At 44.8% G+C, this 144,179-nt stretch overlaps 1 protein-coding gene across 1 annotated transcript; it reads left to right on the top strand.

Annotated features, from left to right (window-relative positions):
- The first annotated feature begins 41,692 nt into the window (after positions 1 to 41,692).
- RNF114 (ring finger protein 114) lies at positions 41,693 to 138,356 on the top strand. Its single transcript, XM_086932471.1, has 6 exons — positions 41,693 to 41,861; positions 53,808 to 53,958; positions 83,223 to 83,329; positions 112,237 to 112,351; positions 113,860 to 113,967; positions 135,600 to 138,356. The coding sequence occupies exons 1-6, from the start codon at positions 41,722 to 41,724 to the stop codon at positions 135,663 to 135,665; spliced, it is 687 nt and encodes a 228-aa protein (XP_086788597.1). The 5' UTR covers positions 41,693 to 41,721; the 3' UTR covers positions 135,666 to 138,356.
- Positions 138,357 to 144,179: the final 5,823 nt, after the last annotated feature.

Here is a 144,179-nt window from a genome sequence, read left to right as displayed (position 1 = left end):
CCTTCTCATGGACAAGTCTCCAGTGCGCTACAACAGGACCTAGGGTTCATCATCTATGAGCGGAAGTCCGAATTTGTACCCACACAGCAGATGACCTTCGTGGGGTTTCTCTTCAATTCGGTCTCAGCTTCCCTGAGCTTACCACATTAGAAGGTCTCCAAAATCCGAAGGAACTCAGAACAGTCCTAAGACAGGACAGGATCTCTCTACGGCAGTTGGCCCGGATAGTAGGACTACTCTTGCCATCCATACAGGCCATCTTCCAAGGACTGCTACATTACCAGGCCCTACAGAGACTGAAGATGACACACCTTATGAGGAAATTAACCTATCCAGAACTAATCTCCCTAACAGATGAAGCTAGGACAGAACTCCAGCGGTGGATCTACCACATGGACGCTTGGAACGAGAGAGTGATCTTAGGGGCGATGCCGAACATAGTCATAGAATAAAATGCTAGCCGGTTGGGCTGCAGAGCCAGATGCGGAGATGTGTTGATGGTGGAAGCAGATGGTCGAAAGAGGAGCTGCAGTTACACATCAACTGCTTGGAACTCCTGGCCGAAATCTTTGTGGTTAAGTTTCACTCCAGAGACCGAATATCCTGTTGCATTCTGTTGAGGATGGACAACATCTCGGCAGTCCATTACATCAGTTGGTTGGGGGCCCCCGCTCGAAGACATTATCGAATTTGGCAAAGGACTTTTGGGACTACTGTCTCCAGAAACAGATCTTGGTGATGGCAGAGTACCATCCAGGAATACAGAATATGGTAGAGGACTGGAATTTCAGGAACTTTTTGGATCACCGTGACTGGCAGCTGGTTCGCACAGTCTTTCTGGCACTGATGGACAGATAGGATCCTTGCGACTTGGACCTTTTCGCATCTTGATTGAACCACCAACTACCACAATATGTGAGCCAAAGATCAGAAGCAATAGCGATGGATGCCTTCCTCCAAGACTGGGTGAAGGAACTTCCGTATGGCTTTCCACCATTTATGATGATTCCCAGAGTAGCGGCTCAAGACAGACCACAGGAAGCATCCATGGTGTTGGACTCACCGATCTGGAAGTCACAGGTATGGTTCTAACACTGATGGAGCTCTCATGGGATCTACTGATAGAACTGCACTCATCTCCTACATGCACTGGTGCTACCGGGACGCCTGCCCCTCATGGCATGGAAGATTTCAGGGGGCTCTGGAAAGATGTTCACCTTTCAACAGACGCTGCAAACTTTATCCAGCAGGCGTGGGCTTCAGGCACCATAATAAAATATTACTCGGCTTGAAGCTAATGGAATAGTTGGTGTTTGGAGAGACATCTAGATCCCTTGGGGGCTGAAGTTACTCACATTCTACATTTTTAGGCAGAATGGACATAGTCAGGGCTGGCATATGGAACATTCAATTCCTTTAGGTTAACCATATCAGCTGGACACAACAATATTGATAACAAACCAGCTAGAGAACACCCTTGGGTCTGTAAACTAATGAAGAGTATCAGTCTTTCTAAACCCCCACTGCCCAGATACTCAGGCCTATGGGACGTTAATACGGTCTTAAGACTAATTTTTGGTTGGCAAGATAACCAGTACTTGTAATGAAGGGAACTGTCTGCGAAACTGGCCATATTACTATGTCTCATTTCATGTTACAGGGTGTGCCTATCTCCGCTAGAGTTTTCACACCAGTAGGAGTCACATTTACCATATCTGGGAGAACTAAGACTAATATCAGGTCAGTATCCTATCTTGCTTTTTCGGAACGCCCTAAGTTATGTGTGGCAAGTTGCATTTAGGCATACAAAGAGATGACAGCGGATATCAGACCTGCAGGTGTGAGGCAGCTTCTAGCTATCATGCAAAAACCGTTCAAGGAGGTACCATCACCTTCCATTGCCAGGCGGGTACGGAGGATCATGGGTGAGGTCTGTTTGGATGTGCATAAGTTTGGGGCTCACTCCACAAGAGGGGCCATGCTGTCTAAGGCCATACAGGTAGGTGGCAGACTTGAGATCAGACTGAGTGCAGCAGAATGGTCATCTGAGCTGACCTTCAAGAAGTTTTACTTCAAACCCATTCCGGAGGCCGCAACTCTGGTAGTGAGTAAGCTTTGAACATGCATAATCCTCAACTCTGGTCCTGACAGAATGAAAAATGTCCTAGCTATCGAGAAGGAAAGTTTCAGTTCTAATAAAGATAAGGGGGTGAGGATTATCACACCCAAGGACTTCATGGAATGATTTTCTGACCCTTCCTATGATACTTCATTATCAGTAAGTAAAGTTAATATCATGTGTCATTTTAAATGGACGTTTCTTGAATTGGTTTAAATGTTTTCTCAAAATGTAAAGAAATTGAGGTTATGAAATCGCTGCTGTGAATAACAATGTTATTGTAATATAAAGAACTGCATAACGTGAGTTGTCTCTTTGTTGTAGGTATTGATCAGAAATTTGAATTGGACAGGCGTTCAAGGTTAACTTCCTCCAGTGAAAAAGATGAACAGGAAGGGACATCACACAGTTATATACACCGGATTGGACTATGGTTACTATGGAGACTCATCCCCTGTGGTTCATAGGATATGTAGTCTGTGTTTTTTTTCTTGAAATATGTTCTTTAAAGGCTGCTGATTTAATTAGGTGAAGAAAGAAATGCATAATCCTCGCCTCATTGGCCTTACTAGAATTGAAACTTTCCTTCTAGCTAGCTAGGAAATTTTTCCTTGCGCTTTAACACTTACTTCTACGGAGTCTGTCAGGAGCCAAAAGTGTTGCATCATTTCGAACTTGTAAAACACTGCGTCTCTCCCTCTGATTAATAATGTTTTTTTATTTTTTTACAAAAAAAATATATAAACAGTAGCGTCTTCCCAGCCTGGATATTCATCAATAACCATGTGACACACAGATAGTGTGACCAGATTTAGAGAGCCAAAAACCGGACAGGCTAGAAATAAAAGTAGGACTAAAACCTTTAGTCTTACTTCTATATCAGGTCTGTCATGTCTTTTGAGCAGCCTTATAAATATATGCCTATATATTTATGGTGTATATACACATTTACAAGGCTACATTTAACATTATCTATGGCAGGACTCCTAGCCTGAGCCCCCGGCCCTCCTCTCCACCCTGTCTCTCCTCTGCTGGGAGCATGTAGCCGACCTCCTCCTGTGCTGCCAGCAGAAAGTGATACATTGCTTGCTTTTGTGAGGCTTTAGAGGCACCTGTGAAAGGTGAGTATACATTTCAAGTCTGCTGTGCTGAATTTCCTGACCTTTGTCCCAAAAACCGGGACATGTATTTAAAATGAAGAAAAGGGTCGGACTCCCGGACAATCCACTGAAAATGGGGACGGTCTGGGGAAATCCAGGGTGTCTGGTCACCCTACACACAGAGCTTAGTATTGCACATCTTTATTCTACTGCGTGTAATTGCGAACTCAACATTGTAAAACAAGCTTTCATGGCATTGCACTCTGACACCTACGTCACATCTCTACGGAGTCCGTTAGCAGCCAAACAGGTTCCATTCTAAGATATCACAACACACTATCAGCCAGATTCATGAAGGTACCATTCTGCGATTAGCAAATTGTGAAAAATAGCGATTCGCATTTTGCAAATCGCAGAATGGCATTCATGTAGAAATGCGATGCAAAAAAGCGAATTGCAATCGATCGCAATTGCCGATTGCGATCTTGCCATAATCGCATATTAATCGCAGATTCAGCCATTTTAAATGTAGAAATTGCGACCTCGCTATTAGCGAAATCACATTTTGCGATCCCGCTAACTGCGAGATCGCAAAAACGGGAAGTCGCATTTCGAGCCCACTGATGACATCACAACCTGGAAGTAGGCTTACCACACCCACAAACAGAACACAGAGCCAGGGAGTGGTAGCAGGATACTGAAGAGCGCCAAACCTTACACTGTGCTGCACCCCAGCAGGAAAAAAGTTCACCAAGATGTCCCAGGATGCAGCAGGAAGCAGTGGGCAGGAGAGAAAGCGCAAAATCAAGTTTTCTGAACTTGAACTGGAGCATCTAATTGAGGGGGTCTCCAAGGATCATGCCCGGCTCTTCGGAAAAGACTCCCGGAGGGTGCCAGAGGCAGATAAGCGCAGGATCTGGCAGCGCATCCGCGCTAAGATCAATTCGGTTGGGGTGACCCAGCGGTCAATTGATGACCTTAAAAAGCGCTGGTATGACCTGAGAGGTCGTTCTAAGGAGTGTATCGCAGAGAGGCTTGGGGAGCGACTGGCCACCGGTGGAGGGGAACCTGTAGCCACACCGAACACCCCATTGGAGGACCTGATAGAGGACACCATTGCACCAGAAGCCTGCGTGGGGGTCATGCAGCTGGACTCGTCTCGACCCAGCCAACAATCTGAAGGTAAGTGCCATGCGACTGCGACCCTGTCCCCCAACAATGCCCATGACTCCTGAGCTAGCAAAATGACATCCCCAACAATGCAGCCCATGCACACCAGAAATGCCCCATTGCATTGTGGTAGTTGTAGGGAAATCATGTACCCCCAGTTAGCTCAACACAGCCAGAGCAGTAAATTCAAAGTAAGTCCAAAAGCCAGTCAGGGAAAGCAAGCCTGCATGCATGTATCAACATTGCTTGTGCAAGATACATAACATTAATCATGCACCCTTTCACATTACAGGTGCAGTTGAGCAAGCCAGCACAGATAGCGAGGCCCTGCACATCGCCGAGACCCAGGACGACACTGAGGGTGAGGGCCAGTCCTCCCAACGACCCGGCCCATCGCAGCCCCCTTCAGTTCTCCCACCACCACCACCCCGTGCGGACAGGGCCACCCCTGCACCCACAGCCGTGCAGCCAACACCCCAGCAAACAGCCACAGCAGTGGTACAGGCCCCACCACCAGCGCCTAGAAGGCAGACGAGGCGCACAGCTGGAGCCAGATCACACACCAGCGCACTGAGGCGCCAGCAGCGTCAGGGCCCAGCAGGCACCGGCAGGGCACTCCTAATACCTGATCCTGGCCTGGCCATCGAACGCCGCATGCTGGCGGTGCATCGTACACAGGCGCGTCACCTGGCAGCGATTCTCACCCAGATGCAGGCGACAGGCCAAAACATTGCCCAGATGACCGCTGCTGTCCGAGAGAACAGCCAGCTGCTGGTAGCCCAGCAGGACATGACCTCCAACGCCACCGCCAACTACTGGCCCACCTATCGGCCTACACAAGATCTAACCATGTAGTTGGGAATGCAACATCACAGCTGGCACGCAGGTCACTCGCCATGCAGGGCCAGATGGTGCAGTGTTGCCAGGAGGTGGCCAGGTCTCTAGATCTGCTTACGGCAGCAGTGCTCGCCAGCCAGGCCACTGCCCATGGAGAAGCAGAGGGGCCTGACGACGTGAGTGAGGCAGCGTCAACCAACAGCAGTGCATCCTTGCCACCGATGCCTGCACGTCGCCGCAGCAGCAGGCCAACAGCAGCAACTAGGGCCAACACCGTCCCTCAGGACAGAGAGAGACGACTTGGGGCGTCTCGTCGTAACCAACAGTGAGGACTCAGACACTCTGAGGGAGGCCATGCAGTACACCCCTGCAAACCCACTACCCCAGCATGGGGAGGTATGGAGTAATACTCTCTTCATGAGACACCAGAATTACTAAAGGCCAATTTATTGTGCATGAACAATAAAGATTAATGGTCTAATTTGATTCACACTCATGTCATTATTACATTTGTCATGCATGAGTGCAGTGTTTTGTGAGGGGAATGGGTGCACTAGAAACAGTTAATAGTGATGTGGTTGCGGCGCCTGCATCCTTCAGCAGGATTTTCTCCGCGTGCATGACGCACATGTGGAGGCGGCCGGTTGTCCCCTTCAGACTCACTGCCAGATATCTCCAATGGTATCCTGTGCTTGGTAGCAATGTTGTGGAGTATTGCACACACGGCCACGATGCAGCAGCAGACCTCAGGTGTGTATTTGATGGCCCCACCAGTCTTATGCATTATGCGGAAACGGCTCTTCAATAGGCCAAATGTCCTTTCAATGCAATTTCTTGTTCGTATGTGTGCAGCATTGTAGCGCCGTTGCTGTGGTGTGGCAGAGTTGAGGTATGGGGTGAGGAGGTACTCACGTAGACCGTAGGCGCTGTCACCTGAGGGTAATAAGCACAGGGTGAGTGCCTATTCTGCGCAGATACATGCTCACAGTGTACTATTTGGGGGCATGTGTACTTACCTAGTAGGTGTCCTTCGCCAAAGTCTCCCCTGGCCAGTCGTGTGTGAATGCCGCTGTGCCGGAAGATGAAGGAGTCATGCGTGCTGCCCGGATATTGTGCCACTATATCCGTGATGTAATTCTTTGCGTTGCACACCATCTGGATACTGAGGGAGTGGTAGGACTTGCGGTTGCGGTACATGTATTCCGTTTGAGCTGGTGGGCAGATGTGGATATGGGTACAGTCAATGCATCCAATTACATGCGGGAAATGTGCAATGTTGTAGAATTTCAGCTTGGTGTCATTTATGGCCTGTTGGGTGGTGGGGAATGATATGTAGTGGTGTAGCCGGGTCAGCATTACATCCAGGAAACTCCTTAGGCAGCGGGACATGGTGGGCTGGGATATCCCCCCTGCGACAGCAACTATCCCCTGGAAGCTTCCGGAGGCCAGTAGGTGCAGGCTGCACAATACCTACACATGGGTGGGAACGGCATTGGTCCTCCTTGTTGGATGCTGCAGCAGGGGGTCTAGGTCCTGGATCAGCTTAATGATCAATGGCCCATTTAGGCGGTACTTAGCATAGATTTGCTCCCTGGTTTGGCCCAGAAGGGTGACGCGCTGACGGATTATCCGCTCCTGGATCCTACGCCTGTTCCGTGCTGCTCGCTGTAGCCTACGCCGCCTGACCACCATTTAGAGTCCTGGCATTATGAGAGTCCTCAGGCTCCAGCTGCATGTCTAGTTTAAGTTTAAGTTTATTTTATTTATGATTTTGGAACTCTGACGAGATCCACATAAAGGATTAAAAAGAACACGTGTATTTACATACAATCATCAATAAAATACAGAAAAGATATACATATCAGACAAACTAATATATTGCTAAGAAACTTTTTAAAAAGTTAAACAATTTATAACAAAACATTTCATTTGGAGGGTTGTAAACGGCCTCTCGAAAAGAAGTGGCAGAGAGGAGACTTAATTGAAAACAGATTGGTCTCAGCCACTTACGCCTATGTGAAAGTAGGGCCGGGCACACAAACAACACATGGGTAACATCCTGAATTGAACTATTACAACGATTGCACATCACTGGGGAGCCATACCATCTAGACAATAGATTATTTAAGGGGAGTAGATCCTGCCTCAATAAAAACAGAAATCGCCGTACTCCATGAGGGAGATTCCAGGATACATATGCTTGAGCTTTTTAGGTCTCGCCTGTCGATGCGCATGCGCATCGAGCTTGCGAGACTATGGGGGCTTAAACAGTCTTTAACCAACTTGCAAGGAATCGTGGCGATTCCTTGCAGTGCCCGTGAAATTCAAGCTCAATGCGCATGCGCATTGAGCTTAAAAGCGCGTGCACTTGCCCCCAGCCGCCTGCCTTGCATGTATTTTCCCTCAGGTGCACTCCTCCCACACCCCCGCTCCGCCCCCTCCCCTGCCTGCCGTGTCGCATTTCTTAAGTTCCCTCAGCCGCACTCCAGGCCCCTGCTGCTTTCACACCCTCTCCCCGCTCCGCCCCCTCCCCTGCCCGCCGTGTCGCATTTCTCCTCCCCCCTCCCCTTCTCTGCCTTCCCTCCGTCTTTTTTTTTTTTACCCGCTCCGCCCCCTCCCCTGCCCGCCGTGTCGCATTTCTCCTCCCCCCTCCCCTTCTCTCTCTTCCCTTTTAAACTTGTTTGATGAAGTTGGCAGGTCTTCTTTTACACTTCTTGCACTTCTGCACGGTCAGCTCAGCTCTGCTCTTTTAGTAGCCACAGTCCACGACAGTTCATGCTCACCACAAGTGGGCTGCTCCTCCTATCAGCTACCACCCGCCCACTTGCTCGCCTTCCTGCCTCCCGGCAACAGCTCTAGCGCCTCTGCTTTGACTCTGTTTTGGGATCGGGGATCACACCAAGAGCTAACGGATTGGGCTTCTTAGGGGCTTTCTTTGCCGTTCTTGGCGGTCCTCTTGACGAGGCACAGCGCAGATCAACTAATCTCAAGGAGCAGGTCGCTTGCCTATCAGTTGCTTCTACCTCCAATCCCAGCGTACTCGCAATATGTCACTTTTACAATTCGACAAGAATGTTTCTTGATAACATGAAAAACAAAGGATGCACGATTGGAGACGGTTTTCAAAATAAAATGTACCCAAACAAAATGTGTACCTTGAAAAAAAGAAGTAAGAAAATTACAGGATGTTTTCTCGTAATTATTGCGCAATTCTTAAAGTATAATTTTAATAACCATTTCTCTAAGAACATTCCCTCCGTCTTTTTTTTTTTTACCCGCTCCGCCCCCTCCCCTGCCCACCGTGTCGCATTTCTCCTCCCCCTCCCCTTCTCTCTCTTCCCTTTTAAACTTGTTTGATGAAGTTGGCAGGTCTTCTTTTACACTTCTTGCACTTCTGCACGGTCAGCTCAGCTCTGCTCTTTTAGTAGCCACAGTCCACGACAGTTCATGCTCACCACAAGTGGGCTGCTCCTCCTATCGGCTACCACCCGCCCACTTGCTCGCCTGCCTGCCTCCCGGCAACAGCTCTAGCGCCTCTGCTTTGACTCTGTTTTGAGATCGGGGATCACACCAAGAGGTAACGGATTGGGCTTCTTAGGCGCTTTCTTTGCCGTTCTCGGCGGTCCTCTTGACGAGGCACAGCGCGGATCAACTAATCTCAAGGAGCAGGTCGCTTGCCTATCCGTTGCTTCTACCTCCAATCCCAGCGTATTCGCAATATGTCACTTTTGGTGCCCAAAGTCTTTAGTTGGAACTCAGGGCCTACTCTTAGGCAAGAAGTACAGTAAAAACAGTTCGCTTTACGTACAGTGGTTCCAATATAAACACGTCTACATGTTTACAAAATGTAACCATTGTGACCATTTACAATTCGACAAGAATGTTTCTTGATTACATGAAAAACAAAGGATGCACGATTGGAGACGGTTTTCAAAATAAAATGTACCCAAACAAAATGTGTAGCTTGAAAAAAAGAAGTAAGAAAATTACAGGATGTTTTCTCGTAATTATTGCGCAATTCTTAAAGTATAATTTTAATAACCATTTCTCTAAAGCATCAGTTATTAAAAACATGTTCAATACATGCCATTCATTAAAAAAAAATGAAAACTAAAATTCAGTGTTAAACTATTATTGGTCACATGCAGATATAGATATGGGCAATATTCTTAAAGATATATGTACGAAAAAGATGCCTTCCCACTAGACGGAAGCATTTTTCCTGTATATTACATCTGAATCCACTGTGTGTAAATGGAAATATCACACTCGACATTTAATGTTTTTTTTTAAATATGTTCCAATAATTTATACACAGATAGGTCAGAGCACACTAAGTTAAAGAACATTGCTTGACATGTTTGCCATGAGTTGTGCAAAAAATGTGACCCTAAACAAAGTGCAAAGCTAATCCATCAGGTAAGCCCATGAGCCCTTAAGTTAGTAATAGTGCATGATAATTCACAGATGCAAGAATTACAATCCTCACCGTCACACACCCCAAAAATCTCACACACCCTCAATCACCCTCACACAACATCACCCTCACACACCATCACAACCTCATACCCCCTCACTCACACTCACACATCACACGCCCTCAGCCTCAAACACCCTCACTCACCCTCACACACACTCACAAACAATCACCCTCACCCTCACACACCCTCGCTCCCCTCTCACACCCGTCACAACGCTCTCACACTCACTACACCTCACACCCTCACCCTCACACACACTCACCCCTCTCAACCTCACAATCTCTCACCATCAACAGCCCTCACCCTCAGACACCCTTAACCTCAAAGCCTCACCCTAACACACCTTCAGTCACCCTCACACCCTCACCCACCCTAAATCTCACCCTCACACACTCACACACCCACAAACTCCCTCAATCACACTCACACACCCTCACACTCACACACCGTCACACACACACACGCTCACATCCCCACACTCACCCTCACTCACAATCACTCACCCTCAGTCAATCTCACTCACCCTCACCCACCCTCAGCCTAAAACACCCTCACTCAACCTCACTCACCCTCACACACCGTCACACATCCTCACCCTCACACACCCCCACTCTCACACACACTCACACCCCTCACCCTCACACACCCTCAGCCTCACACACCCTAGCTCCCCTCACACCCCTCATAACAATCTCACACTCACTACACCTCACACACTGACCCCCCTCACCCTCACACCCTCTCAACATCAACACCCCTCAGCCTCACACCCTTACCCTCATAACCTCACCCTCACACACCCTAACTCTAACACTCACCCACTCACACACCCTCACTCACCCTCACACACCCTCACACAGCGTAACACACTCACACCCCCTCACACCCACTCACTCACTCACACTCACTCACACTCACTCACCGTCACACACGCTCTGCCTAACAACCCCTCTATCATCCTCACTCACCCTCACACACCCTCACACTCACACACCCTATGCCTCACACCCCCTCACTCACCCTCAGCCTCACACACACACACCCTCAACATCACAGCCCATCACCCTCGCACACCCTGGCTCCCCTCACACCCCTCACAACACTCTCACACTCACTACACCTCACACACTCTCAGCCGCACACCCCCTCACTCACCCTCACACACACCACACCCCCTCACCCTCACACCCCCTCACACTCACACACCCTCTCTCCCCTCACACCCTCACAACACTCTAACACTCACTACAACTCATACCCTCACCCACACACACACACTCAGCCACCCTCAGCCTCGCAACTTCTCACCATCAACACCCCTCACACACCCTTACCCTCATCCCCTCACACTCATTCACCCTCACTCATCCTCACACCCCTAACTCTCAGACTCACCCACTCACACACCCTCACATTCCTTAACTCACCCTCACACATCCTCACCCTCACACCGTCACACACCCACACTCCCTCACTCAACATCAAACACCCTCACTCACCCTCACACACCCTCACCATCACACACCGTCACACACACTCAACATCACACCCCCTCACTCAACCTCACCATCACACACACTCACACCCCCTCACCCTCACAGCACCTCACACTCACACCCCCTCACCCTCACATCCCTCACCCTCACATCCCTCACCCTCACACCCCTCACCCTCACACCCCTCACCCTCACACCCCTCACCCTCACACCACTCAAGCCACAGATGGGTGTGCAATGGGAGGACGCTCAGCTTGCAGGGCTGTGCTTCTTCCCCTGCTGCACTCTCCTGCTCTCTAGAGATGTGGCATAACAACAAAAGCTGCCATCAAAGTCACATAAATACAAATCATGTTGCATTCCAAATGCTATAGGTGTCACATTCACAAAAGTTAAAACTATTGGCATTGTGAATGACAAAGCTATCAATTTAGCTATTTCACAAATAAACACAAATACAAAAAAAAACATTAACAAGACCAATAGCTCCTACTTTTCTAATGCGAGACCTATTGCATTTCCAATGCTTGTTTCATTAGGCAAGCATCAAGGATCGGAGAGGCTCCCTTCTTCAGAATACAAGCTTCCCTATCCGTAGTAAAGCTTAGACTCCAGGAAGCCAACTTCAAAATGGACTTCAGCTGATATGCAGATAGGGAAAAGAGGGCCGATTCATCAAGTTGCAAAAGATCAACCGCAGTTCTAAAAATGTTTATAATTAGCGAGTGTTCTTTAAAAGTTCCTAACAACTCAATTTGAATAAGGTGTCTTAAAGTACCTGGTTCCCCCTTGGCAAGGCTAGAGACCCAGCGCACAATCCCAGCTAGGCCCTGAACCCAACTACTACGCAGGTCAAATTCTAGCCTCATAGCGGCTGTTGAACATGCTGTATTAACCGTGGTTAGACAGCGCAAGATTTTACCTTCCGTAGAGTCTAAGAAGCCCCAATTTTTTATATCGAGTAGTTCAATGCCATAAAGTTATGAAGCTGGGATTTTAGCACGAAAAACGTCTAGTAAAATAGCAAAATGTCTTCTACCTGTAGCTTTATAGCGAGAAAAGAGACTTTTACCCTGGACAATTGCTTTCCGGGTATTATTTGCCATATGGGCCTTTTCACTTTAATTACCATCTATAATTTTCCCAAGGAAGACATAGGATTTTACTACTTCCAATGTCTGGCCACCTACAGTCCAGCCAAAGCTGGCATATTTTAACTTTTTCCTTCCCGTCATGCACATAACTTTACTTTTTGAGATATTTATCTTCAAGTAAAGTTCCTCCGCATAGTCATGAAGTGCCCGCAGACGATTATTTAATCCTTTTGGTGTTAAATCCAGAATTAATATATCGTCTGCATACATCAGACAGACAATCGGTTTACCCCCAAGACAGGAGCAATTCCTTCACTTAGGGACAAAGCATGAGGGAGATCAGCTATATAAAGGGAAAATAATATGGGGCCAATAAACAGCCTTGTTTTAACCCATTGGCTGTAGGTATTATTCGTGAGAGACCCCTTTCGCCACCTAACAAAACTCTACACCAGGTATCAGTATGCAATGCTCGAATCAACTCCAAAAGCGTAGATGGCATGCCTAAATTTGATAATTTCCTCCACAGCAAAGATCGATCTACTTTATCAAATGCTGTGGAGAAGTCTATGAAAGCCCCATAGACTCTCCCTCCTCGGAGCTTGATATATTTTTCTGTTATGATTTGCAATGCCGTCAGATTGTCCATGGTGCCTTGTTTTTGCCTAAATCCAGTCTGCTCAAGTGGCAAGATTTTTTTTCGGACACCCAGTCATTAATTGCCTTAAGAAGATATTTTGTAAAAGCTTTGCTTATGGCATCCAAAAGGGCAATTTGACGATAATTATGTGGAGCATCGCGGACTCCCTTCTTATATAAGGGAATCAATATGCTCCCCCTCCACGAGGGAAGCAAACCCTTAATAGCCAGTTCAATGTCTTTTTCGGTCGGAGGGTCACATGGGGAACTGTCTACATATGTAATAAAAAAATCAGACACAAATCCATTGCTCGCATATAAACTCTCAATATACCCAACCCACATTTTTTCTTCAATTGGAATTGGCAGTGGTCTGGATCTTGCTCCACAGCCCTCCCCAATCAGTGACCAAAATATTCTAGCTTGACCCTTATGTGTCGCTTCCCGAAGTTTAATCCATAAGGAGTCCTCATTCTCTCTTTTCAATTTAGCCTTTACCCTACTCCTCCTTCTTCTTAAAAGAGTTATTTTGTGGTTAGATATTGTTCCCTTACTAGTTTATTTATTTCAATATTAAGATACCGAAGGCGGCAAGGAATTATTATTTTTTTAAACTTTCCTTTGGGATAAGATTTTTTTGCAATGGAAATTACCTCTTTCATAAAATCAGTAAAACATAACAATTCAGAACCTTTCCAATGAATCAGATTCTCCACAGCAGCCTCTAGAATACTCACTAAGCCTTTGATAACTTTAAAGTTCCAATAGCATCTCCCAGAGTGGTCTCCATAATTTACCAATTCACTATCTATAGACCACAAATCCGTCAAAGGGGGATTTATGTTTACAGAAATAGACAGTACCTTGTGGTCGCTTAATACTGTGTTAGAAACCAACAGATCTTTCAGAAGAAAGAAGGAGGAACTTCCCACAACCACATAATCAAGAATGGACTCATTGGTGTTAGACTTATGAGTGAAGTTTGCTGGAGTATCCGAGGGAAGCCTTCCATTTACTATAATGCTATTAACCTCTACCAATTCCTCCAGTAATATTTTCCCTCTCTTATTGGTCTTAATATTACCTGGGAAAATGGCTTGGGGTATCTGTAGTGAGTCCTCCTTATACTTATTTCTAAATTGCTCTAAACTACAGTTCGAAATTTTGCAATTAAAGTCCCCTAACAAAATAATATGGGGAGGGAATTCAAAGTCGAGGAGGTATTTTATATGGGAAAAGACCTTCTTAAGGCCTGCATTAAAACTTACGTCTGGAGGTATATAAGCATTTATTATTACTATTGATTTTTGCAAATTGCCTATAATGATATTTGACAGTGTTATTGCCTGAAAAAGATTACTGGAATCTAAGTGATGAGCAAAGTTCCATCTAATCTTATTAGAAAGCTAACAGGCCACTCCGCCCTTCGCATGACCTCTCCTAGAAGGAATAGCTCTACCCTCCAGCAAGTAATAGTCCTTGCCCGCATAAAATTTCTCATCACACCAAGTCTCCTGGAGACAAATCACATCCGCTTCCAATGAGTGCAGATATGATAACTTATCTGGACTATTCTTTATTCCAGCCGTGTTCCACAATATTATTTTTAACTCAGTGTTAAAGATAGGGATGAGTTTTGGAATTTAGCAGAGGTTTGCTTGACAAAACACCGGGCAACCAATTCCCTTTAAGACTTTCTTCTACTGAATTCATTTGGGAGGGGAGGAGATTTTTGTATGTCACAAGTCGTGCGTTTTTTTAAATACATATTTTCAACTTATCAGGTTCAGAAGACCTATCTAAATTGCTTATGGCTGTAGTAGAAAATAAAGGCAAGTTGACCGGTCTTCCATCCTGAAGAGCCATCAAAAAGGGAATAACATCAATCCCCCTACTTTGTAAGCCTTCAGACCACTGTAGGACATGATTTACAACGAGTTTACAGTAAAATTTAACCCTTGTTATTTTCCCAACCTCTGATTTCAGGATAGAGACTACATCTATATTGTTAGTTTGAATAAGATTCAAACTTTCTATCTCCCGAAAACAGTTAAGAAGTGAAGATCTATTTAGTGTAAGATCCATGTCAAACAATGGTATAAAATATAGATAGACATTGTCAATCCTTTACAGAAGCAGTTTTTGGCTGAGAAAGATCTACATTTCCCTTATCAGACACATCCCTTATCCCCCTAGAAGTCCCCTCACTTCCAATCGTATCAGCAAAAGTCTTAACTAAGGGGTCAGGGGCCAAGAACTGGATGTTGGGGGGCAGAATCTGCTCAGCGGAAAGGATGCTGTTAACAAGTCCTCTCGGTTCGACACTCAAAGCATCTTGGCCTAATTTATCATACTCGGTTATATCATGAGATGGGAAAGGCGCAAGTTCTTGAGAAAGGTTTTTTCCTGTAGGAGAATCGATGATTTCGTCAAAATTAATTTTCCTTTGTCTTTTTTTTGCAAATCTATGAACTGGTTTCCTCTTTTTCCCTCTAAGCTTTCTAGATTTACCTATATTTCCCTTTTTCCCTTCATTCGCTGAGTCAGAGACAACCTCTTTCTCTTCATCTCTCTGTGGTTTAAATATGGAAATTAATTCTTTACTCAACTTTTTTTCAGGCTCTATCATAATTTCTATTTCCTGATCGAGATCAGAGATACAATTGGCTGCAGCAGCTTTTGAGGTACCTGCCAGTAAATTCCTTTGAACATCTGCTAGTTTCTTTCCAACTGTATTATGGAGATTCCCATCTTTATTATGGAGATTCCCATCTTGGTCTATTCGAACTAAGTTTAAGACTTGAGTAGCATTCTCAGGCTCAATCTCAGTCTCTAATCTCTTATCTTTCTTTATTTTCGCATCTACAGAGGATGACTCATGAGGTAAACTAGAAGAAAAGCCCGGTTTAATATTTAATAATACCTTGAGTATTTTAGTTACTGTTTCTAGTACACAATCTGAGCCTCCAACAAATTTTTCCAATAATAGTAAAATAGAAGAGAGCAGGTGTTCCAAGGAAGTCAAAGAATCAGATATTGGTTTTTCAGACCTAAATAATGGGTTAGGATGAGTCAGTAATATTAAAGACAGGACTCGTGGAAATATTTGCATGTGACATAGAAAGATCAAAATTATTAGATTTGTTAGAGAGGGTATATACTATATAATTGTAACCCCTTAGGAGCTAATACTTTTGGAGTATTTACCTGATCTAAGATCTTATTATGATCATACTAAACATTGGTATATCTCTTGAGAAGCTCCATATCTATATCAGGGATGGTAAAGTCATTACCAGAGGCAACCGCCGGATGGGACAGACCGGGAGAAACAAGTAAGCCTTCCCTCGAGGGTGAAGGAGAGTTGTGCACTAACACCTCGACTGTTTTAAAAGTGACACCATATGAGGGGACAATATTACCTAAAAGTGGTCCCTCTGGAACATGCTGTGAGGGCGTCTGCAGATTTAATAAAACTTGAGAGTTACCCACCCCAGCACTAGGAGGAGTAACAGACTTTTCTCTATTAATCAGGTCAATGGACAAGTCCTGGTTGCAGAGTCCTCCCATAATAGATCCATCCTCCTTTTTACCTTTTTCAATAGTGTCTGCTGGCTTTAAACACCCAATCATTATCTTGTCCCTTCCCCTTTCTCATAGACTATGTAATTGGCATTTTCCCTTTAACTGTATGGCAGGGATATCTTTATTTCGTAGGGGATTTGATTTAGTCTTAGAGCAGGTCCTGCCCACCAATACTCGCCCGGACCGCAATTTTTTTGCAGTCGTTTCAAAAGCAAGGAAAGAAGAAACAGACCCCAAAACAGCTCTAAAAAGAGTAAAGACCAGTGACTATAAAAAAAAAGATTGAATAGCCAACAGACCAAATAATTTTTAGATGTTCCCTAACCTAAATAAACCACAAAAGAAGATCACTAATACAACTTACTCCAAAATGATTACTTGAAACTAAAAGAATCGTATCAAATCTAAATAATAAATATAAAGGGATGAAGAGCTAAGAGACGTTGTCTAGCCCGGCCTTATTCGGCCTTTGAAGGGCCTCAGAGGGCCCGCCCTTTGCCCGGGTTTAGCCCCGCGCTTCGACCCCGCGCGCGTCCCGCGGACCGGGAGGAGGGCTTGGTTTAGTAGGGGGAATAGGGGGCGGGAAGAGACACCAGCTGCGCTGCGTGTACTAAGCACTGGGAATGCTGGGTCTCGCAGTCCCGGCCCCTGCAGGTGATGAAAGTTCGCCTTGAATCGGCTTGCACACCCCCGGAGTCCTCAGCGGCAGACCTTCAGTGACGGCAGACCTTCAGTAACAGCAGCAGAGTCCCAAAAGTCTCAACAGCAGGAAAGGATCCTCTCACACACAAACGGCTTGCGAGTGGCACCCGTGGAGTAGTGGCCGCGAGCCGTAAGTAGTCTGCGGGGGAACAGGGGGCGGGAAGAGACACCAGCTGCGCTGCGTGTACTAAGCGCTGGGAATGCTGGATCTCGCAGTCCCGGCCCCTGCCAGTGATGAAAGTTCGCCCTGAATCGGCTTGCACACCCCCGGAGTCCTCAGCGGCAGACCTTTAGAAACAGCAGCAGAGTCCCAAAAGTCTCAACAGCAGGAAAGGATCCTCTCACACACAATCGGCTTGCGAGCGGCTCCCGCGGAGTGGGGGCCGCGAGCCGTAAGTAGCCTGCTGGGGAACAGGGGGCGGGAAGAGACACCAGCTGCGCTGCGTGTACTTAGCTCTGAAAGTGCTGGGTCTCGCAGTCCCGGCCCCTGCAGGTGATAAAAGTTCGCCCTGAGTCGGCTTGCACACCCCCGGAGTCCTCAGTGGCAGACTTTTAGTGACAACAGCAGAGTCCCAAAAATCAGCTTGCGAGTGGCACCTCACTTCAATGGATGGGCAGCCACTCGGCCATCGTGCATGAGGGACCCCACACTTCTGCTGTTGCTGCCCTGCCCTTCCGTCCCCAAGCTGGCAGCAGACACGGGGCGAGGTCCTCGTGGTCAGCCAGCAAATCAATCCATGCTCTGCAGACAGCTCCGGTTGGCTGACCGCTGTCTGTGTAACCGACTGGCCGGCAATGCAAGCTCAGCAGAGCTCAGCAGAGGCCGGATGTGGGCGGCGAGCAGGTCTCCCCTCTCTCTCAGTCTCTCACAGGCCGCTCCGCCACTCAGCCTTTCTGCCGTGCGGCTCTGAGGCGAAGCAGGGGTCAGGGCGGGGTCAAAGAGCTTCCGTAGACCGCAGTCCGTTCTGCTTTCCCGGCTCCCGGACCACCCGTCTCCGTCCCCGCTCTGCTCTGCTCCACTGCCCAAATCCGCAATACAAAAGTGAGCGGTTCTCCCCGCAGCACCTCGCAGTTCCCCGCACAGGCTTATCGGCAACAGATGCCCGCGGGACCTCCCGGCTCACTGCACAGCCGACTGACCAATGGCACAACTGACCAACGGCTCCCAGCAACAGCAAACACCAGTAGTAAAGTCTTCACTCTGCCTCGGCTTGGCTCGGAAGCAGCACCATGTCCTTTAGTGTGTTTGGTCAGGCCTGCACCTGTTTGTAGTTAACTTTTTTAAAACTTTTTTCTTTGCTGGTTACCACCTGGTTTGGGTTCTCCTTAAATTGCGCCTCGCAAATAGCGATTATCGTGTTTTTCGCAATCTGCGATTTTTCTTGAATGGCGATAGCGATTATTTAGCGAGTTCGCAATTGATTTCGCAGAATCCATGGTTTCTCGCTATTTCTAAATCGCAAATGGGCTGGTTCCTGGATTCTGTGATTTTCTTTGCGAAATCGCATTTTGTATTTAGCGATTTCGCTATTTTGCTATTTTCACTATCATGAATTGCTTTTGCTCAATTTGCGATCGCAATTGCTAATTCGCAGCTATTGCGATCGCAATTTGGCTTCATGAATTTGGCTGTATATCCTTTTATAGGACTTTAAACAAAGACAGTCATACATTTTTACATGTGTACAGGTTTCTCAGGATATACACCAATAGGGAACAAGCAATGAGAAGCAATTTACTACAGAACATATTCAAGGGCTCTCTCATGGAACCACTACATTGAACGGGCAGACATTCTCACAGTTGGTTAGTCAGTCCATTGCATTGCGTGCAAGGCAAATGCAAAAAGAACAGATGATGGAGGAAATGCTGAACAAATCAGACACTCACCCTCAGTCACAGATCTGGGTTAAATCCATTGTGTTGCTATAGTCGCCGTAAGTGGGAAGGGCATGCCCAGACGTGGGTCTCGTCATCACTATGCCACCGGATTCAGGCTAGCCTGCTGATGGGGGGTTTGACCCAGATTGGTGACTGGGGTTAAATGTTTGATTTGTTCAGCGTTCCGTCAATCATCTGTTCTTTTTGCACTTCTCTCTGGCTGCTTGTTTATTTTAAATGTGCATCAGCATCATGGGCAGAAATAAAGTTATTCCATTCCTCATGCTAGACCTTGGCAGGAGCAGCTTGTCTGCAGTGATGTCCTTTAAATTACGAGCATCCGCAGCCATTAAAACAAGAAACTAACTTTGCCTTCGGTTACCTGTTCAGAAACGGTGAAAGGGCAGGTGGGGGGAATAAAGAAACACGAGCCAAGGCAGTGGGTGAGGAGGGGGATAAAGAAAGACACACATTACAGCACAATCTGCAGAGGGAAGGAAGTATTTATTTTATTTTATTTTTATTTTTATTTCTTATATCGCGCAGGAATCAATCCCATGAGGGTATCTCCGCGCTTTGCTAGCCAGGACGTTGTCGTAATCTTCAGGTGTATTAATGGGACTGAAATGCTTCCTGAAAGAGGAGTGTTTTCAGGGCCTTTCTAAAGGCCAGATGATTGGTGTTCAGCCTCATTTCTGTGGGAAGTTTATTCCATAGGGCAGGCCCAACCGACGAAAATGCTCGGTCTCCCTGTCTCGCTCTTTTTGTTGCAGGGGGTTTCAGGAGTGCTTGGTTGCTTGAACGAAGTGAGCGGCTAGGTTGGTATGGTTCAACAGATTGGGAGAGATATTTAGGGCCATCCCCATATAAGCATTTGTGGACCGTGCAGCATATTTTGAAACTGATACGCTGCCGTATCGGGAGCCAGTGTAGCTCCATCAACAAAGGCTTAGAAGGAGTCCTAGCTGGCGCACCCATGACCAGCCTAGCCGCCGTATTCTGGACCACCTGCAAACGACCTACTGCGTCAGCGTTTGCTAGCGTCAGCAGGCCGTTGCAGTAGTCTAGGCGGCTAGTAACCAGAGCCTGCACGAGTGTCTTCCTGTAAGTATCAGGAAGATAAGGAAATACTCGTCTTAGGAGGCCAATGGTATAAAAGCATAGTCCTGCAATATGATTGGTATGCTCCTTGAGCGTCAGTTTTTGGTCAATCTTAACCCCAAGATTTTTAACATGAGGCTTAGGTGTAGGGACTGGGCCCAAGTCCAGCGGCCACCATTCAGGAGACCAGAGAAGACTCGCTCTGCCGAAGAGCATAACTTCAGTTTTTGCAACGTTACATTGGAGGCAATTTGCGGCCATCCAATGTGACACTGCCCTCATACCCTCAGCAAAATTTGCCTTGACCGTAGGATCAAGGGAGCTGAAAGGGTAGAGGAGCTGGGTGTCATCAGCGTAAGAGACTGGTGTGAACCCATACTTCCGCACAATCTCAGCAAGGGGGGCCACATATACATTAAACAATGTAGGGCTGAGACATGAGCCTTGTGGCACCCCCTTTGTGAGCGCCTTCGAGGTGGAACAATAGGGGCCCAAGCTGACAGATTGCGATCTCCCGGAAAGGAAACTCTCCAGCCAAGACAGTGCTGAGCCTCCAATTCCCACTCCCTGCAAGCGGCTGAGAAGGATATTATGGGACACGGTATCGAAGGCCGCAGACAGGTCCAACAGCACTAATATCATAGACCCTCCTCTATCCTGTGACATTTTGATCTTATCAGTCACAGATAGGAGGGCTGATTCAGTGCTGTGGTTGGGCCTGAACCCAGATTGTGATTGGTCCAGGCCCCCTGTCGCCTCGATAAATTTGGAAAGGATGGTATTGACGTGTTTCTCAGCCAGCTTGCTAATGAACGGGAGAAGGGAGATAGGGCTGGGATGGGGTGGGTGGGAGGAGATGGAGCCAGTGAAAACACGAGCACCAGTGTGGATTGCTCAAATGCAAAGAAAAAAGTAGCTCCTAAAACGGGAGCAGTGGATAGACACAAGTAATTGCTTCATGCTCTTGGATAGGGCCAAACACAAAAATAGGTATGAATCATGCATGCCATAGACAAACAAGAAAGAAGGATTCAATAGCGATGTAGAGCAAACATATGGTAAGCCTATGAACGGCTGAAGACACCATACATGTCTCAAGGAGACAGCATCTGCGCTGTCTAGCAGAGACCTAAAAACGACAACAAAGGGCATGTGATCTTGGTGACGTGAAACAAGATGGAGAACATTGTAAAGACAACTTGAGTTAACATAAGCCACAACTATGATGCACTTAAATGAAAGGTAATTCGCTCTCAAAACCCCCCTTCAATGATTTCAAATCATCATCCCAATTCTTTATTACAAAACGTAATTCATTAGTTTTGGGTTCATCTTGTTGGATTAGCCCAAGTCTTTAATGGTGTCATAAAGTTAACTCTGCATCTCTTCAACCTATACATCAAGTCTCTTCCTCTTTCTTCTTCTCGTTGCTGACAGCTTCTTATATCCACAATCAAAGCTTCTCCGTGATGAATTTCCCTTGCAAAATTTCAAGAAAACAATCACACAGGCAATGCAAAGCAATAGATGCAAAAGAGGTGTTAGAAACAGTTTCAGAATTCCTCCTCCGTGACTACCAAGTCATTTTCCTATCTTGGGAATCCCTTTTCAAATGGTCCAAATATTTATCCTAATCCTTCTTAGGCACCAGACTCCTCCAGCTCAGTTAGTTTGTGCAATATATTTGTAATGTTAGTAATGTAGCTTTCAAGCTTCTTATCTACATGTGGAATGTATGCACAACATTCCCAAGCATGAATGATTTGACAAACTACCCCCCTCCTTTGAGAGTAGCAAGTCCAACGCAAGGCAATTTTGCATAATCATAGCTCTAATTGCAAGCATTTCCTTGTTTATTACAGGCAATTCTCCTGGTATGCAAGAGGCAAGCCGGTCAACTAAGGTGGACAATTTTCTAATCTTAACATCACTTAATGCCACTACAATAAATTGTATGAGAGCTTCAAATATGGTGCTAAGAATCTGCTTAAAACTACACTTACCTCTTCTTATGTATCATTCAAGAGGAAAGTCTAACTCGTTGGTGTGATATAGTCTGGGGAAAAACTAAAGCTGCTTAACAACTATCCATCCAGTTGCGAGGTAGCTGGAAATAAGCTGCTTCTCCACACACATAATAAATCCCTTTAATTCTAGTGTCTAAATTCAAGAAGGTCCTATCCTTAACCACACATTTTTGCTTGCATTCGCTCCAACCTAGTTTCTCAAGTCTCATTTCCCTCTGGATGTTGTATGATGCACAAGCATCCTTTCTTGATAATTTCGATATTCAATTTAGAGGGGGGTTCGTTTAATATCCCTTTGCCTTTCCCAATGACATGCTCTACACTAGTCTTTCCCTACCCCCTTTCTTCAAATGTTCTTATCCTCTCATTCAGTTCATCTATGAACATCTTCTTATCTCGGGTTAACTATGCAAGTTATATCAAGAAAGCTCTGGTTAGTAGTGCTTACATTAGTTAAAGGGGCAAGGAATTTGATCATATGCTCAGCTGATCCCTTGACTCAAAACTTTGATAAGAGCGAGAAACATGTTTAATACCAAACAAATACAGGTTATAACTCTGAGCAAGCAGCACTTCCTCTAATGGCTCATCAGAGTCAGAAAACAGCATTTAAATAGAGTGATAAAAAAGTTTAGAAATAGAGAGAAGGAAATAGGATAGGGGTTAGCGGAAATATGCTGCTTCCTCAGCTGCGGAGGCAGGTAGGTAGGAGAAAACATAACAGCCCTCCACCTCATTGACCTCTACATATTTGGCTAACATAATAGTAGACATTATAACCATACACACCTTCACGTTGAGCAAGATGAGTCATTTCTACTCGGAGGGGAGGTCTAACTAAAGGTGCAAAAGTAGAGTAGACTGATACATGAGCGACAGCCCATCCCAACATATAGACATCGAACAGCCAGCCAAGCATGGAAACAGAAATGCAATTACTATACTTATAAGCATAATTATGCAGTGTGCCTACACCATGTTAGCCAAGATCGGATCAAAGCAATCTCAAGTGGAAGTATTTGCCTTCTTAGCCTTGTCCTATTTTCTCTACCCTATCTTGAAATCTACTGGGATTCTTATTCTACCTCAACTGGAGGCCTAATGGGGCTATTGTCCTCTTACCATTGCCCTGACTCTCTATTAGTCATTGGAACGGCTGTCAAAAGTAAGTATGAGTTGGTTCTAGTTGTGATCAGTGTTCCCTGTAAGGCGCGCGCACAGAAGTGCAGCAAAAGAAACAAGTATATGCAATAGGTCTCACATTATTAATGTTTAGCTTTTGGTGTTGCATTATTTAGCAATGCCAATAGCTCAAACTTTAATAATGCAAGACCTATTGCATTGTAAATGCTTGTTTTTAAAGGTCACCCCCTGCAGGTCCCTGGCAGAGCTAAGCCTGTGTTTTCAAGGCCTTCTTAGGGGGCATGCACCCTATGGCTACTAGACGACAACACAGGAACATGTCTGTACATGTACTTGGCAGAGGGCGTGTCTCGGTCTCCCTAGCTCTTGGATGGCGGCCACAAGTTTGCAGGTTTCTGGCCGAGCCCCTAACGTGTAGTTTCATCCTTCACACTTGGCATGCGTGCCTGCTGGTGATTTGGCACAGGGGCACATGGATCTCCAGCTCTCTGGCATAGGATGTGTTCAGATCTTGGCATTACAGCAAATTTGGGAACCCCCTGTTGGAGAGGCTTGTGTCTGATGATCTTTGGCGTGGGGAATCCAGTTCTCAGCCACTCCCGATAATCCCAGTAGACAGTGACTGGGAAAACACTGAGGGGCCAGGGGGGAGTAGAAGTGCGGGAAGAAGGCAGTGCTGGCTGTCTTCAGAAGGGAATACACAAATTCATGGAGCGGCCTGACTCTGCCTATGAGGCTGGATGAGCTCTGCAGGGGCCATGGAAGTTTCCAGGCTGAGGAAGAACGCTTTAATGTATTTAATTTGTGTTGACACAGAGCATGAGCACAGGAAAGAGGAAAGATTATCAGCCTGCAGCCAGGAAGTGACAAGAACACAGTCTGCAGCTGCCACCAGCATTCCACCAGACTCTAATTATGAGTAGGGTGGAGGGGCAGGGGTAAAGGGCACTTGGGGAGGGTATTCCTTGATGTTTTGTTTTTTAAAGTGCTGGCAAGTGACACTGCATTAAGTAGTTTTTTGCAAGTCCCCCCACACTTCAATATATACAATTGTGCACTCTTTTGCTCTAGAGACTTTTAATATCATTATAGCCCAAGAATATGCTAATTTCTGTGTTTTTCTACTGTGAATTACAGGATTTGCCTTATTTTAAATTATTATGCATTTGTTCCCCTGGAATGATTAGAATATTATTAGATAATGCAACAGAGGTCTTCCATCAGACCCTTTTGTGTAACCCGAATATATTAACAATATCATTCCACCCCGCTGTACCACGCTATTTCAGAGGCAAAACAATGAATGGGAATCTGCGGCTTTGCTCACACTTTCCATTATCCTTACCAAACTTTTATGATTCTGGCCCATCATACTGTCTCTCAACAAGTACACATGCGAACCTAATAATCTACACACATGCTGCCTACCCATTGGTCAGTGTCAGAGTGCCAGTGACCTGTGAGGAAAATAGATGCTCACCAAGTTGCTTTTTTCACCAATAAGCTTTGTGATGAATACCAGGCATGGATGATATATGGGCCTCATCACCACCCTCGAGCTGAAGAGCTAATAAATAGCTTTGTACAAAATAAAATCATATTAGACAGAAGACAGAGCTGGAGATAACAAGCATTGACAAAGTCAACAGATCCCACCTTGGAGAGCTACTGGCTTTGCCAATGGTTATTTAGCAGTGTTGTACAGCGTCGATCACTACTCCTGTGTAACATTTTTATATCAGTAAAAAAAGTCTGACATGGCAGCTCAGCTGCATAATTTTTCATGCGAGCACTTGCGGGCTGGCATACAAATATTATTATTTTTATTTACTGGTTTGAGATGGATCCATGATGAGTCCGAAGGGGCTAGATGGGAGCGCTACATGAAGTATTTGTGGCAGAGAAAGTAGACAATGGAGAGTGACACAGAGAAGAGGGGGAGTGAAGCAATAGAGGGAGAAGTAATGGAAAACAGAGAAAGAGAGACAGCTGGAAAACACATTCACGGGGATGGCCACCTGTGATACACATCTCATAAATTCAGGCACTTTCAGCTAGTGCTTCAACAAAAAGAAAAAATAATGCTTGAAAAGGAAACAATGGAATCCCAGATGCCAACCAACCAAGGCAATGGTAAAGAGAAAATGCTCCATGGGAGGGACAAATACAGGATTGACAAGCTGAGGAACCAATAGAGAGCTGAAAAATAAAAGTGACAAGGAAAATTAACCAATTGTAAGCAACGGGCGGGCTGCACCCAGGTCGAAGATGTTGGGGACTACAATAGGCCTCGCAACAGACAGTGCAGTAATGTCTAGAGGGAACCTCAAACTAAAAAAGAAGTCTACGTTGATGCAGAAAAAGAAGCCAAGTAGAGGAACCAGTGTTTCACTATGTTCCGTCATTTTCTGTTTCCTTTGTCACATATATGTTGACAACATAGTGTTTCTTGAAGCAGAACAGTTGACAATAATATTAAGTTCCCCTTTCGTTGACCTTGTTCATAAGATAACATCCCTTTACTGTGGTGCAGGTGACATAATCATGCAACTTCATTCCAAGCTGATGGAGCTGGTAACATGATACCCTTTCTTGTTGGCACAGCTGATATCACGCCTATCCACGTCTTTCTGTCTGTGCATCCAGATATACAATACAACAAGTAACATTACACCCACAGCAGTAAAATCTTATAATGGTGCCATCATTGGAATCTTGTGCTTTTCTAAACCCGAAGTGTACTTGCCTGTGTAACCAATTCATGTCATGGCGTGTGTATCTAAATTGCAAACCTGCCATAAGACCATTAACGTGGTGATTTAGGTGTGAAAATGCAGTCTTTTCACTTGTTTGGAGTGATATTTGGTGCTGCACCCACACGCATGGCTGCAGCGCACAGAGACCCCACACTGCCGCACACAAAGGAAAAAAAATTAGAGGGAACATTGGTTGTGATGCCCTTTTATCTCAAGGATGCACATCAACGTCAGTCAGGCACTCGTCAGAATCAGACCTGATTTTGGCAAGGTATGTACAGTCCAGTCCTGGAGTACTTCTGATTGATCTTCCTTTCCCGATTGGGTTGCTTGGTACTGCTCAAATCTAAACCTTCATCTACAATGTCAGTCTGGTCAATATGTTGACGTTTGTCTACCTCGCTAGTTTCCCTGATTGTCTCTTTTGTTTTCTTGGGGGTTAGTCAAGTCAAGTCAAGTCATAAAATTTATATAGCGCACTACATACCCGGAGGGTTTCAAGGCGCTTGGGGAGGGGAGGGGGACTAGATATCCCTAGGGAGGGGGATTATTTGTCAAATATCCACGTTTTAAGTTGTTTTCTGAACGCTAGGTGATTCTGGGTGAGGCGAAGGTAAGCGGGGAGTGAGTTCCATGTTTTGGCAGCCAGGTATGAGAAGGATCTGCCTCCCATGGTGGTTTTGTTGATGCGAGGGACAGTGGCGAGTGCTTGGCTGGAAGAGCGAAGTTGGCGGGAGGGGGTGTAGAAGGACAGTCGAGAGTTGAGGCAATCTGGTCCGATGTCGTAGAGTGATTTGTGTGCGTGGGTAAGCAGTCGGAAAGTAATCCTCTTATTGACGGGTAGCCAGTGGAGGTCTTTAAGGCGGCCAGAGATGTGTTCATTGCGTGGGATGTCTAGTATGAGCCTGGCTGAGGCGTTTTGGATTCGTTGTAGTTTCTTCTGGAGTTTGGCGGTGGTACCTGCGTAGAGGGTGTTTCCGTAGTCCAGTCGGCTCGTGACCAGAGCATGGGTGACTGTTTTCCTTGTTTCGGTGGGGATCCAGCGAAATGTTTTTCTGAGCATGCGAAGGATGTTGAAGCAGGATGAGGATACGGCGCTGACTTGTCTGTTCATTGAAAGTGAAGAGTCCAGGATGACGCCAAGGTTCCGTGCGTGGTCTGTCGGGATGGGTGCTTTTCCGAGGGCTTCCGGCCACCAGGAGTCGTCCCATGCAGAGGGGGATTTACCTAAGATGAGGACTTCTGTTTTGTCTGAGTTCAGTTTCAGACGGCTTTGTTTCATCCATTCGGCGACTTCTTTCATTCCTTCGTGTAGGTTAGTTTTGGCGGTGCTGGGGTCCTTGGTGAGAGAAAGGATCAGTTGAGTGTCATCCGCGTAAGAGATGATGTTGAGGTTGTGTTGGCGGGCGATGGTTGCGAGGGGGCTCATGTATACGTTGAAGAGGGTGGGGCTAAGTGAGGATCCTTGTGGTACGCCGCAGATGATTTCAGAGGCCTAGGACTTGAATGGTGGAAGGCGGACTCTCTGGGTTCTTCCGGAGAGGAACGAGGTGATCCATTCCAGTGCCTTTCCTTGGATTCCGATGTTTCTGAGGCGCTGTAAAAGGGTGCTGTGGCAGACTGTGTCGAAGGCTGCAGAGAGGTCGAGGAGGATGAGGGCGACTGTGTCTCCATTGTCCAGTAGAGTTCGAATGTCGTCTGTTGCTGCGATGAGGGCGGTCTCAGTGCTGTGTTTTGCTCGGAAGCCAGATTGTGAGGAGTCGAGGGATTTGTTGGCTTCGAGGAAGGCGGCGAGCTGGTTGTTGACAGCTTTCTCGATGACTTTGGCCGGGAATGGAAGAAGTGAGATGGGGCGGTAGTTTTTGAGTTCGGTGGGGTCTGCTGTTGGTTTTTTCAGAAGGGCGGTGAGTTCAGCGTGTTTCCAGTCTTCTGGGAAGGTAGCGGAGTTGAAGGAGCAGTTGATGACGTCTCGGAGGTGCGGAGCTATGACGGAGTCTGCTTTGTTGAAGATGTGGTGAGGGCATGGGTCTGTGGGGGATCCAGAGTGGATGGAATTCATCAGGCGGATGGTGTCCTCAGTGGTGATTGGGTTCCAGGCGTTAAGGGTGTTAACGGGGGGAAGATAGTCAGCTGATGGTAGGGTGGGTTGGCTTCCGGGTTGGTTGTCAAAGCTGTTGTGGATGTCAGCAATCTTGTTGTGGAAAAAAGAGGCTAGGGAGTCGCAGAGGGTTTGAGAGGGGGTGATGTCGTTGGAGTTGGCCGAGGGGTTGGAAAATTCCTTGACGATGTTGAAAAGTTCCTTGCTGTTGTGGGCGTTGTTGTCGAGTCGATCCTTGAATGCTGTTTTTTTGGCTTTTCGGATCAGTTGGTGGTGAGTACGGATGGCGTTTTTGAAGGCGACCTTGTTGCTGGTGGATGAGTCTTTTTTCCAGGCCTTTTCAAGGGAGCGGCATAGTTTCTTGGATTTCTTGAGGTCCTCGTTGAACCACGAGGCCTTCTTGATTTTGTGTTGGCGTTTTTTCAGTGGAGCTAAGGTGTCTGCGGTGTTGGATAACCAAAGGGTGAGGTTGGAGGCGGCTTCGTTGGCGTTAGAAGAGAGGGCTGGGGAGGTTTGAAGGAGCGATGAGGAGATCTGTTCCGTGGTGATTTTGTTCCAGTTTCTTTGTAGAGTTGGTTGGAGGTGGATGATGGGTTTCGGCTTGTTGTAGGTGAAGTGGACGCAGCTGTGGTCAGTCCGCCGCCACCCTCCTAGCCCTTAACCCCGGTCGCGCCCCCAACTGCATCCAAGCCGCTCCAGGACGCACCCATGGATCGTTCTCCTGCCTCTCCTGCAAATTCAGCGGCACCGTCAACGTCTCCGCTCCGACCACAGATTCCCGACCCCAACCACCTAGAATGCATCCTTCTCAACACCCGCTCGGTCCACAGGCACGCCATTGACCTTTGGAACCTACTAGACACCATCTCTCCAGACGTCGCCTTCCTAACGGAAACATGGATGAACGCTTCCTCCGCACCCGACATCGCCATCGCTATCCCTGACGACTATAAGATTACACGCAAAGACCGCACCGACCAAACAGGAGGAGGAATCGCTATCGTCCACAAGAAATCAATCCGCATCTCAACCAGCTCTGACGCCAACCTCGCCAACTCCGAACACCTCCACTTCCAGATCCACATCGACCCCAAGACCACACTCAGAGGCACCCTCCTCTACAGACCACCAGGACCCCGCGCAAAATTCAGTGACGACATCACGGACTTCATCACTCCACACGCGCTCCCCTCCAAAGAATACATCCTCCTGGGAGACCTGAACTTCCACCTTGAGAAGATCAACGACCGCAACACCGCCACCCTCTTAGACAACCTCGCCAACCTCGGACTTAAACAACTGGTCACCTCCCCCACCCACATCGCAGGTCACACACTCGACCCCATCTTCACCTCTAGCAACCATGTCTCTTTCAACCACACTACGGAGCTCCTCTGGACTGACCACAGCTGCGTCCACTTCACCTACAACAAGCCGAAACCCATCATCCACCTCCAACCAACTCTACAAAGAAACTGGAACAAAATCACCACGGAACAGATCTCCTCATCGCTCCTTCAAACCTCCCCAACAGTCTCTTCCGGGTTGGTGTAGTCCCGGCCAACTGTTATTGGCCGTGCCTTGACCTTTGGAGGTGCTCGAAATCTCCGGTTCTGATGAGACAGACTCAGTCTTCTAGATGAAGCTTCCTTGTCCAGCCCCAGCCTCTACTCCTTCTGGGATTTGCTGTGGTAAATGGGTCTCAGCCTTCCATGAGTTATTGCTGTCCCTGTGAACATGTATTCTTAATCCAGTGGTGGGTATCACAGTGGTTGCAAAACAACAGCATGCTCGTTGACCTCCGGCTCCGAGTGTGGCTCCTCTTATGGCGACTGTGGAGCCTCAGTCCAGTCTCCCTCCTCCTCAGAGGCCTCAGACACCTCATACCTGGGGCGAGGGAGAAATTAGGGGATGTTGTTTCTGCTTCTTCCCCTTTGTGCCTTGCCCTCTTGGTATGAGAGACGTGAATCCAATTTTGCAGACCAGCACACTTGACAGTGGTGTCGGTGACCTGGATCACATGGCAGGGTCCTCTCCAGAGCTCCTCAAGCAGGACTTCCGGACATGCTTCTTGATGTGGATTCAGTCTCCAGGGTTCAGATGATGCCCTGGGGACCCTTGAATAGCTGGAGTAGTGCATCGACCTGATGAGAGATATAACCCACATCAGACAATCTCTTGCAGTACATGAGGACCAAGTCATTTGTGATATTCACAAGAGTAGATGTCAGGACAGAGGGTATTAGCATGGCTCTCGCAAACAACACCTCATGGGGTGACAACCTGGTTATTTTACAGAGAAAAATCTAAATACTCATACGAATCAAAGGCAGAGCATCGGGCCACTTCAGTGATGTGGAAGCACAAACTTTAGCCAACCTCTTTGTTTGTTCCATTCTGTCTTTCAACCATGCAGGATGCCTCACGTCTGTAGCTACAGTGGAATTTCTGGTCAATCTGTAAGGCTGTATATAGTAATTGCACCATCTCACTCTTGAAATGAGTTCCTTGATCCGACTCAAGATGAACTGGCATCACAAATCGCAGTATCAACTCCCACAGCAATAGCATGGAGACTGTTAAGTTGTCACATCTCCTGGTGAGGTATGCTTCGACCCATCGTGAGGACAGGCACACGATGAGGAGGATGAACCTTAGCTGGTTACATCAGGGCATTTCCACAAAATCAATTTGAATATGGATGAAAGGACCATCAGACTTTCCAATGTGAATCATGGCCACTGCATATCTATTTCCACATTCTGCTTCTGGCATATAATACATTGCTGGCAAAAACACTCTGCTATCGATCAGAAATGGGGATTATACCAGTAGGTACGAAAGGTGAACACTATCCCATCCCCACCTACATGAGCCGTACCAGGGATGTAATGAACACCGCAGGTGAGAGGGAGTCAGTGAGGACAGGTTTTTGTCTTCACCCGGATACCAAAGTTTCACTTGCATTTCTTACACAATCCATCTACTCCCAATAGGCCTTTTCCAACTCTGGTGCTGTATGGTGTAGTCCCCTTGACTTGCTAAAGGTGTGTACAGCATTCTGCAAGATGTTGGACATAGGTTCTCCTTCTGCATAACATTGTTCATCTAAATGGAAGGTGCTGATCTCAAGAGCGCAATATCGGGCAATCTCATCTGCATAACGGTTGCCTCTGATGACAAAATCATTGCTACTCTTGTGTGCTGCACACTTCACTACAGCGATCTGTCTGGGCAGCTGCAGGGTATTCAACAAATTTGAAATACACAACCCATTCTTAATGGGGTTACCTACTGATGTAAAAAATCCCGGCATGACGACAACTGACCGACACTGCACAACTCCGTACCCATACTGGCTGTCAGTGTAGATGATGGCTCACAAGCCTTCTGAGGTACAGCAGACTTGGATAAGCGCAATTAGTTCTGCCACTAGAGTAGGTGCTACATGACACAAGATGCTTCTTCAAAGTACATACAGCATAAGCTGCCCTCAAAATGCTACGTCGATCTCTTAGACAAGACCCAGCAACAAAAAGAATATGATCAAAGTTGGTGAGTGAACATCCAGTATTGTCAGGTCTTGGCTTTGTGTACAATTAGGTGACACTGATGCCGTTGTGGTTAAACTCACCCTCTTCATTTCACCTCTGGGGTTGGTAATAGAGAAACAAGGTTTAGTGTGTTACATCTGCAGACAGATGGAAATATTATCTGCTGTCAAAATGGTAAACTGCAAGGGTTTTGCAACCGCAAAACATTCTTACATAGGGTTCAGAGTCGCTATTAGGAAGGAACGCCCCTTCCTAATAGCGAGTAGCTAACCCTATTTAGCGAGTCGCTATTACATTAGAGGCTTGCAAAATAGGGTTGGTACAGTGTGCTACCATTTTTTACAGTTGCAAAATGGCAAAATGCCCCTCTGTGCAAAAAATGGTCGTACATCTGGCCCTTAATCTTTACGTGTCTCCACTTGCTACCATTATTTGTTCTTACAGGCTGCATGCTATATCATATGCTGATGCCACACAGATAATTGTGTCGATCCCTAAGAAGTCTACAGTTACCACAGATAACTTTTCCCATTGTATGTATGCGGTCGCAGGTTGATTGGAAAGGAATTTTCACAAACTCAGTGAGGAAAAGACCAAGGTGTTGCTCTTTGGGAAGCACAGCTGGTGGCCGACACTCAAGGTACTCTACCTGTTCCAGCAGAAAAGGCAAAAAACCTTAGGTTGATCCTAGATAGCGAACTGTAGCTGAATGGGCAGGCCAATTGTACCCCTTTCTGGCTCATACGGAAGTTAAAGAAAATCTTCCCCTTTAATCCTTTTTTGGCGTTGAAACAGGTGGCTCTCGCATTGGCAATGTAAGAAAGGATTATTGAAATACCCTATATCTGGACTCAAATATGAGCACCCAGGCAAAACTACTCAGGCTAGGGCGATTCTTGACATTCCGATGCACCAATCAGCTGCTGCAGGGCTGAGTGAGCTGCACAGGCACACCATCAGTAAGTGGATCATGTTTAAGGCAATCTGTATTGTACATAAAGCTCTCCATCAAGCAAGTCCAGCTGGGATCAGGGAGATGTTCCACCAGTAGATTCCAGGCAGAAATCTCTGCTAAACCCATCTTAATCTGGTTATTCTGCCTAGAGTCTGAAAAAAGAGATTAGGGAGCACAACATTTTCAATTGCTGCAGTCAGACTCTGGAATTCCCTCCCCCAGTCTTTGACTGCGACACCTGCCTTTTAGAAAGGCACTTAAGATCTGGTTGCACAATATCTATCCAGCCTCCTTTCTTTGAATTGCCTTAGACTGCTGCAACTATAGTGCATTGATGCCAATGGGTAAATGTCGAGCTTTATAAATAAAAAATCAAATCAAATCATATATATTGAGACAAAAGAGCACTAATTCTTGTGTATATTCTGGCATTCCAAGAGAAGGTGTGCTACAAAGCAGATTTCTGAGCTCCTGGAAGGCTTCTATGCTTTCATCATCCTTGGGCACCAGGTCATTGACCTCAGTGTGCATCAGCCTTATCAAAGGCTTCTCTACAAAGGAAATGTTTGGTATCCATTGTTGGCAGTAGCCAACCATGCCCAAAAACATCCTCACTTCTCTTTGGCTGGTTGGAAGCTTCATCTTAAGGACTGTCTCTATGCTCTCAATGGACACCCTCCTTACTCCCTTTTCTATTTGATGTCCCATGACTTTCCACTGATTATTTTAGTAGCTTCTTGGGAGAGACCTCATGGCCATTTTTGCAAAAGGTTCATTAAGACTACAGAGTCTTATTTGCAAGCTTCCTTAGTTATTGAGGCAATCAGGAGAACATCAGTGTATTGGATCAATGTTGAACAATGAGTTAACTGCAGAGACTGCGCTTTTAAGTATCGGATTGAGGTATGAGAGACTTTGGTATAGCGCTGTGGGGCGTGAGACTACACAAGAGTCTTCTCTTGGAACCGAAACATTAAGAGAAACTAGCTCTCTTTGTGTACCGGGACCGAGAAGAAAGCTTGACAAAGGTCAATGTCAGTGAACCACTCAGTCTCTGGGGGAATTTGGAATAATATTACGGGAGGGTTCATGACCACAGGATAGCATTGAATGCCAATTTGGTTAATCTTTCATAGATCTTGTATGATCCTCCACTTCTTGTTGAATTTCTGTTATGTCGTAATAGGAGAGTTACAGAGAATTTCTATAACTTCCTTCAAGATGCCCTGTTCTATCATGCTCTTGATGACAGGGGTGATCCTTGTGATAGCCTCTGGGGACATTTTGTGAGGACACGTCTGTGAGAAAACAGCATTTGATCTAAGTGCGATCTTAAGGGGCTCAGCATCTTTCAACAGCTTGATCTGCCATTGTGTAAAATTCCAGATTTCCTCCTTAACCATCTCTAAAAGATCTACTGGCGAATTCTCTTTTGTAACAACTAGGTACAACCTGACGACAGGCTTTGAGAGCTGTAACTTAAACTCTGCGTAAGCTGCCTGTGTTTAAATTTTGACCTTGTCCTGTGTGCAATAGACGACACAATTGAAATTGCAAAGAAGGTCTCGTCCTAGCAGATTTACAGGACTAGAATCACATATTACAAACCAACGCTGTTCTCTGATATCTCCTATTTTTACTGGCACAGGAGTGCTAATTTTATTTTTGCCCTGCTGGGTGGTGATACCTACAACTTGGACTTGTTGTCCTGAGAGGGGTAGGTGAAGCCCCTTAAATGTTGAACCAGTTTATCCGGTGTCTATTAGGAAGGATACGGGATGCCAGTTAATCTCCCCATCCACATATGGTCCATTCAGATCCACTTCAGGACTGCCCCAAGAACACACTCCTCCACCCCCCTCAGACAACATCATTGACCCTAACTGAAATCTAAGTAATTCTCAAACATAATGGGGACCAGACCTACTTGGGTTATTATCGGGTTCTGGGTTACCCTGTGAATTGATTGGCGAAGGCGAGAACCTGCTTGCATCTGGATCGAGTTAAAGGAATGTGGTGAAACACCAGATTTTGGGACTGCCACCAGAGGTCGAGGTACTGGAAGGAAACCTCCATCTCCTTCTGGACTCATCCTCTGGGAATCTGTCACAATTCGGTCTGGATTGTAATAGCACTCTTGCTTCCAATTTCCCACTTTATTAGAGCTGTGACAAAGCGTAACCTTCTCAAGGGCATTTATGTTTGTTCCTTTTGAATTTCATCAACTTCTCCCAATTCCTAAAATGTTCCCAATATAATTCAAAGACACTCCTTACAACACAACACTGACCCCAGACTGGAGTATAACTCTGGTCCCTAGAAAGGAGACATAAACCACCTTAACTCCTCCATTCTGCGCTGTGTCTGGGCTATCATGAACCTTTCTTTAAGCCCTTCATGCTATGCTTCCAGTGTATCACTGCAGTATTTTGCGTACTGAGGTTCCGTGACGATTTGAACCCGTGTTTTCAATATTGTCGGAAATACATAATATTGGTATCAGCGAACCGCAAATGATCCATTTAGCATATCCTGGTGTTTTCGCTACGCTACGAGCAAGAGTACTCCTGTAACAAACACATTTCTGATCTACCCATGGCATCCATCTTAGATCATGGCAGCCATTTTGTGTTTCTTGCCCTCACATACGCAATAACCTTTGATCACTTCATTTCGATTAAGGACACGTAGCCTTAGCCGGCGATTCACCTTCCCAGTGACACGTACACCTTGGAACAGAACACGCAGTAAGCTGCATGACTCGACAAAGGCTGCCTCCTCTGCCCAAGGCCAGTCCTGCTATACTGGTTCTTGTGGTCGTTGGCCTGATCACGATTAGGCGGCCGAAGCCGGTAGCCTTGCCCATTTACAACCCACAAACATCCCTTATCCTGCTTTTCTATCTTCTGCACCTGGCTCTGCTCCTTTCCTTCTGGGCCTTTATTAGGGGGAGGTAACGAAATTTACGATGAGGCGGTCCGGGTCTTGAATGAAAAGTTGACATGAGATTATGATGGAAAAGTGGGAACCCCTCGTTCGTAATGTTTTGACATCAGATATTGTCGACGATTCCTGTGCAACGCCAAATATTTATTGTTTAGGACACAAAGGTTTGGGAATGTACTAGCATGTGAAGAATTTGCCTGAAGCCCAATTTTTAGTATATAAGGAGCAACCCTCTTTGTACAAATCGAACAGGCTCCTAGACACTGCCCATGCGTAGTTTCTGTGACTTCTGTGTCCCTGCAGTAATAAACCTTTGGTCTTTGACGCCACCATCGAGAAGCCCGTGTTTCTGTTTATTTGTGCACCAAGACAGGTGGAACTCCGGGGTCTTCGGGTGTTGTTCCCTGACACCTCTGGACGGAACCAAAAAGTCCAGAACTCCAGTACTGTAAAGTCTCCTCAACCAGCTTGCTCTGCCAAAAAGGACGGCCTGGGTGATTTGGTTACTGATCGCTGGCTTGAGACCATACACAAAGGATGCTAGAACCCACTTATATTCTCTCCAATGGATAATTAATCCCACTGTGCTCTTGATACACCTGTATCATTCACTCAAAGTAAGCGTGCACTTACTCCTTTGGCTCTTGGGAGTTTCGGAAAATCTTAGACTGATCTGCACTGGTCAAAGCGCTGAGGTCTCCGGGCTGTTCGACTGACTCGAGCACAGCACTGTCTGAGCAGAGCAGCTGTTGGCAGTGCTGGTTCCCCACAGCTTACAAAACCCTTTCTCCTCTTTCCTTTTTTGTCGGAGAGCCAGCCGGGGCCATTTCCAGCTCAAAAGAAAATGCCAACAGTAGGAGACTGTGCGTGCACATTGAGTGAGATGGAAAACAGTGGACAGGAAATAGTGAGTAAATGCACTCACTCTATACTCTGGGCTCTTGTTGGGCTTCAGTGAGCAGCTTGCCACCTGCTCTCGTCCACTGGATTAATCACTGCTTCTATTCTACTAATGACATTAAAAGATGGACTTCGAGGCACCCTGGGGCTCTTGCATTTATGTGGTGCATACACTGTGCAGTCGAGGTACTTATCAAGTAGTAGGACGGTGTTTGAGATTAAATTGTGTGTGGAGAGCAGTTTAGTGAAAGGGAGATGGAGGTGATCGAAGCTATGAGGCCCAAAAGTAAAGTCACCTATGGAAGTCCCCCTTAGCCACTCAGCCTTCAGATGGACACCAGGTAGGCAGGGATTTGACCCACTGTAAGCATAGACTCTGGGGCATGACAAAGGTGAGATGAGAGGTGGTGCCAATGTTGAAAGACACACAGCCAGACAGTGCTACCTCATTATATATGGAAACTTGCTTTGAAGGGGGGTCTTGGAAATCATCACTTTCCCTAATGTTATAAAATCATGTTGTGTTCCTCTGCAGATGTTATCTCTATATTCTGTCTCATTAATAGGTTTTACATCTACTTTCTGTTCTCTGGCACTGTGTTACTTCCTTCTTTGTTCCCTGGTTCCATTCTAAAATTCTCTAGTGCTCCCTGGTGCTTTCTATGGCCATTATAATTCCACATTGGGCTCCCTGACACCATTTTGCTTCTACATTGGTCTCCATAGCTTCCATGGTTTGTTCTCTGACACCTTGCCCTCTAATTCTATATTGTGTTGCCTGACACCAATTTACTTTCATGTGGCACTACTCTATGCCACTTTGCTTGTGCTCCTTGGTGCCAATCTAACTCCACAGTGTTTTCCCTGGCACTGCTTTGATTCCATGTTTTGTTTCCTGATGTCATTTTGGTTTACCATTGCGTTCCAACACGCCATTTCCATTAACCTTTCACAATGTTTATCCTTGTGTCATTTTACTTCTACATTGTGCTCCCTGACGCCATTTGTCTTCTATGTTATGAGACATCTTGCTTAATCCTTGTGTCCCTGACCCCACTGTGCTTCATAATTGTGCTTCCTCTTTTGCTTTCACGTTCCATTTTCTGACACGTAGGGCCAGATTGACAAAGGGCCTCTGCACTTGTGGTGGTGACCCCACTTTTTGGGAGAGTCTCTGCACTCGGGCAGAATCTCCGCAATGCGGAGCCACATCAACGAATGTGGAGGCCCTTTGTAAACTAAGCCTCATGTGTTCTACATCTACATCGTAGTCCCTGCCACCATTTGTGTAATTTCTGATATTTATATGTTTTCCTTGTCTAAATTGCTTGCTTTTTTCCTCAAGAGAAAATGTCACTCATAGTAATTGAAATGTCACTAATATTTGCACTGAAATCATGAAAATGTCACCATTAGCAATCTACAACCTTGGCAGCTATGACACAAGATGATGGACACTGTAAACCAAACTTGAGTTAGCATAAGCCAAAACTATGGTGCACTTAAATTAAAGGAAATCAGCTGTCTCATAATAGCAGGAAGGTTAGAGAGGACCCAAAATACCTTTGGGGAGGCACACTATGAAAATCAGTGAAACGTAGTTTACATGTTTAAGCTGTGGCCATAATTATATATGCCACGTTCCTTTTCGAGTCCCCACTTATTTCATCCCCTTTAAAGCTCTGGGGTAGGAGGGTGTAATCATTGATAAGAGTTGTTTACAGTTTGAAAGTTGAGGTATACTGCATATCAGGGCTGTAAGTGGGATGAAAAAACTGGGGGGGGGAGAAGAGGACTCTGAAAAGGGCATGGCTGGTGTAATTAGGGCGTGACTTACAGCACCTACGCTAAAAATCTGGGCTTAGCTTAGTGTGCCGCCCAACTGCAATTCTGCAGCTTCTTTTATTGCATCCAGGTATGCAGTACAACAAGTAACATTACACTTACAACAAGCCAGAACTATTGGTTTTGCCAATGGTTGTTAGTTGCATTCTTCAGTTCTGAAATGATGATGCGAACGAACTGGTGAGCTCCACAGAGACCCGTCTCAGCAACTGCTTTTTAGAACTTCAGATGCTGAGTGTAATGAAAGTAAGCAAGTACAATCCTGTGTTCAACTTCCTTTAATAACAACTGTGCATTGAGGCAGGACAGTATAAAGAAAGCATCCTACACGTTCCCGATGATCCACCAACTGCCATCCCCAAACCTTCTAAACCCAGTCCATCTTACCTCACAAACGAGTGCTGCACATTCCAAACCTCTGTGTAGCAACACCACACATCCCTCTACTGCATAGGCTAAATAACATAATTAACAATTTGATCTAATAATTCAATTTATACAAATTAACATTTTTCCAACATATATAAAAATAAATGTTCTGTCCCAATAAATATAGTAAACAACTTAACAGGTTACAGTAAACAGGCAAAAAAGAGCTTACTCAGTTTAATGCAAAATCCCGGAGCCTGGTAGGAGTGTGGATGACCTTCCCAAACGGCCCATTCTCCTCCATTTCATCCATAGACTCAAATTCATTAAGCACATCTCCGTGCTCCCTTTCCACCTCATCTTCCCACAACGAGTCACCCTGTGTGGTTTCATCTCCAACATTTCTTCCTTTATTTTTTTCCATAGATTAACATTAGGCCAAACGACACATGTGCCATACTCTATTATCGCTCAACCTTGCAGATTTTTTTTTACATTCTATCACCCTCATAAGTTTTGTAAACACACTTTGTACTTTGGTACTCTCCTCACCACCTTCACTTTCACCCAATCTCCTACCCGCCAACATCTCCACCTTAGTTGCTCCCTTTAAATCAAAATACTTTTTATATGCCCCTGTGCATTAACAATGTTCTCCTTAGCCTGTTCCGGTGACCACTGAACACGTCTGTCACAGCCCATCCACCCCATATTGTCTTTGGTGACTTGCTCCCTACTCCGCATCAGCACAAAAGGGCTGCATCCTGTAAGAGAAGGTGTCAATCTGTACGTCCACATTTTCTTCACCTCCACTTCCCATTTTTTAAAATGTACACATGCTATCTGAATGGTACCTTTGATTACTGGATTACATCGCTCCCCTGCTCCTTTTCCTGCTGAGTGGTACATAGAGGTGTTTACATGCTTCCCTCCATTCCTGTTTAGAAGCTTCTCAACCAAAGAAGCGGTTTAATGCGCTGCATTATCACTTATAAGTAGGGCTCCCTGTTTTCCGTTTTTACGGATTTTTACAGATAAATACAGACAGGGCTGTAAGTGGGATGAAAAAACTGAGGGGGGGGGGGTCTCTCAAAGGGGCGTGGCCAGTGTACTTAGGGGCGTGGCTTTAAAACACTCTAAAAATCTGTGCTTAGCATAGTGTGACACCCGACTTGTATTTTGCAGTTTCTATCATTGCATCCAGATATGTGATACAACAAGTAACATCATACCTACAATAAGTCAGGACTATTGGCTTTGTCAATGGCTATTTGTTGCATAGGATAAATAAGCTGTAACTATGGCTTGTTACATATAATATTGAAAAAGTTTCCAATTAAAGCCTTGGTGACCCTACCACAATGTTGCTGCTCTTGCGTTTCAGAAAGAGAAGGGAAATCCAGAAAGAAAATTACTCTTTCAAGGATTTCCCTTCCCCCACAACGCTCACCTGACATGACGTCATGGCGTAACTTCTCCACTAGAGAGAAGTGAGCAGTGTGGGCAGCGCACAACCATGTGCTTACTGTCTCCAAACGGGTCTTTATCAGGCTGTTTTGCGTCCTGGCACTTTTTTCCTGACTGCAGCGACAGCAAACTGCTGTCCCTGCAGTCCGGAAAAAACAGACCGCCTGTACCAGGGCTCAAAACAGAGCCCGATAGAGACCAGTTTCAAGGTCCCCTGAAAAAAACTGCTGATGCTCAGACCCCTTGAGACCCGGCCCACTTAAAGCCCTGAATACAGATCTGTTTTATGTCTGCATTTATTTTTACTAAGTGGATAAATACAGAAAATTGTGCTTCTTTGAAGTGTCACTCCGTGCTGTCTTTCATGAATTATAGGCAAACAGTGAGCAGATGGACAGCATGGGAAATTAAAAAACAGGATGAAATTTCTTTAAATAACGGCACATGTCAACATATATTTATGGTATAATGCTAGTATTTACCACTGGTCTGGATGTATCATTATGTAATATTTGGCAGCTTAAATAGCTAAAACACAACAGACATCAAAGTATGAGTGCGCACCTATTAGTTAAATAGATATGGAAATATACAGTTTTACCACTTTGTTTGTACGCAATACACAAAATATATATGGATAAATACAGTTAAAATAGCCCAAAAATAAATATGGATAAATGCAGACGGAAATGACCATAAAATAAATACCATAAAACCGGGAGCCCTACTTATAAGCCTCCTATGAAGCTCTTCTCTTATGAATTGTTTCCAAAAATTCCACCAGCATATCTGCATCTGCTTTATGTAAAATGTCTAACTCCACCCATTTGCTAAAATAATCAACCAGCACGATGATGTACCTATTATCATCCACCAAAGTCTGCACAGGGCCCACAAAATCCACCGGCAAAGCTCACACATCTGCTGCATATAAAGTCTGTTAGTCTTGAAGTAAATGAAGGTATATGACACTTAAGCATTGTGTAAAGCCTTACGTTTTATATGTGAATGTATTCTCCTTAGGGGTAACAGTAAATCATTCATTCCTCACACACAAATAGAGGACATTCCGTTTAACGATCCTTTCAACAATCTATTCACCTGGAGCATTTTTACAAGACGACTCCTGAGAAGAAAGCTGCCCGAACAAATGAACGGCTGTGGACTGTCATTGAGAGACTCCACTTTCCGCGTTGGTTTTTGTTTGGTCCAGATGGTTACGTGAGCGTCATCATGTGGCTGTTATCATTAGCGTGGCAACAGTCGGTAAACTGAAGGGGTGAGCTCAACCTTTATGCTCTTTATGCCAGGCCCACCCCGCCAGTACCCACTCTAAGTTCCTGGTTGTGACGTCACGCAGCACAGGATGCGCAGTGCAGCGATTGGGTTTTAGGCGTGGAAAGTAGGCGGGACTTCAGGTTGTCACCGTAGACGTCAGCGGCTTTTGCGGAAGTGTATGATGATGGCGATGGAGTTAGGCAGACAGCAGCAGGAAGGTGCATTTGGCTCGTTACCTGTCGACCCACTTTCCCGGTTCACGTGCCCCGTCTGCCTGGAGGTCTTCGAGAACCCCGTGAGAGTCAAGTGCGGACATGTGTGAGTGTGACACCCGTGGACCGAAGCTCGAAAAGGACATAATGTATCAGGGAAGCAAATTGGAAAACTGGCAGGGCCAGTGAGTGGGTCAGCGAGTCACTAATAGGAAAATTATAGGCCGCCGGAGGGTGAGGGTGGTGGGAGGAGGCCCCACATTGAAAATATGCGCGAACTGCGGTTGTTCAGTGAAAAGTAAAGTAGCTCTGAGTCTTCACTGAGTAGCATATAGTCGGGTGGACTGCAACGCTGCAGGAGAATGGAGTTGGTTGGAAGAGGGGAACGGTCACGACTTTAGGTTGCAAGCAGCAGTGTCGTAGGCAGGGTATCTGGGCCAGTGATTAAGTTGCCAGTCTAATACATTTCTGAAAAAGGGGAAATCAGACGAATGTGGCGAGTAGGAAACTAATGAAACAGCAGAAAGGAGACTGAGTCTTGAAGGGCATCTCCGTGAGCAAGGGAGCCGATGAAATTGGCAATAAGAAAAAGAGGTTAGGACCCGTTCTTTTAGAGCGGGCATGTGCTGTCTGTTGCGAGTAATATTGTTAGCTTACAGTAGGCTTAAGCTTAAGGCCACCTATTGCTTGGCTTTGTTACTCGTATTTTGTCAGTTGCTTCTTATTCATTAGCATGTGTGGGCTTGCCTTTCTTTTGTTATTGTTCTTCCTCGGGAGCATGGACGCATTACTATTCGCTTTTTCAGGTGCACCTTTTTAGGTCCCACGTACACGGGGCTTGCTCTGCCTCTTCGAGACATGCTGTATTCAGGATATGGTCTTTAAGCTCCACCTATGTTCCGCCCATGTATTTTATTGGCCCCTTTCAATGTATTTTACAATTGTTTGTATTTCATTGGTTTATTCCTTTTATAGTCCCTTCTTCTACCTCTTTAGTACCTCCTTCTCTTCAGTTGTGACCTCCCAAAAGGACAGCCCCTTTCACATGTGACTTTACTTAATAATATTCAGTTTATAGTTTCTCAGCACTATTTTTTTAATGACCTGTTAAAGTAGCTGGAGTTGTAGGCACAATAGCCTCTTCCGTCCGCACTTCCCTGATATGCTCTCTCTTTGTAGTGCAGCTGCCTTTTCCAACTTCCTCCTGGAGCTCTTATTATTTACTTATGAATATGTGATTGCTAGAAAAGTAAATAAATAGAAAAAAAACATGCAGCCGCCGACTTTCTTTTCTATTTATTTACTTTTGTAGCATTTGCGGCATGCAGTGCTTTAGCTTTAGCTTTAAATATGTAAAGCGAAAGTACGGCGTTCCGCAAATGGTAATACATTTAATAAATATGAAAAGGCACCCTGTCACATTTACAAAATTGTTGGCTTTCCCTTTAAAGTGGCAGCCCCTTGCCATTCCTTTCTATTTATTTATTTTTGTACTGATAACGGCACAAAGAAATGGGCTTTACCTTTTTTGTATAATTTAAATACTTTTTAACCATTTGTGGCATGACGCAATTTAGCTTCATAGGTTTAAAGCTAAAACGCGGCATGCTTCGATTGCCACAAAAGTAAATAAATTGAAAAAAAGTGGGGCCGCCGCATTTAATTTTTATTTATTTACTTTTGTAGCAATCACGACGCACCGCACTTTAGCTTCAAAGTGAAAAGTTAAAAGCGGCGCGCCACGGATGGTTATAAATTACGTAAACATTTAAAAAAAAAAAAAAAAGATAAGCAGCTACCTTTACATCATTATTGATTTTTTCACTTTCAACATGGCGGCCGCCCGCCTGCCTTTACTTTCTATTTATTTAATTTTCTACCACTAATGGCACGGCACTCTTTAGCTTACAACAAATAAAGTTAATGCGCCACATACCACAAAGTCTGCAAAAACATACATTAAAATGCTCGCAATCGTTAATGCTCCATATTATAAACAGATAAATTAAAGCTGAACATAAGTATCCATTTCTTTTTATTGGAAGTTACCTTTTTGTGAGCTTGAGTTTTCAAAATGCACCATTCTTGATTATTAATTTAGTTTTATTTCACAAACAAAACAACAAAAGACCAATGATGGATTTTTAAAATGCAAACTGACAAAAAATCTCACTTCCAATAAAACCAAAAACTTGTGCTTAGCAACAATCTTTCTCTTTATAATTCCATTAAAGGCATGTGGCTAATTGAGGTCCCTTCAAAACTCCACAGGGCTCTCTAGTGACAGCCTTTGGTACTGCACCTTTTCCTTAATAAGTAAAATATAATTTACTATTACTTATACTACTGCTGGAATATTTTTAAACAAACAAAACAAAATTAGCATTTGACACGCCAATTGCTCAAAATTTTTGACCTATTGCAGTGCAAATGCTTGTTAGGGTCAAGCCTGGGAGAGCTTGCGTCTCCCTTGCGAGATACTTGTATATCCAAAAAAGGCTTGGACCCACCCGTTGCTCACCGTTTGTCTGCTTCAGCATCACTCTTCTTTGCAGGCATGTGCATTGCGGGTGCAGCTGAATCGTCACTTCCGATGCTTGCCGTGGAGCAGGGACCAAGCACAGATTGATTCAACTTAATCTGTGCCTGTCTGCTGCTCCTGACGTGATTGGGGTACTTTTACTTATCCATCCTGCTGCTTCATCCACAGCGCTTGCATGAGTTTCAAATTCCACTACCACCCCACTTTACATTCTTGCTTCTCCCGTCCCTCAGTCACCCTCCTCTCGCTGTTGCTACTCCCTCCCCCGTCTCTGTGGCTACATGCCTTGTTCCTCTTCCACCATCATATGGTGCTGCTTTTCTGTAGCGCAAACCCGTCCCAAAGGTATCGGAGCACTTCACATGCGCACTAGTTACACTGTAGACAGGCAATTTTTTTTTATTATTGGCACGGATAGATTGTGATTTGCCCAGAATCACATGATGTTAAGCCTCCGACCGAGACTCAGCTTCAAAGTTGGCCGCTCTGACCGTAATGCCACAGATCTTTTTAAACTTCAAAGCAAATTGCAACAGTCACCATGTGATTTATGTGATCAAATGTCCTTGCGACTTGCATTATGTGGGAAAAACTGAGAAACTTCTCCTTACTCGCATCACAGAACACAAGACCTGCATCAGGACGAAAACTTTAAGCTCTCCGCTAGCACAACATTGGCTTTCAGAAAAACACACTATTGCACAACTTAGATTTGGGGTTTTCGAGGTGGTCGAAAATCGCCCTGACAGAGACATATCTAAACTTTTGTCACAACGTGAGTCTCATTGGATTTGGTTTATGCAAACACTATCTCCTAACGGGTTGAATGACAAATTTGAATTGTCCTGTTTTTTTATAATGATTGTATAGTTCTCTTTCTTTTTTGGAATTTCGCTCTCTATGCATATTTATCTATTCACTAATTGACTGATTACACACATTTGTACTCATAGTACTGAATTTGCATGGTCTATAGATCATATGTTTCATCATGTATAATTCCTGTGTTCATTGTACAAAATGTGCTTGTTTTATTCAGAATATGGGTCATCATGTACTTCATGTTTATTACATTTTTCTTAACCCCTTGCATGCTGATGACGACCGGGAGCCGTCATGGCACACAGTGCTTGTGTGCTGATGATGGCTCTCGGCCGTCATGATCGCATCCGCGATCGGAATGTGCCGCACAGGCGCAGAATCACGGCAGCATGCAAGGGGTTAATCAACAGGTTTCATCATGCAAACACCTTATGGTGCATTTATTCACTTCACTTTACTTATGCCACCATTGGTGCTGCTTTAGTAATTTTATTTTAACTGTCACACTCGCGTTTCGTTCCTTAACCACTGCTGCGTTTTTCTTGTGTTACAACTTCTACTAATACTTTCAACATGGCAGCCGCGCCACTGTTTTGATGCCAGTCCTATCTTGATGTTCACCGCATAACCCCAGTAACTTTAAATGTGAGAGACGTGGGCGCGTCTTCGACGTAGCCGTCGTCCTCGTACATTACTCTTTTGGCACTGCAATCGATATTCTGGGTGAGTTCAACCCTGAGAATATTGTTATTTTAGTTGAGATGGCACATTGCGTATCAGACTTTATGCTAAATATTAGCTCCTGTTTGCAGGTCGCGTACACTCAACGGATTGCACAACATCTTTCCATGTGCTTTAGGTAAGCGTCACGGTTTGCTTTTCCAATGGGTCGTCCACTAGTTGATATTTAGATCCTTCATCAAATTGATCCACATTACATAGCGTTTCTATGCTCCTGTTAAACACAAGCTCCTGTTTGTAGGTTGTGAATACTGAAGGATAGCATTTAATGGACTGGGTAACACATTTTAATGATCTGGGTAAGCGTTGCTGTGCTCTTTGACTATGGTGGCTATCACTTGAAATCTCAATTGCTGAGTTTAGTGCATTCACTTTTTATATTATAGATGTTTGATAAATCATTGGCTGGTTGTGAGATTTAGAGGCTATCCTCCAAATCATTAGAGGTATGACGATCTTCATTGCACTGACACTATTTAGTGCCTGGCACCTGGTAGCACATGCGACCAATAATAACACTTATGACCTTTTTCGTCATTTCACCTTTCGGTTAACATCACGTTATGGTTTTGCACTTAATTAATTTCATTCAAGCACCATATTTAGGCATGATGATACTTTACGTCGTTTTGTCCTGTTCCATAATAAGCCACCATTTTTTTAATTTAATTGCATATATCTTTGTTACTCAATGTATATATTAAAATTTTGCAGATATCCCTGATGAAGGGCTATTTCCTAAAGCCCGCAATGCATTGGGATTTTTAAACCATTATCTGTGCTGATGAAAAGCAATATCAGTTAATATTTTGTGAATTGCATCTGCAACTATCAAGAATAAAAGCAGATCTACAGCTACAATTTTGGTTCTATTGAGGAATGGACATTTATATTTTTGATTCATTGAAGGATTTGAGAGACACAACGCACAATTGAATACTGTTTGTAAAGATTGTGTACACGATTTTGTGACGCCCCAGTGGTGCACTAGGCATCCCAAGTTGGTGATCTGGGCATTTTCTTTTTCACATTCAAATAGGCTGAGCATTCATCAACCTACATAGAATCTTATTAAGCGTCCATAGGCCGCAGTTGCTAAGATAAGAATAACTTCAAACCAGCAACAACAAGCCAATGCTTATGTCTTCTTCAAGAAAACTTACCAATGTTTAGTGAACGCTGCTGAAATATCACCAACAGAATCTTATGGTGGATGCCTGTCGGTCATCTGGCTACTTCACAGCATGGCACTCCACTCTACGACACTTTAGTCTACAGTACTTTACTCCTCTCTACCCACCAATACTCTATACCCACCCCACTGTATGTCACTCCACTCTTTTACACTCTCCGCCACTATACTCCACTTTATCCCACTTTACTCCACTATCTGCCCCTCCAATTTACTCCACCCTATGACACTTTAATCTACTCTATCCATTCTGCTTCACTCCGACACTTTAGGACCCTCCACAACACTCTACGATCCTCTACTCTGCATCACTCCACGCTATTCCACGCTACTATATGCATGACACCTCCATTCTATGCCACTCTGTGCTACTCTGCTCTGACACTTTAATCCACTCTACAGAAATTTACTCAACTCCATGCTACGCAACTCTATGCCCCTCCTTGACACTCTACACCGCAACACTTCTCTTTAATCCACAATACTCTATGCCACTCTACAACACTCTGCTCTGTGCCACTCCACTCGCATGTACGCCGCAATCCTTTAGCAATGCTGAATAGCAGCCACAATGGTGTACAACATGGCTAAACACATTGGTAAAGCCAGTAGCTCATGCATAGGTTAGACCTTTTGGCTTTGTCCATGCTTGTTATGTTTGTTTAACCACTCATTTAGAGTATGTGTGTTTTCCAGCTGTCTCCCTCATCTCCTTCTCCCCCCTGTCTCCTTCATCTCCTTCTCCCCCTTCGCTGTGATGGGCTTGCCCATTCTTGTTTCTCCCCAACCTCTGCAATGATTTCTCACCCATGGGCTTTTCTGAACTCCATGTTGTGTTTTCTCTCGTCTGCTGTCATTCACCACGTTACTCGATCTCCATTTGCTTCCTGTGCTTTCACCACCCAAACCCTCCGTTTACTCTTTCCCTGCGCATCCCCATTGCTTACCTGTCCTCAGTGTTCCTCTCTTCATGTTGTTTGTCTCACCTGCCTTACTCCCCAACTGTGTAACTTTTTTTGTGTTTGTGACAGCTATAAAATGACACAGCTAGCTGTGTGGGCTTTCTGTAATTTTTTTTACCGTTCAGTAGCCATGGTGCACAGCATCAAGAATGTTGTGCAGCATGGCAGAAACAATTGGCAAAGCCAATAGGTGTCAGAGATGACACCTGGCTTTGCCAATGCTTGTTTTCCTTTGTAAGGGCAGAATATTAGCAGGACATACCCTCTCAAATTCCCAGAAAAGGATTTATGCACCTGCATCAATCAATCAGGGAATTGTAAGCTCGTTACTCACCCGTGAGGGTCTCAAGGTGCTGAATAGGGGGGTGGGAGGGGGGTCCGCAGATCTGTTTAGCTGAAGAGCCAGGTCTTGAGGGTCTTCCTGAAGGTGTTCAGGGAGGGGGCGCATCTGATGTCTGCCGGTAACTCGTTCCAGGTCTTGGCTGCAATGTGACAGAAGGATCTTCCGCTTGCTCTGGCTCTGTGAATGCGCGGGGTTTCGGCCAGTGCGAGGTTGGAAGATCGGAGGTTTCTTTTGGGTACGTGGAAGTTGATTCTGTTGTTGAGGTATTTGGGTCTTTTGTTGTGTAGGCATTTGTAGACATGAGTGAGGATTCTGAAAGTGACTCTTCTCTCCACTGGGAGCCAGTGGAGACTTCGTAGGTGTTGACTGATGTGTTTTTTGTCGGGGGATGCCGAGGACGAGTCTGGCTGCGGTGTTCTGTAGTCTGGAGTTTGTGGAGTAGGGACTTGTTGATGCTGGCTTCGGGTGCGTTTCCATAGTCCAGTCTGCTGGTGATGAGTGCGTGGGTGACTGTCTTCTTTGACTCAGGGGGATCCAGTTGAGGTCTTGCGGAGGGTGTTGAAGCAGCTGGAGGTGATGGTGTTGACCTGTCGGTTCATGGTGAGTGATGAGTCGAGTACAATGCCGAGGTCCTTGGAGTGGTCTGGGGTTGGGTAGGTGGGCTTCCGAGGGCGGTCGGCCACCAGGTGCTGTCCCATGCAGAAGGGGTGGTAATGAGGACTTCTGTCTTCTCGGCGTTGAGCTTCAGACAGCTGTTGGTCATACAGACTGCGAGGTCTTGCATTCCTTTATAGAAGTTTAGTTTGGCAGTGGTGGGGTCTTTGGTGAGGGAGAGGATGAGCTGGGTGTCGTCTGAGTAGGATACGATGTTGAGGCCATGTTGTCGGACAATGGCTGCGAGGGGGGCCCTGTAGCTGTTGAAGAGGGTGGGATTCAGGGATAAACCCTGTGGGACTCCGCAGGTGATTTTCGTGGGGTCTGAGAGGAAGGTTGGGAGTCTGATCCTTTGACTTATTCCGGTGAGGTATGATTGGATCCAGTCCAGGGCTTTTCCTTGTATGCCTGCGTCGTGTAGTATGGCGACTAGTGTGCAGTGGGAGACAGTGTCAAAGGCTGCTGATAGGTCGAGTAGGATGAGGGCTGTGGAGTGGCCTTGGTCCAGGAGGGTGGGGATGTCGTCAGTGGCAGCGAGTAGGGCGGTCTCTGTGGTTGCTTTGGAATCCGGATGGGGACGTGTCGAGGACTGCGTTCTCTTCAATGAATCGTGTCAGTTTCCTGTTGACTGTTTTCTCTGCAACCATGGCTGCGAAGGGGAGAAGCGAGATGGGCCGATAGTTCTTAAGTTCGGTGGGGTCAGCTGTGGGCTTCTTGAGCAGAGGTCTGACTTCTGTGCGCTTCCAGTCATCTGGGAAGGTGTCTGTTTTGAAGGTGGTGTTGATGGTGCGTTGTAGTTCGGGTGCGATGGCTGCCGCTGCTCTGTGGTGGATGTGAGGGGGGGCAGGGGTCTGTGGGGGCCCCGAGTGGATGCTTTTCATGGTCGAGGTGGTGTCTTCGGCTGTGATCGGTGTCCAGTTGGAGATGGTGGGCTGGCTTGTGTTTCTGGGGGGCAGGGGGCCGTCGGCGGCCCCTGGTGGATGGTCGATGAATTTGTCTTAGAGGTTTTTGATCTTGAGATGGAAACAGGTTTCAAGCTTGTCGCAGAGGTCTTGGGATGGGGTGAGGTCTGTGGCTTCGCTGCGTGGGTTGGTGATTTCGTGAATGACACTGAAAAGTTCTTTGAAGTTGGACAGGATTTTGTTGTGGATGTAGTTCCTCTTGGTGGCTCTGATCTGGTTGTGGTAGTCCGTCGTGGCGTCCCTGTAGGTGGTGTGGTTTTCCGTTGTCTTTGTGTTTCTCCAGTTCTTCTCCAGGTGTCTGCAGGTGCTTCTGGCGTCTTGGAGAGTGGTGGTGAAATAGGTGGCTTTCCTGGGGCGTTGTCTGTTGGGGTTGAGTATCGGGGCTAGTCCGTCTGTGCAGTCGGAGTTCCAGTTGTGGAGTTCTCTGGCTGCGTCGGGTGCCCAGGTGTGGTTGTCTCGGGTGAGGGTGGAGTTAAGTTGCTCATGGGTAACCTTGCTCCAGTTCCTTCATGCTGGGTGTGGGGCTGGTTTGGGTGCCTTGAGTTTGTTGATGGCGAAGTGTACGCAGTGCAGGTCTGTCCATGGCAGCTGTATTGTGTGGCTGAATTGGGTGTTGTTTCCTGCCGCGAAGTTGGGGTTGAGGGTGTGTCCCACTCTGTGGGTCAGTGTGTTGAAGAGTTATTCAAATCTGATGCTGTCGAGGTTGTCACAAAGGATAGTGGAGTTGGGGTTGCTTAAGTTGTCGAGGTGGAAGTTCAGGTCTCCAATGAGTACGTCTTTGTTGAGGCAATGGCGTGAGATGCAATGAAGTCGGTGATGGTGATGGCAAAGGGTGTTCGGGGGCTGGGGGGTCTGTAAACGAGGGTTCCTCGTAGTGTGGCTTTGGGGGTCGTCTGAATCTTGAAGTGCAGGTGTTCAGTGGCGGAAAGGTTTCGCTGGAGGTGGTGAGGCGCTGGGTGCTCTTGTGGGCAATGGCGAGGCCCCCTCCTGGGTGGTTGGGGCGAGCTTTCCTCTGGATCTTGTATCCGTCTGCGATGCCGGTGCTGATGTCTGGGGCGGAGGATGCGTTGGTCCAGGTCTCTGTGAAGAAGGCAATGTCGGGCGAGAGAGAGTTGAGCAGGTTCCAGATTTCCAAGGCGTGTTTGTGTATGGAGCGTACGTTGAGGAGGATGCATTTTAGGGTGTCGCCAGTGCCGGCATCGGCGGTGTTGGAGGCAAAGGTGGCGGTGAGAGTCTGGCGGCAGTGGATGCAGGAGAACTGGCCCTGGGTCATGTTCGGTGAGGCCGTTTGGCATTCTCCAAGTCTTCCAGGGATCATTTCGAGGAGGGTGGTGGTGTCGTAGCGATGGGTAGTGGGAGATGCAGAGTTCCTGGAGCTGGCTGCGGTTGGGTCGCGCACAGACGGGCTTGCCTTTGGCGCGCATCGGCTGCCATTAAGTAGGGGAGGTGGGAGCGAGGAGAGGCTGTGTGGCGGGACCGGGGGAATTCCGGGGGGGGGGGGAGGGGCTGCAGGGGCAGCAGCAGCGAAAACAATGGGCAGGCATGAGAAAATAAAAACAGTGGTAGAATTAGAGCAAGACACAGATGGGCACAATAACAGTGGCACAAAGCTGCCTCAAACCTTCCAAGGAGGAGGTCTGGGTCTGGAGGCAAGAGACGGCACAGCAGAGCTGCGGGAGAGTGGACCTAGACCGAGGGTCGGAGGTTTTAGTCCTGCATCAAAGCAAAGATTTATGTTAATGTAGCAAGTTTTCGCATATGGCAGTGGCAAGGTATCATTGGGGTATAATGCATTTGCTGAAGAGATGTGTGTATGTATTCTCTCTTCAGAGGTTACAAAAACCCAATAGTAGCTAATGGGTTTGTTTCTAATCTTAACATGTAGTTTACTGAATTTCTTTTTTGTAGGACAGCTCCGTAGCTTAATGCTTATGTTCCAGATATCCTTGTGTTCCCTATGGATCACAAGGTAACGGTCATGTTTATCCTATATGTCGCTAGATTTGTATCCTATAGGGAACAGTCCAGCCCGAACTGCCAAGCCGGGCCCTCCTTGAACCGGAACACAAGCAATCCAGGACTGGTTTTGCCCTTGTTAAGGGCTTATCATCCGGACATAGCTTGGTTCCAGTGACAGTGTGCACAGGACCCATGTTTAGACATGCCCATCCTATTAGGGTGACATATGATGTCTAAAAGGTAATGGATGGACCACTTGAATTAATCTCTGCCACCGGTAATTACTCGGACCACATTCCAGTCATTGTTATTTTGAACACCATGTTTGGACCAGCTATATGAAAGTCAGTTTTGACCATGTGCCAATGGGAATAGTCCAGCCAAAACTGCCAGTCCCTCCCTCAACTGAAGCACAAGTAATCCAGGACCGACTTGGCCCATTTTATCGGCTCATCAGCCGAACTTAGCTTGCTTTCACTGACACAATGTGCACGAGACCCATGTCTGGCCATGCCTGTCCCACTCAGGGTGACTTATGAAAGTATACAAAAGGTGATTGATGGAATGCCTGAATTAATCTCAGCGATTGATAGCTACTCTGGCTGCATCCTAGTCTATTGTGTTTTTGCACAGCATGCCACCTCAGTTTGAACTTAGCTATATGCAAATCAGGCTTGACCCTACCCCATTGGGAAAAGTCCAGCCCAAATTGATCAGCATTTTATCTATCAATGGTTCTTTTTGCATTTCTGTGCCTTAGGCTAATGAACCTTCCGATCCCAGAAAATTGAACAAACTGGGCAAAGCAAGTCAACATTGCATATTTTGTGATTACAAGGGAGAATCAATGTTTCATCTATTATTTACTTTTAAAAGCACAACACACCTTATTGAAACCAGTGTTCTCAAATTTTAGTATTCATACCTGGAAGGGGGCCTGGGCATGCTGCTTAAGTACTAATGGACTGACTGACGTTGCCCTGTTTGGGGAAATATACAAAAAGTGTGTATGGCACCATGAACTCCCTTAATATCACTGCACAATAAAGGGTTAAATCTGTCCTGGTCTGATCTCTATGAATTGTGTCCTTTCTACACAAAACCTGCTCATACACCCTTTAGATTGAGATTTATCTATTTTATAATATTGTATTTTTATAATACTGTGAATTTTAAACGTTATTGTATCAATTTTTATTAAGTTCCACAATAAAGGTTTACACTTCCTCTGGAGCACCAACATACAAGTGCTACACTCTTACCGTCTGTTGCTCCTAATTGCTGACAATTTGTGATCTCACAATTTCAAAGAGGAGCTGCAATCAAACGACAAAGCACACAAGGCTTATGAATAGGAATAGGATTATGATATTTCTATAATAAAATCCAGATTCTGTATTTTAGATTTAATCAAACCTGTCGACTTCCCCGAGTTTACCCATCTTTAGTTTGAATTTGCCTTTAATAATATAAAGATTGGTGCCTCAAAATTACTACTCTCGGGAGTATAAGGTATGTCATTTGCAAATATATAGAATCCTATAGTCATTAATAATGTGTACTCTTGGTGTGTACCACAGTTCAGTCAGACATCACATAATTATTGAATCTAAGATGAAGAGATAAGCACAATTTGTGCTACAAAAATGTGTTTGTCCTCTCTAAAATGCACATCCTAGGAAGCCTGACGTTTCACATGTATTTGGAATCTTACATTTCTAATAGTTCTAGTCCTAAACCTGGGGTTTATGTTAATGCCTCTAAATGTGGTATAATTTATTATAAAGTGAATTAGCTCTGCATAGATTGATATATAGGGGAGTCTTGTAGTAATGTTTTTGAACAGAATTATTCTTTTTTTTCTTCTCATTTTAGATTTTGCACGTCGTGCTTGCAGGAGTGTCTCAAACCAAGAAAACCAGTTTGCGGAGTGTGCCGATCTGGCTTAACGCCGGGCACTAGAGCCCTAGAAGTGGAAAAGCTCATTGAATCAACAGAGACTACATGCAGAGGCTGTGATAAAAAAGTATGTCAACTACCACAAGCGACTGCCTGTTTTTCTGATTAATGCCTACTTTAAAGAAGTTTGAGGGCTGCTACTTTTAAGTGTCCATATATCAGTACTTAACTGTTATGTTCCCCATAACAATACTTAACTGTTATTTTTTTATATATATATATATATATATATATATATATATATATATATATATATATATTGATTTTGAAATAGCAGTTTAAGAGCTGTTGAGAATATTGTGTATGTAGACAAGGCCTCAATGATGGCTACTTCTTATAGGGATGCTTTATCATTTTTATAGTTGACAACTCCGAGTATACCTTGGAGTGTGTTGATTTAAGACTGCAAAAGTACAAGCAATTGAAAATAACTTGGTTTGACTCATTAGCTGAAAAAAAGTCAGCAAAAATGCAGGTTTAACTCAAGTAACTTAGGAAACGTTCTTCAAAATTGAACTTGAGGCAGAGATCTCTGCTTCATCTGCTGCACTGTAACCATCGGCATACCATAGAAAAGTAATTAAAGCAGAGTCTTTTTAGGTCAATTCCCACCCGACAACACATCCGACTTCTGGTGGATATTCTGAAAGCTTCCCTGGGAATGCATTCCACTCTTTGCTTACCACTGGTTGGTAATTCACGATTGTTTGCTTCCTATTTGCTGACTTTATTTGTTGTAGGCTATCCAGCTTGGTTTAGTCCACCCTGTGGAGCATGTTTACTCTTTTTTTCCGCGGGTATTTGCTTTCTGTAAAAAGTCCTATAAACTCTGCTATTATTTTGTCATATTTGCTGTGCATTCAAAGACACCGGTCAAATGTCAGGCTCTGCCTTCCAAGGGAGCTTACTGTTTACTTTTCTTTCTCTGACTTAAATGTGAGAGGATTTATCTTACAATTTGGGTTAGTGAGATTAAATGCTTTTTTCTAGCACACAACAAAATGTAAATGCCTGTAAATAAACTGTGCAAATATTTCAGAATATATCCGCATTAAGAAAGCACAAATGAAGCACATTTTTGTTAATCTGAAGTATAGTGGAAACAGATAAGTTAATATGATCAAATCAATACACTAGGTTTCCATTTCCACACATTATCATTTGTCCATGACCCTCCATTCCACTCTACGCTGCGGCACTCTACTCTGTAGCACTCCACTCTACACCACTAACGCTTAACCATGCTGAACTGTTGCCAAGTTCAACCTGGCTAAAACACATTGTCAAAACCAATAGCTCTTGCTTAGGCGAGACATAATGGCTTTGCCAATGCTTGTTGACCGGGCAGCGTGTTTGCAGGTGGTGTTTATTGCTCTCCTTCCACTTCATCATGAGATGTCCACACAGTGCAGTTAGCCATGACAGTCAGTATATCACAACTGGAGATTGAAATTTGCATCACCAGAGAAAAAACTGAGCAATTGATGAATGTAATTAGTTATGTTTTTTTGCACATTCACCCCAAGTGAGACCATACTCGCTGAGTTTACTGGCCTGATTCAATAAAGCAACTCCAGTAAAGGTCAGATCAGGTGATCTTTTTACAATGAAAATAAGTGGAAAGGAAATTCCAAGAGAGTAACTAGGATAGAGAATACTTACTGGCCCAAGGGGATTTTAGGTCCGGCCTGGCCAGCACATACGCTGTATTCTGGTATGGACTTGAAGCTCCGCCCATTTCCCGCCAATCTTTTCAATTGACTCCTGCTACTGTCCTTTCTAAATCGTTGCTTTTGATTCATGAATAGGCTTCGTAGTCCCTCCTTAGTACCGCCTTGGCTGCATTTTTAACCTCCCATGGGGACTGTACTTTTTACTTGTGTTGTTACACGGTCTGTTTTATCTAAAGTCTGTTAGCACTATTTTCTTTAATCTCTTTATTCTAGCTGCTGTTGCAGGCACGACAGGCACTCCCTCGGATTGTTCACTCCAAGCCATCGGTTTTGATGCAGATGCCCCAGGGAAGGATGCTCTGCAATCATTTGAGGGTATTGCCTGTACAGTCATAGCGTTATTGACTACAATTAACCCACATGGGTGGGCAAGACCCAAAATGGTTCAACTAGGCCACCTCCAGGTGCCTTTGGACGTCGAAGGCTGCCCTGAAACAGGTCCCAAGAGATGAGCCTTATGGTAGTCTGTAGGCAGACATTAGCTAAGCGTAAACATTCCTTGCAGGAATTAGCCTAGGACAAACTAATCCAGGCGAGTGAGAGTGGCAATGGCTCCCTTTTCTGGAGTAGTAAACAGGCCATGTTTTACAAGTGGGACAGGTCTAGCTATATGTTCCCCAACTGCTGAGCTACAATGGGTAGACCTGGGGTGTCCAATTTTGGGGAAGTGGCGGAGGGTGAGGCGTTGGTAGCTCCAGAGCTGTGGCAGTTTCTAGTAGTTTTACCCTGGATGAAGTAACCAAGGACATAGCTGTGCTAACACTGAATAAGGCCCCAGTCCTGATGGGATCTCCAGGGCTTGTTCCAGATGTGGATGATAAGTTATGGGGCCCTCTCTTGACTCGGGTTCTGAATGCTACAGTGCACCGTGGGGTGCCATCCTGGTGGTTGACCGCTTTGAACGTGCCCGTGTTTAAGAAAGGTGACAAAGATAACCCTCAAGCTATCGATTGATTGATGTGGTTGTGAAGGTCCTGGGGAGATACTCAACAGTCTTATGGCCTGGTCGGATGATAATGATATTGTGACGGACATCCGAAATGGCTTTAGGCCAGGGAGGTCTACATGTGACCAATGTCTGAATCTTTATTTAATTGTTAATAAATATACTGTAGCCCAGCCTGAATCCCTCCATTTGGCATTCATGGACCTCGCATCTGCATTCAACAGGGATAACCGTGCAAAACTGAGGGCCTTGCTGCTAGAGTTAGGGGTGGAGCCAAACATAGCTTTGTTGGTGGCCCTACATTCTGACGCTTCAGCCTCAGTGCGTTTTTTGCAGGGTGCTGCCCCTACTCTCTCTTTTTCAACTAAGGGGGGTGCATCCTTGCACCATTCTGGTTTACCCTAATATGTCAATGGGCTTGAGCAAGCCCTTCTCTTGGTTCAGGCTGATTGCCCTAGGGGAGAGGTCTCTCTCGGCATTGTTATATGCTGATGTTGCTGTCCTTATGGCCCCTACGGCTAGAGGGCAGCAGATCCTCCTAGAAAAATTTGTCACATTTATAATCGGCTTAGATTTAGCTGTTAATTTTACCAAATCTTATGATATGATAGTGAGGCCACGGCCACTAGTTCCAAGGCCTTCAAGGTGGGTCACCATATCCTGGGTAAAGTCTGAACCTTTCCCTAACTAGGGGTGCTATTCGATGATAAGAACAACTGGCAGCCTCTAATTGAGGGAAAAGAAGCTGAGCTTGTTAAAACCACTGGAGAAGTGGCTGTCTTTTCATGTAGGTTGGGTTCCTGGTGTCCCCAAGTCTGTATTAAGACTTACCACGTTAACTGTGTGTCCCAGATGCAGTGTGGCAGTGAGATGTGGAGATACCTGAAGACTGGTATAATCCAATCAGCCGAAAATCAATTCCTAAGGTGACTTGCCCAGGTACCGCAATGTACTCCGGCTTTTTTAGTTCATGCGGAACTCTGAATTGGGTGTTTAGCCGATTTAGTTGCTTTTAGTCAATACTCGATTCCCCATTTACTGTCTCCCCTAGAACTACAACGGATAAAAGTGTTGTTTTTGGAGTGGGCATCTCTAATCAGAGAAGAGGCTGAGTTGATGAAATCCTTGGTGAGGAGACACGTGCTCCTAAAGACGTCTCAGGCCATGGAGCATTACTTATCTAATAGGAGAGATAGTTTTCTTTTGGCCAGGTTTCGATTTAATCAGTTACATCATCTGGCCACACCATGTGGTTGGGTCTATCCTGGTCACAGGATGCCCTGCGGCTGCGGCTATAGGTCTCTGTAGGACACCCTGCATTTTGTTTTGTTCTATAACTATTACAGTTGACCCAGAAAGCAGCTTTTGACACCACTGTTATAGACTCTTAGTTGTATCCAAGTTCCCCCAGCTCATATGTATTTACAGATGCTCCCTATTGAACATGTTTTATTTTCTGTGGTTCGGTTTTTACGAGCTGTCCTGTCATATAGGTGTTCAAGACCTGATTGAGTATTGTTCGAATGTATTAGGTGTTCCTTTTTAATCTGTTTTCACTGTATCATGGTCTTTAACTTTATACTCAATATGTATGTATTTTATAGGGATGTTTTTTATTAAATCTTTATTTTGTTCTTATATGGTTGCTCTCGACAACCAAATAAATCTTTACAATTTTGTTTGCCCTGCTGGGCACCTTTTTGCAAGTCACATGCCTTCTGTTTGCAGGGCACTAAAAGTTAAACAAAACAAAATAGTACCTCAGTCAAGTCTGGAGCAGCGGGGAGACACTGGTTAAGTTGAATCCATCAGTCCTTGGTCACTGCTCCACAGAGAGGAATGAAAAGGATGTTAGGTCTGCCTTGACAAGAAGAGTGCCACGCAAGCCAACAAATGGTAAGCAGTGGGCGAGCTCCAAAACCTTTTATGTGTACAATAGTGCCTCGTAAGCGAGACTCATCCACTAGTGCATTCTCTCGCAGGCTTGACCCTAAAGAAAGAAAGGCATGCCAGTATGTCGTCCCTCTTCCATTGAAAGAATCCCACAACCATGACCTTGTTTCCAAATTGAGAAACACTGTTTTATTAGATCGGCTTGGAATAAACTATTGAAACCCCCAAAAAAGAAATTTTAAAGGCCAGAATGAAATCCACCATCATCCTCAGCAGCAGCTTACGAACGTGGGCGGGTGGGCAGGTAGAATTCACTTTGCCCAACCAGATACTTTACACTGGCTACTGCCACCAGGTAGGCTTCCATGGCATCCAGACACAATTTGGGTTTTCACAGATTATTAATCCCTTTGCTGCTAGCCCCCTCCACCATGCTAAGCTATTCTTGGTAGTTCACACTTAGGCACCCATAACTTTTTGTCAACATTAGGTATACATGCCTAATTTGCATCCTTTTCTTCCAACATCCTGAGGGTTCTAAGCGTAACCTGATGGGTACTGACAAATTAGCCAAAAAAAAAACGTTATTTTTTTTTTCTTTGGGAAAAATGGGGTAAAAGTGCTGCAGAAGAAAGCATCTGATTTTTTTTTTCCTGCAAATTGTATCAACAAAGGGTTTGCAGTGGTACTATTACCATCTTCCCAGTGTTCAGGAACAGGTAGACATTTGTTAGAAATGTTTTACTCAGTTTTGGCATTTTACTGGGCTTCCAGCCTTCCTCCAGGTTTCCCTATCTGACCGCCGAGCCCTGGACCAAAAAGGCAGATGACCCCCTTGCAAAACACGGTCGTTTTGTGATCAATAATTTTGATTCTTCCACAATACGTTTTGGGCCCTTCCCTGTCGCGGGTACTAATCCCACAAACACAAGTGAGGTAGCATTTTTATCAGGAGATGTGCGGGAACGCTGGATAGTAGGAAATTTGTGCCCGCCTTGTGATGCCACAGCTGTCCCACACAGAAATTTGAGGAAAACGTATTGTATTGTAATTTCATTTATATAATGCTTACTACCCCTGACTAGGCGCCAAAGCACTTTATCTGGGAGTAGCATGATACTCTGGAGGCCATAAAGGATTAGTGGTAAATTAGTATAGTGAAATATGAAAGTAATTTGAGTGGTGGATATGTCAGCCTGTTATTTGGATTGAGAAGAATAGTGGAGGGATAGAAGAGGGAAACTGTTTGCATTTATATAGTGCTTGCTACACCTAATGAGGTGTTGAAGCGCTTTTTTGGCGAGTAGCATGCTACCCTAGAGCCCCTAAAGGATTAGTTATGAATTAGTATAGGAAAATAAGAAATTAATTTGAGTGGTGGACATCTTAGTCTGTTATTTGGATTGAAAAAGAATAGTGGCAGGATAGAAGAGGAAACAGTCTTTTCTTTTTTTTTTTTTTGTTTTTGTTTTAGGAGTTCACAGCAATAGGAGAGGGTTTGGGATGAGTAAAGGGGAGTTGGAGGGAAGTGTGTGGAAAGGCTTGTTTGGGAGATTTGAATAGTAAAAGAGGTATGAGATGATGCAAGGAAGGGTTGAGGAGTGAAGAGTCTAGAAAGGGTTATTTTGTAATGTTGTTGTAATTTAAAGTAATGTTTGTTTTTTATTTGTTTGTAATTCATTGGTGAAGCAATTGTACCTAAATAGTTATGATAAAATATATTCTTATTTATGCAGTCAATTATATACATGTTCAAACATACAATAATGCAACTATAAGTAATGTGTACATTTTTTAAACTGAACTAACAAATATCTATATTTTATAAAAACATAATTATACACCTTTATACAAAGCAATACACATATATTGGTACATAGCTATAGTCCAAATAAATGCTTATCTGCAGAGGGATATGCTGTATGCTTGTTTGCGTATGGTGGTTATGTGGGGAAAAGCCAATTCTTGAGTAGTCTTCTGAAGATAAGATAGTTATCCGTGGATCTTATGTTCAGAGGTAAAGAGTTCCATAGTTTGGCTGCTTGAACAGAGAAGCATGTGCAAGCGCATTGAGCGGAGCGAGAATTCAAGTGTTCGAAATCCTCGTCAAACCAAGGGCTTCTTGCGCTGCGGTTTTCATTAAGTTCACGTGAATCACGTGACCAAACAAGCACGTGCATTCACGGCCGCACAGCACATCAAAGGGCTTCGCCCAGCGTGCGCTCTGCGGCTTCTCCTCCCCTAACACGCTTCTCCTCCCCTAACACCCCACACCCTCAAACATGTTAATGCCTTTGTGACAATCTGTACCAAGTCGCGTCACTCGGAATTCAACATCCCAAGGTACACACACACCCCAAGCCTCCCGTATCTCACCAGGTCTAACGCAAGCCATAAGCTATCCTCCCAAGTCGAACTCCCTGCATGCTGTGTACCGAACCGCTCTTTATTATTTTACTTCTTAAATGCAAGAGCTTGTTGTTCTGATTTCGTTCAGAAATAGCTAATTCTAATCGTCCAGTGCCTGCCAGTGGCAGAATTGGAAACACATTCCTCTACTGCCCCTCACCCGCGATCGGAGACACTGAAACGGGTGTTGAGGTTTTTTCTTACACCCCGTGGTTCGACAGTCTTGAAGCAGCAGCTGCAGCAGCTGTCGGGTTGTAACAGTCTTCAGTGACCATTCACTGCATTAACCCCTAGCCTGCTGTTTGTGTGCCACGCACCCCTTTCCCCTGCCCCCGCTGCTGCTGGTCTGCTTTAGCCTAAAGCCCCCTCCCCCTCCACACACCCAGCTTTTCGGTTCTCTGTAAATTCGTCCTGCTGTCTCTGCCTGTGCTGTAAACCCAGCCTTTTGCCTGCTGTGCAGCATCTGATCAAACATCCGAGGATGCTTTTCCACTTGAAAAAAAAGTCCGTGGAGGCGGTTCCACTATGCAGGTCTTGACTGCTAATCAAGGGGAATGGTTTAATTAGACCTCAAAGGCATCCTTGGTGCCATTTCTTCAGTTTCAGTGTGTGCACTATACAAATGCCCTCTCGCTTTCCTGTTACCCTGTGGCACACCAACCGGAGTACATCTTAGTCAGTGAGGTTGTGTGCTGTACACGGTTCTGCAGTTGGAGAATTAAATATTTTAAGTAAGGCATGCTGGTTGTGCCAGTGCCAGTCGGGGGCGCAAGGCGCCCTTCGCAGCCCACCCCCAAGTTCAGACTGGGCCTCACGCTTGTGTGGGGGGAGGGGTCTTTCCTGCGCCACCTTTGCTGTGTGCTGAGCTGCTGGCAGCTGCATGGCGAGTGGAGAGAATTTATCAGGACACCTAACAACGTGGCGAGGTCCGTGATATTTTTCGCTAGGCAAGGCTTTTTTTTGTAGCGTTCACTTAATAGGGATGGGCGGGGCTGAAATGTCTGCGTGCAGTGGCAGTGCTTATCTGAGAAACCTGACCTATCGCGAGCTGTCTGTGTTCAACCCCTCCACAGAAATGTCCCTGCAGGAGCCGGGCCAGTGTGTCCCCTCTTCATTCGGAGATCTCGAAATTCTCTGTAAATTCCTTCATATGCAGCACGAGATTTGCATTTAAAATGCTCCCTGGGGAGTATTTGCATTCCTGTCTTATTAACGTGCTCAGCGACTTAATGATTGGGTCTCTATTGCATCCCTCCTCGCCGCACTGGTACATGGCCCACGGCCCCTCTTGTGGACCAGAATCTCAGAAGATAGTTGTATTTTAGGAGGCAGTATCGAGAAGGCGGGAAACGTCAGGAATACATACATACAATCGCACTGCCCATTCCTTTGTTTTTTTGAGCAGCACTTAACTTGCCCTTTCTGGGAGCAGTGCGATAGAGTGTTACAATGTCTTTTAAAAGACAGACCTGGATTTGGGGATTTTTTGAGCTACTTCTTATGAACAATGAAAAGCTGTGATTAATATGTTTTTCTTACAAGCTTTTCAACCCGCTGCTGGGCGGATTCTTATTCAGGGTGCCTTGTAGGACTGGTTTGAGCTGCAAGTTGGACATGACACCCCAAGTTTTAGTCTTTCTCAGAAACATCAGCGTGTAATGTGCACATTTGTGGGCCCTCTGAAACAGCACCGTTTTTTATTTACTTTTCCAGGCTTTTTACACAAGTGACTGTATGCTGTGTGAGAACGCCAGATGTACCTGCCCCTGATTATTTGTACCAGCTCGAACCCAAGGAGAATGCGTTTTAGCAACCTAGGAATAACGGGAGATAAAATAACAAGCATTTGCAATGCAATAGGTCTCGCATTTACGCGAGTGTAAGCTATTGGCATTGTAAATGACAAAACAAAAAAATAAAATGTCATTTAGAAAACCAATAGCTCAAACTTTCCTACTGCGAGACCTATTGGCAACGCCAGTGCTTGTTGTCTTGTGCAGTGGGATTTTGAGGCAATGTGCCACTCTAGAGCTGCTGTTCCTTTGTTGAATGTATTTAGTGATTTTATTCCTGATGAATAGTGTTCCTGTTCCATGTATCGCTTTGTGGGTGATATAAAGCAACTTGAATCTGAATCTTCTGTCAACTGGTAACCAATGCAGGGCTTTCACGGTAGGGAAGAGGTGGGCTTGTGGCTTTATAGGTAAGAGTAGTCTGGCAAACGAGTTCTAAATCTGTTGTAGTCTTTTCATAGTTGTTAAAGGTGATCTGTGGTTGAGGCTACTGGCGTAATCAAGTTTGAACAGAACAAGAGATGGTAGCCTGGACCTTGTGTGGAAATCCCAGTTTGGGGAAGATGCGTTGCAGAGTTTTTATAGTAACAAAGCTTGATCTTGCTAGTTTCTCCACTTGGGCTTTGATGATAGCTTGGAGTCTGTGGGCATTCCAAGGTTTCTTACTTCCTTTGATACTTTAGGCGATGTTCCCAGATTATCAGGCCAGGCGGCGAGTGGATCATAATTTTTCCAATCGCCACACGAGTCTTTATGTTTTGGAAACAATCAATTTGAGATGGCTCCATTTATCCATTGATCCACGGCTCTGAGCCAACTGAAAATTGGTGAGTTTCCAATTTCTTTGGAGAGCATTCCAGTTGAAGGAGTATTTGCATGTCATCTGCATAGTTATAGCACGTGAGGTAAAATTGATTAATCAGTGATGGTAATGACTTAATGTAGACGTTTAAAAGCATGGTTGAACTGATAGAGCCTTGAGAGACCCTTGCTTTTGTGAAGTTCGGTTTGGAAGAGAGCGGCCTCGGTATGGATGATGACATTAGGTCTGTTGTGAAGGTAGGATGTGATCCAGCCTTTAGCAGTCCCCTCTATGCCGGCTTCGTAGAGTCTTTGTATCAGAGTGTCATAGCCAACCTTGTCAAAGGCAGCCGAGAGGTCAAAGAGAAGTAGTGCAGCAACCCTGTACTTGAGGTCATCCCAGATGGCAACAAAGATCTGCCTTGTCTTGAACAGAATCCCATTTTGAAGTCTGCAAGTATGTCATTATCTTCAATGAATTGTGACATCTGGGCAAATGCTGCTCTTTCTATCAGTTCGCCCAGGAAAGGTCCATTTGTAATCTGTCTGCAGTTGTTGGGGTTCAGCGGGTCCAGGTTGGCTTTCTTCAGTAATGTGCGTATGTATTAATTTTTGAGTTCTTCTGGAAATATTCTGGTAGGTAAGGAATTGTTGATGATTCTTCTTACTGGTGTAGCAGCAGAGGTTGTTTGAAGAATTGTCTGGAAGGTTTGTGGTGGACAAGGGTCAGAAGGGCTCCTGGCAGGCCTGCTTGCTTTAACCAGGTCCATAAATTAATTCGGGGAAATTTGTTGAAAGGAATAGAGGCTGGGTTAGAGTATTCTTGGATTGTTTCGAAAAATGGTTGCTACTTGTGCTTTTCTTAACTCTCCACTACTGCCCCGCTACCCTGCCCCCGCTCCGGCCGACTTCCAGAGCGCCTTAAGGCTTCTTTTCAAAGAGCCCTGGACAGGTCCATTGTGAACCAGTGTCTGCAGCGAGCCGAGCGCTTCCAGTAACAACACCTGCTCCAAGCTGCAGGGGATCGGCCTCATCCCAACCAGGTAGCTCAGGAGGTGGGGCGCCTGCTGCAGAGATCTGTGTTTACCATGGAGGCCTGGAGGGAGGGGCTGGGAGGGCATTGGCCAGCATACCTAATAGCCTCCATTCCGACTCCCACCTGGTATAAATTCGTATTGTTTCATTAAAAACGCCTCTTATCTAAGCACTGAGCACCAATGCAATTTGTGGTGTTCGCCGGATATAAGAATATTATTTCAAACTATAGGATTTGATTTCAGACCAGGAGCGCAGACCACTGAAATCTCCTCATTTTCAAGGCACCCTTTCTCTCATAAACTTTCCTTTCTTGCAAAGTGAGTGCTACAGCTAAACAAAGAGGCCTCGAACAGAATAAAAGTTATGTTTTTATTGTACACTTACCTAATTGTTATTTATTATTAAAAGTGCTTGCTGTTCTATTTTGTGCATATTTTCATATTTGCACACACACAGTTCGGCTAGGAGTCCATAAATTGTGCAATAGTAATATCTAACATTCACAGCACTTAGAAGCAGAAGAGGCACACAAAGCGCTATATAAAACAAGTGAAGTTGTTATTGCTATTTTCATTATTAGAAATCATTGCCAGCACAACAAATATGCAGCTCTGCCCTTTTAGGACACGTTCGTTCAACTAATTACTTTTGTTTAACTTTACTTTTTATATCAATAACCACAAGATCTCTAGTTCTTGTTTTGTAGAGCTCAAACATGTCATGGCCACTTCAGGGGATTTTGAATTACAGTGATGTGAATGGATATACATTCTAATTTAAAGTCTCATGAATGAAAACAGAAACTTCTTGAATCAGATCTTTGGTGTGAGGTCAAGTTAGGTGTCCAATTCAGAGCTTTTGGATTGAGACATAGCAAAGTATATGGGCCCTAAACTAGCTATTGATTGCCCGATATGCCACAGGCATGTAGTTCAACTTTGCTGTTTTCCTAAAATATGTTTTTTATGGGACAAGGTTATTAACCTTGTGCCCAAACCCCAGCCTGTAGTACCAAACCCAGCAAATAATAGTCGAAAAGGAATCCCGGGTCAAAACCAGCAAGTAAACAAAATCTCTCTACCTCTACCCCTACCTCTACCTCTCTCTCTCTCTCTCTCTCTCTATCCCTCTCTCTCTACCTCTCTCTATACCCCCTCTACCTCTCTCTCTATCTTTCTTACTCTACCTCTCTCTCTACCTCTACCTCTCTACCTCTCTCTCTACCTCTACTTCTCTACCTCTCTGCACCTCTCTATTTCTACCTCTCTCTACCTCTCTACACCTCTCTACCTCTCTCTCTCTCTACCTCTCTACACCTCTCTATCTCTACCTCTACCTCTCTCTCTACCTCTACCTCTCTACCTCTTCTCTACCTCTACCTCTACTTCTCTACCTCTCTGCACCTACCTCTCTCTACCACTCTACCTTTACCTCTCTCTCTACCTCTCGACCTCTCTCTCGACCTCTCTCTCGACCTCTCTCTCGACCTCTCTCTCGACCTCTCTCTACCTCTCTCTCTACCTCTCTTTCTAAACCCTCTCTACCTCCCTACCTATCTCTACCTCTCTCTCGACCTCCCTACCTATCTCAACCTCTCTCTGCCTCTTTCTCTACATCTCTCTCCACTTCTCTCTCTATCTCTACCTCTCTGTACCTCTACTTCTCTCTTCTCTACCTCTCTCTACCCCTCAACCCCTTTCTCTCTGCCTCTCTATACCTCTTTCTCTCTCTCTCTACCTCGCTCTCTCTCTACCTCTCTCTCTATCTCTCTACACCTCTCTCTCTCTACCTCTCTCTCAACAGCTCAAACTTTATTAATGGGAGACCTATTGCATTGCAAATGCCTGTTCTTTGTTATAAATAGGAGTCTAACGTGTCTGCTTTGGCATGTAATCATTTGCCATTTTGTCTGTGAAATCTTAAGTAACGGGATGAGCTACTTCTAGGCAAATTAGTTTACGAAATTCAATGAGAATTTTATAGAATTATTTTTTTGCACATTTAGGATTTTGAATTCTGTCTGAATAGTAATTTGAATTCTGTCTGAATAGTACCTTTTCTTAGCTTTCTTGATAGCTGATTTGTATAATCTGTTAATTTTCTGTAGGTGAAGTTTGTCTTTATTGGTCTTTGAGACGGGCACCTTGCAACTTTCTAATTTGTTGTTTTATCTAATGTATATCCGTATTTCTCCAAGGTACCTGTATTGTTTTGTTCTGTTGTATTGTTTTTAGTGGTATTTGGGTATCAAAAGCTTCCTGTAGCCACTCATAGTTTTTGAACAGAGTTTATTGTGTCTAGATCAGTACTGGATCTTAATTGTTTTTTCTATGTATTCCAAATTTAGTTGGTTCCATGGTGGACAGGTGGATGCATGCAAGTTACGTTACGTTAAACGTTACGTTAAAATTATTTGTACCGCGCACTTTCACCAATGGTTTCTTGGCGCTCTTGACAAGTACAGTGATCCAGGGTGAGGGGGTTACTCGTATGCAGACTGGAATAGCAGGGTTTTTAGTAGTCTGCGAAAGCAGTCGTAACTGGGACATAGACGGAGTGAGGATGGCAGGGAGTTCCAAGTGGAGGGGGCCAGAACAGAGAAACTCTGACCACCGTGCTTTTTGCGTTTGAATTTGGGGACCACGAGGAGGTTAAGAGATGCTGAGCGGAGAGCTCTGTGGGGGATGTAGCGTGTCAAGACAGATGAGATGAAGGCAGGGGCTGCATCAGAAAGGGCCTTGAAAACTGAGCATCCCAGCTTGAAAGTGCAGCGCTTGGAGACAGGGAGCCAATGAAGACTACATAGAAGGGGGTAAAATGCTGATGTTTGGGCTGGCGGAAAATCAGGCGGGCAGCCTGGTTCTGCACCAGCTGCAGCCGGTGGAGGTGGCATGCAGGAATCCCCACATACAGCATGTTGGCGTAGTCGAGCCTGGAGGTAACGAGAGCGATGATGACTTGAATCAGGGCATCTCTGGTGAGAAACCTGCTGATCTTGCGAATCCGCCTAAGATGGAAAAAACAGGATGAGGTGACTGAGTTAATTTGTGGTCTCATCGAGAGGTCTTCAGAGATAATCACCCCCAGGCTCTTCACTGTGTTCACTGGAGTGGGTGCCGTCCCTAGGGATGCTGGCCAGAAGGTGGTATTCCACGGATTGGTGGGGCCCCCCACAAGTACTAGCTCAGTTTTTGTGGGGTTCAGTTTTAGTTGGCTGTGATACATCCACTCTGCGATGGTCAGCATGATGGACTGAAAATTGAGACGGGAGGAAGGAGAGGAGTCAATGGGAAAAATTAACTGAAGATCGTCCGCGTAGTTGAAAATTGTGACCGGAGAGTTGCGGAGGGAAGCTAATAGGGGTTGCAGATACAAATTAAATAAAAGGGGGGATAGTGCAGAGCCCTGTGGAACACCGCAGGTGAGGGAAGTGTAAGGTGCAGAAAAGGTGGACAGGTGAACTGCTTGTGAACGCTGGTCAAGAAATGATCTGAGCCAGTCAAGGGCTACCCCCTGGTTGCCGGCATTGTGGACACGGTCGATCAGGATGGCATGATCGACCGTGTCAAATGCTGCAGAGAGGTCTAAAAGGACAAGGGCCTGAGAGATGTTTTTGTCGGCACCTTTCCTGAGGGCGTCCATGACTGCTACAATGACCGCCTCGGTGGAATGGAGGGGTCTAAATCCAGCTTGTTGGGGGTCCAGGAAGGAGGATTTCTCTATAAAGGAACTCAGGCAGCGGGTGACATAAGTCTCCAAGATCTTTCCTAAGTAGGGGAGGAGGTAGATGGGTCGATAATTACTTAGGATTGTAGGGTCCGCGTTGGATTTTTTTAAGATGGGTAAAACGGCTGCTTGTTTGAAAGAGCGAGGGACCTCTCCAGTGGCAAGAGAGTTGTTAAGCAATGCCAGTGGGGGGTCCGGGCAGGCTAGGAAGGCCTCCCTCAAGATCTGAGGGGGGCAGCAGTCGTTAGGAGAACCTGAGCTAACTTTGAGAAGAAGAGAGGAGAATTCTTGAAGGGAAATTGGAGGAAACTCCGTCAAGATGCTGGAGTTCCTAGGGGGAAGGGGAGGAGGAAGGGGGGATGAAGGGGTCGGGATATTGTTTTTTATGGTTATGATTTTATCGATAAAGTAGGAGTTTAAGGAGTCGCACAGGGATTGGGTTGGCTGGGGTTGGAGGGTGACCCTATCAGGCAGGGAAAGCTCGTTGACAATTGAGAAGATCTCCTTGGTTTTGTTGTTAGAGTCCATTATTTTTTGGGAAAAGTAGGCCGTTTTAGCTGTCAGGATTGATTTTTTGTAAGACTTTAGAGTCAGCATAAATGATTTTGAGCTGCGGGTCGTAGTTGCGCCTCCAACGGCGTTCAGCTTGCCGCAAAGCAAGTTTGTCAGCTTTAAGTTGGTCCGTGAACCACCGTTGAGCGTCGTGAGGGCGCTTAGCTTTGATTGTTTTAAAAGGGGCAACTTTATTGCTTGCAAGAAGTAGCCATTCATCAAGATGGTCAACCTGATCCACTAGCGAGGTCGATGGCGTGGGTGCAGTGGAGGCCAGTATGGCATGAAAGTCAGCCAGATTTGCCCTTTTCCAATTGCGAGCTGAGAGATTCTTAACGAGGGGGGGAGGGCATGAGGTGTGAAGATGAAGATGAAAGGAGATGATGCAATGATCGGACCAAGAGCAGGGGAGGACAGCGGGGGGAGAGATGTCGAGATTGGACGTCCAGACTTGGTCGAGGATGTGGCCATTGTGGTGGGTAGGGGAGTGGACGTGCTGGGAAAAATTCATACTAGTTAAGAGGTCGGTAAATTCCGTGGAGGATTGGCTTTCGTGGGCATCAGAAGGCCAATAATTGAAGTCTCCGATAATAAAGATATTGGCATGATTAATCGCAAGTTGAGAGATGGAATCGCTGAAGAGTTGGGGGAAGAGCGGCATATATTCAGGGGGCCTGTAGACGATGACACAAATAAAAGACAACTTGGCGGAGGAAAATTTAAGAGCTAAGCATTCAGTTTTAGGAATAGATGTCACGGTGACCTCCGAGAATTTATGTTCAGAGCGGATGATAGCCGCCACCTCGCCGCCCGTCTTCCCAGCGGGCCGGTTGGCTTGCATAATGTAGTATCCCGTAGGGATTGCTGCAAGGATGTCAGGGGTTGAATCCTCAGTGATCCATGTTTCAGCTAGGAGAAGGATATCGATGGTACTCTGATGTAACAGTTGAAATATCTCAAGCTGGTGGCGAATGAGGGAACGGGTATTAAGATAGTGAATAAGTAGGGAGGCGGAAGTCGGAGACAGTGAAGAGGTAAGGGCCTGGGAGGGGTCGTGAAGGGATTCAAGTGCAGGGATATCAGACGGAACAAGAATACCACATTCCTGAGCCGCTCTGGCAGTGCGGGCAGGAATAGGCCCTGAGGATTTGAGTCTCAGGAGGTCGGTGGAGGTGTATGAATAAAAATGGGCATTACGACAGGGCCCTGGGCCTGGTCGGCCGCGGACGGGCGCAGACGGGCTTGACTTTTGCGCGACTTCGGCGCAAAGTCGGCGCTCCCGCTGCGCTCGTCCGCTGCGCTCGTCCGCTGCGCTTCCTCCATGCCGCCATTAAATACTAAGGGTGAGGGAGCACTAGACCGCTAACCTGCGAAGATTACGTGCAGGGCGGAAGTGGTGTCACGAGCAGGAAGTGATGCTCCTCAAGCTGACCCTCCGGACAAACGGCACAGAGCCGGGGCGGAACGGGGCCACGAGCGAATGGAAATGCAGGTAAGAGGATCTTAGGGGTGTTGCAAAGACAATGTGCAAAATCACAATTTAAAATGCTTTTTCAAGCGTGCTATTAAAATCAGCAGCAAAATAGAAATTTACATAAGCATCCACAACAACACACAACCGCAGCCTAGATCGCCGCGTTTGTCAATGGGGCGGGAGCTGGAAGCGGGAACTATATACTCGGCAGGCTCGGCAGCACTAGACCGCTAACCTGCGAAGATTACGTCCAGGGCGGAAGTGGTGTCACGAGCAGGAAGTGGTGCTCCTCAAGCTGACCCTCCGCACAAACGGCACAGAGCCGGTTTTAGGTGCATTGTTTTGTTTTGTTTTATGTTGGAAAGCAAGCAAATGGTGGTTTGACCATGTGACTGGAGTCATTGTTTGAATGTTAACTAGTTCTGAAATAGCGAAAATTACATCTTGGATGTGTCCAGCGCTGTGCGTGGGTTTGTGGAAGATCTGATGCAGGTTCAGTGTGTCTAGGCCAGTGATATTTGTTTGTTTTTAGATGGGGTATATTGGGTTTGTCAACCCAAATGTTTAGGTCACCTCGAATGCATAGGTTGGAATGTAGTGCTGTGAGGTTAGAAACTGTCTAGAATTGTGTCTGGGAATGGTTAATTGCTAGGTGGAGGTCCGTAAAGGAGCAGGAAGTTACAGGAGGAAGATGGTGTAGGACTGCATTTGGTGAAAAAGGCCTCACAACCTTGTATGGAGACCTCGTCCTCTTTAGTGATATGTAATGTTGGCCTGGACACAGCAGCTAGGCCTCCTCCTCTTTTGCCTATACACTTTTGCTTGATAGTTTGATAGCCTAGAGGAGCTGCTTCATGCAGGGTTGGAGCCATATCCTCTCCCAACCATGATTCAGTAATGAAGAGTTTTTCCGCGTGCGTTTCAGTGAGAAGATCGTAGATGTGATGTTTGTTTTTTGAGTGATTAAGCATTTATTAGTAGGCAGTTTTGATAATGTGACTTTGTTTTGTAGAATAATTAGTAGTATTTTGTGGGCTTGCAGCAGGTGTGTCCTTAGTGTTGGTATTCGCTGTATGAGGATAGCAATTGTGTAGCTGTTCTGTATTGTGTTCCTCATCAAGCAGGCTAAGAAGGCATTTTGATGGGTAGGTGGTGGAGACGGTGGTTGAGAGTGAGTTAGTGAGCTGTGTTGTTTTTGTAGTGTAACCTTGTTGTGCAGTAGACATTGAGAAGGGAAGTTGTGAGGAGTGGTGTGTTGCTTATTTTGTTTCTGTCTGTTTAGGGTGGAAGGTCTATGAGTTAGGGGTGGGGGTGCAGCATATTGGTCATGCAGTAAGGTTCTAAATTGTCCAATGGGTGAGAGGAGGTATATGTGTTAGGTGTGGGGGAAGACAGCATGTTTGTTCATAGTGTGTATCATTTGGGTGTTCTGGAAGGTGAGTGTATGCTTGTAGTTTGTGATGGAATATATTATGAGGGGTTGTGCGTGAGAGATGCTGGTGTGTGGGTTAGGTTTAGTTTTTGAGGCGTATGAAAGGAGGTGCTGATGTATTCGTTTTCAGTGAAGGATTTGTATGTAGAGTATTGATTGTTAGTGGAAGTAGTAAGGTAAAGGTGGTGGTGATGTGTTTGTGAGTAGAATGTATATTGTGTGTAAGAGGGGATGAACTAAGTTGAGTGTTTGTGTTACATCAGATCGCTGCCAGCAGTCTACTAAAACGTTGTATACATGAAATTAAATGCACAATATATTGTACAAAATAGAAATGCTTCTTATTTGGAGAACTTTTAACCATATAGATAAAGGGCATTTTTCAATATGAGAGAAGCAAGCACTTTGAACTTGACTCGTCACAAATAGTTATGTAATAAATGTGCTACCTAAATTCTGTGCCTGGACTGGAGGCAAAGATTACGTTGTACGTTCTATGCTTTATTAAACAGCACCCCTATAAAACCATAACAGACTTCATTACCCAGAAGCCTTTTGGGAAAAAGTTAATAGTTCAACATGAAGTAAATATCCAATCAACTGTCCGGGGCTCCTTAATAGTCCTCCAACTTTGTTGCTGCTTCCTCTTTCTTCGCTGATCCAGCAGAGATAAGTGCCTATGGCCTTCCCTTACTGTTTATTCTTTAATGTGAATGTGAATTTTTTAATGATATTGTGTTCTGCTTATGCTATTCTCTTTCAGCGTGGCCACTGGAACGCTTGTCGCTCTCAGTGCATGTAAGCGCCTTGACGTCTGGGGGCTTGCGATGAGGTCCTCTGACCTCTAGAGAGCACTGCACGTCGGCTGGGCTTCCCGAGTCTCATACTCCTGTTGCTGGCGCAACCTGCTCACTCTGAGATCTCTCCAATTTCAGCATGGCTGGCCGGGTACTGCGAGTGTTTCTTAGCCTCCTTACTTGGAGCCTTGACATCCCGTGTGAGGTCCATACTCATTTGTGCACTTACCTTGGTGAATTGGCCATTTTTTTCTAGTGATCTAGTGATGAGGGCACTGACCCAGGCATAAATGTTTTACCCCTTGAAACACGTATGTTCTGCCAGTTTGGCCTGTTATCAGCCCTCTGGGCTATCAATACTTTGATTGGGAACCCCCACCTACTAATATTCCCTCTATCACAGCCTGTTAACACCAGCTTGTTCTATTGAATACATTAGGCAGTCCCGTTAAGATTTCTCAGCATGGGTGATGTTGAAGAGACGTATACCTAGGAGGATTGTATTACTTACCTTCCCATTGATTAGCATTTCTTTGAAGTCCTGGATGCCTCTATATTGTATGCGGTCATGGAGGCGGTGGCTCCCCTGGAGCAGAAACCTTAGCAGTATGCATGACTATCTTTCCCTAGAGCTCATGCTCCAACTACCTCTGGGGATGCCTAACCAACCTGCGCAGCTTCCTAAATGAGGGAACCTACCTCATTTGTCGATACAGATGGGTTTGATAGGCTAAACTAAAGAGAGCCTTTTTTGACCAGTCTCCACCCTTGGATACCGCTTTCATTATGCCTGGGTCTCCAGGGCACCAAACTCCTAGGGCTGATCCCCCTGCCTCACCTACCCCACCTACGCCAGATCCTGACTCTTTCTCGGGCTCAGAGCAGGAACCCAACATGGGGTCCCTTCCCTGGCACCCCTCCCCCCAACAAGCCAGAGATTAAATGCTCATGAATGTAGCCCCACCTCCCCTCAAAAAGGGTCCTCTGACATGTAAGACCCTGAACAGCTTCTGCACTTCGGTGTTAGCACTCTCTGGAGGGTTTGGTGGTTTTTAATTGTTCTTAAGTAAGCTTTGTGATTTGATTTACCCTCGCTCGCACTGCCTTGGAACTACTTGAATTTGAATGCCACTCGGGTTTTATTTTATATACAGCTTGAAATTGGCTGTTTTAATTCGAAACTTTGGTTTTAAACACTGGGAAATCATTTTGGGGCGCTTTCTGTGTGCCTGCATTATTTACTCATTGCTCATTGGGTCCCTAAAATCCACCTTGACCATAGAGAGGATTGCTCCTCCTCTCGGTCATAGAGTGAACAGGTTAGCAGTCTAACTGCACGTGCTCACCCATTTATGGCGGCTGCAACGCAGACGCGCAGCAGACGTGCGGAGCGGGTGCTCTGCTGGCGCACCAAAGGCAAGCCCGTCTGTGCCCGTCCGCGCTTAGCCAGGACCAGGAGCCAGGAACCCTGCTCAATTTCCTCCACACCCTAATTCGCTAAGGTATAATACTGACTAACTTTACCAGCTCAGGCCTGTCCTATCCCTGCAATGCGCACATATGATTGAGCTGGACAGCCTCCTCAAAAGTGGAGGGGTCTGGCAGTATTGTGGTTTCACGTTGGATAGAACCTTACCCCACACTGATAACATGCAAGACACACAGGGAAAGATAACACACTGGAAAATGGGGATCATAAATTGCAGGTCCCTCCCAGGGCATAAACTAGAGGTGGGGATGCTTCTAGAAAAAGAAGCACTCAACATACTATTCATCTCAGAAACCTGGCTGAATCAGAGCTCCACTCCTGACATTATCATGACCTCCCCATGCATACACCATTAGCAGGACATGGTTGGAAAACTAGGTGGAGGAGTGGCCATTACTTACTTGCTTTATTATGCCTCTGACATTAACCAACTGCAACGCTATGCAGTTTAGAATTACACTCGCCCCCACTTCCGCTTTCCCTGGAACTCTCCTTTACAGACCCCCGTCCGCACACAGCATTTTTAGACACCTTTCTGGATCTCCTTGCTAGTTTTATCATAGAAAAAGGAGCTTTTATAGCACTTGGTGATTTTAATATTCACCTCAATGATCCTGATAACGCAGTTGCCAACAGACTCCACTCGAATCTTGAAGACCTGCAACTCCTTCAGTTAGTGAACTGCGCCACTCATGAAAAAGGGCATATCCTAGACCCACTCTCTTCTAAGGACCTTTAGATTCGGGTGCTTAGTCAGGTCCCAGTCCCTCGGTCTGATCATAGTAATATCCCCTTCCTTTACACTAAAGAATCCAGTCAGACACGACCGATTGGGTACATGAAGCCAGGCAGGAAGTGGCCCTGGGCCTCTCCAGAAAAACTGATCAAGAGCTAAAGTCTAATACGCCATTCCTAAGAGATGATCCTAATGAGGCCCACGTACGTTGGTCGGACTGGATCAATTACTCAGTGGAAAAATGCTTTTGAAAACCTATTATGAAAACAAAATTCAATATATGGAGAGCTGCCTGGTTTAACAGCCATTTAATCACCCATAAGAAGAAATGTAAGAGACTAGAAAGGAATTGGAGGAAGTCCAATGCCCCTGATTTTAAGACGATGTACAAAAGCGCCATCTGATAGTATCACAATGATATCAAGGAAGCTCAGACAAAACACTAGGAAGAGCTGATCAGTATGGCCTCCAACTCCCCCAAAGAGCCTTTTATAATTGTGAAGTCCCTTACCACAATGGAACAGAGTACCCCCACGCTCCACTCCTCCAAGGAGAGATGCAATGAGCTACCTACTTTCTTTAAAAATAAAGTTGAAACTATACATAGCTCACTACACCTGAACCCCTTGGGTGACTCTGAAGTTATGCAGGACATCTCTGGGAGCTGTGGCCAGAACCACAGTCCTGACCTATCTTCCCTCTCAACCACCCCTGCTCTTGTCTATTATCTGGCCCTATGCATGGAACACCTGGGTGCTCTCCTAAAGAACATCAAATCGGGTTCACCACTCGCCTCAGCCCCCCCCCCCCTTACATTCTTCTTCAAGGTGGGGAGCATGTTCCCTCCACGATGGCAGACCTCATCTTGTTATCCCTGAGCACTAGCATAGTGCCACAAAAATGGAAGCATGCCATAGTAAAGCCCTTGCTCAAGAATCCTCATCTTGATCCGACAGTATTGGGGAACTTTTGCACTGTCTCATTGCTCCCCATTCTAGGCAAAGTCGCTTAGAAACATGTTATTAGCATTATCTCACAATTCCTGGAAGAGAATATTATCTTGCACCAGTCTCCGATGGGGTTCGTTGTGAACACAGCACAGAATCTTCTCTCCTCCTAGTCACTGGTATTCAGGATAAGGCCATCCTTTGGCTGCCCTCCTTCCGAAGTGAACTATCAGTCTAATTTATGGCAGCCAGCTTCCTCTCTGACTCATTGACTGCACGGAGTTCCTCAAGGTTTGGCGCTCAGTCCCACCCTGTTTAATGTTTCTATGAGCCCACTCGCACAAATTGTAGAGGAGTTTGGACTGTCAATTGTGACCTTTGCTGACACAACGCAATTGTTAGTCTCCGTGTCTGATGCAACTAACTCCAATCATTTGCAGCTGGTCTCATGCATGGAATAGATAGCAAACTGGATGGCTAACGGTAGCCTAAAGCTCAACGGTGAGGAACCTGAGCTTATGTTTCCGGGCCATTGCACAGACCCTTGGACAAGATCCGCTGGCCTGATAACTGGGGTACGTCCCCCGCGCCCTAGCCCTCCATCAAGAACTTGGGGATGTGGCTAGATCAGAATCTTTCTAGGATACCCAAGCAAAAAACCTCTCAGCCACCAGCTTCAGTATTCTACGTTTGATCCGGAAGATCATAGACATTCTCCCAGATCGGGCTCGAAGAACAGTGATCCAGGCACTAGTGGTCTTAAGATTGGACTACAGTAAATCACTGTGCCTAGGGGCCCCCAAATACATAGTCAACAGGCTTCAGGTTGTCCAAAATGCAGCGGCCAGGACCCTACTGAAGATACCCAAGCAGGAGTCAGTGAAAGCCTAACTGAGCAAACTCCACTGGCTTCCCATCCAATCCATGGTCAAGTTCAAAACCCTCTGCCTAGCCCACAAAGCTATGCACCGCAGGGGTCCAGCCCTGTTACAATACCTCATTTCCCTAGATGTCTCCAGCATGTCCCTCAGGTCATCATCTGACTTCCTCATGAGCGCAACGAGGATAAAAAGAGCCAGATGGGTAGGGAGCTACTTTTCTCACTTGGTCCTAAAACTCTAGAACTCAATGTCCACGGGATTGAGACTTCTAAAGGATGTATGCAGCTTCAGGAAGAAGCTCAAAACCTGGCTCTTCCCATTATTGCTCCTCCACAACACCCCAGCCTCCTCTCTGCAGTGCTGGGAAGCCCTCTACAAATCACATAAACAGACACACTCCTTAGATTGGGCCCTGTCAGATAAAGTGGCATCTTATGCCACACACCAATTGTGCAAACCATTGGACAAAGAGGTCCTTAACTGCCTTCGAGCAGAATGCCCCCGCCCCTTACTGAGTAGCAAGGTGGCACAAACCCATACATAGACTAGCACATGGCCACATTTCTGGGGAAATACATGTGGAATTCCATAGGGTATTCACAGGTTCTGGTGGGCTTTCCAAGATAAGTTGTTAGACGTGTCCAGCAATCTAACTCACACCTTGCACATAGTGGAGAACCTAAAGATTTCAGATGGAATCCCTTGGTTTTATTATCAACCAACAGAAATCGATCCGTACGCCCGCTCAGGCTTTGGTGTTTCTGGGTTTTCAGGTGGACTCTGTGCAAGCCACTCTCAGCCTTTTGTCCAGAAAGATGAACAAGATCAGACATGAACTATGTCGAATGGCAGACAGACCAAGCACCTCCTTAGGACAGATGGTGAGTGTGGTGAGTTTGCTGTCATCCTCAATCCAGGCCATCTTTCCGGGGCCCCTACACTATTGGGTCCTGCAGTGAGTCCAGGCGTTCCACCTCCAGAAAGGCCTTGTGTATTCTCAAGAGGTCCCACTAACTAAGTCTGGTATCCGGTTCTACTGCAACTTTCTTGGAATTTTCCAGTTCTTCTGCTCCTCTTTCCAGATCTCCTTTTGGACCCCAAGGGGAATTGCCATCAGTTGGTGCTGGAAGGGACCCTCCTTCTTACGGCATGGAAGATTACAGGGAACGCTAGAAGTTCCCAGGGCTTTCGAGCCACGCACACTGAAACGCTTCAAGGCACTGGCTGACAATACCATCAAACTATAAATGTCAGCATGGTCTCGATGGTTGGGCTGGTGTCACCAAAGACACCGCATCCAGTGGCGGCAGACGTTGTCCATATCTTGAATTTCTTAGCCTCCCTGGCCGCTGAGGGCCTAGCTTAAAGATCTATCAACACCTTCATGTTGGCGATATTGGCTGGCCATGAGGCGATTGGGAATCGTCCAACGGGGGAACACCCTTTGGTCAGGAAACTCCTTCAGTCATTCAGTTATCCCTATCTCCAGAGGTTCTGTCCTGAACCCTGTGGGTCGTCAATAAAGTCCTTAACCTTTTTTTGTCTTGGCAGTCCAATAAGTACTTTTCAAGGAAGGAACTCGTGGCCACCTTGTTCTGTCTGATTTAATGCCGAAGGGTTTCTGACGTCAGAGCACTGGACATAGCGTGTATTTCTTCTGGGTGGAGTTACCTTTAGTGTCTCTTGTCATACAAAATGTAGCTCACGAGTAGTTTCTTACCCTTCCTTTCCATATTCCCCTAAATTGTGTGTTGTATTTTGAGTTATGAAATAATGATGGCGAACATCCACCCACACAGAGAAAGGCAACTCTTAATTGCCCTTAGGAAGCCGTTCACAGCAGTGCCCTCACCTACCATTGCTAGATGGGTCCGATGGGTCATGCTTGAGGCTGGCATCAATACCTCATTCTGTGGCGCTCACTCTGCTAGAGGAGCAATGGGTTTAAAAGCTTTTTCCCTTGGGGCTCGCCTAGATGATATTCTTAAGGCAGCAGACTCGTATTCCGATTCTACCTTCAAGAGGTTCTACTTTAAACCAGTGACTAGCATTGCCTAGTTGGTCGTGGAGAAGCTTTAAACCAGCAAAATCCTTCCCTCTGGTCCTGACATAGAATGAAAATTTTTCTAGCTGTCGTAACGGAAAGTTTCAGTTCTAGTAAGGACGCTGAGGCGTGGATTAGCCCACCCTATGTTATGATGCATAATCCCTCGCATGCAGGGGATTTTTGTGTACTGGTGGGTACTATGGTGTATTTTTTGTTATATAAAACATCAGATGATCTACTGGATAATTGTATAGTATGCTGTGTGTCTAGCCAAAGCTTTATATCCTGCTTGACAAGTGTAGAAATATACTCATGTTGTTTCACTATTTCTTCAGGTTCTGAAGCACCCAAGTAGGAAAGAAGGCTACGTTACTCTCTCTTGGTCACAGGAAGAAAGAGGAGGCAGCAAGAGTTGAATGACTATTAAGGAGTCCTTAATAAATGATTGGATGTTTACTTCATGTTGAACTATTGTCTCAATAAAGCCTAGAAATACCGCATAATGCTTGCCTCTGTGTCCTTAATAGAATTTAAACTTTCCATTATGATAGTTAGGAAATATTTCATTATTGTCCAATCCACATGTTTTGGGCCACAACAAATCATGATCAACAGTACAGTACCTACAAACCTACCCCTGTCAAGCCTAGCCCTCTAGACCTCACAGAGGAAGAAGTTGTAGACCTCCTCATTAGCTACGAATCTGCCCTGACAACCCCATGCCCCTCAGACCTGAGTGACGAACACCCTATCCGCACGGTTGCAACCAACCGCAACAGATCAGCTACCCTCCCCAACAGAGGAGTGGTCAATAGCAACCTAGCGCTAGAACCCATCTCTGCCCCTACCCACGACACACACTCCGACCCCCCCCCCCCACTCCCACTATCCGGCATACTAATTAAATGCCACCCAGCAGTAAAGCATGCCTCTGATGTCACCGATCTCATCCTGAGCCAAAAACCGGAGTTGGCGATCTTGACTGAATCTTGGCTCAATGAATCCTCATTGCCCTGCCTAGACCTCTTAGTCCCGCCCAATTACAACATCGTAAGGCTGGACAGGCAATCAAAAAAAAAAGGGGGAGGCATTGCCTGCATATACCACTCTAATCTCCTTGTTACTGAACTTCTGCCTGATCCTTCAGACTCCTGCGAATACCTTGCACTCTCCATTTGCAACCACACCACCCAACTGTGCTGACTGCACATCTTTTACCATCCCCCAGGCAAGGATGACACCTTCACTGACCACCTCATGGAAATCATCACAGCCAAGGCTTTCCCTTACTCTGACATTTTCCTTGGCGACGTCAACTTGCACTGGAATGACCCAAGGACTCTCCGATCAACGCCATCAGAGACTTTTTGGCCGACCAAGCACTTACCCAAGCCTGCTCACTCCCTACTCTCTCGAAAGGCGCCACTCTAGACTGGATCATCGCTAAGGAATATGAGGTCAAACTTATCTCTATAGACCCATGTGATTGGTCTGACCACCACATTATCACCTTCCTTATTCCTGGCACCCACAAGACATGGACACCACAACCGATGATTCCCAAATGATGGGTTAGAGACACCAAGAACCTTGATCACAGGAAATTTGAATGTGCGCTGTGGGACTTACCGCCCCCCCCCCCCATCACTTCTCTTCGGTCAACAACCTTACTGACATTATTCCTCAACTATATCCGGCATTCTCGATGACCTTGCTCCGCTACATCAAAAAAGAACCCAGATCAAATACAGGAATCCCTGATTCAATGGACCCCTCAAAAAGGAGAGGACAGAACGTAATTGGAAACGGCACCCGTCAGCAGCCCATCTAAAACTTCTCCGCCAGGCCAGAAATGCCTACAATAGGAAAATCCTCAACTCGAAAAAAGAATTCTTCAGAACAGAACCAGAGCACGCCAAGAATATTCCTTGCAAGCTATTCGATTTGGTCAAACACCAATCCAACAAACTAGCAAAAAGCGCTGTAGAAACCCCTAAATCTCTAATATCATGCCAGGAATTTGCCTCCTCCTTCTGCGACAAAATCTCTGCCCTAGGAAACAAACTTAAATCCGCAACTTCCTCCCAAAGTCCGTCGGACCTACCTCTTCTCTCAGCGCTGCCCTCCCAGACTTCACCCAAAAACCAAGCGCACTGGTCCAACTTTAAAGTCTATGACGAACACTCTGTCTCGAAAATTCTATCCTCCTTAAACCTGAACAATTACTTCAATGATACTTTCCCCTCTAACTGCCTAGCCGCAGCCTCTCAGGCTATCATCCCTTCTTGGTCAGCAATAATCAACACTTCCCTCCTACAGGGATTGATCCCTGACTCTCTTAAAGCCGGCCAAGTCATCCCCATCTTAAAAAACCTACGCTGGATCCTGCTTATCCTGACCACTATAGACCTATATCTAACATCCCACTCCTAGCCAAAGTTCTTGAGAAATGTGTGAAACAGCAGCTGAGCTCCACCTATGAGACGACTTCCAATTCGGGGTCAGATCTGGATACAGCACTGAAACCACCGTCCTCCACATTGTGGATGATGTCCTCCAAGCCCTTGACCAAGGCAAAACCTGTCTCCTAATCCTCCTTGACCTATTTTCAGCTTTCGATACGGTTAATCCTGAAACACTCCTTGATCGCCTCAAACTCAGGATGGGTTTGGATGGCACTGTAGTTGAATGGTTTAGGCCCTTCTTCCAGATTCGCTCACAGAGAGTCCTAATCAACGGTAACCTATCCGCTCCCTCTCCAGTCATGGTTTGAGTCCCCCAAGGATCAACCCTGTCCCCCACCCTCTTCAATCTTTACCTTGAACCCAAAACCAATCCAGACATCCAGGAATGGATCAAGGTAGCAGAGCGCTAAACTGCCCTCCTACCATTGTGGACTCTGCTAAATCCCTTGGAATAATCCTAGACGGCAGCTTGAACATGTGTGGCCATATCAACTCGATGACAAAAACTGCCAGATTTCACCTGAGTTACCTAAGAAACCTGAAACCTCTCCTCGATACTCCCGACCTAAAATCTACAATCCAGGCACTAGTCCTCTGCAGACTAGAATATGGATGCTCTACTCTCGCAGGTCTACCCAAGAACTCTCTGGCCCCATTGAAAGCCTGCCTCAATGCTGCCGGCAGACTGCTAACCGGTTCAAAGAAATTCAACCACATCTCTCCCTATCTTAAAGCTCTGAACTGGCTTCCTCTCTAGGCCAGAATCCAACTTAAGCTGGCCTGCATCACTCACAAGGTTCTATACTCCAATTCCCCTGCATTTCTCGCCCAGAAACTAGTGATATCCGGAGGAGCCAGAAATTTTCGGTCTGCCAGAGGCCTTTTGCTCCAACCAGCTCGCTTCTGAGAAAAAAACAGCCTACAATCGGGCCTTCTCTGGAGCCGCTCCAAGAATATGGAACTCTCTCCTGCCCGCCAACAGAAGACATTTTATCTTTGGCACGCTTTAAAAAGGAGACCAAAACCTAATGGGCAAATTCCTCGCCTAACGATCGCATTACAATCACCTCCGAGACCTTGTTCCACCCACCATTACGGCATTATCCATGACTTTCCCGGATGATACCTTCCCTGCACTTCTGGGCAGCCCACCCGGGAGTAAAGACTACTTGTTTTCTTGTATAATGTATCTACCTGTTTTTATCCCAAATGTATCCGGGACTTGAGACTGCTTGTTTTTCTTGTATAATGTATCTACCTGTTTATATCCCAATGGTATCCTCCCTTCCTAAGTCTTTTATATACCACCGTCAATCCTGTAAATCGCTCTGATACCCTCACAAGTCTGGTTCACGCTCTCTAAAACTTTAAAATAAATATATGTTGCTATAAATTGTTAAAAATGCAAACGGTAATCAGGGATGATGAAAGTCTCAGAGCGCTGGTACAAAGGTACAGAAAATAGCTTACATACGTCAAGTCACAGCTATATTCAATATTTTTAAGTCGCTTCAGGCAGCGGCTTTAGATCTATTTACATTTTTTAAGGTAGGTGCCTTAGGCCCAGGGAAGTGTGACTTCTGTATTTTTCTCCTGCTCGCAGCCCAGGTAGATAAATAAAGTCCTTGCGTGATTTAACTGAGGGCTGTCTTATGATAGCTGCCTCTCTAGGGCCTCTTGTGGCAGCAGTCTTTGTCTCTCTTTTCAGAACCAGAAAGACACTCATTAATCTCTTCTGTCTGTAATCCAGTTTAAAAAGCATTTCTCTTTGGAAAGAATTAAATAATAAACAGCCCAGTTTATTCACATTTACCGAATAGGAGCATATTTCGGTGAAAGATGGCTACGCCATTAAAGATAATTTGACTTTACAGAAGGTAGCTACTATGAAGGTATAAGTGGGACCACACCCATTATTTCTTTTATCTTGTGAACTGTGAGTAGGCATACAACATACCTATTTTGTTTTCTTAACTCACTCACACAGTTGACAATCAATCCGAGTAGTTCAGCCTTTTAATTGGCCACACCGCCTTTATGGTGATATGCACAGGCTAGAGGCAGGGCAGGAAAAGTCATGTAAAGCACAGATACAGCCTTTTCTTCTATACCACACAGCTGGATGGCTTATGTTTATCATAAATTGCTCCCCACTGTGGTTTCTCTGTACAGGTTTACCTATCCAAAATGAGGGCCCATGTTGCTTCCTGTTCCAAGTATCAGAACTACATGATGGAAGGCATTAAAGCCGCGACTAAAGATCCGCTTCATGAGACGAGGTGAAGATCTGTTTTCAACAAAATGTTTGTTTTAATTTAGTTAAGTCATTATCACTTGTTCGTGTTAAAGTCTGATATATTTCTAGACTAGTTTTAGCCGTTGATTGTATTTGTACTTTTTATATATATTACTTGTTCTTTGTGTTTTTTTAACTTTTATTTCCTTTACAATGTCACTGTTATTTATAATGATTTTCTAGGGATTCTGAAAAACTGCATATTCATTTTGTTCTAGGCTTACTGCAGGACATGTTTTTTTGTGTTTGGAAGGCGCAGTCTTTATAGTACTGTTTATAAGTACAATTATTTTCATTTGAAATGTATCAGTCCCTGATGAATGTTAAAAGAAATGATCTTTTAAGCTAAATGTGAGTAGCTAATATCATGTGTCTTCTTATTGGCTTTATGCACACTAGTGTTTCATTCAAATATAATTTAACAGGAAGTTCTACTATATTAGATTGCTTGCAAGAAAAGTTTTGAAATGCCTCTTTTCATTTGCCCCAGTCACTATGTGAGCACATACCTGTGTGTATATGACGAGTAAAAGAAGCAAATTTCTATATTCATCAAATCCGTACTAACAATTATTGATTTGACAGTTCAGTGCTAAGGGCAGAACTCCACTTGGGAATCCAACCAAGTATACCTCCAAGAGGAAACTGCAGGCATTTGGTTTGCACAAAATACACCATTTGTCATCTGGTTTTCATCTAGGGTTAGTATAAAATACCTAGATTATAAGATTTCCTGGAACACATTGTAGAAATTCTTCTTTCTGACTTTTCTGTCACAATCCATGACAGTTTCCTTTCTCCCAAAAAAAAATAGAATTCTACTTCCCGTTTAGAAATTACAGACTATAACTCACACACTGTGTTTTAGAGGATTAATTGCAAAGGTAATATACACTTGTGAGTAATTTCCACACGTAATTTACTCTTATACTTTTGAGTAACTGTCTTACTTTTGGCTATCATCCACAAAATCCGAGAGTGCAGTAACTCGGAAGTGTAGTCATAAGGTCCAATGCTCTACTGCCAAAAGAAACAGAAGTAAGTCCAGCACTACACATTGCCAACCACTGATACTGCAATACCCTCCCATAGAAAATAATAGATGTAAGGACTAACATTAAAACCCCATAGGAAATAATGTTAAAGGAAATAATGTTAAAGTAAATGATTTGAAAAAGTTTCATATATGAATAAATATAATTGAATGTTAAAAAACTACAAATAATATTTGTATTATTCAATTACAAAATATTTCTGCTTTTGAATTTATAAATTAAAGTATTATACTACTGAAAATAAAGTCTGCATCACTTTTAATGATTATTAATGCACAGTAAAACATATTTTTAAAAGTATTTTTTAATTAAAATTTCAGAAACATTTTTTTATTTAATTTGATATATTTAGATGAGATTTAATTCAAAATGAAGTTAATAGTACTTACCATTTTTTATTTTGTTCTGTTTAAAACACATGTATAAAATTAATTTCCATTTGTATTTAACAGAAAAATATTGTAACTAATTTATTATAAAGTTTAATAAACGTTTTCAATTTATCTATACTCTACTGTAGGGAGATCTCCACCCATGTGTGCAGTCTCCCTATGGTAAACTATAGGGAGGAGTCAAAAAAGTTTATTTAGTTTGGAAAAAGCTAGTACATATATTTTATGTTAAATATTAATGTAAGTTATTTTTATATATTGTTGTACTAATAAACGTACTAGAATGCAGTTTGTGAAAATGTCCCTTAGAGTTTTTGCCACATTTAAATCTCAGATAACTCAAACAGCAAAACATGTTTAGCACTTAGCTTGTTGTAAAACTCCTCTTTCTGCACCTTAAGGATTTTACCTGTTTGACCTACACTGCTCACTGTGATGGACAGTGGAAATGTCACCTGCATTAGGCTTTCTATCACAACTAGCCTGCCTTGGTCAGCCTATAATGGCTGCCATTTTATGAGTGATTCCACTTCAGTATCTTGCGCATCACAGTAATAGTACAGACCCTATATATCTACAAGGTAGAACAAGAAATATAGCCTGTATACAAAACTAAGATCGGAAAGCTGCATCCTTTAACAACCAACAAAGAATATATCCTCAATAAGGCATCCTCAACAACCTCTGTAATGCCCTCCTCGGCCCTTTAAGGTAATTGAGTTACTTGCCAGTCTAAAGGAAAACATCAGCTGCTTCTACTCCAAAACTCTTTAACTGTCGGTTAGCCATCTCACCAATAAATGGCTTAGCAGAAAAATATAACGCTCTTTCCTTCTACCGATTTAGAAAAGGGGGTGGTGATGAACAGAGTGTCTGAGTTAAACAGACCACTCTTACCCAGTCCAAAGATCAGGGCTTGATCCATCACCGTTATTTATCTCACTGCCCCATCCCAGCTCAGAACCTGGCTATATGCAAATCAGTCTGTCCCTGGCCCAGTGCATCATGGGAACAGGGCAGACTAAACTACCAAGCCAATTCTTAACCAGAAAGGAGACAAGGAGATGGTGCAGTGAGCTAAAAAACGGTGTTGGATCTAGCCCTGATCTCTTGACTGGGTGAGAGTATTCTGTTTAATTCAGATACTCTGTCCCTCACCACCCCTTGTTGTAAATATTTTTGTCCACCCTAAGCGTGGAAGGGTATACTCAGATGTGAGTCCCTTGCTCATTGCACCATCAGGATTCAAGCAAGCCGGGCTGAAGACGGCTGAAATGCCAGAAACCGGTCCCCGGTAGCTTGTTTCCTTCCCAGTGTAAGAATTGGCTTTTGTAGTTTGGTTTGCCCTGTTCCCATCATGCACTGGGACAGGAACAGACTAATTTGCATACAGCCAGGTTCTGAAACTGGGATGGTGCAGTGAGCTAAAAAACGGTGTTGGATCTAGCCCTGATCTCTTGACTGGGTGAGAGTATTCTGTTTAATTCAGAGACTCTGTCCCTCACCACCCCTTGTTGTAAATATTTTTGTCCACCCTAAGCGTGGAAGGGTATACTCAGATGTGAGTCCCTTGCTCATTGCACCATCAGGATTCAAGCAAGCCGGGCCGAAGACGGCTGAAATGCCAGAAACCGGTCCACGGTAGCTTGTTTCCTTCCCAGTGTAAGAATTGGCTTTTGTAGTTTGGTTTGCCCTGTTCCCATCATGCACTGGGACAGGAACAGACTAATTTGCATACAGCCAGGTTCTGAAACTGGGATGGTGCAGTGAGCTAAAAAACGGTGTTGGATCTAGCCCTGATCTCTTGACTGGGTGAGAGTATTCTGTTTAATTCAGAGACTCTGTCCCTCACCACCCCTTGTTGTAAATATCTTTCCTTCTACCAGCAGCTTAAAACCTGTGCTTGTGATACTTGATGTGAAACTACACAATTAAATATACAAGTGTAATCCAGTACAATCCGTATTACCTCAAAAGGTGTGAAGTTTAAAGCTCATATGTAGCCCACTACAGACCTATTAGCATAAATCACTCCACAAATTGATCAGTGATCCAACTGAACATGATTTGTTACGGTTATTCTGTAATTTCATGCAAAGTTTGATTTAAGAGTTTGTTCAGTATTTAGAAGAGAAAATCTTCCTACAAACATTTTGTGGGGAAAGGCCAGGCCGTAGGTTTTATAACTCTAGACAAACAATTGCTTAGCAGCAGTAGTGAGGATTTCTAGAAGAAAATTGTACTAGTAAGTATTATTCTCTGTGTTCAAATTTAGCCATTATAGTATCAGACACGTTTACTAAAATGTGTTTAAAAGCAGAAAGAGAATTAATCTGCTTTCCTGTGGAGGTAACTAGAGTACAGAAACTGAAATATAAGTTAGTCAACCATACCCATATATGTGATTATATTTCCTGTTAAGTCATGTAGAATGTATAAGATAATAATTTACAATCTTAATATTGCGGTTTAATAACAGATCTTTTCTGTCCTTGATAACATTTAAAATCTCTTCCCATTCATTCTTTGTAAAATCTAAAATAATAATGTTGAATCCCCCTGCATTGTAAGAGTAGGTCAATAAATCTCACAACTGTTGACGCCATCCTGTTATTTTCTGCTCTAATGCCCAGGGTACTGCTGCAAAGCAGCTGCAGACACCAGTGTCCAAACATTTTAGACCAACTCATTGTGTGCATGTGTCCCAAGGGCTCAGGGCATATAGAGAAATTACTGGTTGTAATCTCTGCTCCTTTGACACATATCTAACATTAAGTCTAAACAATTATTCAGTGCGTGCCTCCACAGTAATAATAGAATTAATAAACTTGTGACTCGGAGGAACTTGATCCTCATTTTCCTTGTGAGCGATTTCAATAGGTAGGTAGGCTATGGTGCTTGTTGATAACTTACTAGTATGTAGTTTGATAGTTTGTTTGGTTCTAATCTGTTTTAAGTGTAACTGTTGTAAAATATTTCTTATTATTGCTTCAACTTCACTGCACTTTCCGTTTAGGACTTGCACTTTCCGTTTAGGACTTGCACTTTCCGTTTAGGACTTGCATCACAGGTGATCACTTTCCTGATTTAGAATCTTCATTCATGGGTTGCTAATTTTCCCATTAAATTCAAAAATTGTCTACACTTGTCTGGTATACATCAGAATCTAGCTCAGTGTTGTGCCAAGATATCCCTTGATAGCAATATTTTATTGAGGCAAATAAAAGTAATTGGCGGGATCAAACTAATTGAAGTTTACAAGAAAATGCAATCTGACCATACACCTTGGCGGAGCTTAGTCTGCCTTTAAACACAGACAGGATTGAGGTTCGTGTGGAAGCTTGGAAATAGTTATACAATCTTCTTAGGGCACATATTACATTGATTACCTTAGACACAAGTATATATTTATTTGCCTTCAGGGTGCCATCCTCATCACTGAATTAGAGACTCAAACAATTGTAGTCGATTTCCTGCTTAACCAGATTGTTACCACTGCGCCAACATTTCAGTTTTCCATGTAAAAACAAACATGTGGCTTAATAGAGTTCACTACAAGTTTGTTTTCATCACTGTATGCAGCACTTTATGCCAAGGAACGATGCTGCTATGGTATTACCCAAAGTTATTGTATTCTCTGCAGATAACAATTTCAGGTTGCATTCCTAATTTTGCTGAAAACCTTTCTTATACTAAGGTGAGGTCCCAAATCGACTGTAAAGACGCTATACAACATGAGTGTGAGAACGCACCTGTGCTTAAGCAGTGTACATTTTAAGGACTTTATCAATCTGCCATAATCTAACTTTGCCCTGATTCCCATGTCACAGTAAAAGGCAGTAAAAGGCCTGGATTGCTGCAACAACCTACGTGATATTTCACATCCACCCACTTTACTCCTTAAAATTCCTCAATCTGCCCTGTCAAATGCTGCTTTATGATACAGAAAGCAGTCATAAGTCTTACTTTATGGTAATAGATTGGGATTGATAAACAGTGTAATAGAGTAGTTAACTCTATTACACTGTCAGTTGATCTCTTTCTTTTAAACATGATCATGCTATTCACCTATGCTTCAACATTGAGAAGAGCAATCTGCCTTTAATTTACCTCTCTTATGGATCGGGTGTCAGATTGAGCCTTTCTACAACAATGTAGCTTTAGGATTGGTCAGGGCACGTCAGAATACCAGTTTGAGTCCTTCAGACCAATGCTCTAAGTGTGATGCAGAAACCGAGGTAGGTATACCATTCTGCCCAGGCTCCCTAGTCGTTTATTATGTAGACCAAATAAGCTCTGGTAATTGCTCAGTCTGCATCATTCTGGCTTTGCAAGTCACTTCACTGTCTGAAAAGCATACATGGATGAGACCAGTTCGGTCCTTGCCCACTCTGAAAATTATTCATTGGCTGGAGGCTCTATCCCCATCTGAATATATTGATACATGCCTAAAAACTCTTGCTGTCTTTATCTGAGTTTATGTCTGAGTGTAAAAGCCACCAATGAACTATGTACTGTCTCTTGGCTGCCCAAAATACATTTTTGTACAGATTTCTTTTCCCAAATATAAGCATCTTGCATTGGTTATCCGTGATGCTCTTCTCCTAGGGCCCATATTTCCCTACAACATATTTCCCTACAACACGCCTTTAAATTTGTTTGTAGTAGTTCTAAGCTTGCCGTGAACCAGGTTTTTAGAGCACTGGCTATAAAACTGTTCCTGTCTTCTTGCCCAAATGATGAGACTAGTGAGCAATGTTTAAGTACAGGCTCCATCTGTATTTATTTCCTTTCTACTTGGTCAGAATTTTTTTGTGTTGAGGTAAACTCCTTCCAGTTTGAATCCTTTGTGAATCCACCACACTCCATTGATAGCCTGTGCGAATAAGTTCTAGTCTTTGTATCTAGCTGTTCATAAAGGAGGGCTTGGGCAAATGTTTCTTACAGTTCGAAGTTCCGTATGGCACGATCACTTTCCAGTCTTGAGACTGAGAAGAAATTATAGCTAGAGGTGTAGGGGTCAATCGTGTATATTAAATGGAAATATCAGAATGTGACCTGTTCAAAGGCCTCCGTTTAAATCCATCCATCTAGGGCAGCAAGATCTTGCCCAACTGGAAACCCATTATAGCATACTCATTTAAAAACTCCTGAAAGCCTTGGCGACCTAAAATATTCAAACTACCTCATTCTAAGAAAAAAATTAGACATTGCAAATGTTGCTGTAAATGGAATACGATTAGAAAAGTTGAATCATTTTAGATACCCGGGGAACTTATTTAATAATAAGATGAACTGGGAATCACATATCCAAGCTAGTGCACGTCAAACAAATAGGGTTGCAGAGGGGTTATTTTGCTTTGCATCCAAATTTGGTCACAAGCCGGTGAGAGAGTTGATTACCCTTCATAAAGCCATATGTTTGTCTGTTGCAACACATGGGGCAGGGGTGTGGGGACACCATAAATGTCATCAATTACAAGTTTTGGAAAATACAGTTCTAAAAAGACTATTGATGATTTCAAATAGTGCCCTCACATGCTTCAGTCATAAAGAACTGGGGTTAGAGTATATAGAGGACTGCATAGATATTGTCCCTTTGCTTTTATGGGCAAAAATATGTACTGTTGAACTAAGGTTCTCAAGGGAAGTAATCAAAGATTGTATTAAACTGAATAGTGCCCTAAGAATTCCTTGGATTTGATTTGTGAGAGATAAAAATGTTGAGGTAGGATTGGGGCATTTTTATCATAATCCAGAAATCTAAGGCTGCCATGCGCTATTTGCAACAGGAGGAGACTGGCCCTTCATGTTCCTTTCCCATGCTACAGCAATATTATTTAACTTTTAACTTTTGCAGATTTCTTTTAACCAGATTTTGCTTATGCACTTTACGCTTCTTAGTGGCCTTTCTGCGACAAATATGGTGGGCTGAGAAGCTTATGCCCTGCCCGTGCGATAATTTGGCCAGCCAGAGCAAAATGCACTTTATTTTATTCTGCACTTTATAAAAAGAGGCTAGGGGCAAATTTTAAGCCCCATTATTATTCAAGATTCGCCCTTGCACATATATTGATGATTTTAATTATCTGCATACATTGCCCCCCCCCCCCCTGTTATTTGCACTGCGGTTTCTGACTATATTAAAGTGTTAATGGCTGTCTGAAAGCGCTACGAGTCTTAGATGCTGAACAAGAATGATGCAATTTTTGGTTTAGTTAATTTCTATATTACTGGAATCTGGATTGATTTATGGAACAGTATGCCGTACTAAATGTTTTACTCTCACTAACGAATCTTTTAAATAGTAAATACTTATGAATTGTTTTCGTATCCTTTTAAACGTGATTGTTTTAAAAAAAAATAAAACTGCAACGTTTTATCCTGTCAAACGTTTATGGTTTTGTGTACCGCAATTAAGTAATTCTTGAAATGACATTACAAATCACACCTATGGTATTTTGGAATTTCATAGTTGTGGCCTTTTTTGGAGCACTAGGCCTTTGTTTAACCTTTGGAGAAAAGGTTTTCAGAACCCATCCACAAATATTATCCCATTGCATGCAGTAAACAGTCAGTATTGCTGAATCCTGATATCCAGATAATTTACAGCCAGTGCATTTTGTAGTACCATGGAACAATATTTGAATACATGACATTCCTTTGTGTATTCTTCTTGAAAAAATCTCTAACTGCAGATTCCTTACCTTAGAATATTCCCCACGTATTAGACTGTACCCGGAAAACCTTGAGCAGTACCTCTGTGTCGGTAGATGGTGCCCGGCTTCACGTTAACTTCATCTGTGCTGGATGTGACGTGTGTAGGCACCTCCCTGGTGTGCTGACATTACTTCCTTTTTTTCCGCGCCCACAGTCGCAAATCCAGAGCTACATCAGTCATTTTTTTTTACCAACATGGTTTCCACTTTTTCAGGGCATTTATTCTCTTTTGCAGTGTGCAGGCACTATGTCCCCTCAAAAACCTACTGGTTTCAAACCATGGTGTGAATGCCACAGATGGATGTATGTGGCTAAGCCCCACTTGGTCTGCCTGTGGTGCTTTGGGTCAGGCCTCCACTCCAAGGCCTACTCGGACTGCCTCTTGATTCACCCGAAGGCAATTCATGAGCGGCGATTAATCTCCTCGCGTCATGACACCGAAAGTCTCTGCATTGTTTCTGCTCCTTTGGACAGTCTCAATTCCATAGCCCTTCACTGTCCTGTTCCTGGAGCCATTTCACCCCATGTGTCTTCTTTGAAGTTTTTGTCAGGTAAGGCTAAGAAGAAAAAAGAAGTAATTGAAGTGCCATTCAACTTCCCCCATGCCCTTCCAAATCCCTGGACGGAGTGGAAGACCGCCCCATGCCTCTACACACCTCTTGTGGAGCCAGCACAGGTTCCATTTCCGTGCTTCCCGGGCGCTGGAGTTTCCTCTGCCCAATGTCTGGAGTTTTACCATGCCGTCTTTCACATCCATGAGCAGCCAACTCTTCTAGAGTGCCTTTTGGCTGAGGAGTGGGAAAGTACTTTAACTAGGTTACTATCTGGAGAACACTTGCTGGAGTCTGGTCCATCGACACGGGTAACTATGTCGGTGAAACCCTGAGACTAACCATTCCTTCTTTCCAACATCAAGAAGGTGCCACATAGTCTGTCGGACGTTGAGACTGGTGCCATCTGAGCCACAACCACCTTTTGGCTTGGATACAGCACCTCTGTCTTGGGGTGCTGAATTTGAAAAGGAGACTGAGTATGGGTGTCTTAACCCCACTGATATTGCCTGGAGTTTGCACGAATGAACTGGTAGGAGGAGTTGGGTGATGCCAGTGGGCTAGACCCTTCTGACATCAGTTTAGTCACTCAATCCTGTCCAGCCACCAAGGAGAGTACATCTTTTGCTATGGTTATCAGATGGGCGGCTGACAACCTTGACCAACTTATTGACTGGTCCTTCAACCGGGGCAGACAAGCTTAGAACCATTCTCCCATTTAATGAGCCACTTATGGACGTCCTCTTTGGGGCCTGGTCAAAGCTCTGTTCTGGGGTTCCAGTAAATCACCAAGTGCCCCACCTCCATCGCCCGGCTCCGGAAGACCCTGTGTTTCTTACCCAGCATCCCACTCCAGAGATCTTGATGGTGCATGCTTCTTCAGCGAAGGTCAAACCAGAGGCTTTCCACACTCAGCCCCCCCCAACCCACCACCCATTCCCCCCACCCCTGCCCCCTCAGGGTAGAGAGTCCAAGAGGCAGGGCACGTTCAGTAAGAAGATCTTTTCCTCCACCTGCTTGACTGTGCTTTCTTTTAACACCGCTTTGTGGAAGTTGTTTTTATAATTACTTTCCCAACCTAATTAAGCTGCCTGCTTTGTGATACAATATATATACTTTAAAGGCTTGTAGAACTTTAAAAAAAAAAGTAATTAAATGTTTCTGCAGTTTCTGAAAGTAAGCCGTCTTTCTACCCAAGGCTTGCTTAAGAACCACAGTCTGACAGTACATGATACTAGCTTAGCCACAATCGCTTGGGCACACCATATCTGGAAGCGGCACCGTCTACGTATCCTCCACTAGAACAGATGCTGCAAACAACGTCTGTAGAAAATGCCATTACTGGTACATTGCATTAGCTTGGGTAGTCCCAAAATATCATCAGCAGAGAACAAACACATGGACAGCAGCAGTCTATCTCAGACCATGCAGGTATTGTATAGTGTTGGCTTCTTCTGATTAGCCTAGTGTTATATACTTGTGTAACTTGCTGAAGCTACTGATGGGCAGAAGCTGCACCTTTTGCTTAATTTCTTAAGAAATGTCATAATCCTGTACTTTTACTGAACATATATTGCACAAATAATTACATTTTTCCTTTGTGGTTTGCACCAATAAAAGGCTTTGGAAGACTCTTCCATGTTGGACATTCAGCCACTTTGCTGTCTGTCTCTGTGCTGCACGTACTATTGATTTGAATCTTGTCATGTAATAAATTCTCTCTTTCATCATATGTGCTGACAGACTGGTATTTCTTTTAGTAGGCTTCTACAGCTTGCCAACTGGACTGCTTTTCCCACATGTGTGATTCGGTGGTGCAAGTGCTCCCCATGGTTCCTAATGAAGTCCGATCAACTCTTACCCAAGCCATCTCTGATGGCCTGGGCGTGGCAAAATTCACAATAAAGTGTGGATTGAATACCATTGGCAGGGCAATGGGTTCCGCAGTGACTCTCTGGCGGCACACTTGGCTGCATTCCACTGGCTTTTCTGGGGATCTTTAATCAAGCCTTATGGACATGGTCTTTGATGGCTTGCACCATTTTTGGTGACAAGGCGGTTGCAGCGCTGGAGCGCCTTAAAGACCGCAGGATCACAACATTCTCTTTAGGACTGCTCTTGCCCCTTGCCAGCAGTCTTCCTCCTGTTGTCCCTCTCGTGGCTATGGTAGAGTATTTCATTCCCATCAATTCCACCCATATCCGCAAGGCCAGCAAGCTCCCCAGCCTTTTTGTGGCCAGGGCGTGGGGTCTGCTAGGGCAGTGTGCTACCCAGTCCACCCCTCTCGCTAGCCCCTGCCAAACCTCTTAACTGCACCCTCCTTGGCACACAACCATCCGGTAAAGAGAGGATATGGCACTTTCTACCTGCAGGACAAGAGGGAGTCTCAGACAAGAGGGTATTGCAGATTGTGCTGCGGGGTTACTCACTTCCCTTCCTGGAGGCACCATGATTGTTGGAAGATCTCTGTCTTTGGTGCACTAGGAGGTGCAGGCTCTTTTGTCCATATGAGCCAATGAGTTTTCTGATGCCAGAAGTAACTAATAGTTGTTACTTCCACTACTTTCTGGTGCTGATAAAGGACAGTGGTCTCCCTCTTATTCTAGATCTTTGTCTTCTCAACAGCTTTGTGAAATAGGAACAGTCGAAGATGCTCACCTTGTCCAGGTCCTGTTTGCCCTGGACCCTGTGGACTGGATGGTAACATTGGACCTGCAGGATGCCCATTTTCATATCCCTGTCTTGCAGGCCCAAACGTGTTACCTGTGGTTCACGGTGGGTTCCTAACATTTTCAGTTTGCTGTGGTCCTTTTAGTCCTCACCATTGCCCAAGGTGCTGGTTGCTGCTCACCTTCGTATGTTGGGGATTCCAGTCTTTCCCTACCTCAACGATTGGCTGTTGAAGATTGGTTCGCCCCAGGCAATCATCATCCACCTTCAGACTATGGCGACCTTTGTTTATTCTTTATTTGTTGAGGTTCACTATCAACATGTCACACCTGAACTTCTTCCCAAACGCTCCCTTTCATCGCAGCTATTGTGGGCACCGTACAGTTTTGTGCCTACCCTCTGGCGTGGAAAGTCGGGACATTAGGGCTATGATCCTGATGTTTTCGCCTCAACCCTGGATTTTGGTGAGATGGACTATGAGGTTACTGGGCCAGATGGCCTCCTGCTGGTGAAACACACCAGTTGGTATGTGTGGGTTCTGCACTGGGATCTGAAGTCCCAATGGGGTCATCATCAGGGGAATCTCTCTGACCGGGTCCAGATTTGGAAAGAGACTACAAGCGATCTGTAGTGGTGGTTATTGAACCCCGATCTGGTCAGCAACAGACCCTACTTCCTACCCTCTCCCAGAGTTTATAGTGGTGACAGATGTGTCACTTCTGGGGTGGGGTGGGGTGGCCAGCTGGGAGAGAGGTGGAGATGAGAGGACTCTGGTCTCGTGCGGAAACCCGTCTCCACATCAACTTGTTGTAGATGTGGGCCATCCTCTTGTGGTTGAAAGTTTTTCTGCCATACATCAAAGGAAGGCTGGTTCGTGTGTTCAGACAACACCACCGTAGGTTGTAGATGTTATTCTGGCAGCCAGGGGTCTCTCAGCCAATTCCAAATACACCTGCCGTTGGGACAAATTTGTGGCTTGGTTTTCAGACGATTGCGTTGAGCCACTTCATGTCAATCTGTCTCAGGTGTTGCTGTTTGGTTGTCTTTGGCCAGGCAGGGGCCAGTGCGGGGCACTGTTAAAGGTTCCTTGGCTTTCTCAGCATTTTTGAGGTTGCCAGATCAACCTTGTCTAAGTCACCTGTTGCGACTGTTTTCAGCACGTTTCCGCCTTCTTTTGTCATTATGCTCCAGTGGGGCTTGCTTCTGTTGCTCACCTTTCTCATGGGCTCCTCTTTTGAGTCCATGCTTTGCTCCACCTCACCCCTCTAAGGAGTAGTAGAGGCTCCCTTGTTTGGATCCAAAGAGGGCCTTTAGTTTTTATATCAATCATACCATGGATTACTGACGGAACAAGCAGCTTTTCGTTGAATTTGCTGGAGTAAAGAAGGGTAAAGCTGTGCAGAAGATTACCATCTGTCAATGGATTGTACTCTGCATAAAGATCTGCTAAGCACTGGTGAAGAAGCAGCTTCCAGATGGCTTGAGGACTCGCTCGACCAGAGCCGAGGCAGTGACTACTGCATTATCACGCAGAAGCCCTGTCCTCAACATTTGCCATTCAACTATGTGGGTGTCGCTTATTACTGTCATGAAGCACTACTACCAATATGGTCAGACTTTCAAAATGGGCACCGCAGGACTTTTTATTAATATTATCGTTATTATTACTATATATTACCCGCAAAGATAAAAAACGCAGCACTCCTCTTGGCTGATGAAAGTATTTATTCAGGTCGAAACTCTCCTTTGGGGTAATATTTCTGCGAGATTCTGGCCCTGTCTCGCCTCACGCACCGGCTATAAAGGAGCTCCCCTCGCAAAGGACTATTTGCGTTTGGATATTTTTTTTTTTTATAGAGTGCATTGTTTCTCAGCGGAGTGTCCCATCACTTAGATTCGAAAACCGCTGGTTAGATGAGATTATTCAGAAAGCAAGGTTGAACAGCCAAGTTTTAAGGCCCTGTTTGAAGTAACCTTCATCTTCAGTGGCCCTCTGGTGAAGAGGAAGAGCCTTCCAGCTAGAGGTGGCAAGAGCTGAAAAGGAGGAGCCACCCAATTTCTTCCTTTTTAGGTCGAGCATTCAAGACCTCTTGTATATACTTTAGTATATACTTTACTATATACTTGTATGTGTATGTACTTTGTGGGCCCTGGAGATCATCCCTAGGGCTTGTCTGCTTCCGCTTGGGTACTTTTTTTCTGTTGAACTGCCTCTATTTAACTGTCTTGATAGAAAACAACCAGCAGCGGTCAGTAAAATATCAGAATTGCTTTCTGCTGAGGGACTTACTTTTTAAAAATTTTATGGCAACTGCCTCTATTTAACTTTCTTGATGGAAAACGACCAGCAGAGGTCAGTAAAATACAGTAATCACTTTAGCATTCTCTAGATACCAGCCCATAGAAATTGTCTTCCACAAGCACCCGTAGACAATAATATTTTTTTCAAATCTTGTATTTTCAGTGATATGACCACCAAAGGCCCTGCTTTTATATTAAAAACAGAGCTTTGGACTATACACCATTTCCAGCTGAAAAAATATTTATATCCATGTGTTCCCATACCTGGATATGTCAGGCAGTTCGTTGCTTACTTTCCCTCCATGTTAAAGAACAGTAGATGTTTTAGCACCCAGGCTAATGTGCTGCATAGCTAAATACATATAAGGTCCCATAGGCGACCCTGATTGCATTGCGAATGCTTGTTAGTTTAGGGCCCAGCAGCCAGTGGTGCATCGGAGGACCGTAAAGTTCTTGTTGGACAGTAGTGGGCTAGTCTGTTGGCCAGGTAACAAGGGGCTGACTTGTAAAAGGCTATGCACAAGCCCCTTGAATTGTACCCTCTCCCGATTGACGGCCAGTACAATTCCACGAATGTGATCGTATTTCCGGAGCCCTAAAAGAAGTTGGGCTGCCGCGTTCTGTTCCAGTTCTTGGTTAAGTCAATTACAGCCCCACCATCAGTAGGTTATTGCTGTGGTATCTAAACTAACGTAAGGAAACTGCACTTAGAAGGCTCTTCCAGAAGAACAAGTTACTTGCCTTCGTAAAAGCCTTTTTCTGGTAGCATTTATCTGTAGATTCCTTACCAACCCTCTGTTCCTTCATGCTTTCATTCTGCACTTTCTCATATGGTACTCTTCAATCTACTACACTAATCTATACTACTATTATAAAGAGAGAACACAAACCTTTGAGCCAGGTAAACTCGAAAAGTACACCACCAATCAAAACACCCAATACATCGTTGAAAACCTCAGGGCAAGCAGAAGGACATAGGCTATTAAAAATAAAAAATATACGTTGTTTAAAAAATGTCAAAATAAAAATAAAGTAGTCCCTTGCAAGTAGCGCCGGCCGCGACGTCTGCGTGATGACATAATTTGTGTTTGCGCTCCCTGGCAAAACTTCGGGAAATGGCGCCGAAGATCATGACCTGCTGGGAGGACTGCTGCGGCCCTGCTTGCTGCTGTGCGAAGTGGCGGCCTGTGCGGGCAGGGTGCCTGGAGAGTGGCGGCCTGTGCGGGGCGCCTGGAGCTGGACCGGCGGCTGAGGTAAGGATCTCCGGGACACGGGCTGGGGCGGGAGGGGGAGGGATGGGGGCGGGGCGGGAGGGGGGCCGGGGGCAGAAGTGCACGCAAGCCTCAATTGCTGCCCCCAGCCCCTTTCTGCCCCAGGCAACGCTGGGGCGGGCTGCTAGTGACAAATATTCTGACTTGGCTTTACATCTGTGTCACAAAAGAAACTGATGTCCGCGTATCAAGGTGGCGCCTATATAGGCACCATTCACATCATATTCGGCAGACTTGGATGTTGGCACCATCTACCAACACGCAGAGGCCCTGCTCACGTAACAGCATTACCGAAGGTAAGTAACTTGTTCATTAGCATTGCTTTCGGCAGCTGGAGGCTTAGCAATTACATGAGGGTACTTCCCTCATATGTTTCCACTGCATTCATCTTGACAAATTTCTGAAATGAAAAAAGTCAGCCCGACTAAAGCAGGGTGATGAAACGTCTTTTTAAAAGTTAAAGTGACAAATTACCTCTGGCATGAAAATATAATGCTTTTGTGGAAAAGGTGAATGTTCATTTCAAAGGATAGCATGACAAAGAGGTAAGAAAGTAAAATGGGGTGGGTGTACTTGGGGAGGCACGGAGATTGGGAAGCCAAGATAGTATGTTTTGAAAAATAAGCTGAAGGAAAGACATTTTTCATCAATAAACGTTGGGTTAGTCAACCGGGTAAAAAACAATCTTGATCTTAAAAAAAAAAAAAAAAAAATTGGTTCTACAGAAACACTTTGTCTGAACCCCTCTGAGCTGATTTTTTGCTCCGAGAAAATAAAACTATGAAGCTGGACTACTGTAAAATATGTATTTCGAGCTCTAATTACCTGCTGTACTCCCTGCAGTAAGTCCAAAATCATTCGGTCAAGATAATTAAGGGAATAGCGAAGCTTCAAAGAACTGCTTGGACTACTCATTAAAGGATACATTCTGTGGCATACACAGAATTCTATGGCCAGGAGAAATCTCAAATCTTGGCCCTTATGAAACATTACATCCCTGGATGAACTTTGCAATTGCCTCATTTTCTACGATTTTATGTCACCAGAAGTGAAGATTGGATGGTCCTTTAGTTAGTGCCAAAAGTGTGGGTCAGTCTGCGGGTTTGGACACATTTCACATAAGGTCTTTTGGAAGGCAAGCAAAATATATTTGTTCTGTTAATCTTTGTGTGATTCTATGCTGGGTAATAGCTTTTCACCCATTGGAGATGCTGGTTCTTCCTCAAACTTTGTCCTATTTACAAAGTGATGCTTAAGTTAACACCATTGTGGTTCTGCTGTGTGGTTTGATGGTCTCTGTGTCTAGCTGGTAATGTCTGTAACCTGTATAAGAATATGAAACATATAAGTGCATCTACCTTCTGGAAAGGATCATGAGACTAGCCCTAGGCAACATTTGTTAGTCTGTCTTACAACATCCTAAACACTCACTCATTGGGCTCAGGAGACCTACCTCTTGTGTCTTCGCTTGACTCCACCTAACACTCCTGTACTGGTCACTCCAAAGTTGTCAAACTGCATTTGGGATCCACTCTTATGTTAATAACCTCTGCTCCACAGTGGACCCAACAGCAACATGCTTGACCTAAAGGCGATAGTTCAATGGAGAACAGCCTTCTTGGGATACCTTTGTGGTAAGTGAGTACAATACTATTGGACATCTGCGCATTCAAGCTTTATATGAACAAGCAAGGTCTCACACCCCAGCTCTGCCAGCTGCCAATAGGATGGTGGAACTGTGCACTGTCTCAGTGTTGGGCTTTCAGCCCTGTCTCGCAGAATCTGTCTTCACCCTGTCAACCTGTCATCAGGACGGCCTAAACTCCACATGAGCAAGAGATATGCAGATCTTTTCGATCTGCTATGTAGACAAAACGTTCTGTGAGATAGGCAGAGGATCCCCTTGAATCCAAGCACAGCTGCAAGTGTACTTTATTCACCTCCTGGAAGACACACTGCTTCTGAATTGGCACAACATTTTCTCTGATCCATTCCACAATTTTCTGTTATCCGCAAAGTAATTTGTCATTTTGACAGTGGCCAGTGGCTTCATTATGCAATGGTTCTTCTGTGGTGAGACTTGGTTTTGTTCTCATGCTAGATTCATCTGGCAATGGAGTCCTTCTAAGTCAACATAAGCACCTGTCAACTGAGAATGTGACTGTCTAGCGTTTTTCCCCATAATCTTTGAATTTGCAGACGTCACTCAACAATAACCGTGTGCATGTATTCTCTCCGGATATGAACACTGTGTCTTCTGTGAAAGGAATGTGGTCACCCTGGTATCCTTGACACAAGGTATTTTTTGTGCGTGGCCTTGGCCTATCTCAAAGGAAGTAAATGTAAATGTAAATGTGTTGTATTTGTATAGCGCGAACAGTAACCCGTAAGCATCCCGGCGCTTGTACTCCTACCACAAGGGAACCCCTCCTGGCTTTTCCTTGTGAGGTGTCCACTCCTGGGCATCCCATGGTGAAACCAGGCATCCCTTGTGTATCGGGGGCCGTTGTGGAGACTAAGCAAGCTATTGCCCAGAGTTGCAGCGTGGGGCCCATGCTTAGATTCGGCACTGAGGCGAGAATATCCGGTCAGAGGAATTTAAGCCCGATCCCGCCGAGGCGGGAATCGAACCCTGGTCCCTGGCCAGCGCTCTGCATCAAGGTCTGCCGCTCTAACCATTGAGCCACACTCAATGTGGTGTGAAGGTTGAGTTTAGACTGTGCAGCCAAAGTTGGACTTTTTTTAAAAAGAGTACTTTCATAAGAAACAAAAGTCCACATGTACAAAATTATAGAACTGCGATTTCCTACTTTCGATTCTTACCGAATCGCAATTAGGAAATCTCAATTCCGGATGTAAGAAAATTTACATCTTTGAAATAGCGATTCACAGTGGGTCACTAATCGACCTCATGAATATATGCGGTAGGTCACAGTTATTGACCCATTTGGATTAGCAGCTATCACTGTGATGTGGCCTGCTGAGGTCAGCAGACCACCATGGCTGTGATTGCTTTTTAATAAAGCAATCTTTCTTTATTTTGTATTTATTAAATGCAGCCCGTTTTCCTTACAGGAAAACAAGATGCATTTAAAAAGAAAAAAATGGCATGTTGAAGGTTGAGAATTGTTTTCCATTGTCAAAGGGGAAGGAGTCCCTTAGGAACCACTTACCGTTTGCAAAACACCTTCTTCAAGGAGTCAGAAAAATATGAATGTTTTGCAACTGTAATTCGGTCGCAAGAAATCCACATCCCATTCAGATTCAGTATTTGGAAGGGGCGCCCTAAACATGCCCCTTCCAAATAATGACTTGTAAACACAAATTACAATTCTGTAATGTGTTACTAATCACAGTTTGTGTTTTTTACCTATGAAAAAGCATTTTTCCAGTCAGAAACCGCCTTTTCAGACCGCAAAAAGAGTTTTTATATCTGGCCCAAAATCTCATTAAAGAAATAGAATTGTAATATTGGCCAACTGGACAAAAACAGTACAACAGAATATGATGTTGGCAAACTACGTCTGATAGCGTTAACAAGGAAATTATGCTATGTACACCATTTATATGATGTAAACTGCATGGAAAGGAAACCAGATTGTAGCACTGTAAAAATGAGTCTGTGCTCACAATGAAGTGTTGTGGGATTGGAAAACCTTGCTCATCCACTGGGTGAGATAACAGAGACAGCAAGTCACGTCAATAGCTGCATGTTCAGGGTGGCAGATCTTGATACTGAAGGGGACACTCAGCCCTCGGAGGGTGTTTAATGGAGGGTGGTCCTGCTGGAGTTAAGCGGATCTCAATGAACCTCTTTGCGCTTTTGCTGCCAGCTAGCGTGCAAGCTCTGCCAATCAATGTCACAGGTCCTATACGTGTAGCTCAAAGTCCCTTCTATGGAACCCCGGCGACTGTGGATGGTAATGAGACTGTGCTCTCACTACAGCAGATGAGGGTTAGTGGGTTCCAGGAAAGGGAACCTGTGGAGGTATGTGGGATGGGGAAAGGGTCCTACTCAAAGGAAAACAAACAAAACACACATGGCAGTAGTGTGCTCTCCAGGCAGTGCAACCACTTGGTCCCGGGGTGATTTTGGATGCTCTTTGCTAGTTTCTGGTATGGGTTTGGAGGGATTCTTGGTACTCTGAATATGCACTGTATGAGGAAGGCCAACAAACCTTTAGCAGGGCATCAAGCTGATTCCTAACCTTGAGGAAATGAGCAGTACACTGCTTCTTTTTCAGGAATTCCCGCAACAGTAACCATACAAGTTTGAGACAGAGGAGTTAGGCAGCAGCGTCTGCGCTCAGTCCTGGAAAACTGGGACGCAGCACACTGCCAGTTGGTTGCAACGCCTCAAAAAAAAAATTCAAAAATATAACCAGTCAGCTATGAGATTGTTTTTCCTCAGAGAGGATGTAGGCTAGTGTACACTTTACCCTGTTTCCAGGATGCACTATGGGGTTTGGTGCCCATTATACCGGGCTGCTATATTTTCAAGGTCTAACTAGCCGGGAAACTTGTGCATTGCCACCAGATTGATCCTGGAGGCTAACCATTAAGATCTGGGAAGATGTAGGGTAAAAGCTGCACTGTTTCTTTGTGGCTGTACCAATCCTTCATCTTTCAGTCAAGTCCTACAAAACAATGTTTGCAGTCATCTAAGGATAATACGAGTGCCATATGACCCAAACGTAATCTCAATCAATTTTCCATCCGTACTCATTTTGATATTTGGTAACCTTTTTGCATTTGCAGTAATGTTCCCCAATGTTCCTAATTATAAAGCAAATCGTCCTTAAAGTGGCCCAATAATGCAGAGTCATTGGACCTAATCTACATGGAGATGCCAGTTTGTATCTCACCTCGGTGCATATATTGAACCCAAAAACTACCCAAATACTACTACTTTCCAGAACCTCAGTAACTGAGTTGATGAGGTGTCTGTCAAACTTTGGGGTGAGGGGGATTATTTACAGTACACCAAGAGTAAAAATGAAAAATGTTGCGTAACCTTAGGCACAAATGAAAAAGTGGCAGGAAAGTGTACATAGTCTCTTCCCTTCGTGCTGCTTTATGTGAAATGTAAAATAATTTGTGCAGGCCTGTAAGCCCTGGAGCTCACCGGACTCTTTTTCACAAATTTCAACGGAAGGCTGTTTCACCCTTCACCCTTCACTATTGTGCATATTCTGATCGGTACTTCTAAGTGAATATTACACTTTCCTAGACTACTCTTCAGCCAATAGACTAAATACAGTAAAGTTTAAATAACTTTGTGTGTACAAAAAAAACAAAGCACTGGGATGTAGCCTCCAGTAATTACCAATGGCTGAGATTAATTGAAGAATCTCACTCTTCACTTTTTTGTTCACTTCTGATGCATGTCAAGGACACCATCAAGAAATTGAAGGCGGGGGTCTTCATGGTGCATGCCACAACTAATGAAGAACCCATCCTCACTCCAGGTACCAATCTATTTTGCCATCTACAAGTAAGTCTCTGAAGTGAGCAACTTCCAAAAACAAGTTGTTCTGCAAGAAGCACCTCAAAAAACAAATCTTCTGCTCTCAACATTGATCCTGCTCTAGGAAAGGTGGTCTCCCAGTCAGTAGCATCATTCTCCTGACCACAGCCTCAACGTTGTCTTCAGACCCGGTTTTGTTGAACATAAAACAGATTCTGGAATCTGGTCCTGGCCAGAGACAATTATTCCTTTACTAGAGTTTCTTGCGCTTGGTACTAACCCTTCTCAAATCATGGCTTCACCCAGCCTATACTTACCATGTTCCACTTTACTATGGTGCTTCTGTGAGCGGTGCTGAATGTAGTTGTCTGCCAGTGGCTCCTGCATAGGTGCCATTTAACGCCGTTCTTTTGATGTCACCCTGGCAGCAGATATTCTGCTGCCATTCGCTTTGATATTGGCGCCAGTGCCAGATTCTTCTTTGAAACTTCCAGTGCTACCTTTAGATCCCATGCAAAATGTGTCCGATTTTATGAAGACCACGGTCATTTTGATAGTCGAGGTGTAAGGCGCAACAGGCAGCTAAGGTAACATCCCTTCTTAGATCTTTGCCTCACAATGATTATTTAGTTTGGCTTGATGAGATTATTCCCTCTGATTCTGACCACATTCAGATGCATATAGTCCGTCATCATGATAACCGCAGTAAGTAGGGCAGTCTTCTCATCCTTGCGGCACAGTCAGTGGTGACTATTTGGCCCTGCAGAATGCCAGTGGCCTGGATATGTGAAGAAAAAGTCAAGGTTCTGTATGTTATGCAGGTCTTCTTGGCTCTGCGTCTAGAAGACTGGATGATGTCCCTTGACTTGCAGAATGCTGCTTTTCAAATGACATATAGATCTTGAGCGTTAGGTAAAGGACTAAATCCTGATCGTTTTAGTGTGTGATCTGTGGAAGTGCATACCATTAATGACACATTTGATTAAAGAAATAATATACTGATGCAAAAAGTATTCTTAAGCATTAGCTATGGAAAATGCCTATTGATTGAAAACCAACTGGGGGAATTGTTCTTGTATGTTTGTGTGTTGCCCCTTTCCCATTAGAACTGTATAGGCTATCTTGTTAGTATTTGTCACCATTTTTAGTGTGGTCAGCATTGGTGAACCCTGATGGATTGCATTCGAATCTCCCATGAGGCTTTACAGGACCTCAGGGGTGGATGGTCACAGAACATAAAATTTGCAGGAAGCCCTTTTGTCTTTAACCGGCAATGGCCATGGTGGTGCCCTCACTCCTTGCTGGGGTGGAGAGGTCAACTCAATCGCCTCGAAGATCAGAGGTTTCCAGTCCACCAAAGAATGGCAATCCCAAGTCCGCTTACTTGTCCATCAGGCGATCAGCCTGGCCCTCAAGATTTTCCTGTCCTCCATCCACGGTTGGTCTGTTTAAATCCTTAGAAAGAACATGATATGTATGTATGAATGTATGTATGTTTGTATATGGTATTTCTATTGCGTGAACTTTGCTCAAAGACCACAGTGATGTACATGGTAAATTAGTAATGGGAGAGGAATCTGGGTTGTGGATGGTTAATGCATTGTAATGTAGTGTTCTGTAAAGTAATGAGTCTTCAGCTCTTTCTTAAATTGGGAAACTCTTGGGGCAGTCCTGATGGATATGGGGATATCCCGGTTGCATAGAAGAAAAAGTCTGCTTTTTTTAATTTTTTATTCTTAGTGTTAGAAACAGGGTAGCTTGGTGCAGAGCGGGTAGGCCAAACTCCAGGGCATTATGTAAAGCATATGTGCAGCACACACTCAGGCGACACACCAGGCACACTACAAAACGAGACCACACCAGGTGATATGAAAAAAATAATATTAAACGCGTCAGAATGTAATCACAGTTGCATAAACCTTGTGCCAACCGGCACTGGTAATCATATACAGAGGGAATTATTTACAGGGCAGGACCAAGAGGGCCTCTGCTAGATCCACCACAAGGCACAAATAGGGAATGTAATCATCAGTAGTAAATGTAGAACAACCATTACCTACTGGCTGGGTCAGGAACTTAGCAGTGTCTCGCGATAGGCATCAAACACTGCGTGAGCAGGCCTGAAACAACAACTCAACACCTCATTAGACATAGAGACATACGTTTTTTAGTCTCATTAGGCCGGAGACACCTTAAATCGGGCCCATTATGCATAAAACCTTATTAGTATTGGGTATAAACTGGTGAGCACCAAAACATGACACTCATGAAAAATCACATGATGAATGCAAGATCCCTAGACATAACTTACAGTATGCATACCTGCATAAGCAACACCTTGGGCATAACAGTAGCATAAACATCACATTATGCATCGTAACAGCAGGGCAGGCATGGTAGCACCTAGAACCTCGTACCTTGACGTTAGGCGCCATCATGGGCATAAGTCACCTCCTGCATTAGGCATAATCACATTAGCATAGGGCATACACATAGTAGCATTTGGCATCTCGTTAGCCTGAAACCATTAGCTCAGGCATAGAATGAAAGCCTCATAGCATGACTATATCAGGCCTAAACCAATCATGCGTACGTCATGGCATCATCATGTGCATTAGGCGTCATCAAGTACATTATGCAACAATCAGCAGTGGAAGCATTAGGCAAGATCTGTGCCCACTATACATGCCACCAACGGTGCTGTTTAGCCTGTGGCGCCACTGCGCCTGGGGGAGCCTCTACCCTGGGTCTCTATCCCTCAGAATGGCGCAACCGTTGTAGCTGCCCACTACCAGACGGGGCAGCTGGGAAACCAGTATGACCACAATGGCAATCTCTGGGAGGACCAAATGGCGGCGGGCACCGACAATGTACCCCAATGCCCCCTCTGGAACTCTAAAGGGTAGTTGAAGAAATGGCCCCAACTGTTGCAGCGGCCCGCAACTTCGGTTCGCTGGGTGTCCCAACAAAGTACTGGCCCCCAAAAGTACACAGGCACCACGGAGCAATTGGAGGCCCCACTCAGGTACTCGACTCCAATGGCCCACGGTGCAGCGGTGCAAGATGAGGCCCACAAGTTAAGGGCCAGGTAGGAGTCCCTCTTCCGGACTCAACAACAATATTGCCCCCTAGAACGATGGAGCAGCCCGCTGTCCGGCGGGGCTGCTCGGGGAGAACAGGTGCCGGCCAAGAAGTTGCAGCTGCCCGCCTCCGCGGTGCAGCTGTGACTCCAACCTGTGAGGCTCCAGTCTTCTCGCTCTGTGTCTCCTTCCCACGGGCACCGCAGGCGGGGCTCTCTGCTCACGGGAGCCCCGCCACCGACAATGCCTTGCCTGGCTTCACCCGGGCACCCCCTCCTGGGTCCCGGGACTTAAATGGAGATCCTGTGAGAGGCTCTGGACTTCCCGCTTGCTTCTGGCCGGCTCCTGACGTTGTCCAAGCCCCGCCCACAGTCAGGCATAGGCGCCTGGCTTCCGCGTCTGCTCCGGGCCCGCGGCGGTTATCTTGGTGGGTTACTTCTTTCGGGGGCTCCCATTTTTAAATACAGCACCAATACGGGGTAGGCTCCCGTGTTCAAGAAATACCACAGCGGGGTGGGCACCCGCTCAATTTGCAGATACTAGCGGGGTGGGCACCCGCTCCTGGCGCGCTCAGCGTCCCAGGCCGCAGCAATAATTTGGGCAGTTTTGAAGTGCGGGGTGGGCTCCCGCTATGAAAATCAGCGTACATGGCGCTGCAAAAACACGGGGTGGGCACCCGCTCTTCCCCAAGCAGGCAGGGGGGAATCCCACACGCTGGGATTTCTTGGTGGCACTTCGGCAGCACAGCGCTGCAGGGACGCACACGCTCCTCACCTCCTGGGCAGCCAGCTCCTCTTCTCCTGGGCAATCTGCATAAAGCGCCGCCCTCACCAAGCACTGGATAGCAGACAGGATAGGAGTGTAACACTCACAAGGCGTCTAGGGTGCAGGCAGGGAAGCACAGACAATTCAAGTTTGGTGCTCCTTACTTCTCCTGGGCAACACAGACACATCACTCTCTCCTCACGGTCAATCTGACTCTAGCGCTCACAAGGTGCTCCTGGGCAGTAAGATAAAGCGCTCTTCTTCTCCAGGCGCTACCAGAAGGCAGGGCACAGTTGTAGCGCTCACGAGGCGCTAGGTAGGAGAGCATCAGGCACTGCTGGACAAGATCAGCCATCAGTGGGCACTCATCAGTACAGGGCCTCAGTTCCTAGGAACAGTCATCCCCCCCATAAAGTGACACTCCTCCTGGGTCAGCGGTCTTCACTCCAGTAAGGGAGCTCTCACTAGCCCTGTGGACAGCAGAGGGGTACAGTTGGGCACAGGGGCCAGCACACAGGCCCATGCAGTGGTATCTCCTGGCAGTGTGTCCCCTCTCATTCAGGTCCATGCTCAGTCTGAGCACATGGCATCCCAGCTCTTTTATTTATACACCCCTCACCCCACCTACCAGAAAGGGCTGGAAGCTTCTGGAAGGTTCCCTGGGGAACCGGTCCTAATTGGTTTAGGGGGAGGTGTAGAGCACCCTTTGTGCCAGGCTTCCCTCCAAAAGCTGGGGGTGCTGGGAAACAAACGACTAGACTGGTAACCCACCTCCAGCAGGCAGGCACCAGCATACAGCAATGGCATCCATTTTAAAAGGGACATTTATACAATGGTAACAATAACTTGCGCACACCATTGCCCAGCATTTGTTATTTTCCATCTTACACATCAAACGTACATATTTATTGTGTTTCCGTTCAAACCACCAATTCCAAGTTAGCAAAAAAACTAGGGGGAAAGGCAAGAAGTTTCAGGATGAACCTGCAAGCATGGCCAAGTCCAACACTTAGTCTGCTTTCGGATGGTGTTCTGGCTGCAGGTGTGCCAAGAAACCACCTTAGATGGTAAGGTTTTTGGCAAAATAAGTGAGGATGCTGGTCTTGATGGCTTTGGTTTTCATGATGGTACGAGCTGGCAAGGCAAGGAAAAGGAGCTCCATCTTTATGTGGGTGATGTGATCATTTTTTCAGGAAAAATATGATCATATCACCTCTATCCAGATGAAGCTCATCTATACTGGATGAGACTTGCTTTGGCATGTAGGAAGCACCTAAGGAGTACAAGTGTGAAGTTTGGGAGGCCGTGGATTAGGGTATTATCGCCATCCAGATGCAAGAGTACCAGGGTTTGACTAGCAGTTCTGAAATTGATTTCTGAGGAAACGGTTTGACTTTAGCCAGGCGTCTTTGTGTTTTCTGGCAGTATTTTCCTGGAGAGTGAGATTGGTGTCCTGTGTGAATCCAAGTAACATGGCATTCTGTGAAAGTTTGTTTGAACCCGTCAAAGTTCATGTAATTGAGCCAGGTTTGTACTATACCTTGTTTGCTGTTCTAGGTAAATAACCAGAATTCTTTTTGGTTTAGTAGAGCTTTAGATAGGTGCTGGACATCCAGGTCTGAATGATTTGCAAGCAATGTTTGAGGCGTTTGATGTCGTATTCATAAGAGACGTTCAAGTAGAGTTGTTTATTGTTGGTTAATCTTGATGCTGTTATATGAGAGTAAAGCACCAGGTGGCTCCACGAAAAAGTTGAAGATTATAAGAAACTGTATGGAACCCAGGAGGACTCCCTGGGTGATTAGAGATCTTTTCTACCCAGTGGGTGCTCATGTGAGAAAAATAGTGTTAGTTGAAAAGGTAGAAGGAGAACCTGTGCAGAACATTACTGGTGTATCCTTTGTGAGACTTCAGGGTGTGTATGGGGGTAGAATGATCAACAGTGCTGAAAGCAACTGAGAAGTCCAGCAATAACAGGGTGCAGGAGTCATCTTCATCTGCGGTCAAGAGGGCATCATCTACCACGTGTAAGGTAGCGGTCTTTGTGCTGCAGCATCATCTGAAGCCAGATTGATAGTCCTGCAGGAGATGGTTATAATCCAATGATCTTGGAGTTGAACATAGACTGCTTTTTTAATGTTATTTCCAATGAATGGTAGGTGAGTGAGGGACCTGTAGTTGGTGAGGTTACCAGGGTCTATTGTAGGTTTCTTCAGTAGTCCGATAATCTGGCCTGTCTTTGAGAGCTTCTGGAAAGATGCCTAGATTGAGGGATGCATTGAAAATAGTAAGTAAGAGTAAGAGAGCAACCGTAGTGAAAGATTTGATGAAAGACATCATCTTCATAAGAAGTGTGTTTGAGGGCATTGAGTATGCCAGTAAGATCTGAGATAGGGCTTTGAAGGCTGACCATTGTGGGATTTTACAGAAAGGAGTGGTGTAAGAGATGAAGCAGGCTTGGTTTTGTCTATATGCTGTCAGATTTTCTCAGTTTTTCACTGAAAAAGGAGTTGATGGCGTTGCTCTTCTCTGCAGAGCAAGGAATATTTGAGTTTGGCAGAGGATTGATGCAGTGCTTTATTGTCTTGAAAAGTGTTCTGATTCTGTTGGTGGCTTTATTGATGGTGTTGGTATAGTACTTTTCTTTTGTTGATGGGATGAACTGCCTATATGTTGCATATAGGGACTTCACAATCAAGAGGTCCTTGGGAGTTCTATTTTACTTCTAATGTCTTTCCTGTCGGCGGATAGATTGTTTATTCTCAACAAGGGTTTTAGAGTACTAGGGTGCTGAAGGCTTTGGCTAGCCACTTGAGTGTTGTATCTGGGCCTTGGATGTTTACATAGCTTACCACCAATTCTTGATGTTGTTTAGAAGGATGACATTGGATATGGAGTTGGTAGGGTGAGTGATGAGTTCAAGCATTATAAATCTTTGATAGACTTGAAGGTTTGGTCTTCCCTTTTCTGTGTTTAATATGGTTTCATGTTAGAATGTCAAGTAGGGACATGTGAAAGGTAAAGTTATTGTGCCGGTCTAGGTGATTTGCATTGGATTGTTGATGAGGTTGAGAAAACAAAGTTGAGGATGTAGCCTTTGGAGTGTGCGGATTGTGTGACATGCAGTACCATATTAAATGTATAAATGAGGTTGAAGAGGGTGTCTTTTTTTTTTTTTTTTTTGGTTGAGCTTTTGATGTGTGGCGGTTTAAGTTACTCATGAGTGTGGTGTGGGCTTGTCAGATGGATGATGTGTCGAGGAGATCGGCAAAGTCATAAATTAAGTCAAATCAGACCCCAGCAATCCGGGTACCATAGGCTTGTGCCACTGTGTCTGCAGGCCCTAAAGCAGTGGTCTTGGATATAGTCTCACAGGATTTTGTTGATTGTACATCGCCAGGTGGGCACTCAGAACATGCTAGCAGACATTCTCAAGGAGGTCGTCTAGTCCTTCTTTGTCTTCTGTGTCACCCATCCATTGGACCCATTTGCCACTCAGAAAACACTTACTTCCCAGTGCTCTGGGCTTCCCAGTTTCTGCTGAGATAGGCTCTGGGAGATGTGTTCTGGCTGAGGTGGGATGTTCAGCTCATTTCTATGATTCCTTTAGGAAGCTGCACCTCGACTGGCCATGAAATTGTGGTGATTGGAGCTGCTCTGCCTAGCCTTTTGTTCTCCTCTGCTTCCTCTCAGGATCGACCTCCTCTGTAACTAAGCCTCCGGTGCATCCACCTTCATGCCTAGTGATTGAGCCGATCAACTTGAGTTCTTTAGACCTGCTGTCAGAAATCATTTCAGAATCCACAAATTCATTTTGGACCTGAAGATTTTTCTCCTACTCCCAGATTCCTTTATTTGCATTTTTTGTTTAATCAATACTTATTTCAAAGCTAAATACACAAATATACTTTGATCTAAAATGTGAAAATAAAAATTAAACAATAACATTTATAACAAAGTCTTATCCGTAAGTAATTGTAAAAATAAATACATTATTATGATTAATACCCAATTTATTGACTGATATTGTGTATCCAATTGTGTAGCCCAGTTGCCATGCTGTATTATTATTTACCCTAAACGTAGCTTTTTTTATTTTTAAACTACTGAATGGATTTTCATAATACCACAAATGGATCACCAGTTGGCCCTGGCAGCTTCACCCCATCCAGATTGGTTGCCAATATGTGAAGCTTTTTCTGCTTTTATTCTGACAGAAATTTCCCATTAAAAGTTAACATTTGGTCTAACGCTTCTGGGTTCCCTAAAACTTTCAATGTGGTAAATGAAACTTTAGGGATGTTCTGTAAAATAGCGCCAAAGTTGTTAAAGATATAAAAAAATAACATTTCTACGAAGAGTGTGATGTCTACCCAGAACACCAGAGTTGCTATTGAGAGACTCTAAAATATACACACAGATATCTAGTAAACTGTCATTGAGGTTCACTTATTTCTATCTTATTATGTGGCGAATAGTCTATATAACCTGATGTACACTAGGAAACCATTAATCATAATGCATTTTACATTTCCCTAAGTTCATAGTTTGCAGGAGGAATACAAATTGTGCTCCTGTGGCAGCAAAATTTAACATACAAAATGTTACTTTTCCTCAGAGATGTTCCAAATCGTTTCACATTTCCATGTCCCTATTGTCTTGAAAAAAACTTTGATCAAGATGGACTAGTGGAACACTGCAAAAAGTACCACAGCTTGGATTCGAGACACGTGGTAAGCTGAATTTTAATTTTAGTTACACCTCTCTCTAATTTGTCTGTAATTCTGATTTGTGGTTTATTATAATTACCTAATGGTCTTAAGCCTGATTACAATGACTTTCTTAAAGTATCGCACTACGTGCATTGCGATTTTGTAGTTCCAGGAATGAGACACTGGTCTTTTATTTGGGTTATAGAGGATTAGCAAATGAGTGTGTTTGCTTGTTTTGAACTCAACTTCCAGTGTCCATGAGATTCATTTTGGGAAAAGTAGGATTTTTCAGGGAAAGCAAAAAGTTAAGACAGATACTAAATAAGAAGTGAGGCATTTAATTGTAAGCTAACTTTATTTTTATATGTATTGCCTTAATGGTGTGTTTTTATGTTGTGAAACATTTGTGTTTTATATATTGTTCTGCTTCTTAGAACCACTAAGTGCATCATAATTGATAAATTAAAAAAATATTTGCAACAAGTCTATGGATTCTTACTATTTGTGACTGAAATTGATTCAAAATTGTTTTTTTATCACATTGATTTTGTTAGTTTTCTGAAATCACCACAAGCCCAATGCCAATCCAGCATGGCATCATTTAATTGCAACCTGCTGCAAGACACAATGGCACGTAGTTCGTACTGTTGTAAAAATGTTTTGTGAAATCTTATGCAAAGTTAATTCTAACATAGTAGAAAACATTGATTTAAATTAATTTAAACTTTTTATGTTAGAACCCACACTTGATGGTAATGTGTTATTTTTTCCTTTTGTACTCTGTTGCATGGTTATTGATAATGCAATCGCTGCAGAATAGATTCTTCTAAAACAAATATAAAACCAGTATGCTTATCAGAGTTGGTTTCTAGATGTGTCCAATGATGTACTGAAATGTAGTTAAATTAATCACTATAAAATGTTCAAAATATTGAATCTACCCCATGCATATGTTTACTTTGCCTTGTGCTTTAGCAAAAAACAGAAAATACTGCCTTGAGTGTACATGTATTAAGCCTACTTTGCAATGACCTGCACTCGGAGTCAATACATGCATTGTTGTTAACCTGCTGGTAATTTTAGGCAGTACTTGACTCATACATCAGGTGCTTCACCCTCAAATAATCTATTTACCAAAATGAATTAAATCTTAATCTGTTTTTCAAGCTATTTGATTTTTTAAAATTTTTATTTGGGATATTAATTTTCAAATGAACATCTTTTATATTAAATTACGGCTAGCATTTGTTTGAACTTCAGAATGTCATTTATATTTTTCTTGATATATGTTGCATTGGTTACTTTTAAACATCGTTTCGAGAGAGAAATATCTCAAAGATCTTTTGCAAATGTCTCTAATACATTTTCACTCTGAAGTTGGTTTTGCTTCACCATGCCAAAAAATTAATTATTTCAGGGCAAATATGGTTCTTATAGTTTGAACTAGTGTATAATAAATTATTTGTTTGTGTTAAAACTTATTTAACAGTTTTTTAATTACTAAAACAATAACTTGTTTCCTTTGTTAGGTATGCCCTATATGTGCCTCAATGCCGTGGGGGGACCCCAACTATAGGAGTGGAAACTTTATGGAGCATATTCGTCGACGACACAAATTCTCCTACGACACATTTGTGGTATGTTAACATTTTACAATTTTCATGCCCCTATTTTAGAGGAGTGCCTAATATTGTCCTTGGTCTGAAAGAACCTGATGATTACATGCATATGTGAATATAAACCTCAATGAAAAGTAATCGCATCTGCCACTGCAGACACTTTTGGCACAACATTTAACCATTAGAAACCATAAAATTATGCATTACAATGTAAAGGGCATACTAATTAGAGGCCACACACAACTTGTCTGGAGTTTGAGTCAAGGCAACAGTTTTAACAATTTTTGGATGACAGCCTGTGTACTTTAAAAAAAAACTATTTGTCTCAGGTTGTATATTGTCTTATGATTATTTTCCTTGTACTCTCATTCAGCAGGTCCCACCAGCAGAGAAAGGGTTGGTCCCGATGAATGCCTTTGCACCTGGTGCTATTCAGTAAGAAATATGTCATACTCCCATACCAGGTTAAATTAATGTAAAGCATCATACCAAGTGCCAGCGAAACCTGCACTTTCTCCACTGATAATAGCTGTCTAACCCAGGTGCAACAAGCAGAAAGGGGCCTGTAGGGTAGACCCCCAAGGCAAATCAAATGTAGGAAGTCCATAAAAGCATTGTTGATGGTTATAGTAAACTAGTTTACAAAAAACACTGGATCGGTTACGAGTGCAGTGACATTATGGGAGTTGGTTGGCTATGAGTTGTCATCTTATATAGCCACTAAGCTGGGTAAGGCTCAAGGAAGCACATATAAATGCAAGGTCCTTGCTTAAGAGATACTAGATGTTAAGAGACAAGCACATAGGAGTCTACAGAGTATAAAACAAGCTCACTGCATGCAAAGAGATGAATATAAACAGTTCCTCCCCAGTGAAGAGTGCTCAGAGTATCTGAATATGCAGAAATAACAATATTAAGTGTGCAATAAGGCAGACCGCTTACTGATGTGGTTTAGAAAGCAAGAAAAGGACTTAAGGCATATATTCAGGCAGCAGGTGACCAATATGCTTTGTTACAGTTTAAGAAACAGTATATGGGTTAAGACTAACTTGTGAAACTGATGACCTACTGTTAGACCTGGCATTATTGGCGTGAGTCTCCCTTCAATTTTTTTTTGACGGATTGCCTCCTCTGTTTTGATATGTTTTTGCTCGTTGTATGCTTTGGGCACTGTGCAACTGCTATTCAGTGCCACAGTGCAAGTTCTCCCTATGCTAAATTGATGTACTGATTAGTGATTCCATGATTGGGTTATTTGATTTACTTGTCAGCCCCTAGTACAGTGCACCATGTGTGCCCAGGGCTTGTAAATCAAATGCTGCTGGTGGGCTTGCAGCACTGGTTGTGCCACCCACAGAAGCAGCTTGTAAAGCGTATCTCAGGCTTGCCATTGCAAGGCCTGTGTGCAGTCTGTGACTACCATGTCGACTTGGCCAGTGCACCCACTTGCCAGTCACTAAACCTTCCCTTTGCTTCATATTAGACACCGCTATGGTAGGCCCAAGGGCAGGGTGCATTGTAATTATAAGGTAGGACATGCTCTGGTGTGTTTAGCATGTCCTAATAGTGAATTACAGTCATTTTCGTTTTTCATTATTGCAAGGCTCTGTTCTCCATAGGCTAGAATGGGCAGTTAGGATTCTTATAATCCTAACTGACTCAGAGAACATGGTAGAAGTTCGAATTTAGTATGCCCGAACTTAGGATAATAAAATGCATCTTTTAGTAAAGTTGGTTTTAATATTCTGTGTTTGAAAATACCACTTTTAGAAAGAAGGTTTCCAGGAGACAGGCTGGGGCAGCCCAGTGGTGAATAGAGAGATCTGCACCTAGATGGGAGGGAGGAGTTGCACCTGGGACCTGAATAGGGCTGGGCCTTCCCTCTACAATGCTGGCTCCACCTCCTGTGGTATGTCGGATGTCTCTGCCCTGTACTGTGAAAGGAGAGAAGGAATCTTGTCAACAAAGTGCCCCAGAACTGTGCCTTCCCTCCCCTGTGCTGGCTTCACCTCCTGTGGGACGGCTGATGTCTCTGCCCTGCACTGTGAAAGGAAGGAAGGAGTCATGTAAACAAAGTGCTCAGGAACTGGTTTGGACTAGGCAGAGGCCTGTCTCCTTTCAGAGAACAAAGGATTTTAGGGTATAAATATTGGGACCCAGTCCCAAGAACTTTAGATCACTTCTGGAACAAAAAACCTTTTGCCAAGGAGAAGAACCGAGGAAGCTGCAGGAGTTTTACTGCCCCTCTGCCAGTGTGCTGTTTGCTGGGTTGGCCTGCAGTGGTTGCTTCATTGCCAAGGAAAGGAGAAGGAACATTTTAAGGACTTTCATCATCTACAGGATATTCTCCAAGGGCTTGAACTGTGCTTGCCACCTGCTGAAGTCTCAGGGACAAAAGACTTCATCTCCAGCTCCCCTCTGAATTTCCGTGCTGGGAATTCTATCCATAGACATTTGCGTGTGGCTGGGAGCTGGAAGCGCAACGCATCGAGAGGAAGTCTGTTTCCAGCCGCAGCTGAAATCATTGCATCGCCGGAGAAGCAAGCCTTCGCCGCATCTCCCTGGAAGCGTGTGTTCATCGAAGCTGCCTGCTGTCGCATCACTGGAGAAGCGTGACGCCATCGCATCACCGGAGAAGCGTGTCGCAGGGCCTGTCACGGCTCCAAAGTACAGAGTCGTCGCAAGGCTGTCAGGGCGCCTACGCATCATCATCGCAGCATCATCGCATCAAGTGCGCCATCTTCTCGCATTGCAACTGGATCATCGCATCGCAGCACCATCTTGCGCACCGCAATGGACCCGCAGTCCGAAAATCTACGCATCACCTCCGCACCGGTAAGGATTACGACACATCCCCTACTCTGCGCAAACATTGAAGCACGGCGCATCATTTCCACCGGATCACGGTACAGACGCATCTCCCCTTTTGCAAGCCTTTTGTTTACTTTGCGTTACGCATCCAGGTACTTTGTTGAGAACTTTGTCGCATTTATCATCAACTTGAACTAAGTTACTTTTATCATCTTTAAAGCAATCGTAAGTGTAGTATTGTGGATTTTTGTTGTTTGTGGTCTTATGTTAAGCCTATATAAAGAATACTTATTTTTATAAAACCTGTGTTGTGCCCATCTGTTGTGTTTTCACTGTATTACTGTGTGTATTCACAAATGCTTAACACACTGCTTCCGAGATAAGCCTGTCTGCTTGTGCCAAGCTACCAAGAAGGTGAGAAGGGGTTATTAAGGAGTGTAATCCCCTTATCCTGACTTAGAAGTAAGGGTCCCTATTTGGACAAAGGTGTATACCATTGCCAACTAGAGACCCCCAGATCTAACACCTACTTAAACTTGTGTCAGGCTGCCAGGTGTTGTAGGTAGAGCAAAAACTTCAGCTAGAGAAGGAAATTACAGCAAATTAAGGTAAAACTGCATACCTTCAGATAAAGTCAGGTGAGGTATCCAGTCCTTATGACCTCCTGATAGATTTTCAGAAAAAAAGTTGCTGGGGCAGATCTGTTACCTATGCTTGACATGCACATGGCATCCATTGAGGCAGGTGTGCCGCTTTTAGACTTAAGGACCTACCCTAGAGCACTGGTTCATAAAGCAGTGTGACAGACAAGAATGCCTCTCAAATAGACCAACCTCACTTCTAGATAGTGAGGCCTGGTAAATAGATTTGCAATTGTTGACTAAGGACATCTGGTTTTTCGGGTGATATACAGGGTAATCTCATGGACATGCTCTTTGATGGCTCCTGTCTCTTCAGAGACGAGGCCGATGCAGCGCTTGAGCGTTTCAAGCACTCGCGGGCTACAGCCAAGTCCCTGGGCCTCTCCACTTCATCCCTGCCTGTGTCTGCCTCTTGCCCCTTTCATTGCTATGTAAGGTGCTTACAACAACGTCAACCCTATTCCAGCCAGGGGACCCTGCAAGTCCAACAACATCTGCGGGCCGTGGGTGTGGTACACGCTGACCCCATGGATCGTGTGGCCAGAAGTCAGATCAAGCCACAACTCCCCCTCTACCACAAAACCATCTTAGTCTGATCCTTCCAGCTAATGGACACCCAGTTGGTGGCAGGAACTGCCTTCACCGCCACCACTGGCGAGATATCACCTCTTACAGGTGGGTGCTGCAAATATTCCGAAGGGGCTACTCTCTCCCCTTTGAGATTACCCCTCCTTCCATGTCTCTGATAATCGGCTGACAGAGGATCACCCTGCCTTACTCTGCGAGGAAGTCAAGACTCTCATTGCCAAGGAAACGATAGAGCGGGCCCCGGGGCTAGAAATAGGCTGTGGTTACTCTTTCCTCTATTTTTTGTGGTTCCAAAGGCGGACGGAGGCCTTTGTCCTATCCTGGACCTCGGGCCCTCAACAACTTCCTCAAAAAGGAGAAGTTGAAAATGTGCACCCTTGCTCAGGTCCTGTCTGCCCTCGACCCCGGAGCCCGGATGGTACCGTTGGACTTGCAGGACGCTTATTTTCCCATTCCCGTCCTGCCGGTCCACCTGCGATTTACGGTAGGCCAGGAGCATTTTCAAATTGCCGTGCTCCTCTTCGGCCTTACCAGCGCCCCTCGGGTGTTCAAAAAAGTGATGGCGATGGTCGCAACTGACCTGTGCAGGTCAGGGATGTCAGTCTTCCCCTACTTAGACGACTGGTTGTTGAAGGTGGGCTCGCCCCAAACAGTCGTCAGCCCCCTTCAGACTACGTCCGACCTACTGCATCTGCTGGGGTTCTCCATCAACGTGCCCAAGTCGCACCAGAGTCCCTCTCGGAAGCTCCCCTTCATCGGAGCGGTTCTGGATTTGACACTGTTTCAGGTTTATCCTCAAAAGCAGCGAGTCCGGGATATTCAGGCTATGATTCTGATCTTTCGGCCTCTTTCCCGGGTTTGTCAGGTTGACCCTCCGGCTTCTGGGCCTGATGGCCTCCTGCATCCTGCTGGTGACACATGCCAGATGGCATATGAGGGCTCTGCAGTGTGACCTGAAGTTCCAGTGGGCGCAACATCAGGGCAACCTGTCTGATCATGTCGGGCACTGCTCAACAATTGCAGTGGTGGCTTATGAATCGAGATTGGGTCCGGGGCAGATCCCTCTCCCTTCCTCAGCTGAAGCACACAGTGGTGACGGATGCGTCCCTGCTGGGTTAGGGAGGCCACTTGGGAGAGGCGGAGATCAGAGGCTCTGGTCTCCGGCAGAGTCCCGTCTCCATTCCAACCTTTTGGAGCTTCGTGCGATCCGACTTGCACTAAAAGCATTGAAAAAAGTGTGGTGCAGGTGATCACGGACAACACCACGGCCATGTGGTATTGCAACAAACAGGGTGGGGTGGGGTGGGGTCCTGGACCCTGTGTCAGGAGGCTCTGCGCCTCTGGACATGGCTGGAACGTCAAGGCAGTACCTTGGTGGTTCAACACCTGGCCGGTTCACTGAACGCCAGGGTGGACTAACTCAGCCTCCGGTGCTTGATGGGTCACGAATGTGTCTGAACTTGGACGTGGCGCAAGGCCTCTTTCAGCAGTGGGAAGAGCCTTGGTTAGATCTATTCGCCACCGAAGAGCATGTGCAATGTCTTCAGTTCTGCGCATTGGAATTTCCAAGGCGGCACTCGCTCGGCAACGCTTTTCGTTGCGAGTGGAGTTGCGGTCTGTTGTACGCCTTTCCGCCTATACCACTTCTGCCCAGTGTGCTGAAAAAGATCAGACGCGACCGGGCCCAAGTCATCCTTGTGGCTCTGGATTGGGCACGAAAGATACTGGTATCCCGAGCTACTCAGCATGGTGATCGATCCCCCGCTTCGCCTGCCTCTTGGGGAGGATCTTCTGTCGCAGCAGCAGGGGACGGTCCTTCACCCGAACCTGTCCAGCCTCCACCTCCATGCGTGGAGATTGAGCGGCAACAGTTGACCGCTTTTGACCTTGTTGCCAAATTCTGTAAAGTTATTCTTGCAGCCAGGTGTCCCTACACTAAAACGGTATACGCTTGCAGGTGGGACAAATTTGTGGCATTGTGCACAGCAAAGGCTGTGGATCCCCTTTCTACCCCTCTTTCCGAAGTTCTTCTGTCCCTCCTTTCCTTAGCCCAGCAGGGCTCTGCTCTGGGCACTATCAAAGATTATCTTTCGGCCATCTCTTCCTTTCTAAGGGTTCCAGATCAGCCTTCTCTTTTTAAGTCCCCGGTTGTTAACTGTTTCCTCAAAGGCATTACACATACGTTCGCACCCGTGCCTTTCATTATGCCTCACCGGGACTTGAATCTTGTCTTGACCTTTCTGATGTGTGCTCCCTTTAAGCCCCTTCATAACTGTCACTTAAGTCTTCTCACTCTCAGGACGGCTTTCCTGGTATCTATCACCTCTGCCAGAAGGCGGAGTGAGCACCAGGCTCTCTCTTCTAAACCTCCTTTTCTTTCTGTTCATCCGGACAAAGTGGTTCTGAGGACCCGTCCTTCCTCCTTGCCTTTCATCTCATGCCTTTCCACATCGGGCAGACCATCACTTTGCCTACCTTCTTTCCGCCTCCGTATCCCTCTAAGGAGGAGGAGAGGCTCCACCGTCTGGACCCAAAACGGGCACTCGCTTTTTATCTGCAGCGTACACAACAGTTGTGGTTGGATGACCAGCTCTTTGTTGGATACGTGGACTCCAAAAAAGGTCGGGCTGTGCACAAGCAGGCCATCTCGCGGGGGGTCGTTCTGTGCATCAAAGCATGTTACTCCTTGGCCAAGAAGGAGTCTCCTCCGGGGCTGCGTGCCCATTCCACCAGGGCAACAGCAGCCACTACTGCCTTGGGACACAGTGTTCCCTTACAGGATATTCGTCAGGCAGCTACGTGGGCCTCGCTGCACACGTTTACCAAGCACTACTGCCTTGACAGTCAGGTCCGTAGAGACGGCTTCTTTGGCCATTCTGTGCTCTGTGACTTTCTGGTGTAATCTTGTTCGCAGACCCACCACCGGGATTGGTATTGCTGGGGTATCTATTCTAAGGTAAGGAATCTATCACTAACGTGTCTCTTTCAGATGCACAAGTTACTACTTGTGTAACGATATATCTGTAAGAGACATTAGTTAGTGATAGATTCCTTACTGCCCCTCCCATCTCCCCGTTCTGCGAACTGATTACTAGGATTAAGCTCATTCCTTTTATGGCCCTAGTTTTATGGACCAATGGTCAGTATCTTGCATGGCTCTGCATTCCTGGCACGGAAAGTCGTGTACAGAACTGACGTCAGTGCGCATGGGTGCCGCCTAAGTACTCTCTGTGACGTCATCTCGGCGCTGACGATGCCAGTGACGGACGTGGAGCCGCAGGACGCCACCTACTGACGCGCAGGGGTACTGCTAAGCAAAACTTTCCGGATCTAGTCTGACACCTGGGGATATTCTAAGAGAAGGAATCTATCACTAACTAATGTCGCTTACAGATATATTGTTACACAAGTAGTAACTTGTGCTACTGGATGCTAGCATGACTAAAAAAGCAATTTCTGATGGATACTTCTTATCACAAATCCCTCAACTTTGTGGATATTCCACAAGAGTCAGGCTGGATTCTGAAACTTCAAAGTATCACTCCTATGTGACGTTAGAGGATGTCTGATCCTTTGGTTTTTTTTGCATTCAAATGCGGATATGGAGCTGCTCCTTAGCCTTTTGACAAGTCTTTTTTTCCAAATGTTTCACAGTGTGCAATGGTTGGCACCTCCCAAAACAGAAGAGTTATATCTCGTAGGGACTGTCAAAACACATGTCTTTGGTCGATCCCAGTGAGGCATGCGTGTTGTGACTGAGATAGGAACAGAATTCTAGAACCTGTGATGACTACATCCAGGTGAACTTGAAGGCCTTCCGGGACCATGAAACTTAACATCGCTAAACATTGAAAGATTCCACGCCGTGATAGTTCGAAGTCGAAAGTAAAGTTCAAGTTTACAAATTTGTTCATTGGTCTTGCTCCCGCTCCCAGTCTGAGCCAATTCCAACGTTGGTCCTGATGCACTCTAAACTTCCTGGTCTGTCTGAAACAACGCACTGGGTAAAGGCTTTTTGTGAGGCAATTCTTCAGTTCTTTTTTACTTGACCTGTCCTCTCTGGCCCACCTTCGGGCCCCAAGGATCTGCAAGGCTCCAGTCGGACTTAAACCAGCAGGTTAGCCCTCCATGCTGTACGTACTCTCCAAACCTGCTTCGTGCTCTGCACTGGCCCCACTTCCAACTTGGGTCCATGCTCCACTCTTGTGCTGGTTCCTTCGCATCAAGGCTGCTGCTGACAGCAGAGGAGGAAGAAACTCAATCCATCCTGATTTCCGACTCAGAGTCAAAGTCAAATAGTTACTTTTTTCAAATTTAAAATTAAAATCATACAAATAGTCACAGAAAAAGGTCACATCCTCACAATAATACATAAAAATGCATCTTATTACATCTGCGAGATAGAAATATCTATACAGTCCATAGAAAATTCTCTTTGTTAAAACAAGCAAGAAACGTTGTACATGACCAACACCCAGGCACCTCTCCCTAGCGTCCTCTGCAGTTGACCCCCCATTAGAAATCTGACACATAAAAAAAACATGTTCTGTGTAGCTAAAAGTTGCAAATATAAAAGAGCAAGCCTACCCTGAAAACTGTCTCTAAAAATAGAGGTTTTATACAAATAAATTAAAGAGTTTTATTAAAAGGGCAGATAAATAAAAATTGAAAAGTATCACAAGTTGAAAGCGGATCAGAGGAACATAAGGGCAATTCAATGTCCTTATACCACGTTTTCTCCGGGTAGAGCAGCTGGTGAAACGAGTCCAGCCTGAAATAAGTCAAAAGATGATACTGATTATTTTGCATTTCATAAAGAAGATAAAGCTCTAGCCCCGGTACAGTTTTTACCATGATAAATTTCCTGTATGATGAGTTGACCAGGGCTGAGGCTTCCCTCTCGGCTGCCACCCTAGGAGATTAAGTCTGCTTCAACCACACAATATCTTGTTTAATAATGCTCTCTGGTTGGGAAAATAGCTCTAGTCTCCCAAGGGCACTGACGTTTTCTTTGATGTATACAAACCAAGATATATTATGCAATTTCCTACAGTCCTTAACAACGAGTCTGTTGAGACTCGATTCTTCCTTCAACCAGACGGCACACCACAAGAAGAGGGGGACTCAAACAAAGTCTGATAAAACTCATCTCTAATTCATCATGAAAGATCTCAGTTGAGGTACTTTGCCCCTACCCCAAGAAGAACCCTAAAAAATGTGTTCACCACCACCATCTTTGAGCCTAGTTTTGTATAGCACCAAATGTCACAACCAAAAGGGGAGACTGGGGGATACGCATGGCTTTGTAGATTTCCCACAAAGTTTTAAAAGGCTTACGGCCTAAACGTGATAGTAATTTACCCGGCATATGCCCTTTTTAAGCTTCCAGTGGTATTTTATATGTGGTTGCCAATTAAAGTCTGGAGTCTTAATAAAATTCCTCATCAGGTAAAAAGATCAACTTTACTTCAAATCTGGCCCTGCACTGAAAAAGTGGCACTTATCGTATTTTTTGGCACTAATACCATCACATACGATTTCGGAAAATAAGTAAATAAGCCCAAGCTGCCAATAAAATCAGCAACGATGTCTAAAAGCTACGGCAGACCTCTGGCCGTGCAGGCAATTAAAACATGGTTGTCTTCATTTAAAAGAGCTGGAACAGTCTTCCCCTTACTCTTGGTACATCTATCCCCTTGTGACCAGGGGGCGGAGGGGGTTCCCCCTTCTCCGACACCCCTCGATGTTTGTTCCCCTCTTTTTCTCCACTGCAGCAGCCTGAACTCTGGAAGGGAGAGACTACATGTACATTGACCAGCCCACGCGATGAGGAAGAGCACTGTTTCTTTAACTGGACGGAGTCTGAGCCTGGACACTCCCCATGGTCAGCTGGGACTGCGGAAGTAAAAGCCGGCCCTCCAGAGCTTGCAGTGTGTTCATCACCCGGAGGAGACGAGGACGTGTGGAGTGGAGACTAAGGCGTACGGTACAAGGGAACAGACGGCGAAGAGCAAGAGACGGAAAGCGAACCCGCTGAAGAGACGAGGACAATGACCGGAGAGCCAGGAGGCCAAAGACAAGGCGCTTCGCCCAGCCGCACTTCAAGGGAAGTGTGGCTCAGCCAGGTACGTGATCGTATTGTGGTTTTTAAACCTCCTTAGAGCTACAACAGCGATATCCCTTCACTGTTCCCACCCCTACAAAGTACTAACGGCACGATGTAGATTCCTGTTGCACGCGTGTATATCCTCACTCCTTTTCCCCTATCACGCTTAGTTAATCGGAGCTCTTACTGAGCTCGTTTATTTCTTTCTTTCATGTAACTCGAGACCAGCCCTCAAGACGGACGCGAGAGGGACTACATCTCCCAAAGGGGACAAAGACAAAGCAGTCTAGGCTGCTCGTCATTCGAGATGTTATACGGAAGACAGCCCCGTCGTTTATTGGAAATTACAAAAGAGGTATGGGAGACTGAGCAACAAGGGAACACCAGGAGTCTTCTCGAATACAGCCAAACGTTGAAGAACTCCTTGGGAAAAATCAGGGATCTTGCCTACTCCCAACTGGAGAAAAACCAAGCGAAACAGAAGATCTGCTACGACAAAGGGAAGAAATGGAGACAATTGGCCATAGATGATTGGGCTCTTGTTCTCCTCCCCTCACCAACGAGAAAGTTCCAGACAGAGTGGCAAGGACCCTTCCGAGTGGCACTACAAAGGTTTTATTGACTGCACAATTAATTAAAATCTTTACAGTAAAAGAGTAAGTACAAAGATCAATAATTCTAAAAATAACCTTCAAAATAAAATAAAGAGTAAAGAGGTATACCTATGCTGATTAGGATAATGGTATATAGGGGAGAGTGATTGAGACCATCGGGAAAACAACCTACAAACTGCAAAAGTCTCCCAGGAAGACCCACATATACCATATAAATATGTTAAAGAAATGGATAGGACCTCCTCCTAGGGCTCACAACCTCGCCTTGCGTACAGGTTCTAGTACCACCTCTACTATGGATAAACTAGTCATCAATGAGGATCTTCGAATGACACAACAAGAAGAGCTACTGGCAACACTTCGACCTTTTGCTCCGGTGTTCTCAGATCTACCAGGGAAGACAACGTGTATCGAACACAGCATCGATACTCCAAAAGGAACAGTCGTTAAGCAACGACCTTATCGTATACCAGCGGCTCGAAGACCAGCCATACAGAAAGAAGTACAAGAGATGCTACAATTGGGCGTAATACGGCCCTCTAGAAGCGAATGGTCTTCGCCGATCGTCATGGTACCCAAACCTGATGGCAGCATACGTTTTTGTATGGACTTTCGCGCGCTAAATGAAGTGTCCTCTTTCGATGCCTATCCAATTCTATGCATCGACGAATTGATCGAAAAACTGGGACAAGCCAAATACATCAGCACCATTGACCTGACCAAGGGATATTGGCAGGTGCCCCTAAAAGAAGAGGACAGAAAGAAGACAGCGTTCGCAACCCCTGACAGGTTGTTCGAATTCAACGTCCTGCACTTCGGGCTGCACGGTGCCCCAGCAACGTTTCAAAGGCTGATGAATGAGCTATTACGTGAGCATCAATCCTTTAGCTCCGCGTACCTAGACGATATCATCGTATTCAGCTCATCCTGGGAGGAACACCTTCAGCACCTGACCACTATCCTGACCCAACTACAGGCAGCAGGCTTACACATCAACGCCAAGAAGTCCCGGATGGGTTTCCAAAAAGTAAAATACTTAGGTTACTTATTGGGTCATGGACTAATCGAACCTCAAATAGAGAAGATTAGGGCCATCGCAGACACACCCTTCCCAAGTAACAAAAGGGAGATGAGAGCCTTCCTAGGTTTGATAGGTTACTATCGTAAGTTCATACCCTCTTTCTCCGACCTAGCAAGCCCCCTTACTGACACCTTAAAAAAAGACTACAAACAGACGGGATTCAGGGAACCCACAAAGGAAATGTGGACAGCATTCAACGCTCTCAAAAGAGCCATCACCACCAGTCCTGTATTGACATCCCCTGACTTCACACGCCCCTTCATTCTGCACACCGACGCTTCCGACTATGGGGTGGGGGCGGTATTGTCGCAACTATCTAGCGAGGGTATAGAACATCCTATCCTTTATATCAGTCGGAAGTTGTTTCCCCCGGGAGGTTAAGTATCCGACAATCGAGAAGGAATGCCTGGCCATCAAATGGACCGGAGAGAAGCTCCGATATTACCTTGAGGGCCACCCGTTCACCCTTTACACGGACCACGCCCCCTTGACTTGGATGAGCCGTAATATCTCTAACAACCCTAGGGTACTACGGTGGCTTCTCACCCTCCAGCCCTTCTCCTTTACGATCAGTCATTGTAGGGGCAAGGACAATGGGAGTGCAGACTTTCTCTCGCGTTACCCTCTCCCAGTGCGGGAGAATCCAGGGGGGGTGGTGTGTGACCGGGGGGGGGGGGGGGGGGGGGTTCCCCCTTCTCCGACATCTTCTCGATGTTTGTTCCCCTCTTTTTCTCCACTGCAGCAGCCTGAACTCTGGAAGGGAGAGACTACATGTACATCGACCAGCCCACGCTATTCAATGCACGGAGGTAGCAGAATTAACATCCAGCTTCTAGTTCCTATGCCTAAAAGTCTTTAAGGCCTTTTCACCCAAAACAGCCTACACTTCAGGTGCAACACGGAGAGGTGCTACTCATTTAGCTGCCCTAATAGTGGTGGAAGCTGCAGCAGGATGGAAAGAAATGAAAGGGATAACTTGGAGTGTCCATTTGTCTCTCCAAGACAAATGGACTTGTCTTGGAGAGAAATATCATAAACATACATGTCAGTGGCAGCTTCAGGCATTCCCACGGCGGACAAAATTGTACAATTGAAGGGAACCCCATTTCAAACAGAAGCTACTGATGTAACTCTCACAGATATCTCCCTATTATGATAGGAAGCACATTTTGGAGAGCTGTAGATGGACATGATCCCAAAAGAATAGACTTACCATAGAAACCTGCTGTAGCTTAGAGGTGTCCAATTACACTGAAGTCCTTCCCATGGCTTTAACGATACCAGTCCACTGTATCACCTGAAGGGACAAGTTTGAAGATCTTCTTGAAGGAAGATGCAGCACTAAAAATACTTAATGTGCCAGGAGCGGAAGACCAGTGAGCACATTTCTCGATCAAAGGTTTGTAACGTTCGCTACGGGGCTCAAGAGACCTCATCCTTGGCCAACTTTTCGACCTCTGTGGTCAGTCCCAGATACTTATTTACTACAAGTATTCTGTGATCTTGCATGGCAGTTGGGATATTCTGTTCTTTAATTTATTGTGAAATCCTTTGAGGAAGAACCTAGATTACAGGTAACCTTTCCATATGGTACATGTGCTGCAGTTGTAGGATAATTGGTAAATTAGGCTCAGACACACAGCAATGTAGCAGTATTTCTCATAAATGCAGATCAGGCATAGCAATAGACTTAACCCTCAGAAGGCTGAAAGAGTTTGCTTTCTCTGTGCTCCACTTGAGCTGAAGCATCACCTGTCTGGGACCTGGATTTCCATCTATGGAGTTAACCTCCAGAAACTCTGGTTTGCCGCTGGCCAGAACTCCAGGTCTTGATGGCTTGTGTCCTCGATTAAAAGGGACCTCACACCCTGTTTGGCACTATGTTTTTTCACTTGGTAACCAATCCCCTTTTATGTTTTTGTTGTATTCCCTCAAGATGCAAAAGCCCCTCCAGAAATTGAAGAGTCGCCTTGATTGCTTCATCAGAACACCAGGATAGCCTTGACGTGTTGTTCTGATTTTGCAACTAGAACATTGAAAGTGACTGGTCAAATGAGTTAGATTTGGTTGCCGATTACCGATTGCGAGCAGGGAGCACAGAAGGAGTGGTGAGCAGCGCGGAAGACACCGAGGACGCGAAACAGTTTTCTCCGCAGCCGCTCCCGCCACGGCCCGCCACGGCCCGCTTTTGAACGGGTTTGAGTTGCAGGCAAAGTGCGCCCGGGCGGTCAGGGGCCAAACTCGAGCGAGGCGGAGCGAAGTGTCTCGGCCCCCGTAGCGCTTCAGCCGGCTAGATTCCCCAGAACAGCAGGAGCTGGGGAAGTTTCTTACACCAGTGGAGCAAGTTGCAGGTCGTAGACCGCCGCCCCCCCAACCCCCTCCAGAGTGCCCCGAACTATGTAAGGCTGCAGCAGGAGTCGCGTCATGCCTAACGGGGGAGGACCTGCAGGGCATTGTTAGAGTTTGTGCTGTTCCTGTGCCAGAGCCCGGGCCCTACCCCCCTAACTAACAGCAGAGCCAGGGGTCAAGGGCAGAGGGCAAAGCTAGGAGTGGAGCAGAGCGGCACGGAGCAGCAGGCATAGAGAACAGTGAGCAGAAAGCGGTTTCTACTGGAGAGCAAGTAGGCGGAGAAGCAAGTAGGCAAGTAGGCGACCCCTCGCGGCCCCCGCTCCACGGGCGCCACTCGAGGTTGGTGACTTTGAAGGAGGGCTGCAACGGGACTAATTTCAGATCCCAGCGGGACTGCGAGGACCAGCTTGCGGTGCGGTGCGCTGCTCAATCTGCACCAGCTGGTCCTCTTCCCGCCCCACCTCCCGGATTGTGAAAACCTCCGTGCAGACCGCACCTTGACGGATTGCTGCTATCGCGCTAAAGGGCTATTGTAGCGCAAGAACCCACGGGAGTGCTCTGCTTGTTCCTTTTACCCCCTGGATTTCAGACTACCGGATTTCTGCCCACTTCTCGCGGCCCCTGCTCCGCGGCTGCCGCTTGAGGTTGGTGACTTTGAAGGAGGGTTGTAACGAGACTAATTCCAGACCCCAGCGGGACTGCGAGAACCAGCGTGCAGTGTGCTGCTCAATCTGCACCAGCTGGTCCTCTTCCCGCCGCACCTACACCCTCTATTTAACTGACCAAGGTATCGCGTACGCGGGACGCGCGCGAAGCCCGGGCCAAGGGCGGGCCCGTTGTAGCATGTTAGAGCCCGTGTAAGACCGGTCCGGGCCCACTCTCTAACTCCTTTTACTTTATGCTATAAGATTTTGTGTGCATGTTCTCCTGCCCCTAGTATTAAATTTGGCATATGGTGTTATTAAAGAAACTGGTTGGATTAGTATACTCCCCCCTGTAACAATGACCACACGTGGAAGCAGGAGCAAAACTGCTGCTGAAGGGGCCCAGATAGTAGGCCCCTTAGATAGGTTCCTCATAAAGGCAAACTCTCTGATCGACCAAGGCATTGCTGACCTTGAACGTAGAGTTTCTCAAGATCTAGCAGTTGCCCTCCAAAATCGATCTTCCTTGGGCCATTTAGCTACTGCTAAAACACCTGATCAAACTAGAAAATCTACCTTAATAGAGGTTAGTGCTGATGTGCATAGTCTACCAAATGTGGTGGATCTATCAGCATCGGTATGTTTATCAGACTCTCAAATTAGCCTAGAGTTGGAAAAAACTCCTGACCTATCATTGCAAACCACACCAGAGGCCACGAGACAGTTAAGAGGGAATAGGGAGGGGGCTGTTAAGAAAAGAAGGAATCAACAGAAAAATAAAAGGGCAAAAAAGACACACGAGCTAGCTATGCACCAGGGGAATAATTTAACTAACCTGGTACAGAAGAAGGGAGAAAATAGAAACACAAACTCATCAAACCCTGCTAGCAATGAGCAACCTGGAAATATGACCACAGATGTTTTGACTTTTCCAGTAGGGGGTGAAAAGGGAAAAGAAAACGAGACCGATCGAGGGGTATATAACCTATTTCTGACAAAAGTGGGAGAGCTAATTAAATCCTACCTCTCTCCTTTAGAAACCTCCTTGTTACGTATTGAAAGACAACTAGCCGAATTAGTCGGTGTTTCCAAAAAGAAAGATCCATTGACATCAGGGATTTTAAAGCAGGGGGGAAATAAATTGACCGCAAACAAACCTATGGTTTCAAAGGTAACTAAAGTAGTGGCTACAGGGCATTCTACATTACCTAAATCTCCTGCTGTCGCAACAGTAGCAGAAGAAAAAACTACTGAAAAACCCAAAGACCCTGCTGTGCAGGACAAGGTGTTCCGTAATACCCCTATAGCACCCACAAGGAAGCACACAAGACCTCCCGTCAATCTTCCCCCCGAGGCTAGTCCCTTTGTGGTAGTGTTGACTGGGGTTCCGGAGTTGTCAGGCACCACAGATTAACCTCCCAGGGCCTTAATGAATAAGGTTCGACACTGGTTAAACAAGAATCGTCCTTTACCACCTTATGCTTCTAGCCAGATTTTAACGGTTCGCAGAGTCCCCTGGGTGGGCCCTAGAAGGAAATCGACTCAGGGAGACTGCATATTGGTAAATTTCAAGGATCCCTGTACAGTGAATCATATTTGCTCTTGGGGCCCTCGAAACACCACTGAAGGAATAGACACAAAACGCCTTTCCTTCTTTTACCCTTCTGGGACATACAATGATTTAGGTTATGGACAAAATTGGCAAAGAGTAGGTAACCGAGCACTGGACAGAGACTGGGAAGATTGGGGTGATAACCCCATCAGATATACTCCCAGGGTGGACTGGGGAGGAGATTCCATCAGATATCCCACTCAAGAACCTTCCTTTAGGGACCACTGGAGAGGATTTCCTACCACAAACAGATATAGCTGTTTGAGATGGTGGATTGACCACCAACTCCAAAGGGGAATGAGACGGACCGTGGTTGGCAGACTGCTGGTATCTTACCTCACGGCGAAAAAACCTGCTCCCGTCAGGTAGAATCTATTTTATTGGATTCACGTAGTAGCCCATTGGTTGTGACCCCGAGAGCTGATGTGGTAATGCAGTCACAAGCAATAACACATATGGAGGATCCAGATAGTATGCCTGATGGCCACTTATTTAGTTTGATTTCGTGGAATATAGCTGGTCTTTCACGGAGACTAGAGTACCCCGGCATGGCTAAAATTTGTGGAACCCTTTGATATTGTCTGCCTCCAGGAGACATGGAGCAGGGGTTCCCCTGGTTTGGATGGCTACCAATCTTTTAATGTTGCAGCAGAACCCTCACAATTGGGAAGGGCTAAGGGTGGCCTCATGACAGCCATCTCTGTAAAATATGACAACATAAAAACTGAGATATTGGCGTCATGTCCTTGGTTCCTATTACTTGTGTTAAAGGGCCTGTTCTTGGTCCCCCTGCTCCTAATTAACTGGTATTACAACATTTTTGACCCCCAATCCACAGTGGTTATACAAAGACTCCAGGATGAGATTGTTAAAGCAACAAATAGCATAGCTCCTCTTTTTATTATGTGGGTAGGTGATTTTAATTGTTGTTTATGTAAGTTTAGTGGCTCAAGGGTTTGTGGCTTGGTAGATTTAGACGAGCAGCCGTTTGCACATTTTAAGCATACAAAGCAAGGTGAGGCCTTAAATAACATCATAATAATAAATGATCTTTGTGTCCTAGATATGTCTAGCTTTTCAAAAATGTTGGGTATTCCTACCTTCCATGGTGCGGGACGCCAGACAAGTGTTATAGATTTTGTTTTAGTGTCAAGAAAATATGTTCATCTTGTTAAAGATTTCCAGATTCAGGCTAATCCCGCAAGTGATCATAATCCACTTGTTTTGACCCTGTGTCCTGCGTTTAAAAGCACACAGACTTCAGAACATCCAATTAAGTTTAGTCAGAATAAGGGGGTCACCTTAAGGTGGGATAAGGTTGACGCTAAACTCCTGGAGAAAGAGATTTTTAAATTAAATAAACAAAGGCTCGAAGTCTGCTTAACGCTGTCAAGTGAGCCGAATCTAATAATTGATCATTTTGAAGCTCTTTTAACAAATGTGGCCTCCCATCTTTTGAAACCAATGGGGGGGAAAAAGGTTAACATTCATAAATGGTTTGATTCTGAATGTTCCAGAGCACAATCTAGTCTAACGAGGGCCCTACGTCAGGTGCCACGTGATAGGGCTTTGGTAGGAGTGGCAAGAAAAATTTATAGAGATGCCATCATTAAACGTAAAACTGAACTAAAAAGACAGGCATGGGACGACTTGGGCAGAGCCTCAGAATTAAAAGATAGCCGACTTTTTTGGGAGGTTGTAAATCGTCCCTTTCTAAAAAGTGAGGAAAAGGAAACCTTGCAGATGCACATCCCAGGGAGCACATGGGAGGCACATTTTGGGGGTATTTTTAATCCTAACGGGGTTTCTTCTGTTACCTGTCTTGAAGGGCTCCCAGACACATGGAGGGAATCAGCAGACACACTTAGTCTCTCATTGACTCTTCCAGAGGTCGAGGCTGCTCTTAGAAAGGGTGTAGCTTTGAAAGCCCCAGGACCGGATGCGGTGCCTCTGGACCTTTTTAAATATAATACAGATGTTTGGGCACCCCTCTTATTACTTTTGTTCAAAGCAGTTGTGGTTGGTCGTATCCCGACCTCATGGCAAGAAGCGGTATTGGCCCGATATTTAAAAAAGGCAACAAATGTGATCCTAGTTGTTATAGACCAATATCGCTAATAGACGCATCCTGCAAATTAATGGGCAGAGTGATTCTGGCTCGCTTAGAAACCTGGTCCGAATCCAATGGAATCATCGTCGAATCCCAATATGGGTTTAGGCGGGGTAAAGGCACAAATGAGCAGTGCCTAAATTTGGCGCTGATCATGGGTAAGTACGTGAGAGCCAAGCGTGGTTGTATACACCTGGCTTTCATGGACTTATCCAGTGCCTTTGATACTGTTTGCAGGGGAAAATTATGGCAAATAATGGAGTCTATGGGGTTTGAGGAGCCATTGGTCACATTACTTCGCAGACTCCACGCTGCCACTACAGTAAAGATCAGATTCGGCCCCACAGGGGAGATGACAAAGCCCATACCATCAACTGAGGGTGTTCGCCAGGGGTGCATATTGGCCCCTTTTCTGTTTCTGGTCTATACCAATGGCTTGGAAGCTTTTTTGTTAGAAAGTTGTGCTGATTTCCCCCAGGTAAATGGCAAACGCATACCGATGTTATCCTATGCGGATGACACGGTTTTAATGACCCTAACTGCAAATAGCATGCAAACTTGCTTAAATGCTTTTGAGACCTTTATGCAGGGGTTAGATCTAAGGGTCAACTTTGCCAAGTCTTTTGCTATGGTCTGCGGCCCGAAAGGGGTTAAATCTCGAAGGCTTGTGGTAAGGGACTCGACTATTGAGAAAGTTGATAATTTTAACTATCTGGGGAACTTATTCAACAAAACCCTAAGTTGGGATCTGTTCATGTCAGCGCGTGTACAAAAAGCTACCCAAACTGTTGAAGCCATCTTTCGTTTTTCCAGTAAACTGGGGCAGAGGCCGGTTGCAGAATTGAAATCCCTATACAAAGCTAAATGCATCCCGGTTGTAACATACGGTGCAGGTGTATGGGGTACTCAATCCTGCAATAATATCCAAGTTATGGAAAATAAGTTTATAAAACGCCTCCTATGTGTCCCTCCAAGCACTTCTAATCTCTTTTGTCACACTGAATTAGGCTTGGAATTTGTGAGTGACATTATCCATGTTTCCCCTTTGCTGCTCTGGATCAAGGTTTGGCGCTCTGACGACCTGAATCTTACTAAGGAAATTCTAGTAGATTGTCTTAACCTTGAACACTATGATAAGATCCCATGGTTATCATATGTTAGGGATACTTTCTTTAGAATAGGCTTGGGCCATATCTTCTCGAAAGTGGAGACCATTGGCGCTGAAACAAAGCAAGTAACCAAAGAGGCGTACCGTTTAGACTTAGGGATGTTGCGAAATAGCGAGAGTGCGGTCTACCATAGGGGGAGGCTGTATCAGCAACCTTACCTTTCATATATAGGGCAGACACAATGGCGTTTCTATTTAACTAGGTTTCCTCTGAACACATTACACTTTTTATTTGCATTCCCACAACAGGTGGGTTGGTGTGAGAGTTTACCTATGTGTGCTTGTAACAATCAAGTTTCTCAAAACACTCTTCATTTAATACTTTTTTGTTCCTTGTACAAAGTTCCAAGGTATAGATTTATTAGACCAATTCTGTTATCACTTGGATCCCGAAACTTTAAAGAAGGATATGAACATTTACTCTCATTATCAACTCCAGTAATATGCAATGCTGTTCTTAGTTTTATCAGAGTAGCACTCAGTATTAGAAACCGATATTAATTAACTACTGTTATGGACTATTGACCCTCATAAATGTGATTAGCTCATAGTTTGGCACTAATATTAATTCATTGTATTTGTATTGGAAAATTGTTTTTTAAAATGTTATTTCCTAAATCAACCTGTAAATGATGTATTGACTAAATTTATAATGGTTTGAAGTCATTGTAGGTATTTTAAATTGTACAATACTATGCTATACTTTTATGAATCTGTTTTTACGAATCGAAATAAAGTTTCAGAGTAGAGTTAGTAATAGAAGCACATGTCACCCTAAAAAAAAGTTGTATGTTATTTGTAGCTTTGTAAATATTAAATAAATTATTAGTATAAATCTTTATAACATATGTGGGTTAACTCCTTCCATGCTGATGACGGCCCCCAGCCGTCATGCATCATGGTGCTCGTGTGCTGACGGCGGCTGGGGCCTTCATGAACCCGCCCACTCTTAAAAACGGCCGCACAGGCGCAGAATCGCGGCCGCGCCCAAGGGGTTAAATACCCCTGCCACACAATATAAGGTCAAGTCACTGAGTATTTCCGTCACCAAATAGAGAAACAAGCCAAAAACAGATTTTCTTTCTGTAAGGTCATGGAACTCCAAACTCCATGGGGATTTGCAATTTCCTTTTAACATGGCACAGGTCACTTTATTCCTTATAATATATGGTCAGACTATCCTCATTCCCACAATCCGCTAAAATCCTTTTGTGCCTTGCTTTTTCAAATGAAAGAGATCGTATTGGTGTGTACATGAAGAGTTAAAGCAGAATCTCTAGTACAACATTGTACACATCTAAAAGCAGTTCGAATTTCTCTAAAAAAATAGTTGTCTGTTTATTGTAAGTCATTTTACCAAATGTATATCAGAATTTGTAGAAAAAATGTTGCGAGAATCTGTCTTTCGGTTTTTGCTGGTCGCTAATCATTTTAGAAAAACTTGAACTTTTGTAAATTCTGTTTGTCTTGCCCAGTTTTAAGTTACTACTATTCGCGGCATTACTCACTAATGCACATAAACAGCTCTGAAGGGAAGAAATGAAGGCCAGTTCTAGAGTTCTTTCTTTAAACTTCAAATTTACAGTGACCTGCCTTTCACTTTGGCTGCTGGCTCTGGCAGCAGGCTTTATGACGTGACCATTTAAATGTAATCCGTGATTACAGTTGAGTAGTTAGGTCGTGTTCTTATTACAGGAGTCTAAAGAGCCGTCACCACTCGACTGTCATAAGGAAATGAGACTTACTTGTATACAGTGGATACAGGCTCTGTCCCACGTACTATGTAAAAATAACACAGTCTTATAGTCAGTCTTCAATATTTATTCTTTCCATACCTATTAAACAAAATCGGCTAGTGCAAAAATGCTGTTCGTCCTTGCAGCACTTGTCCGACTGATAGTTACAGCTGTTTTTCTTATGTTTCAGGACTACAGTGTTGACGAAGATGCTATGATGAACGATGCTCTGATGCGTTCTTTGATGGATAAATGAAGATCACCTCCGCTTCTTGCATTAAGATTTGGCTTGTGAAAGGCCATTCAACTCTGAGTCTTACACAGCTCTTTCTGAAGCAGAAATTATAATGTTGCAAACAGTGTACATCTAGTTTACTAATTTCGTTTTACCAGGAGTCCTATATGTCCAGATAGCAAGTAGTAAATAATAGATTATAAAGGAAAAATCATATATTTTTAGTTAGTGAGTCTTGGCTATGGAGCTATTTGCTGTTAAAAGTAAATACAGTTGGGTTTACTTGTAGTTAACATTTTAATTTTGAAATAAGTCGTTTTGCAGCAGAGATCTGTTGGAAATTCACATATTTTACATACTGCGGCTACGTTGAAGTTGGATCCATGATCGTGTTAAGCAGCTATAGACTGGAATGTGTGCAACTAGAGCATGTTGGCAACAGCAGTAATTGCGGAATCCTGTCTGATTCATTGTCACCCTCTCATGTTTTTGCCGCCATCATGTGCAGTCTTGAAACTGTCTGGCATGTCATTCTTGTGTGCGACATTGAGATTGTTCATAATGGAAAATCACTTGTCATGCCAGTCATATTTGTCTGCGTGTTATCCGTTACATGGACAGAGAGAGATTCTTCAAACACAAAGTTGATGGAACTAAAACATTTCTGTTATGCAACCTTTGAAGAAGCTCTGCGGTGTAAATATTATGTTGTGGAGTCTAAAGTGAATCAGAGATGTATTTATACTGCTGCAAATATCCACCAAAGTGAGACAGAAACTGCTGCTTTCTTGATAACCATTGTGTTTTCTAAGACCTGAAAGCAACTCTATGGTGATCTGAACATATTGCAAATATGACCACCTTTAGTGTATCCCAAACTGAGGGTCTAGGTTTCACCTACAATATATTGTAGCTAGGTTACAAAATGTGTCTCTTACATTACCCACCTATCTACAGACCATCTAAATTTTGCATGCATGTTTTCTGAAATACTTATCTGGAGGGCTATGTGGGTGTGGGTAATAAGGTGTATCACAGTGTTAGCCTTATTTAATACATTTGGCAGTGGCAAGAATATTGAGCATGTGGATTAGAGTAAAATGTGTAACTGTGCACCAAAGTCTTGGGCAGAAGCAAAGAGTTGGCAAGACCAAGAACCTGCAATATGATGCATGACCTGCAGTTTAAGTAGTCTGAGCATGTTTAAGAAACCTGTTCAGCAGTAGGTTTGCAAACCTCTGTCCCACCTCCTCCATTTGACATTGCTTGCCTCTCAATAGAAAGGATTTATATCTACCCCCTATGTGTGTTGCAAAATAAGTGACTTTTAACATTGGTAAGGTGGCAGCATGTGCTTATAGTTCCGAATCCCCACCTTGTCGCACTCCTAGACAGGGGTGTTTGATGATAAATAGACTGGGACGTCGATGGCATATTTGGTTATATAGAAAAATATCGTAAGACTGTTTCTGCTCCAACTACCAGATGGCTTTAATATGCAAAGTGTGTAAAATAGTAATGGACTCAAAGCGGTAAAATGAATGTTGAAGGTAAGTCATTACTAATACTGTAATGGCTGTTAAGCAGGTTGTTACTTAAAAAACAGCTGCCATTTCTGTCTGTAAGTAGGTTATGCTTTACAGTAATGCATAAAATTTGTGAGGGTTCTTGCACACATTCAAAGTTTGGGCATAAAGCTGTGTTCATGGGGAAGACATCTGGTCTGGGCTATACACAAGTTTAATGCTTCAATATTCATTTATCAAATCATATGCAAATAATACATTCTCAGCGTTGAGGATGGCACAAGTCATAGATTTATGACATTTTTACCTTTTCAACTAATTTGTCATGTGTCTTCTGCAACCCTTACCATGTTCAGTGCCCTAGAGACTTATACATGTTAATAAGATATTTAATTTTCTTGAAAGCACTATTAAATATATAATACAACATTTAACCTTCACCATACAAAGATTCTTCTCATATTGCTCCTTTCTCCTTAAATCACAGCCTACAGTCTCGAGATATTTTCATTTGCACTTTCACACCCGGAAGTATAGCTTTTTTTCATTGAGTGCGAATTGCGCATGTACTTAATTGCTACTTCCTCTTCAACTTGAAACATTGACAGCAAGATTGGATGTAGATAGCAATTTAACTCTGTTCACAACATTAGGAATTAAAAGGTATCTGTGGTACTTTTTCTTCGATTTCTGTAATCCAAAGTATCAACCAAAATTCAACCTCCTTTTGGGTTTTTCTTGGTTTTATAGCATGTGACAGTGTCACATTGATAAGTGTTTAGTTCATTCCAGTTTCTGTTTATTCCTAATGGAAGCTTGTTTGGAGATGACTTTCCTTGTCAAAATTAGAGGAAGAACGTTATTTTTTTAATTTCATCTAGTTTTTTTCTGTTTCATAAACACCAAAAAGAACTTTTTGTTTGACATATGTTTTATCTAGTGCGTGCTCTTTCTGCCGGCTTTAAAGAGCTGGTGTATATTTAACCCCAACTCAGTGTTGCTTATTGCCTTGGAGTACATTGAAACTTTAGAATTAGAACCCATTATCATCTCTTAGATACTGTGCTTCCACTGCCACTGATCTTTTCCAGGACCAGCCTTAATTTGTCTAGCGAGGGATGCATTATCCTGGTATAATGTACCCCGGTCATTTGTAATGTCTCACAATAAAGAATAACACGACAAACCTGTGTTTTGCTTCATTAGTTTGTCAAGTAATGCACTGATAACTGAAGTAGGGAAATGCTGTGGTAAGAATGTGTGTGTTTATTTAAGCTGAGTGTAAAGCATCTTCCGATAAAAAAAGAAATCAATCCAAAACCTACATTTCAGTATAACATTTTTGGGTAAGTGAGGTTGTGGCTGTCAGGACGAAGCGCAGCATGTATTGGAACTCAGCAGAAAGAATGCCTTGGTTCAAAATACAGATACTAGAGGTACCATGGAGTTAAAAGAAGGTGCCGCATACATTTAACTAGGCACATTAATGTACCTTTGTTGATAACACTCTGGAAACACCATATGAAACATGTGCCATTAGATAAGAAGCAATAGCCGGCTAGAGTGATGTAGCATGCTGAGAACATGGGAAGGATTACTTGGTGAAGAAAATATTGAGTCTGTCTGCACGGATTAATGACTTCACTTTTGAAATAAAAATGTTATTGAAAAGGAGTAGCACTAACTATGCTAAACTGTCACATAACTTTTAATAAGAAGTACAATAAGTCTCAGGAAGTGATGGCCTATGGTAATGTGTAACAATAATACAACTAATGTAATAAGTGATGTGATAATGCAGGCGGCCATTTAAGCAGTTGCATAAATGTAAATGGATTTCTGGAAGGAGGAGTGCACAACCTTCTTTTGGAAGTTAATTCATTCGAATTTCTTTTTAAGATTAGCTTTAATGGCTCTTTATTACCATTGATGGCAAGTCTTTTGAACACATCAGCAAACAATGGAGTTGGGGCACGAAATCTATATTGCGGGTTTTGTAATTGGTGCTTGGCAAGAAAGGATTGAATAAAGTGTGGAGTTTGGCTGTCGCACCATATGTATGGGTTTCCACATTTCATAGGTGCTTAAATTTGATAGGAACCTTTCCTCACATTTGCCATGAAGGTCGCAGAGAGGTAATCGAATTTTTACTGTGTATTTAAAAATATACCGTACGGGAAGAAAAATGCATTGCTGTGTTTTATTTTCAATATTGCAGCAACAAAATGTCAACAGGAAATGCTTCAAAAAGACCAAGAAATAAGTTATTATTGTCAACATTAAAACCAGCAAGTCACATATGACAGAATTTGAACTGATACAAAAATGGTATGCTTTGGGATGCTTTGCAAGTATTTCTGTAATACGGCATGCAGCTAACCAGGTTTGTGCTAATCCATTTCATGTTGTTTTTTTCAAATACATTTTATTGGTTTTAATTCTACGAGAGGCTCAAAGCCACAAACAAAACTTTTAGGTAATCACAAGTCCCGTTCATCTTACAATGCCGTTGTTGTTAAGAAGATCCATCCACGGGTCCCTGTCTGTCAATCAAACTACGATTCAGAAAAGGGGGTGGTGATGAACAGAGTGTCTGAATTAAGCAGACCACTCTTACCCAGTCCAAAGATCAGGGCTTGATTCATCACCGTTTTTTAGCTCACTGCACCAACCCAGCTCAGAACTTGGCTATATGCAAATTAGTCCGACCCTGGCCCAGTGCATCATGGGAACAGGGCAGACCAAACTACCAAGCCAATTCTTATACTGGGAAGGAAACAAGCTACCGGGGACCGGTTTCTGGCATTTCAGCCGTCTTCGGCCCGGCTTGCTTGAATCCTGATGGTGCAATGAGCAAGGGACTCACATCTGAGTATACCCTTCCACGCTTATGGTGGACAAAAACGATTCAGAAAAGGGGGTGGTGATGAACAGAGTGTCTGAATTAAGCAGACCACTCTTACCCAGTCCAAAGATCAGGGCTTGATTCATCACCGTTTTTTAGCTCACTGCACCATCCCAGCTCAGAACTTGGCTATATGCAAATTAGTCCGACCCTGGCCCAGTGCATCATGGGAACAGGGCAGACCAAACTACCAAGCCAAATCTTATACTGGGAAGGAAACAAGCTACCAGGGACCGGTTTCTGGCATTTCAGCCGTCTTCGGCCCGGCTTGCTTGAATCCTGATGGTGCAATGAGCAAGGGACTCACATCTGAGTATACCCTTCCACGCTTATGGTGGACAAAAACGATTCCGAAAAGGGGGTGGTGATGAACAGAGTGTCTGAATTAAGCAGACCACTCTTACCCAGTCCAAAGATCAGGGCTTGATTCATCACCGTTTTTTAGCTCACTGCACCATCCCAGCTCAGAACTTGGCTATATGCAAATTAGTCCGACCCTGGCCCAGTGCATCATGGGAACAGGGCAGACCAAACTACCAAGCCAATTCTTATACTGGGAAGGAAACAAGCTACCGGGGACCAGTTTCTGGCATTTCAGCCGTCTTCGGCCCGGCTTGCTTGAATCCTGATGGTGCAATGAGCAAGGGACTCACATCTGAGTATACCCTTCCCTCACATCTGAGTATACCCTTTCTCACTGCACCATCAGGATTCAAGCAAGCCGGGCCGAAGACGGCTGAAATGCCAGAAACCGGTCCCCGGTAGCTTGTCTCCTTTCTGGTGAAGAATTGGCTTGGTAGTTTAGTCTGCCCTGTTCCCATGATGCACTGGGCCAGGGACAGACTGATTTGCATATAGCCAGGTTCTGAGCTAGGATGGTGCAGTGAGATAAATAACGGTGATGGATCAAGCCCTGATCTTTGGACTGGGTAAGAGTGGTCTGCTTAATTCAGACACTCTGTTCATCACCACCTCCTTTTCTGAATCGTTTTTGGCCACTATAGGTGTGGCAGGGTATACTCAGACATGAGTCCCTTTCTCACTGCACCATCAGGATTCAAGCAAGCTGGGCCGGAGACGGCTGAAATGCCAGAAACCGGTCCCCGGAAGCTTGTCTCCTTTCTGGTGAAGAATTGGCTTGGTAGTTTAGTCTGCCCTGTTCCCATGATGCACTGGGCCAGGGACAGACTGATTTGCATATAGCCAGGTTCTGAGCTGGGATGGTGCAGTGAGATAAATAACGGTGATGGATCAAGCCCTGATCTTTGGACTGGGTAAGAGTGGTCTGCTTAATTCAGACACTCTGTTCATCACCACCTCCTTTTCTGAATTGTAAATCAAACTAGCCAGTCAGTATCTAGTCCCTTCTGTTGTATCACTTTTCTTCTCCTCCAGGTTTCAAGTGAACAGTGATGCATCCATTTTGTCTAATATTTTCTTACATGTATTCCAGTAACAACTTCCCACATGAATAGCCCTCTGCCCAAATACATTATTTATCGATGATGTCATAGATGTAATGAGTGAGGTAGTAAGTTGGGAAATTACCGGTGCGTGGTGAGGACGCAAATTATAGTTACTTTAGAGCATGAGTTAGTTTCTTGATATAACTCTGACTATAGCTGCTGACTGTCTATTTTTTTGTGTGTGTAAATTCTGACTCAAGCCCTCCAGAATTTCGGTATTTGCAAAATGTGCAATCAGCTAAAGAGCGAGATTAATGCAATATTTACAATTTTGGCTGCAAAAAAAGTCTTCTGGATGAGAGCAAAAACAAGCATTTGCAATGCAATCGGTCTTGCCTTTGGGTAGTCCAAACAGCGGACGGTCCGCGCTCTATAAAAAGTGCCTCTCGCAACGGACCATAGCCATATTAAAGCTGACTGGGTGAATGTCCCTTTATCGCTGGTACACCTTATTGTGGTGTGGCCACAGAATTGGTATAACAAAGTGTCACCATACCTTTGATACCCTACATTGTCCACAGAGAAGCGCACTCATCGCAATATTTATTGCTATTTTTTTATCTACCCACCGTGGCAACTCTGTCGCATACCATACCTTGATTCCCTACATTGTCCACAGAGAAGCACTCTCATTGCGAGACTTATCGTTTGCTGAAACTTCCATGTGCTATTTTTTATCTACCCGCCGTGGCAAACTCCGTCGCAGATATTTGCAGAGAGTGCCTGATCTCCTGCGTTCTTGCCCCGAAGAAGTCCTTTACATTCTTGCCTTTGGGACCTTATATGTATTTAGCTATGCAGCACATTAGCCTGCGTGCTGAAACATCTATTGTTGTTTAACATGGAGGGCAACTAAGCACCAAACTGCTTGACATCCCAGGTATGGGAACACATGTAGACCAATATTGCCTTTCAACAGGAAATGGTATAGTCCAAAGCTGTTTTTAATATAAAATCAGGGTCTTCGGTGGTCATATCACAAAAATACAAGATTTGAAAAAAAATATTGTCTACGGGTGCTCGCGGAAGACAATTTCTATGGACTTGAATCTAGAGAATGCAAAAGTGATTCTGGTATTTTACTGACCTCTGCTGGTCGTTTTCTTTCAAGAAAGTTAACTAGAGGCAGTTGCCAGATTTTATTTTTTTAAGTCCCTCAGCACAAAGCAATTCTGGTATTTTACTGACCTCTACTGGTCGTTTTCTATTAAGACAGTTAAATAGAGGCAGTTGAACAGAAAACAAAAGTCCCTAAGCTGAAGCAGACAAGTCCTAGGGCTGATCGCCAGAGCCCACAAAGTACATACACATATAAGTATATACTAAAGTATATACAAGAGATCTCGAATGCTCGACCTAAAAATGGACCTGTAGCACACAGTCTCCGAGAGAATACAAAATGTGCAACTGCTGTGCTTTCGTCCGGAGCAAACGCACAAAACAATCAGCCACTGCCATATCTGAGACACTGTGAGACAGACATGTCGGCCCACATTACTAATATTTAGGTTGGGCTGCACAGAAGATGTCTATAGTCGAGGTTCATGTTTTGAAAACGCTGTAACTGTTAGTTACCTTAAATACAGGCAAGCCCTGGGCAAACGTAATTCCTGCCTGAGATCTGACTTTCTGTTGCAGTTAAGAAGGAATTTATACAAGACCACTTGAAGACAATGTACCCATCAATGAAATGTGAGCCCTCAGAGAGAGAGACAGATAGAGAGGGTGAGAGTTTTAAGTCTATTTCATGGCTCACAAAGCACTCGGGTACTATAAAGACATTAGGTTTCATTAGCGTAGACACAAATAACTAAAAAGTCGGAAGAGACAGCTTTGAGGGAGAGAAGTAGTGAGAAACAGAGAAAGGAGCCAGACAGGCAGAAAAAAAGATGAAGGGAAAGAAGCCTACCACAGAGAAAAGACCGAGAGAAAGAGAAAAGATTCAGTGGGGTGGGGTAGATGGAGAGAAAGAGAAGAGAGACCAACAAACAAAAAGAGAGACCTTGTAAGGGAGAAGAGGGACTATCAAGAGAGAAAGGAGATTAACACATTAAACGCTGCGCAAATTCCGCTGCGGTGCTGGCATTCTAATTAGTGGGCGGGGTTCGGACGGCACCTGTCTGTCCTCTGCACACCCCCACCATACACATCCACCGTCACGTGGGACGCCCGGGGTCCATCCGCAGCATCGAAGGGGTTAACCAGTTAGAACTGTGGTGAGACGAGCGTCTCTTCCGCCCTGGCAGAGATCCTTTCGAGGAAATGTTCACATAAGATGCTCTAGCGATGAGATTCCGATCAGACCTCACACCATTTACCTGTAAATGATTATTATTTATTATTATTATTTATCGATTTGTTAAGCGCAGTTGCTGCCCAGGGGCGTCCAAGCGCTGAGTTTAGACAGAGATGTGACGGAGCAGAAGGGAGGACTAGAGGGGCTTAACGAATAGTGTTGTTTTCAATTTCTTACGGAATGAGAGGAGGTCGGGTGTGGATCGAAGAGCAAGGGGGAGGGCATTCCAAAGCTTGGCAGCGTTCAGCGAGAATAGCCTACCCCCGGACCTGGCTCTCTTCACTCTGGGTACCACTGCCAGACAAGCACCCATAGACCGGAGGTTCCTTTTAGGGTGGTAAG

This window comes from Lissotriton vulgaris, chromosome 7, assembly GCF_964263255.1.
Source record: "Lissotriton vulgaris chromosome 7, aLisVul1.2, whole genome shotgun sequence".
In the NCBI taxonomy this organism is placed as follows: domain Eukaryota; kingdom Metazoa; phylum Chordata; class Amphibia; order Caudata; family Salamandridae; genus Lissotriton; species Lissotriton vulgaris.
Note: the sequence above shows the minus strand (reverse complement) of the source record. Positions and strands in the feature narration are given on the sequence as shown.

What these genes read in the sequence shown, in the direction of transcription:
- RNF114 (XM_086932471.1), top strand. Translation starts at nt 41,722, where the DNA reads ATGATGATGGCGATGGAGTTAGGCAGACAGCAGCAGGAAGGTGCATTT. An exon ending in AGAGTCAAGTGCGGACATGT is followed by an intron (nt 41,862 to 53,807) that starts GTGAGTGTGACA and finishes TTCTCATTTTAG; the next exon opens with ATTTTGCACGTCGTGCTTGC. An exon ending in GCAGAGGCTGTGATAAAAAA is followed by an intron (nt 53,959 to 83,222) that starts GTATGTCAACTA and finishes TTCTCTGTACAG; the next exon opens with GTTTACCTATCCAAAATGAG.